At 36.9% G+C, this 110,000-nt stretch overlaps 2 protein-coding genes across 5 annotated transcripts; both read right to left on the bottom strand.

Annotated features, from left to right (window-relative positions):
• Nucleotides 1-4,189: 4,189 nt before the first annotated feature.
• Nucleotides 4,190-16,950, bottom strand: COX18 (cytochrome c oxidase assembly factor COX18). 2 transcript variants are annotated; one of them, XM_087813690.1, is made up of 6 exons: nt 16,639-16,950; nt 15,433-15,533; nt 13,039-13,202; nt 11,697-11,821; nt 7,624-7,731; nt 4,190-4,707 (listed from the first exon to the last, which is right to left on the bottom strand). In XM_087813690.1, exons 1-6 carry the CDS (start codon nt 16,948-16,950, stop codon nt 4,534-4,536), a joined length of 984 nt encoding a protein of 327 aa, XP_087669816.1. In that variant the 3' UTR covers nt 4,190-4,533. The 2 variants fall into 2 exon arrangements, with proteins under 2 accessions (XP_087669816.1, XP_016065089.2); XM_016209603.2 differs by lacking the exon at nt 16,639-16,950 and having other exon boundaries at nt 11,697-11,818; nt 15,433-15,537.
• A 7,073-nt stretch (nt 16,951-24,023) lies between these two features.
• LOC107534498 (ankyrin repeat domain-containing protein 17) lies at nt 24,024-105,822 on the bottom strand. Of its 3 annotated transcripts, none has more exons than XM_087813691.1 (32): nt 104,385-105,822; nt 101,136-101,283; nt 100,743-100,890; nt 99,369-99,602; nt 96,660-96,754; nt 94,570-94,807; nt 92,793-92,984; nt 92,324-92,433; nt 89,592-89,679; nt 88,309-88,436; nt 87,922-88,065; nt 87,420-87,522; nt 85,241-85,993; nt 80,889-81,037; nt 74,126-74,237; nt 73,848-73,993; nt 72,605-72,747; nt 71,828-72,041; nt 71,243-71,418; nt 70,068-70,230; nt 67,624-67,719; nt 66,136-66,252; nt 53,140-53,311; nt 49,467-49,917; nt 45,381-45,536; nt 43,430-43,579; nt 40,530-42,160; nt 36,536-36,733; nt 26,788-27,036; nt 26,091-26,269; nt 25,558-25,722; nt 24,024-24,628 (listed from the first exon to the last, which is right to left on the bottom strand). In XM_087813691.1, exons 1-32 carry the CDS (start codon nt 104,423-104,425, stop codon nt 24,569-24,571), a joined length of 7,149 nt encoding a protein of 2,382 aa, XP_087669817.1. In that variant the 5' UTR covers nt 104,426-105,822; the 3' UTR covers nt 24,024-24,568. The 3 variants fall into 3 exon arrangements, with proteins under 3 accessions (XP_087669817.1, XP_087669818.1, XP_087669819.1); XM_087813692.1 differs by having other exon boundaries at nt 80,889-81,034; XM_087813693.1 differs by lacking the exon at nt 85,241-85,993 and having other exon boundaries at nt 104,385-105,820.
• Between the last annotated feature and the right edge of the window lie 4,178 nt (nt 105,823-110,000).

Here is a 110,000-nt window from a genome sequence, read left to right as displayed (position 1 = left end):
CTAACTCTATCCGTAACCCTAATCCTTGGTCTAACCCTAACCCTAAGAGCCACAGTAACCGTAACCCTAATCCTTAACCCAAGTCTAACCCTAACCCTCACCCTAAACCTCACCCTAGCCCTAACCCTAAACCTAACTCTAACCCCAACCGTAACCCAGGTATATCCCTAAACCTAACCGTAAAGTTTATTCTAACCCTAGGTGTAACCTTAACCCTAACCCTAACCTTAACCCTAACCCTAACCATAAACCTAATCCTAACACTAACATTAACACTAACCCTAAAGCCAGGTCGAACCTTAAGCCTAATCCGCACCCTAACCCTAACCGAAGCCCTAACCCTAATGGTAATACTAAGCCTAAGCGTAACCGTAACCTAGGTATAACCCTAAACCTAACCCTAACACAAACCCTTACCCTAGCGCTAAACCTAATTCTAACCCTAAATCTAAAGCTAACCGTAACCGTAACCCTAACGCTAACCCTAAACCTAGTTATAACCCTCACCCTAATCCTATCCCTATACCTAACCCTAGGTCTAATCCTATCCCTAACCCTAACCCAAGGTGTAACCCTAAACATAACCCCAACCCTAACCCTAACCTTAACCCTAACCCTAACCCAAACCCTAACCCTAGGTCTAATCCTAACCCAAATACTTACCCTAATCCTAACCGTAGTCCTAATAATAACCCTAACCCTACACCTATCCCTAACTATCCCTCAGTCGAATTCTAATTCTAATCTTCACCCTAACCCCAACCCTAAATCTCGACGTAACCGTATCCCTATGCCTAACCCTAACCCTGACCCTGATCTTAGCCTTAACCCTAATTTTAGCCCTAACCCTAACCCTAGATGTAATCCTAACAGTAACCCTAACCGGAACTTTAGCCCCAATTGTAGCCCTAACTCTAATCCTAGTTGTATTCCTAACCCTGACCCTAACCTTGACGCTAACCGTATCCTTAACCCTAACTTTAGGTCTAACTCTAATCCTAACCCTAACACTAGCCCTAACCCTAACCCTAACTCTAAACGTAGCCCTACCCCTAATCCTATGTGTAAACCTAACCCTAATACTGCACAAATTCAAATATCCCAAAGCCAAATAATTATGTCATTATATATAAGAATATACATAGGATATATATGTATTTATATATGCATATACATATTAAAGAATCAGTTGTTCCAACTTTGAACTATAGCCCTACATTTCAAACAGAAAATTTTCTGTAGATCCAGATAATTTCCAGATTATATGTGTTCTGGCAGCATCAGCTCACCAAAGACAGTGTCTACAGTGATAGCCCATTGTAACTGGAATGTCACGTTTTATATTATCTTTGCATAAAGCTTCATGAATGTTTAGCTTTAATAGAGAAATCTAAATTCGTTCTTGATTCAAATGGCATGCCTCGAATTTCAAATGTTGCAGTCTATGGTGACTTCACTTGTCACCCTAGAGGGAAAAACCTAAGGGTCTTTATTCCTATTGCTTTTGGGGATTAATCTGATATTGAAGAAATTTAAAAGGTGACTTTAAAAAAAGTGATTCCTGGGATTCTCAGAGGCGGAAACTATCAAGATATATGCATGACTGAAATATGGAGAAGCTACTGAGGTTTATTTGGTACTCATTTTTCCCCAGAAACAATTTCCCCAGTGTGGTCTAGGAGGACCGGCCGAAACTCTTTTGAGATGTGCAGGTTTGGTCTTTAGCTTTCAGTCGCCTTTAAAGCTCTGAAGTGCTTCACTCCATTTGGTTTTTCCCTTCAAGGTCCTTCATGTAGTTTAGCAACCTCTCCTGGGTTATCTGCGAGGTGGCAATCAAGGATTTTCACTTTCTTCTATAAAGCCACACCTTCCCACTTACGACATTTAGCCAGGATAGGGCTGTTCTGGGGTTCTCTCACAATGGTTCCAGGGGAAACTAATTTTGGGTCACTTCAGCTAGTTATCTCCTGACAGAATTCTGAGAGCCAGCATCATAATGGTATGATATAAATTGATCCAGGAGTGAGTCTCCCTTCCTGACTCTTAGGCGGAGACACAACCATAAAACAATGAACCCTGTCCACAGACACAAATAAGGCCCACAGGGGAGGAAAAAATCCCCTTTCAGGGAAGGGGAATGTATAAATAGACTATGGCCTCCACCTGAAAAGACAAAAGGTTTTCTGAACTGGCAGGGCCCAGGACTAAGCTCTGCCAGGAGTCCCTCAGCAGCAGATAGAAGGCAGTTGTCAAGGAATCTTAACAGCATGTGTTCCCTGTGCCCACTCAGTACCCATCTTGCCTGACCCCAGGCTCTGGAAGTGCTCCAGATTGTGACAAACTGTTGGGGAGGTAAGATCAAAGGCCACAGACTTTGAATTTTCTGAAATAAAACTTATTTGCTATAAAATCTGCCTGGAGAAAGAAATGAGGGGGATATTTACCAGCCTGAAGTCAGGTACCTGACTCACCTCAGTTCATCACACACTGGTTTTCTTTATACATGAGTGTATCCCAAGATCCCAGCCACTCCCAACCCTACACAATGATACACATACCAAGGGCAACTTGTTCCAGAGCCAGCCAAAATTTTTCTCAAATTTCCTCTCCTCTTCTTGCAATAAACGAGCACACACATTTCTGTCTCCGCTCCCTTGACTGTAAATTTTGCAAATAGTTATTCGAGGCAGTTATATTCTGTAAAGTCAGCACAGAGACTGAATTAGTGAATACTGAACCGTTGCTTCTACGGATACACAGGGTGAGGTTCCTGTGAGCCTCTGGTCACATTTTTGTCAACCACTAATACAATGTATTGTTGATTCATTTACATTAAACTCACGGCCAACAGAACTCAGGACTGAATGAAGCTTATCTAATGCAGATAATTTCTCCTTAAGCTTCACAGCCTTCTTATGATTGGGAACACTAGACAGCACTTCAGCATGATACCTGCAGGCCATTTTAGAGAAATAACCAACAAAAAGCACAAAAATGAGGGGGGGGGAACCAAAGCACTAAGTAGACCCCAAAATGACACACAGTTTGAAAGCTGAGATATGCAGCTTTGTTTTACCTCCTGGGAAAATGTGCCTCAGGTGACTCAAATGTTTTGCTACTCTGTGTATGTCCAAGACTGTCATCAAAAGCAATGTACTGATTTGGGGTTTACAAATACATTTCAGTGGGTAGGCAAATTGGCAAACACAAAATCCACGAATGAGGACTGAATGTACATAAATGTCGATTCCTTTACAGGGAAGCAGGGTTGTCTCTCAATAGGGCAGTTGTAAACCAGGGCTGGGAAGTCAGAAAAAGGGAACCTAGTCTCAACTGCTACCTCTAAATTCTCAGTGAGTTGCAATAACATGGCAACCAAAATGGGTCAGACATAATAGACATCACTCAAGAAATGACTACTTGATTTCACTTTCGTTTTCATTTTATTATAAAATGTAAGATGGAATAGAGGGCATCTCAGAATCAGATTCATATTTCAACTTAGTGAAAATTTATAATTTATAATCTCCTCAAATGCCTGTGAAGTTTATTCCTAAATATCTCAACCAGAATTAATTTTATCATCTTTTTGAGTTAAATAAGCAAACAACTGGGTCCACAATTTATATTATCTGTCAATTTTTCCTATATTAAACATCTTCCATAGTTTAAACCCATTAGAGTACTTAATCCTTCCAAACAAACAAGTTTATAAAATCACCTCCCTAAAGGGCAGCCCCTTCTGGTTGTCCTCCTTTCACAGAACAAGCTTACTGCTTACGATTTTCCACTTTGGTCTCTAGTAGTGCTTAGTTCCATACCTTGTATTCCAGACTTCTTAAACGATAGGAAAAGGAATATACACACCTGTCTTCTTTCAGAGCACTGCTGAGAGGCCATACCACCTACCATATTAGGTACTTTCTTGCATGCATGGACTGCTCTGCCACCATGTATCTCAAGTCCATTTTTTTAAAAACCCCAAGTTAACTCATTGCTAATGTATGTTCCATTAGAATACGATTTCTTAACCAGGAGTTACCAGAGGCATTTCAGGGCAGTGGCCAATGAAGGCCCCCATGTTGTCAGTCTGAGGATTTTTCTAAAGAGAAAACCATAGTTTTATCAGATGCTCAAACAGGTCTATGATCAGTCACACCTCCAAAATTTTAAGAATCACCTCATTGGATTCTCGTTTTACAAAATTTTAATGTGTGGGACTGTTCAGTACAAGTTGATGTCATTCAGTATCTAATCCTGTTCTCCAAATTTCTACCACCTCTAGCAAGTTGTAATTTTATAAACAGAACCAGAAAGTTATATATTCTTACAATACAATTAAACATACAACATTTCTAACATTTAAAAGATTTTAAGTATTGTCAAATATAACTGGATTATATTTTAACCCACAGTACTTTACAGAGTTCATGATTTTAAATAAAGGCACATTAAATCATATCTGAATAAATCTCTAAGTGTATTAAGGTGGTAGTGACACTTGTAACTGTTTTAAAACTGCTGAAAAGTATGTTATTTTCTTGAAATGAGCTTGATGTAAAAGGCAGCAAAGAGGTCCTTATAAGGAGTGTCTGAATCTCCCTTGGTCAATGGTATCCGGCAAAGTTGGCGAAACCTAGGAGAACGCAGCAGCAAATTCTGTGAAAGGCCCATGAAGCTGGAGCACAGCCAGTAGAGAACAATCGACTATAAAAAAAAAAAAAGGACATGAATGGTAACACCTCTCATTCTCCAACGATACCAAGCTTCAGAGACAGGCAGGCAATACAAAAGAAAATTATAATCTCTGTAAATAGAGGTACACCAGGACTGAACAAGACCTGCAGCTGCTCAGAGAACTGAGATGGACCTAACAGGTAAGAAAGGATGAAAGGAAGACCAAAAAGCCAAAAGCAAGCAAAAAGGGAGGTATTCATGATAGAAAGTGGATGCCAGAGATTAGCTCCCAGGGGCCCAGAGCAGTCTCGCCTCCCTTCTTTGGCACTTAAAAGTTTTTTCCCCACCAAGACTCCTGACAAACTGCCCCACTGGAGGCAGGGTCCTGGAGGCACAGCCATTTATGATGGAAAACTCAGCCTCCCTAGGCCTCATTTTCCTCCATGTAGTCACCTATCTACAAACTCCTTCCAGTAACCAGCTGCTAAGGATAGTCAGGAATGTGTTATCTTTGCCTTTTTCTGTAACTTACAGTCTCAGCACTATCTTCAGTTCTTTTGTACCATCAACCAGACTGATGTCAGTGGGTCAGTGACTAAGTTCTGCAGCCTCCCAAAACAATCCCATACAAACACCTGTTCCAAACTTTTCTTTGGCAGCAGAGGTAATCAGAACCCAGAGGCATGACTATGTGGTGGTACAGTCCAGGCTCTGGAGTCTTCCTGCTTAAGTCTGAATTCCATTTCTTTGACTTCAGGTAAGTTATTTTTCCTCTGTTTCAGTTTCCTTGTTTATAAAATGGGCACAGGATTATACCTATCTCAGAAGGTTGCTGTGAAGAATCAATGAGATAACTCACATAGAGTGGAAAAGCACAGTGTGGCCCATAGTAAGCACTTGCGTTTGTTCCAAAAGCAAGTTTTTAGGAGCAGAAAGCAACTCGTCATCAAAGGCAGATTACCACTGTAGTTAAGAGCAAGAGCCAAGCTTCCTGGATGTGTGTTAAGACTCTGCCACTTAACAGATGAGTGACCTTGGATGAGTGACTTAACCTCTCTATGCTTAAGTTTCCTCATCACTAAAGTGGAGATTACAGTAGCACCTACTTCAGTGCACTGTTGGGAAAATTATATGCACTAATATATATATATGCAAACCGCTTTAAATAGTGCCTGGCACAAAGTCAGTGTTGCCTAAACATTAGCTGTCATCACCATCCGATTTATCCACTAAGCAAAAAGTACCTTGAACTCAATTACAGACTACAAGCTGTCCACTAAAAATCATTCTTCCTTAGCAATAAAGCCCTAATTTCTAGCGGAGTATGCTGCCATCTCACAAAAAAAGGATTGCTTCCCAGCCTCTTGGGCAGTCAGGTGTGGCCACACAACTAAGAGGTACGCGTGAGTGTTCGTGGGACGTCCGGGGAGCCTTCTTACAAGGGCTGCTGCACAGGAAGCTCCCTTTACGACTCCTGCAGACGACAAGCTCCAGCAGCCACCACGCCACACAGGCCTGAAGGACAGAAATTACAGACTGTGCCTGGCCGGGCGTGGCTCAGCGGTTGAGCGTCGACCTAGGGTCCAGGCAGCAGATTGTGGTTGGATTCCTGGTCAGGGCACATGCCTGGGTTGTGGGCTCCATCCCCAGTCAGGGGTGTGGAGGAGGCAGCCAGTCAATGACTCTCTCATCAAGGATGTTTCTATCTCTCTCTTCTTCTCTCTAAAATCAATAAAGATGTATTTTTTTAAAAATTTAAAAAAAAAAGAAAGAAAGAAATTATGGACAGTGGATGACAGAGCATTGAGAGAGAGGCAGGCCAGGTCGCTCATGTCTCCCAATAGCTGCCACATCAGCTCTACATTAAGCTTCCTAACTAAACTTTTGGGTACCTAACACACTTTTTTAGATATCTTGTTCACTTTGAATCCTGTCCCTCATTGAAACTTTACCGCTCTTATTTTATTTGAGCTGGGGGTTTCCTCAGTTATAACTGGTATTATTTCTCCCCTCAAATGTCATGAATCTGTATTTTTCTATTTTTACAGGGTATTTTATGACACTAGTATTATATGAAAATTACTGTAATAGGCACTTGCTGTTATTTCTTTAATTCTCACAGACATTATGATGTCTATTTAAGAAATGTGGAATAACTTACTTATTCTACACAAGATTAGTGACAATATTATGTCCAGGGGACAACTTTAAAAATACATTTTTGATGCTGAAAACATACTGTTCCAGATTCCTAAGATAAGTAAATACAAAAAACTTTTATATGTGCTGATATAACCCTAACTATCAGCAACAAATGGATTCTACTTTATGGTCTATGTGTCGGCTCTTAGCAAAGACAGAGCTATACCTGACATAACTTTTGCTCTCTTAGCACTATCCATGGGAAATAAGCAAAAGACTAAAGATATGAAATAACTGCAAACATAACCATTTCTTTTTCTATTTCTATCAAAGTCTAATTACAAATAGATGGAGACAAGTGTACCTAGCTCATAAAGAGTTGTCTAAGGTTAAACAATATCACATATGAACACATATGGACTTGGCACAAAGTTTTGAATCTTTTGTAAGTGCTAAATTCTTTGGCCCAGTCTATGTAGACAGAAAGAATTCAATATATCAACTAATCAAACAGAGCAAATACTTTGTTCACAGTAATGTGCAAGGTACTTTGCAAGATTGTAAAAAGAAAAAAGAGGTTGATTTAATAGAAGAGTTAAGACACATTCACATAAAAGATCAACCAATCCAAGAAATATTTAAGTGTCACTTGGTGATAGAGACAGTAAATTAATTTTTGTAGAAAAACTCAGAAACCATTAAGGAATTGAATAGTCAGAGAAAGCTCAGTAGAAGAGGCAGAATCCCAGTCAGACGAAGCTAAGATCAAACGAGATTTAGCACACAATGCTGGTGCTTACTCACAGAAGGTACGGTCGCAGCAATCGGAATCATCAACACTGATATTGCCCGAACAAAGTAGGTAACATACGACTGAAAACGAGACATTCCAATTTTTTGTAGAGCAAAAATCTGAAGGGGGAGAATACATACACAGACTGTGATTATTAAAATGCATATTAAAATAGACAAGCTTTAAAACACAAACTGAGCCCTGGCCAGTGTGGCTCCGGGGTTAGTGTGAGGGCCCACACACCGCACCGAAGGGTCTTACCTGGGTTGCAGGTTTGACCTCCAGCCCCACTAGAGCTGTGCAGAGGCAACCAATCAATGTGTCTCTCTCATATCCATGTTTCTCTATCTCTCTCTCCCTCTCCCATCCACTCTCTCCAAAAAAAAAAAAACAAACCACAAACTGATTTTTGACTGGCCTTCACTTACATTTTAATAAAAGCAAAAAAAAAAAATTAAAGATAAAACACTGATAAATGTATCTGGTTGATCATCTATCTTTTATAAAACTTAATAATTATGCAGAAGTCTTAAATGTAACTTTAATTAATGGCAGTAAAGAAGAGATTCAATTATATTAAACAGAATCACAGCATACTTTTTACAAGTTAATGTTTTTTAAAGATTGTAAGACAAAGTCCCTTCAAAATAGGTAGGATGGCCACGGCCAGTGTGGCTCAGTTGGCTGAGCGTCATCCTGTGCACCAAAGGGCTGCAGGTTGTTCGATTCCTGGTCAGGGCACATGGCAGAGTTGTGGGTTCGGTCCCCGGTTGGAGTGTGTGCTGGAGACAACCAATCGATGTTTCTCTCTCTCTCTCACACTCTCCCTTCTTCTCTTTCCCAAATCAATAAAAACTTGAACTTGGCAAACTCAAAGGTTTGTGATCTGGCAACATGGATTAAGGGGAATAACCAAGGTGAGGGAAGGCAGCTATAATTTATGAATTACTTATTTAAGCAGAGTATAGCCTAGTATTATAAGCACAGACTCTAGGTCCAAATTTCCTAGGTTCACATGGCAGCCTTTCATTTAGTGGTCATGAGACTTTGCACAAGTTACTTAATCTTTCTGTGCCTCACTTTTTCCACCTTAAAATGGGCATAAGAATAGTACTTACAGAGTTAGTCCAAGAATTACATGAGTTAAGTAATGTAAACTGTTAAAATAGTGACTGAAACATGGTGTATGTTAAGTAAGAATAAGCTTTTTTTATTAAACGTATACATACTGGCTTAGTAGACGGTATGAAAGACTAAAGGACTGACATGAATCCATGGTGACCCTGTGTTTATCACTCCCTTCCTTCTAACAAATATTCACAAAGTACCAACAACGTTCACAAGACTGTTAGGTGCTCCTAGGGAAATACACTTAGACCACACACTTAGACTGGAGTCTTTCCTCCAGAAACTTTCACCCGACACCTTATGGTATCATCTTCATTTTTCTTGTCTAAAAAAATAAGGGGTATTTTAGATTTCTCAGAGACCAGTGGACATGAGGTCTAAGAGAGCTCAGCTGAGATAGATCACTTCTAAGGTTTCTTCCAGTTCAAAAAGTCTATGTTCTCCTGAGTTTGAGAACAACTCTTTATGAAATTAAAGGCATGCTTCCCATAAACTGTTGAGTAAAGGAACATGGAATAATAGTAAGACATGGCTGAGAGGTCATATTTAATATGTACATGCTTTTCCAACCCATCTTATAAAGAAGTTCTGATTTTCCTAAGGTCACATAACTAAAAATGGCAGTCAGGTACTGACTCTGTTCCCTGCCTACAAATGTACATATTAAACATATATACAAATTACCAATCTATTATGGGAATAAAAACCAGACTGAATAGGCATCTTAATCACTGTCTTTACCAAAAGCGAATCACAAAATTAAATGTATTAGATACAAAATCGACACCCAGAAATCAATGGCATTCTTATCCAACAATGAACTTTCAGAGAGAGAAACTAAAAAAACAATACCATTTACCATTGCAACTAAAAAAATAAAATACCTAGGTATAAACTTAACCAAGGATGTAAAAGACCTGTACTTGGAAAACTATGGGACACTGAAAAAAGAAACAGTGGAAGATATAAACAAGTGGAAGAATATACCATGCTCATGGATTGGAAGAATTAATATCATTAAAATATCCACACTACCCAAAGCAATTTATAAATTCAATGCAATTCCTATTAAAATACCAACAACATATTTCACAGAGCTAGAACAAACATTTTGAAAATTTATATGGAACCAAAAAAGACCCCGAATAGCTGCAGCCATCTTGAGAAAAAAGAACAGAGTGGGAGGGATCATTTTACCAGATATCAAACTGTACTACAAAGCCACTGTAATCAAAACAGCCTGGTATTGGTACAACAACAGACATACAGATCAATGGAACAGAAGAGAGACCCCAGAAATAGACCCACGTCATTATGGTCAGTTAATATTTGACAAAGGAGGCAAGAGTATCCAATGGAGAAAAGACAGTCTCTTCAATAAGTGGTGCTGGGAAAATTGGGCAGCTACATGCAAAAGAATGAAACTAGATCACCAACTTTCACCTTACACAAAAATAAACTCAAAATGGATAAAAGACTTAAATGTAAGTCACGAAACCATAAAATCCTGGAAGAAAACATAGGCAGTAAAGTCCCAGACATCCCACGTAGTGGACTTTTCACTGATACATCTCCTAGGGCAAGAGAAACAAAAGAAAAAATAAACATATGGGACTACATCAAACTAAAAAGCTTCTGCACAGCAAAAGAAAACAGCCTCAAACTACAAAGGACCCCCACGGTCTGGGAAAACATATTTTCCAAGGATGTATCTGATAAGGGGCTAATTTCCAAAGTGTACAAAGAACTCATTCTACTCAGCAACCCAATTAAGAAATGGGCAAAGGACCTGAACAGACACTTCTCCAAAGAGGACATACGGATGGCCAAGAGACACATGAGAAAATGCTCAATGTCACTAATCATCAGAGAGATGCAAATTAAAACCACAAGGAGGTATCACTTCACACCTGTCAGAATGGCTCCATCAACAAGTCAACAAATGACATGTGCTGGCGAGGGTGTGGAGAAAGGGGAGCCTAGTACACTGCTGGTGGGAATGCAGACTGGGGCAACCTCTATAGAGAACAGTGTGGACGTTCCTCAAAAAATTAAAAATGGAGCTGCTTTTTGACCCACTGATCCCACTTCTAGGAATATATCCTAAGAATCCTGAAACACTAATCAGAAAGAATATATGCACCCCTATATTCATAGCAGCGCAATTTACAATAGCTAAGATCTGCAAACAGCCCAAGTGCCCATCAGTAGATGAGTGGATAAAAAAGCTGTGGGACATTTACACCATGGAATACTACGCAGCTGTAAAGAAGGACCTTGTACCACTTGGAATAGTATGGATGGGCCTGGAGAATATTATGCTAAGCAAAATAAGCCAGGCAGAGAAAGATAAACATCACATGATCTCACTTATATGTGGAATCTAAAGAACTTAATAAACTGATGAACAGAATAGATTCAATGACATGGAAGCATGGATGAGACTGAGGAATCTCAGAGGGATGGAGGAGGGCAGGTGGGTGGAGGGAGAGATTAACCGATGAATTTATATGCATATATGCGCAACCCAAGGACACGGACAGTGGTGTGGCGAGGGACTGGGGAGGGGGGTGGGACAGGGTTGAATGGGTCATGGGGGAGAAAAAGGGACATCTGTAATATTTTAAACAAAAGTAAAAAAAATAAAAATAAATAAATAAAAATTAAATGTATTAGAATCATATAATTTTAAAGCTGAAAGATTATAGTGTTCTAATTGAAGTGTTCTAATTCAGCTCTCTTATTTTAATTATGAACATTCTGTCCCCTAGACAGGGTTAAGGAACTGGCCCAAGATAGTCAGTTTGTCAATGGCAGATCTGCAACCAGAAACCAAGCTTAATTCTAGATCTGAGCTGGAATTAAGACTCAAACATATTTATATTATATGTCAGAACAGCAACAACAGAAATCCTAATAATTTAAATGGCAAACAATCTTATTTAAAACCACTGACCTCTATTATTATTAAATTGATGACACCAACGGAGACAGGCAGAATCCAAGTGGAATCTAGTGCAGTGAGGTCAGGAAACCATAGGACTCCACCAGTAGCTAACTGCTCCTGAACAGAAAAACCTGCTGAAAGTTTTATAAATAAAAGAATTTCTAGTAACAGCAGAAGGAAATATACAAGACATAAGTAGTATGATAATTCCAATAAGGTGTCCCTCACACTAAAGACTTGCATTGGTTTTATTCAGGCTATTTTCATTCCACAACACAAGTCAGTCCTACCTGGACTGAGAAAGAGGCAAGCAGCTTTCTGTAGCAAACAGACTTAGAATAAAAATATGTAGCAGTGCACTGGTCGATAGCTCAGTGGTTAGAGCATCACTTGAGTACCGAGGAGTCACGAGTTCAATTCCCAGTCAAGAGCACATACCTGGGCTGTAGGTTTGGTCCCCAACCTGGCCTGGGTCGGGGCTGGTGCAGGAGGCAACCAATTGACGGATCTTTCTCACACTGATGTTTCTCTCTCTCTCTTCCCTCCCCACCCTTCTGCTCTCTCTAAAAATCAATGGAAAGTCCTAGCCAGCTTCGCTCAGTGGTTAGAGCATTGACCTGTGGACTGAAGGGTCCTGAGTTCAATTCCAGCTAAGGGCATGTACCTCAGCTGCAGGCTTGCCCCCATCACGGTGAGTGGGGGAGGCAACCAATCAATGTGTCGCTCTCACATCAGTGTTTTTCTCTCTTTCCCTGCCAGTCTCTCTGAAAAGCAATGGAAAAAATATACTCAGGCGAGGATTAAAAAAATAAATAATAAAAAAATAAAAATCAATGGAAAAAATATGCTCAGGTGAGGACTAACAACCACAACAAAAAGTAGCAGTAATCTTTTCAGACTTAAATTTAAATAATTATGTAGCCAAAGGCTGCTTCTTTCAAGTCTATTCAGATTACTTTCTGGTTAGAAATGCCTTTAAATGAAAGAAACAAATGCTTTAGTTCCTATTGTTTCTTAATTAATGTTTACAGTTATAACTGTGAAACCTATTCTGTTCTCTTAAGTTTACAAACAAAAATAATTCTTGGCTAGGAAAACAAATTATGAAATTATAACACTAATTGTATTACGATCTCTCAGTAGTATTACCACTGTCCTTCCTAGATTTTTCTCAACACAGCTAGTCTGCTTACACTTAATATTTTAAATTCTATATTTACAACCTTTATAAAGAAGATTGGTTTAAGCATTCTAATTATGTTTAAAGTATGGGTTTTTTTTTCTTTTTCTTTAGAGTAAAAGACAATGTTAGAGAACTTATGTGGGGGAAATAGACTTCTATAATAACTACCTTCTGAATGTGTTGCTCCTGTGCTAAAATTCCGGAGAGCAACAGACATGCAGACCCACATGGGAAGCTGAATCCAGACCAGCACTGTGGCTTTGAAAGGGTGGCAGTTATCCCGAACATATAGCTCTGAAACGAGTCTCCGCATATTCTGTAGATAAGTGAGCCTATTTTGAGGGAAAAAGGGAAAAGAGAAAATGTCATTTGACTACTACTACTGCCTCATAACCATGGCACAAACATAGCCAAGTTATGGTTATTGGCTGAAGGATTTGTGTAGAATTTTTAATTGTCATAAGCTATATTAAGGGGCTGCCTAAATAAAAGGTAAATAAAGCCTTTTACTGAAAATTCTCTAGCAATGTACACAAATTACGTAACAATTCAATAAATCTAATGTGAAACTACAGGCTTTTTCCACAGTGATCTTTGGTCAATTAGGCTTTAACAAAGGAAGCTTCACTACCAACATGGTATTACTGCAATTTCTATCAGAAATACTAAAGGTAAAACGCACATTTTATTCAAATCCCTCCATTCCAGCCAAGTTCAATTACTTGGTCCCTGAATATACTTTTTGTAGCAATGTGGTTTTGTATTGTACGTGCTCTTAGCCTGTCAAAATGGTCTCCATTCTTCAATTCTCTTTCATGAAGATTTTCTTTGTTTTTCTGTTAGGCATATTAGTTATTCCTGTTCTTAAGTCCCACTTTCTTGACTACAGCCTCCTTGAAGGTCAAGTGTTGGGTCTTATTCATCTCTCAATCTCTTACAGCATGTTTTGTATAAAAGTAAGGCATTCAATAGGTTTTCTGAATTTACTCAAATTATAGTGTATTGAATTAAGAGAGTACACACCAACATTCTAGGCTCTTTATAATTTAGCCTCTGCCTACTCTTCCAACTTTATCTCCTGTTACTCCTTTATAGACACTTGTATTTTTTGGTGCCTGAATTACTTAGGTCATCCAAGAAATCAGACTTCTACATCAGCATGCCTTTGGAAATTATTATATCATCTGTGTGGACAACCCAGTATCTTGGACGTCCACCTGACAAACTCCCTTTCACCTTTCAAGACTCAATTCCAATGAAAATGCAGGAAACCTTTAGATGTATCTTCCAAAAAAGCCACCCATTTGTGTAAGGATGTGGCTGGACAATCATCCTGCCAGTGCTGCGTCAGCAGAGTGCCACTGACTTATCTAGGCTGCATTTATAACCCAGGTGAGTAGCTACAAATCTGTTCTTTTGGCCTAGAGCTATAGTTCTAAGACTTCTCTGATCAGTAAAACTTCAAAACTACAGGTCTGCCAACTTTTTCTTTATTGAGTAAAAACATGAAGCTATCACAATGGCTTTTAGATGTCAGGTCTTTTTAACACTAAATAAAGAAAAGCAATTTCATATTGAAGATAATTGGCCAATTTATACCTATATAGATAAAAATATGTGGCTAACCATATATATACATTTCTCATGTATTTCTCAAATATATATATATATTCTCATTGCTGTGAAATGGTGAACACTAGGTCACAGTACAGTAAGGGTTAGGATTTGGGAAATTAAGGAATAGCTTAGGTTGACTGAAGCAGGACAGCTTAGAAGTTCCCAGTGGATGACTGCAGCATGTTCAAGCACCCTTAGGCAAGGGTTTCCTAGGAACCCAGGCACATTACTACACAGGATAACTACACTGGATGGACAGCACCCTGGCTATCCAGTTGCTTCTATCATGACGTTCACATTTTCTGCTTCCCTATTCCTGTGGGCTATTGCCTACTGTATCTTTTCAAAAAGGTCAAATTTGCAAATAACCTGTATCATTTGTTGACTAAAATCCCAAGAGACTGGCACAGTATCTTCACCCTATTAAGCCTTCCCTGACTTTCCATAATGACCCAATTCCCTGCACAAAACCTTTTTCATAGTACTTAATTCAGTCATTATTTGATTGCAGATCTTTTCAGTAGGCTGGAGTCCCTTAAGAATAAGAAACTTGCCCCTCTTATCTTTGTTTCTCTACTTCCTCGCTTTCAGTCCAGTACATAAAACTACCATACCAGCCCTGGCAGAGTAGCTCAGTTGGTCAGAGCATCATGCCAATATGCCAACGTTGCGGGTTTGATCCCCAGTCAGGGCACATACAAGAAGCAACCAATAAATGCATAAATAAGTGGAACTTTCTCTCTCGCTTTCCCTTCCTCTCTCTCTACAATCAACAAATAAAAAATAAAAACAATAAAACTATCATGCCACATAAACTTATTAAAATATTAAAGAGTAAAAAAAACGTCTTTGCTGCTAAAGCTACAAAATACCCAAACTTATAATTATCACTTACACATTATATACATATATTTTCATGGTCTTATATGCATAGAAATAGCTCACCTGGCAACTCTTTTGGACCATCCCAACTGATTTGCACGAACTGCAACTTCTTGGTTAAGATGCTGTGCAATATTTTTTATTTCTGGTTGCAAATTTTCCACCTAGCTAAATAAAAAGTATAATTTGTTACGAGCACATAAATGATCTTTATTTATAACCACTCATAATTTTATTTTCTATTCCCTCAACTCATTTAAAAATGTGGTTTCTGCCTGGTTGGTGTGGCTCAATGGGTAAGTGTTCTTCAGTGCACACCAAAAGGTTTAATCCCTGGCCCTGGTTGGGGTGGGTCGAAGAGGCAACCAACCAATTGATGTTTCTCTGTCACATTGATGTTTCTCTCTCTCTCTGTAATTAAAAAAAAAAGTGCTTTACTGAGCATGTCAAAAAACCCTAAGTCTAAGCATAAAATGTTAATTTGCTTAAGATATCCTCAGTTACAACCAAATTCAAATTCCAGATTATACACTTATCTGTGTGATTTTGGGCAAGTTACTTAACCTCTCAGATCCTGTTCCCTCATATATAAAATGTGTATCAGTACCTACTTCACAGGGTAAATGTATGGATTAAGTGAGAATTGTACCTTCACTTTTACGTTTCATCCCTGGATTTCCCCGGGGTGAAAATAGAAGTCTATTAAGTCTTTAATATGCTCTATGACAGCAACAAAGTCCCTCAAATTTTGCATTTATACCTGCCCTGTGAAAATTCTGTAAAGTAGCACAATGCCTTAATGATGCCGATGAATCTTTCTGTTTTGTTTCCAGGTGTTTTTCCCCCAATGACCATAATCTTAAAATATGAAAGCCGTCTTTTTTGAAGTCTTACTTTTGAATAACACTTGCGATCCGAGCTCCTCGCCCGGGAGAGGGGCGGAGAGGCATTACCACCCGAACTTCCCGGGGAGCGAGCGGCCCGGCGAAGCGGGCAGGGCCGGCGTCCCGTCACCAACCGCGCGCTCGGCGGCTTCGCCGCAGCTCAGCCGGAAAACGCAGCGCCCGGAGACGGCGCGCACGCGCTGCTGCGCCCTCGAGGGCGGCGGGCGTGGGTCTCCCCGCGCTCTCCCCGCTACCGACCCACCTCGCCCGGAAAGGCGAGCTTAGGGCCCCCTGTGCTTTGAGAACAGACCCCGCGGGGGAAGGGAAGGACAGGCCCGCCCTGCGCCCGCCCGAGGCGGCCGCCGGGGAGCGGGCGCGCCCTCACCTTGGCCAGGACGTAGTGCTGGTAGGCCGCCAGCGGCAGCGTGACGGCGCCGCGCAGGGCCGCGGTGGTGAGCACGATGCTGCCCCACCAGGGCAGGCCGGCGGCGCCGTGCGCGCCCAGCAGCAGCTCCTCCGCGGCCCGCACCGGCGCCGAGCCGGCCAGGGCCTCGTACCAGCCGCCCGGGCCCGCCGCCGAGGCCGCCGCGCGCGCTGGCGGAGCGGAGCGCTCGGCCCGCAAGGCCGGCGGGGCCCTGGGCCCCAGCAGCAGCACGGGCAGCGGCCGCAGCCGCCTCCCGCCGAGCCGGGACAGCATGCGCGCGGCAGGTGCGGGCTCCGCGGGCTCCGCGGGCCCCGGGCACAGCTCCGCGGAAGCCGCCGCGCGCATGCGCCGGCGGCCCGGGGCGGAACGTGGGCGCGCGCCCGCCCGCAGCCTCTGTTGACCTTCCCAGCCAAGCCAGTGACGTTCGCGTCGCGCTGGAGATGACGCAGGAGACGGGAAGTCCCGCCTCCCCCACGCGGCACTGGGCGGCCTGCTGCGCAGCGCGCCCCTTGGCGGCGGGCGGCCGGGCCTGCTCCCGCGTGAAGTCGGCGCCCGCGCGCCTCTGCGTTCCTTTCCGCTTGCGGGGCTTGTTTCATGTGTACTACGTGAAGCTTGGGGTGGCTTCTGTTCACCGAGGAGTCCCCGCTCTGCGCGCCCTGCCTGCTCCGCTCCAGGCGGAGCGAGGCGCTGCTGCCCGAGCGGCCACGGGCTGGAGGGCCAGGCTCGGGTCGCCGGCCGGCCCTGTTTTCATCAGCATCCCTTAGGACCAGGCGCAGTTCCGTCTGGGGTGCGAACATTTGATTGGCCCGTCCGTCCCAGTTAGCATTTTCAACCCCACCTGCAAACTCAGTTTCCTTCGTTTTATCTTTCATTACTCACAGCAGAAAAACGTCCCATTTCCTGCCCCGCGGGGCATTATCGCTGACAGCACGGTGAACTCCTTCCTAGGGCCTACATGTGTCCTCGGCACCTTTCCAGTCGGAGCCGCGGCACTGTCTTCTGGCGGAAAGGACCACACGGCTGGCGCGGGCTAGGCTTGCGCGGCACTGCCGGCAACGGGACACGAGCGAGCGGAGGCCGTTCTGGGGCAGAGCCGCCGTCACGCTCTGTTGACCACGATTGTGAGAAGGGGGAGGGCACCTAATGGGACTAGGACCCTAGCTGTTTAATGATTATTCACCTTACTAACTGTAGATACCAGGTTCTCTTACAGGCCCTGGGGAATTAGAGGATGTGCCGCAAGAAGAAAAAGAACTAAAAAGAAGAGAGACACCTTTGGGCCTGGGTGGGTCCATTGCTCAGAAAAGAAATTGCAGTTTGAAAACAAACGACAGGATGTACTTTTATTTGGTTGCTGTGCCTGGATCCTGACCGCACCCCCCCCCCCCCCCCCACCTCCCATGTGTTTGCCTCAGGAATGCTGACCATTCTCAAGTCCCAGGAACTGCCGCAGCTGGGTTTTAACACCACTGAAAAATACCTCATTATCAGACTTCAAGATCCTGAAAGGAGACACAGGGACCACACATCTTCCAGCCATCTTCCCACCCCAGCCTCCCCCTTGCATGCAGCCTTTCTTATCTTTATATCGTCAGCAAACTAGTAAGGACAGAGCAGATTGTGGACAAATCCCTCTGCTCTCCCATTTTTCCAGCAGTATTGCCATAAACGCTTATGTACGATTCAACCTTGTCCCTGCTTAGTTGGCTGAAGGAGGAACAGGCAGCCCAGACCCATTCTTTCCAGTTTCATTTCCATAGAAGGGTCACCCCTAGGCCTAGAGGTCAAATTGTGTTTCATGGAATAAAATGTTGATTAAAACAAGCCTCCAGCAAATATTAGGGGAATGTCAAATTGTAGCAACTAGTACTGTTGGAGGTGAGGGGAAATGCACCAGGTGTTAGACCCCTGGAGTCAGACCCCCTGGTTCAGCAACCTCAGTAATTGAATTCTGGCTGGGAAAATTCAGAGCAAAGACTATAAAGAACATTTATATATATAAAGCCACAGAGGTGGAAGAAGTAATTCATAGAAGAAATAGGTTTAGGGAATAAATGGGCAAAGGAAGGGACCTTAAAGCTTAGAAGTGAGGAAGGTAAAGGTGAAGTGCCTGGGAGGAGGGGAAGGAGAAAGGCTGAAGTGGGAGAGCGCACTGGGTCCTAGTCCTAACGGTTTTAAGGGTGGAGGTTTTAGGGGAGGTCGCAGGGGAAGATCTCAATAGACTATTCAGCTTTCCAGGTGTGTCCTTTCAGGGTGAGGGGTCTCTACTGATTGATCCTTTGGCACTAGGGCAGTTGGTCCTGTGGTCAGCCTTAGCCATGGTGTTGCTTGTCTGATTTTGCTTCTTTTCTGGGCCTGAAGCTGAAATACAACTGAGGCCTAGATGTTCTCTCTAGGGAGGAAAGGTCAGGGGGTCCAAATCGAATGACCAGTGATAATATGCTAGGGGAGGAAAGGTCACCCTGGGATGAGGTCCCACCCTACAATTTTCCTTTGGTAGGCACCCAGGACTTTCAGCCCTGGTGACCTGTACCTGGCCCATCATCCTTGCTCTGTTCATGTCTGCCTGCCTACTACAGTACCAGATACTCTTCTCTGGATCCTATAAGTCATCTTCCTTCAAATGCAGTGGTAAATTCATACATGGTTTAAATGTGTTTAAACACATCCCAAAATGTGCTGTATATAAACTAGTAACTAAAATTCTATGACACACCAAAAAATGTTTTTGCCCATCTGACCAAAATAGGTCTAGTTTTGGTTCACTCACACCAGACAGCTATTGTGTTGGCTGCTGTCATTTTTTTTTTTTTTTTTTTGACTGAGGGAAGAGGTCAGTGCCCCTGACTAGTCAGGTATTGCATGTTTTAAAAATTCTTGTGGCACACACGTTGTAAACTGCTTTAAGTTAAAAAGAAGGAAATGGTTGCTACTGTTGATTAAAGTGGAAACATTTTTCCCCCCAGTTTTTAAAATTTTTATTCTCCTTTATTTTTTCTCATTTTATTTAAATGTATTTTTGTTGTTGTAAAAGTGGGAACATTTTAAATGGCAATAGCTTCGACAACAGATTGTGGAAGCAGCAACTTCCACTGCATTCCTCTCCTTCCAAGAAAATTATTGACATTGGGAGTTGGCCTTTACACAGTGGCACTTAAGATTAGGTACTATGACCTTTTAATATCAAGGAGAAAGGGAACTGTTTAAAAATATACTAAAACAAAAAATCTTTATGCATTCACTATTCACAAAATCTAAATGAGTTTTCAAGCTATTGCTTAGATCCCTAAGACTTCCTATTGTGGAGCTGTATCAGGGGTCAGGACTGAGACTCTACTAAGTGTAGGTCTACCTTTTCTGCTACTCATTGGGGTTACATAGTCTCATTTAAAAGGGTCCCCTTGCCTGGCCTGACGTGGCTCAGCAGTTGAGCATTGACCTAGGATCCAGGAGATCGTGGTTCAATTCCCAGTCAGGGCACATGCCCAGGTTGCAGGCTCGATCCCTAGTAGGGGGCCTGCAGGAGGCAGTGGATCAAGGATTCTCATCATTGATGTTTCTCTCTCTCCCCCTCTCCCTTCTTCTCATTCTCATCATTGATGTTTCTCTCTCTCCCCCTCTCCTTTCTTCTCTCTGAAATCAATAAATACATATTAAATAAAAATTTTTAAAAATCTCCAGCAATACAAATAAATTTAGGGGGAAAAAGTGTCCCCTTGATTTGTCTGAACATTGTGATCTAAATAAAATTTATAAATATTTCATATATGTAAACATAACATTTCTTAACTCATAATGGGGATGATCAGAACTTGGTATCTACTTCATAGAGAATGTTGGGGGGAAAATATCAACTATTAAGTCCAATACAAAAGCGTTAGCACTAATGTGCATGTACTAGTCATCCAACAGCGCGATGCCCTGTATCTTTTGAGTTGCAGAGTACAGAATAAAACGACCACACAGATATTGAGCAAGCAGACGAAAATCGTATCAACTTTAACACTCTGCAAATGAACTTGTGCAACACAGTAAAACATATTTTAATATTATTAGCCTATATTCCTGTCTTTAATATTAGTTTTGTCACACAACTAATTTTTTAAACTTTATTTAAGCTCCTTAAACACAGAGTATGTATTTAATTTTGTCTTCAGCTTCTGAAATTCTTACCCGTCACAGTGCTGAACAAAGGAATGGAGCTCAAAATCTGAATATAGGCCGTTACAAACTGTATGTGTATGTATAGTTAAATCTCATTTCCCAATATGCTTTCTGAAATGTTTGACAAAAGAAACTTTAAAAGTTATTTTCACGAGCAATTGTTAAAGTGATCTCTGGAATCAGATTTAAGGTTTTATTTTTTAAAGCCTTATTTTGCAAAACCAAAGCTACCTAATGTAGTTAGCTTATTTCTCTCATTACTGAAAAGCGTCCTCCTCTGCCATCTTCCTCATGATTGGTTCTTAAGCACTCAGCATACAAGATGGGGCTTTTACCTTTCAAAAGACAGGAGTAAGAAACCTCTTACAACCCATCTATTAGTCCTGTATTCCAACTGTCACATTGTGAAGGAATTCTTATGTCAAAGGCACAGTGGTCCATTTTTCTCTCTATTCACTTACTAATATACAAGTGATGGTATTTTTGCAATCAACCAAGGTGTGTAACATAGTAGGCTATATTAAGCACTAATGATGTTGTCATGCTGAATTCCAGTCATCTGGAATTAACAGCAGTTAATTCACAATTAACAACACTAGCACCTTGAGTGTTGTTGTTTAAGCATTTGTCAATGGGATAAATATAAGTCCCAAAGAGACTCAGGAGCATCAAGAACTTATAAAGTATAACATAAGTATATCACACATTAATATTAAAGAAAAATCTGGACAGGTTCACTTACCGCAGAAAATGGAATAATGACTCTATAGTGTAGTGACTTAAAATAGTGCATTAGTATTTCCTTTAATCACTTCAAAATAATTTTGATTTTAAAATGTTATTTTAAAAAGTTTTGGCATGCTTTACATGTTCTGTTCTGTAATGCCTGATCCATGGGAATGTTTTAGAAAAACATCAAAATGAAAATAGATTGAATAAATCTGAGGATCTGAAGAGGTTTTGTGATCTTGTGTTTCTCTGTTTAGTCTAACACTTTGTATTGTTTTAATAAATCAGGGTAGAAGATAGGGTAGAAAATTTTTGTGAAATGTGTATTTAGGTCATTTGAATCAAAAGAAAGATGGAATGATATTTTCATAAAGAACAAGATCATTTAGTAAACTATCCCCAACCCCCATTTTTTTTTCCTGAGAAGATAAATGACTAAGTCATTTTCAGTTAGTAATAAAATGATTTAACTTTGCAATAACAAGAAAAAGGGAAAATAATCTTTCAAATAAATATCAAAATCAGTTTTTGTGAATATGTTGAAATATGTTTGAAAGGCATGAAGTGGGGATTCTGTTTGAACAGGTAAACAAAATAATTTCTAAAATAAAATGGTTAGTATAAACAGATTACACAGTAACTGCGATATTAACTATTTTGGGATTTAAGGTGCAAACTAACCTAAGTGTTATTTCCAAGAATTAAGTCACTTCTTAAAAGAGAGAAAAGAAATATATTGGGTAAACTGCAATTACACATACCACATACTTTCAAAAGGTGGGAAAAAAAGACCTGTATGGTCTCAAAAGATAATGTTTTTTATTATTCAAATAAAAATGCACTGAATTACATCTGAAATATAAAAAAAATGTATTTGAAAAATGATCCTAGTACAGAGTTCTAAAAGCATACTATTGTACTTAACAAGCCCAATCTCCAAAATTTAATATGGAGCATTCCAATTTATATCCCTGTACCAGAGTTTTAAAGTTAAGAAAATATAGGGATTTTTCTCTTTTTTTTTTAAGTAAGATATCCCATTTTAAGAAACTGTTTCGTGAATCAATAAAACTCACATGTTGTAATAAATATTTGGTGGTATCTGTTATCTATCAGGATAATTTTAATTAGAAAACTCTAGTTAATACAGGAAAGGAATTAACCAATAATTATATGGTAGTGCCAAAAAGTCATATATAAAACATTTTGTTAAATAGCATTACACCCCTTTCTTAGTAAAGTGCTACAATTTTATTTCATAGCTGTGTATGTATTTGTTGGGTCTCATTTAGCTTTTCCTTTAAATTTGGTTATCAATCATAGATAGAAAAACAAATTTATCTATTTTAAGACCACCTCCCTCCTAAATTATAGAAGTATGTTTGTTTACAAACCTCAAATTATGTTTGAGAAATCTTTTTATTTTTTATTCATACCAGAGTAAAAAAAAAATCCTTTTCATTTACTTGAAGAGCCAATGAACCATTATTAATATTGTCAATGTTGGGTGATTTATCTGAATTTTAGTTAATGTTTGTTTCACCACTGTGGAATTTGTCTAATTAAAAAACCAGGTTGATACATACATTGCTTCACTTTTATGATTACTTTCTTTACATTTCAACCATACAAGTTTATTTTTCCATATGAGACAGGGTAGGACACATTCTTCTTGGATATGTTATTATTTATTGTTTCAAGTGAATGGAATAGATAAATCCCGCTGAGTAGTTTAGTGTGCCCTGTATCTTATATAAACAGGTTAAAAGAAGACTTTATTTTGTACTCTGTGTATTCACGTCTACCATGAATTGTCTTCATAACAAATGAAAATTTCTTTTATTACTTGCTCCAAGTTAGCTGTTGGTCCTTTTCACTGATAACACACAAGGATAGAGAACAAGAAGCCTTTAAAATTGGGGGAAATACTTTCCCCTACATTACTCAAATTGGAATTTTATAGTGACTCTTGATAACTAGGAGAGCCAGTGTTAAGAATCAGTATCATCCAATATAAAATAGTACACTGAATTGTTTAATAATAAACAGTATATTAAGAGCTTGTATATGCTGACTGGGAACCAGTGGAGGCTTTTAAATTCTCAGAAAGGCTAAATATTTTATGGTTAGAAGAAACCGCAGATGATGAAGGTGCTTCATGTCTCTGTAGCAGACATTACATTAAAAATGCTTACAAATTATCTCACGATCAGTAAGAGAATTCCACTGGTATTAGTGATAAAGGTGAGGAGAGAAGAGTGAAGTGTGTATTAGTTAAGTGTGACAAGGTAATAAAAAGACATAGAAAAGTAATAAATTTCTTCTACACGTGCTTTGCTGCAAACAAATTCCAAAAAGAGAGCAAGATGGGTATTTAAAAAGCCAATGTCGGGAAACATCCACTGATAATGCCCATTGTTTTACTTTATACTTAAATTACACAAGCAGAAAAGTTATGCTTATTAATAGTTTAATGTATGAAGGAAACATCCAGATTTCTGAATATGAAGGTACATATCTCACATTAATTTAAGTCTACATAAAGTAGAGCCTCTATACTGACATATTGAAATTTACTTTCTGCTTAGCCTTTTCTGTTATGTAAACAATTGTACATTTATTTGCCATTCTAAAACTTCAGGATCAAGTTTACATAATTTTGCTAAATTTCCGTGTTTGCTCAGAAGCAGTTTACAGTACTAATACCAACCAGCCAAAGAACAGCTTCAACAGAAAGTTATGTCCGAAGGGGAAGAGGGAGAGAAAAAAAGAAAAATGATAAGAAAAATGCTAACTAAGGTAAAACGGATGATGATGGGGAATGGGCAGTCACAAATGTTCACAGAAAATAGGTCAGTTAGTAAGTTCTTCTGCAAAAAGCCTACACACTTCAGTCAAGCACATCAGTAGAATGATTTGGGAGCATAAAATTTTTTTCTGGCCACTTGTGATTTCCTCTGAATGAAAAGGAATCTGCAGGCTAACAATCTGATCCTCATCAGCCAAGCTGGTTCATATGCACACTGTTCATGTGAGGTGCCCAGGGTCCAGTCCACACCTATGAATAAAAAACATGCATTTTATTAAATAAGTATTTAACATATATTTGGTTAAAATAAAACTCTAACTATGGATTAAAATAGCTAAATCTCATTTAATTTGCAACATACTTGGAAACAATCAAGACAAGCAATGATAAACCACTTTTACCGACTGGTTTCCTTGCCTCTCCTATTATCCCTCAAATAGGATCTATCATCATTTTTTAAAAACCATTATCTGAGTACATAAAGATTTATGATTCTGGCCCGGCTGGGCGTGCCTCAGCGGTTGAGTATCGACCTAGGATCCAGGCAATCGGGGTTTTATTCCTGGTCGGGGCATATGCCTGGGTTGCGGGATCGATCCCCAGTTGGGGGCATGCAAGGGGTAGCCGATTGATGACTCTCTCATCATTGATGTTTCTCTCTCTCTCCCTCTCCTTTCCTCTCTCTGAAATCAATAAAGACATATTAAAAAAAAAAAAAGATTAATGATTCTGGAAGGGAAATGAGTCAAAACTATTAAACACACCAAAAAGTGCTAAAAATATACAAACATGTCTATGAATCTGCAGTTCTAATTATACATGGTTTTGACATTTATGATTCTTTCAATAAATAACCTCTAGATGGCCCTTTTCATATAGTGAATTTTGATATATAAAATTATAACACTTTGAAAAAAAAATTATAACACTTTGCAATTTAAAATCTTTAACTTACCATCTGCTGACCAATGAAATACTTTATGCCTTTCATAATTTTAGCCCCAAACCACTATCTTTTCTACGTCCCTCTGCTGTATTCCAGCTATATTAAATTTCCCTCAATTTCCTCAGCTGCCTATATTTACCATACTCTCTCATTACCATGATTTACCTGTATCCTATTTGTCCTTAGCATCTAATAAACACTAAATAAACGTTCACTTAATGATCAGCCTTACCGTTTGAGGGCCATTATTTTCTGTGGAGCTTGAAACCATCTTTATCAGGGAGTTCCAAGAGGGGTCTGCGGCATGAGGGCCATTAAATATGGCTCCTCCAGCACCATCTGGAATAGGTGCTACTGGAGGAATCATTGCATTTCCATACACAGAAAAAGGCATACCCTTAAAACAGGAGAAAACAAATATTATGCTCATTCAAGTTACTACTTACTTTTTCCAATATAATCAATAGCTTTAAAATTAATATTCGAAACGACCTCATTTTGGAAAAGTTTAAGTTATCTATGTAATCTAAAAATTACTTTTCATTATATGATTTCTTCTAGCATTAGATTATACATACACCTACTATATCCAAAGTATTTCTCTAAACAACTGAGACAAAATTAGGATTTATATTTAAGCCAGATTTTGACCTATAAATTATAGGCCAGAGCCCCAGAGTCACTGCTTATTATCTACTTGAAAGTGAAATAAGGCTAATAAGAAAAACATTTGGAAATAATAACATTTATTTAAATCACCATTACCCCAACTTTAGGAAAGTCCATGTATCCTGCAGGAACATGCTGATGGAATGTACCAGAAGGAGTTACAATTCCTGTACTGTCTCGCTCCATTGCTTGATGCTGTGAAAATACTCCTGGATCAGACATCGGCCTATGAATCATAGGATTTCCCATTCCAGGGTTACACCAGTCTACTTTGTCTGAGGGAAAAACAAGAAGAAAAAAAATTGGTGATATTTAAAATCAGAAGACAGCAAAATAAAATATTTATATATTTCTACTATTTTCTACAGTGAATTGTGAATTCCTTCAGAATGACCTGAAGTATTTCATATATATATTTACTGCAGTATTTCTATGTTTGTAGGTAGTGACATAATAACCTTAATAAAACAACCTAAACACTTTTATGTTACAAAACAAAAGAAAAAAGCTAAGATAAGCTAAAGGCTAAAGAGTCCCAAAGGAAATATTAACGTTTTCTTAATATGCAATGAAGAAAAGAATATGCTTACATTAGACTATTTTCAAAAAGCAATGATAAATTCAATGGGAGATCATATGGGAACAATAAATGTTCTAAACTCTTAAATAAAAGTAATTAGTCGAAACAGAGATATGTTTATCCATCTTTTATGAATGACTGTAAATGTTAACTACTGCTTATTTTAGTTAAATGCATAAACTTAATTTCCTTTAACAGGACAGCATATCATACCTTGATTGCCACCAATTCCTTCAAAGGACCAGATGCCACTATGCCCTACTGATGTGGACAAATTACTCCCAATAACAGATGGAGCTGAAGTTCCAGTTTGCCTGATACGTGCAGAACGTTCAGTCCCAATGGGGACTGGAACTTTTCTGTCCAGAGAGACGATGTTGGGCTTTTCTGACCCTAAAGGAACTGATGATGGGGCAGGAGAAGGTGCACGTACTCCAGAGGATACTGACTGTGCAGGAGAATCTAGAGAAAAAAATATTTTGAAATAGTATACATGTCATCTACAGAGCATGTAATTTTGTAAAACCAAATCTTAAATTCTAAAGATACCTTAAATATGCATTCTGAGGAAAAGTAAAGTATGAAGATAATGCTTAAATAGTAAATTATGCATATGAAAATTTGGTTAAAGCCATGACTTCATAGTCATTTTTAAATCTGGCGCTGTTTTCCCATTTAGTTGATAGTTGCATGTGAAAAATGTGAATGCTGCAACTACACATGTAATAGAACCATTAAACTAAATAATATTTAAATGAACAATTCTTGACACTGAGTAAAATGTAACACCAGAGCAATGAGAAGACAATGTTTAAATTTAAAAAAACAAAACAAAACCAAACACAACAAAATGGAGGTGGGGAAAGGCACACCTATACTGGCACGTCCCTTGGTATGCTATGATGAAAAAAAAAAGAGGGATTCTAGCAAGTCTGGAAAAGTTAGCTGAAGAAAAAAATAAGTTTCTTTAAATCAGGACTTCACAGAATCTTAATATGCTTATAAAATACCAAGACACTATCCTGTATACCTGAAACTAATACAAAGTAATATTGAATATAAACTGTAATCGAAAAAAAAAAACCCCACAAGAAAAGGCTATGCCTCATTACTCAACTTTCTCTTTACTGTATTGTGTTTGTGTGTGTGTACTTATCCAAAGGGACTTAGGTAGCTAATAAATCTGCAATAATCTCCCTCTCTACAGTAAGTATGCAGGCATGAAAGTATATTTCCCGAGGTACTTTTCCATAAATTCTGAAGACAAAAAAATTCAGTATTATTATTAGCCTGAATATGTTTTGAAAGACTTTTTAAAAAATCTTTATTGTTGAAAGTATTACAAATGTCCCCTTTTCACTGCTCACTGATCTTCTCCACCTCGCATCCACTCCACCCCCACACCTTCCCCATACCACGGGTAATGCTTATAAACATGTAAGTTCTTTGATTAATCTCTCCCCACCCACTCCCCCTTCCCACCTTCCCTCTGAGATCCCTCAGTCTGTTCCATGCTTCTGTGTCTCGATCTATTTTGTTCACCAATTTATTTTGTGTGTTACATTCCACATATGAGTGAGATCATGTGGTACTTGTCTTTCTCTGACTGGCGTATTTCACTTAGCATAATATTCTCCAGTTCTCTCCATGCTGTCCCAAAGGATAAGAGATCCTTCTTTTTTACAGCTGCATAGTATTCCATGGTGTAAATATCCCACAGCTTTTTAAAAACATATATGTATCTTTATTGATTTCAGAGAGAGAAAGGGAGAGGGAGACAAAGACAGAAACATCAATGATGAGAGAGTCGTCATTGATGGGCTGCCTCCTGCACACCTCCCACTGGGGATCGAGCCCGCAACCCAGGCATGTGCCCTGACCCGGAACTGAACTGCGATCTCCTGGGTCCTAGGTCGATGCTCAACAACTGAGCCACGCTCGGCTGGGCTGTCCCACAGCTTTTTTATCCACTCATCTACTGATGGGTATTTGGGATGTTTCCAGATCTTAGCTATAGTAAACTGCACTGCTATGAACGTAGAGATGCATAAGTCCTTTCTGATTGGTGACTTGAAGTGGGATCACTGGGTCAAATGGCAGTTCAATTTTTAATTATTTTTTAATTTTGATTTTTAATATATCTTTACTGATTTCAGAGAGAGGAAAGGAGAGGGAGAGAAAGAGATAGAAACATCAAGGATGAGAGAGTGGTCATTGATTGGCTGCCTCCCACACGCCCCCCAACTGGGGACCAAGCCCGCAACTCGGGTATGTGCCCTGACCGAGAATAGAACCGCAATATCCTAGATCCTAGGTAGGTGCTCAACTGCTGAGCCATGCCATGAAGGACTCAATTTTTAATTTTTTGAGGAAACTCCACACTATTTTCCATAGTGGCTGCACCAGTCTGCATTCCCACCAGCAGTGTACTGGGTGCCCTTTTCTCACACCCTCGCCAGCACTTGTTTGTTGATGGCAGCCATTCTGACAGGCATGAGGTGACACCTCATTGTGGTTTTAATTTGCATCTCTCTGATGATTAGCGACTTTGAGCATTTTCTCATGTGTCTCTTGGCCATCTGTATGTCCTCTTTGGAGAAGTGTCTATTTAGGTCCTTTGCTCACTTTTTAAATTGGATTGTCTTCCTTTTGTTAAGTTGTATGAGTTCCTTATATATTTTGGATATTAACCCTTTATCAGATATGTCATTAGCAAATATGTTCTCCCATACAGTGGGCTTCCTTTTCGTTTTGTTGATGGTTTCTTTTGCTGTGCAGAAACTTTTTATTTTGATGTAGTCCCATTTGTTTTTCTCCTTTGTTCCTCTTGCCCTAGGAGATGTATTGGCAAACACTGCTACGAGAGATGTCTGAGATTTTGCTGCCTATGTTTTCTTCTAGGATTTTTATGGTTTCATGCCTTACATTTAAGTCTTTTATCCATTTTGAATTTACTTTTGTGTATGGTATAAGTTGGTGGTCTAGTTTCATTTTTTTTGCATGTACCTGTCCAATTTTCCCAACACCATTTATTGAAGAGACTGTCTTTACTCCATTGTATGTTCTTGCCTCCTTTGTCAAAGATCAACTGACCATAATGGCGTGGGTCAATTCCTGGGTTCTCTGTTCTGTTCCACTGATCTATATGCCCGTTGTTGTACCAATACCAGGCTTTGATTATAGTGGCTTTGTAGTATAACTTGATATCTGGTCTTGTGATTCCCTCCAACTTTGTTCTTCTTTCTCAAGATTGCTGTGGCTATTTGGGGTTTTTGGTTCCACGTAAATTTTTGAAGTGTCTGTTCTAGATCTGTGAAAGATGCTGCTGGTATTTTAATAGGGATTGCATTGAATTTATAGATTGCTTTGGGTAGTATGGACATTTTAATGATGTTAATTCTTCCAATCCATGAACACGGTATATTCTTCCACTTGTTTATATCTTCCTCTATCTCTTTTTGCAATGTCCTATAATTTTCTGAGTACAGGTCTTAAAAAGACTTCTTATATATATTTTAGAATCATATAGACTGGGAAGTACTGTGTAGGTCAAGTCCGTATTAATAGTGCTTGCAGAGGTCTATTTTCAGTTAAATTGATAGTACCATCTATCAATAAGTTGTAGTGACTATTAACTAAAAAGTGAATGTTAAAGTACTTCATAAATTATAACTTATTATACAGAATATTGTTATTATTTGGGACCCAAAAACATGAAGCATGATGGGACTATCTGTAAAAGTAAACCAAGAAAACTATTACCCTCTAATGACAAATTAAAGTATACCTCCTGTGATCATGGATCCACTAGTATTACTTGACAGCATTTACTTTTAACAAATCATTAAAAAATGTAAAAGCCACGTAAGTGTCTTTTAAATATTTGAACATTTACCTTAAAATTATACTGGGATAAGAGGGAAATCTAGGGTGATGGAGATGGCAGTAGCACAGGTTTTGATTCTTCCCAAACCCTCCCATAAAATAAAAACCACTAAGTTAGCAAGGCCAAAAAAAAAAAAAAAAAAAAAAAGGAACAAAACACCAACCACCCATGGGTAACATATAAAACAAAACAGACAACATATCCAAATGAATCCAAAGATACAAGTGAATGGGGACAAATCACCAACAGCTTTAAGACTTATGTAGTATCAGCATCTGTGGAGAAGGCAACAATACTCCAGACCTAAGAACAGGAGAATATGAGAAACACAAAGCACTCAAAGGAACTCAAAAGGAAAGCAGGGCAGGCCAGTATGAGAACAGCAGGTGAAACTGGCAGAGTTCTGCCTACGTGTGGGTGGGTGATTGCAAAAAAGCTGGTACAGCCCAGCCGGCGTGGCTGGGTGGTTGAGGGTCGATCTATGATCCAGGAGGCCACGGTTCGATTCCTGGTCAGAGCACATGCCCAACTTGGGGGCTTAATCCCCTTGTAGGGGGTGTGCAGGGGGCAGCCGATCAGTGACTCTCATCATTGACTCTTATCATTGATGTTCCTCTCTCTCTCTCCCTTCTTCTCTCTGAAGTCAATAAAAACATATTTAAATTAAAAAAAAGCTAGCACAGTATGAGTCCTCTGAACTTTCCAAAGTACCTGCTGAAGCCTCCTTCCAGTATAAAGCGTCATACTGATAAGAAACTTCTGGGAACAGATTTCAAACTGAGCAGGAAAGGAAGAGAAGCAAAGGGAACATCCCGTCAAGAGTAGGGCAGATGGGGTAGGGGTGGTGGGTAAGGACAACAAAGCCAGCAGATTTAATGAAGCATAAAGCTGTGTTTTTGCACACTTCCCTAAAAGAGGGAATTCTGGCACCTTTAAGCTAGAAAACATATCCTGATTCACATATACCTTCTCTAAGTTCAGGAAAACTCATTTCATTTAAAACTGTAAAGCACAATAGAACTGCAGTCAAATTTCATAGAAAGTTATTATATGAAATAGGTATGGATCATTAACATCTTGTAGACAATAAAAACTAAATTCAACTATAAGGAACACAAGATGGTATAAACACAAGGGATAAAGTTTTGTTTATTGTTTTTTAAACTATGTACTGAAAAGGCACAATTACATATCTGCGAAAAATCAACCTAGAACAACTAACACCAAGACACAGTCAAAAGAAGTAGGCAGGAAGGATGGTCAGAAAGAGGGATGAGTGAACCTTACCTTCCCCCAGGCCCATCCCCAGGAGCCTGCCCTAACCTCTGGGATCTAGTTTCTCTTTCCTGTATCCTTCCAAAAACAAAAGTAAAGTAAAATAAGACCAACTCTCCAACATTCTGTTTAAATGAACAGAATAACTAGGCTTGCCTGCTGACCTGCCCATTTAGACATTTGCCCTTTTCACAGATTCTGCCATTGAACTAATCATAGTTTTTATCACATGACTGTTTTCTGCTTTTTCCCTGAAGGTTTACTGGACTAACAAGTATCTGACTAAATAATGATCCATTTCAGGCTAGCCAGCAATCTATGACTGACATGTCCTGACTTGAAAATATGAGCTGAGCCAATCATACTCCTCATTCAGGAAGATGCAATTAATAAACAGAGAAAAACTGGTCAACTGAACTGAATCTTTGAGAACTATATACAGAAGCCTAGGTGTAAAGACAGTAAACAAGAGACTCACAAAAAACAGACTGAGTTCTCTAAAGAAAGAGAGGGAGAAAATAGCTATCCTAAACCCATGATGGTTCTGAAAATGTCCCTGAATCGCCTTAAAGAAAACACCATTTTCCTTGAGATTCCTTGGGTAGATCTATATTCCTTACCATGGAAAGAGCCTAATTATTGTCATTTCTTCTCTTGTCTCTCTTATAATTTCTTTGCTTAGAAAACAGCAAAAATCTAATTCAGAGCCATGTTGTTTTAAAATATGCCAGCTAATATACTGGAGAAAAAACAGGTTTTTAGAAGTTTTGTGGGGCCTTAGACAATTCTGGGATCCTTTTTCAGAAAAAGAATACAAAATTAGTACAGGATCTTGGCAGGGCCCCTTCTAATGAGGTACTCTGAAGCTTAAGCTTCACTGGCTTCACGGTAAATACACTTCAGTTTTGAAATGACAAAATGAATTCAAATTGAAAAAGGAATGTGGCTTACAAATTGAAAAAGTGCTCCTGCAGGAAAATTCCATTCTTTTCTTCATTCAGTGTTTACTAAACTACAGCAGATCATGAGATAAATGTGGTTAGTCATGACTAGCATAAAAATTTTTAAAGGTTAAAGAAAACAGAATAGAAAATACCAGTGTGCGGGAGGTGGGGGTAAATGGGAAAAAAGGAGGACATCTGTAATACTTTCAACAATAAAGATACATTTAAAAAATAAATAAAGTGAAGAAAAAAAAATACGACTGTGAAACATACATTATAAGGATAAGTATTGTGTAAATATATTATTTCAACTATACTCATATATACATGTGTACTGAATGTAAAATTAGTTTCTTCCTTTCAGAATTTTAATGTTTACTGCTTTTTGATCTGACAACAGTTTTATAAGACTGAATGTCAAAATGGCCCACTGACTACATCTGCCAAGGACTGAAACTCAAACCACCAGAGCCAGTGATCAGTAATCAATGTACGAACTGGCTGAGTGTTGGTAGGATAGATCTTAGCAGTTTGAGTGGGATAAGGTCTCAGGTGACCTCAGGTGACATCATCAATCTGTTTTTGTGGGGCCTCAAGAAATGGTTCTTTGCTTTCTTTTACTTTTTTTTTAAAGGAAGAAGGTTGTGTCCACCACATTCCCAACTTGACTTACCATGGTCCTAATAACATGTCCTACAGAGAGGGAGAAAGAGGAGTGGAATGTCTAAAGAAATGTGATAGTGTCCGTTCAAGTACAGTTAAATGTATTGTAAAAAATGAGTCATGTTTCTGCAGTTAGTTCTACAACACTATTCAGAATGGAATTTTTAAGATAAATACCTAGATAAATACTGAAAACAAAAATTTCAAAAAACTACTATAAACAAATAAAAATACAAAATTATATCCATATGAACAGACTGCCTAAAGAAGAGCAGGAGTCAGAAAAAAACAAACTAAACGGTCATTAAAAAGCAACAATATTTAGATTTATATAAGGAAAATGCAAACTAGTTAAAAGTTCATTATTACAGGAAAAAGTCTGAGGATCTTGCCTGAACCAACCATTCTAATAGTTGCTAAATGATGACTATCAATTCCTTGTACACTTATGAGTTGTTATGCTCTAAGGAACAGTGTTCTCTCCTCCTGCACTTAAAAATTTTATTTATAATCATTATGGACTCATGGATTGCTTTATCCAATGAACTGCCATTATTCATTTTGGTGGTCAAATTGTCCTAGATTTGGCCAGTGGGACCCTTCAAGCTGTCTCCTATCTCCTGACATGTCCCTAGCATTCTGAATCCTTAATTACTTTCTGATGACACTCTAAGACTTTCTGATACGATAAAGCTCCCCTTATACTTTCTATGCACTAGCTATTTCTCCAAGAAGCTCTAGCATCTTTCACTGGAAAAAAATATTTAAAAGAAAGATCTAGACACTGGATATGCTCATTGCTACTTAAGATTCACTGCTTTCAGTAGACAGAGCTAGGGGGAAAAATGGCAATTTTATGATTCAATCTAATACATATGTAATTGAAAACTCATGAGCTCACATTGATCCTCTAATTCCAATCTAATTCCATCTACTTTTCCTTGCCTTACCCCATTTCCACATTACTGTCTTCCCACAGTGAGAATCCCAGATTACATCTTCATCAGGATATTTATTCATTTTCTCAATCCTATAGTATATCTCATATAGTTTTAGAATTGCTTATCCATACTACTAAAAAAAAAAACACAAAAAACTGTCCTAAGTAAAACTTAAGATGTATCTGAAATCGATTTGCCTTTTAACTGAAGGGTCTATTACTTTCTTCTTATACTGATACATTATTTTCCTACTTCTTACATTATTTCTGGCATGGTTCTATCACAATCACTTTGAATTCTGTCTTAAACCATTTCTTTTCATTTAGAGACATCTGTGCAAGGATAATCAATATTCCTTCTTTTTGACAGTCATTATTATTTGACAAACACTAGAAAAAGTATACAGCATGTAAATTCACAACTTACTTCAATGCTTTAACTAGCAATGTACTTAAAAAAATTTTTTTAATTTATTGATTGATTTTAGAGAGAAGAAAAAAGAGGGAGAGGGGGAAGAAGGGAGGGAGAGAAACACTGATCTGTTGTTCCACTTACTTATGCATTCATTGGCTGATTCCTGTATGTTCCCTGACTGGGGACTGAATGCCCAACCTTGGAGTATCAGGACGGTGCTATAACCAACTGAGCTACCTGACCAGAGCCAGCAATGTACTTTGATATGCATCTCTTAAATATTAAAATTTTTTTTTCTTAACACATTCATCCAGTTAACCAGGCTCTATTACCTGGGTTCTAACACTAAGAAGAAATTTGCAGTTTAAAAAAATGGTTCTCACCATAGCCAGTTTGGCTTAGTGGTTAGTGTGTAGGCCCACAGACTGAAAGGAGCTGGGTTCGACTCCAATCATGGGCACCTAACTCTGGTTGCAGGCTCCATCCCTGGCCCCAGTTGGGGCACATGTGAAAGGCAACCAATCGATGTGTCTCTCTCACATCCCTCCACCCTTCACACTCTCTGAAAAGCAAAGGAAAAAAAATCCTCCAGTAAGAATTAAAAAAAAAAAGATTTGTACTAAATTTCAAGGGAAAAGTAATTTAATGTCTTTATCCTCACACACAAAATACTGAAAACCACAAACACAAAAACCCAATAACCTTACTACAGAATGCTCTTAATATGACTTGAATACCGTATTTATGACTGATCTTCCTTAGTTTAAAAATCTAACCACTGCTCCCAAAATCTGACTAGTTAAAAATACACATCTGATAATGTGAAATCATATTACATTTTTACCTATTTTAAAATCCTCACCAATGCCCAGCCGGGTGTGGCTCAGGGGTTAAGCATCAACCTAGGATCCAGGAGATAGAGGTTCAATTCCTGGTCAGGGCACACGCCTGGGTTGTGGGCTTGATCTCCAGTCGGGGGCATGCAGGAGACTCTCTCATCATTGATGTTTCTCTCTCTCTCCTCTCCTCTCTCTCCCTCACCCTCCCCGCTGAAATCAATAAAGATATAAAAAGAAAAAATTAAATTAAATCCTCACACAAGGATATGTTTACTGATTTTAGATAAAGGAAGAAAGGGAGAGAGAGACATCAACTGGTTGCACCCCATATATGCCCCGATCCAGGATCGAACCCACAACCTTTTGGTGTACGGAACGATGCTCCAACCAACTGAGCCACCTGACCAGGGCCCAATTACATTTTTATAGTATTAAAATTATGGTAAGGTTTGCCCGGCCGGTGTAGCTTAGTGGTTGAGCATCAACTTATGATCCAGGAGATCCAGGTTCAATTCCCGGTCAGGAATTGAACATGCCCGGGGTTGTGGGCTCAATCCCCAGCAGGGGGTGTGCAGGGGGCAGCCAATCAATGACTCTCATCATTGATGTGTCTATCTCTCTCTCCCTCTCCTTTTCTCTCTTAAATCAATAAAAAACATATTTTAAAAAAAATTATAAGGTTTAAAAGTTAAAAATTCTGAACCTTGAAAAACTTAAAATCATTTTGTTTTTAAGAAAACATACATGTCGCCCTAGCTGGTGTAGTTCACGGTTGAGTATTGTCCCATGCACCCGAGAGGTTGCTAGTTCGATTCATGATCAGGGCACACCTCTGGGTTATGGGCGTAATTCCCAGTAGGAGGCATGCAGTAGGTAGCAGATCGAGGTCTCTCTCTGTCTCTCCCTCTCCCTTCCTCTCTCCTTAAAATCAATTAAAAATAAAACAAGAAAATATACATGTAAACTCTTCTTATTGAAATTACAGTGTATATTACTCACCATTTGATGCTGATGAACATGGGGTCAACAAACTAAGTGGGGAAAAATGCTGTCTGTTAAAGTTAGCAGCTGTGGGTGCTCCTCCAAGGGGTGCCCCAGGTCCATACATCTGACCTCCTGAAAGGTTTGAGGCAAAGTTTCCCAAATGTGTAGAAGAAGGTGTTACAGAACCATATGGCGAGTCCATATTGACAATACCTATAGGTAAAAGATAATCATAATTTATAAGTTACCCCACCCCAGGAAAAACAATCGGGGAAAAACTTAAAATTCCAAGAGGCCCCCAATATATCCAAAAAAATTTTAGATTAAAAAAGTCCCCTTGCTTACTTCTTTGTCCACTGACTCACCATTTCCCCGTTTATTTTAAAAACCTAACTACAAAAATAATTATCAAGAAAAATAGAATTATAATATTTGAAATTTTATTAGTTATTATAAAATAAATGTAGATTTAATATCAACATTGGAATTTAAGCAAGTTTAATGGCCAAGGAATTGCATAAAATTTTTATCTTTAAAAAACTTAGGGGAAAGCCCTCGCCTGTGTGGCTCAGTGGGTGGGTGCCATCCCATCCACCAAAAGGCTGTTAGATTCCAGGTCAGGGCACATGCCAGGGTTGCAGGCTCTATCCCAGGTGGGGGGAATGCAGGAGGCAACCGAATGATGTTCTCTCAAATCAATGTTTCTCTCTCTCCCTCTCCCTTCCTCTCTAAAACTCAATGAAAAATCTTAAACCCCCCCCCCCCCCACACATACAACTTAGGGGGAAGGAGGGATGAATAGGCAAAACACAGAGGATTAAAAAATATATATATATCTATTGATTTCCGAGAGGAAGGGAGAGGGGGAGAGAGAGAGAAACATCAATGATGAGAGACTCACTGATCAGCTGCCTCCTGCATACCTGCAACTGAGGATCAAGCCTGCAACCCGGGCATGTGTCCTGACCAGGAATCAAACTGAGATCTCCTGGATCCTAGGTCGATGCTCAACTGCTGAGCCATGCCCCGCCGGGCTACAGAGGATTTTTTTTACACACTGACAATACTTTGTATGACACTATAATTATGGACCCTGATCATTATACATTTGTTCAAACCCACAGATATACATCACTAAGAGTGAACCCTAATGTAAATTAAGGACTTTAATAAGGATGTGTTAATATAGGTTCATCAATTGTAATGTTTCACTCTGGTGGAGGATGTTGATGGGAGAGGCTATGCCTTTGTGGATACAGGGGGTATATAAAAAATCTCTATACTTTTCTCTCAATTTTGCTGTGAACCTAAAGGTACAATAAAAAAAAATGAAGTCCCAAGAAGAAAACTACGGGGGGAAAAGAAAAGGCTGTAGCTGTACTGCAACAGAGAGGTCTGATGATTAGCACCTTAACTAGGTAACCATACTTTCTGTAGCCAACAGTGGGGCAATCTGTCACTGAGTGCCTCCTGAAATGTAACGCAGTGTGAGGTTAAAAACACCATCTATTTGATGTTCCTGCCAGAAATGTCTGACTTGAATGTAATAATGGACTGAAGAAACAGATGAATCTGAAATGTGGGACATTTTTTAGGACAACTGGACTCTTCACAGGATTCAACGTCAAGAAAAAAGAAAAGTAGTGAGATGTTTTATACTGGGGGAGAGTAAAGAGATTTAACAGTGAAAAGCAATGTGTGAACCTTGATTTGATTTTGATTAAAAGGAAAAAAACCCCATATATATATATAGGGATAAAGGATATATTTGGGATGAAGGTACTGTATATTTGGTGCTATTACTGAATTAACGTTAATTTTCTTGGGTGTAGTAACAGTGGAGTAGCTGTAAAGGCAGACATGCCTGTTTTGACCTGAATCTAGTGAATTCTTTTCTAATGAATGGACTCTCAAGTTAAACTTCAATACTAATTTTGACTTTCATCAATTGTACACCATCCCCTAAATCTTGCATTTCCAATGCATTAGTATATGATGATCTTTTAAAATCAAATTTTAGATTCTATTGTTTTAGTACAAGAGAAATTGTTTTTTAAAGTACACATAAATATTTCAATGAACCTCCAGGCAAGGAATTATTTACTGATGTAAATGTTCATTACATGTTATAGAAATAGGTAAAAACAACATTCAGTTCTCATTAAATTTAGAAATTTTTTGTTGCAGAATGCCTTATCTTTAATAATACAGATCAGGTTGGCAACCTTTCTGTAAAGGGCTAAATAGTAAATATTTTTAGGTTGTCATTAGAGCATGAAAGCAGCTATAACAATATTAAGTGAATGGGCATGGCTGTGTTTCAACAAAACTTTATGAACACTAAAATTAGACTTTCCCATTTTTTTACGTCACTAATATTATTCTTTTACAAAGGTAAAACAGGCAGCAGGCCATATTTGGCACATGGACCACAGTTTATCTATCGTTACCATGGATTATCTTTAACTACTTGAAATGTTCATACATAGCTCTAAAAGCAACTTGGTATTCTGGATTAAACACTGCAACAGAAAAAAAGATATCATTGGAAAAAAATGATGAAATTTGATTAAAGCATGCAGTTTAATTATCTTATACCAATATTAATTTCTTAGTTTTAATAAATGTACCATGGTTACATGGATTTTTACATTAGGGGATGCTGCGCTAATTATAGAACTCTTCTATAAATCTAAATTTACTTCAAAGTAAATAGTTAAAAAAAATAAAGCACTCACAAATATACTCTATGAATATCAGTACTAACTGAACTTTCTATGATAATGTATATGTTCAATATTTGTACAGTCTACTACGGTAGCCACTAGAGACTTGTGCTTATTAAAATATGGCCAGCTTACAGTCACTAAGGAAAACAGTATGGAGGATCCTCAAAAATCTGAAAACAGAACTACCATACAGATCCAGCAATTCCATTTCAGAGAATATATCCAACAGAAACAAACAAAAAAACTAATTCAAAAAGATATCTGCAATCCCATGTTCATAATGTCCAATTGGCAGATAAATGAATAGAGATTATAAGATATATATGAATATTATTCAGCCATAAAAGAGAAAATCCTGCCATTTTTTGCTACATGGGTGGACCTTGAGGGAATTATACTAAGTGAAATAAGTCAGGAAAAGACAAATACTGTGAATATCACTTATACGTGGAATTTAAAAATAAACAGTAGAAAAAGAGATCAATTTGGGAGGGGGGCGGATGGAGGAATGTGGTTAAAGGAACAAATTTCCAGTATAGGGTAAATAAGTACTAGACACGTCATGCACAGTTTGACTAAAATAAATCTTCAATTTAACTTTAATAGCCCATTAAACTATGCACCTGTAGCCCTAGTCAGTTTGGCTCAGTGGTTTAAAGCATCGGCCCAAGGACTGAAGGGTCTTGGATTCAATTTTGGTCAAAGGCATGTACTTCAGTTGTAGGCTACATCGCTAGCCCTGGTCAGGGCGCATATGGGAGGCAACCAATCGATGTATCTCTCTCACACTGATGTTTCCCTCGCTCACTCTCTCCCCCTTTCAGTCTCTGAAAAGCAATGGAGAAAACATCCTCTGGTGAGGATTTAAAAAAACAAAACACATTCATTCCTCTTTATTAAGAAAATAAACAAAAAAAACAAACTATGCACTTGTATACTTTTCTCATTATTTTAAAAACAATGAAATAAATTCAAAATTTAAAATTCTGTTGTTAATTATATTTTATTTGAAATAAAAGCAAATTTTTGATGGCATTATTTTATTAAATTAAAACAGAAGAGACTTTTTTACTTTGAGAGAAAAATATGCCTGATAACTTATGGGAAATTCAAAATAAAATCCACTGTACTTCAAAAAAGATTAAAATATTTGAGTTAAATAAGTACAGCAATCTCTGTCCACCTGGCCCAGTCAGAGTAAAAATATTAGAAATAGCTATGAGTTTTTACATCACTTGTATAAATGAGCAGCTGCAGAATGTCAGAAAATACAAACTTACCTGAGGGACTTGGAGCAGGTCTCTGTAATGGTGGTCTAAAACCTGGAGCTTTGGAAGTATCAGACTGATGTAAAGGATCTGAATTTGGCAAATATGAGGATTTTCCTGACAGCATAGATTCTGGTGTTGACTGAGATGAAACAACAGATCCTCCCCAGAAGGCATGAGCAGAAGTAGGGCTGTTTTCAAACAATGTGCTAAAGGGCCCAAATGGTAAGGGCGCACTGAAATTGGGAGCAATAGGCTTATTTGCTGGATGTACTGAATTTTGACAAGCACTTTGTGTACTTAAGGTCGAAGGTAGCTGAACAGAAGAGGGGACACTGTGAGGTCTTTTAATGTGATTGACACTGAGGACTGCAACAGATGAATTTTGCACTGGAGCTGGATTTTTGTGAGGGGCAGCTGTGCCATGAGAGGGTGGTCTAATAGCAGGGGTTTCCATTTTAGGAGCGGGCTGGGAACATCCCATTTGCGTCTGAGGCATAGGGTAAGTCACTGGGGCAGTAGAAGGCACTGCCACTGGAGCAGAACTTGTTGCTAAAGGAGGAACAGTCATTCTAACTTCTGGAGTAGGAACCTGAGACTGCTGAAGAGGTGGTCTTGGCTCCTGAGAAACAGATCCTGGAGGTTGCTGCTGAGTAGAATGAACTGATGAACTCCCAGAACTGCTGCTGTTTGAAGGTCTACTATTTGCTGTTTCTACTACTGGTGGACTACCTGCTTCCTGTTCAGAGGGAGATGCCCCTTTATTTGGAGATGCTGTTCCGCAATCCAAAGGGCTATTTCTTGAAACCCCTCCTGGCTGGGCTGGTGGTGATGGGGAAGATGGGGATGATACTGGGTAGTGTTCTTTGGCAGTAGGCATGGGATATGTGGCATTTGTGGGTGCAGTGCTATTGTTGCTTGCTGTGGTTGTGACTGTTGTGGTGGTGGCATTGGATGTCTTCACAACCGTGACAAAAAGCTGCCTTCTGACGGAAGGTGAACTTGGACTGCCATTTGTAGATGTACCAGGCACCGTTGAAGCTGATGAACTGGTTGTAGTTGTTGGACTTGAAGTTAAAGAACCTGCTGAATTCACCTGAGAACCACTGCTATTCTGATTGCTATGGCGAGGCACCATGTGAGGCTTAGGCGAGTTAGTAGCTCTGGCAGGGCTCAAAGGCCTGACAGGAAAAGGACCCCAAGTGGATTGAGCTGGTGGAAAAGTACCTCCAAAGTGGGTCATGGGCAACCTTGGTGGACGGATCTGCTGGAAAGTCTGAGCAGCAAGCAAAGCATGTGCAAACTGTGGAGGAGGGTATGCTAGTGGAAGAGAAACTGGAAAACCAGGCCTCACATTATTCACTGGGTTCTTAATGGTTTTGTGAGTAGATGCAGAAGAAATTGCAGGCACAGTAAGTGCTGTGGCAGTTTGAGATGTTGATGACAGAGCTACAGTCGTCATTTTAATTCCCATTAAGGAACTGTTAGCAGCAGTGGTGGTAGGTGCTGAGGACCCTATTTTGGAATTTGATGAGGAGCTTTTCAAACGATTCTTTGGAATAAGTTCATCAATTTCTTTGTCTGGATCCTTGATCAGAGCATTGATCAACTGAGTTGCTTGTCTTGTTGATTCAGTGCCACCCCTGTAAGTTGAAACAAAAATTAGGTCTATTTTTTAATATGTAAAGCCTAAATTCATTTGCATGTGTGTATGTACGTACATACAGAGGATAACCAACTCTTGAGGTATTTGCAAATAAAGCCATAAACTGTCCTTCATGCCACTGTATTTTTCAAAGGAATAATGATTTATTTTCCAGAAATTCATTTTTAGTAGTTTCCTTAGACTAAGAAATAATTTTCCTACTATACAATACATTACACTGCACTTAAAAACCACTGCACTTAAAAAAGTCTATTTAATCTATAATGTTTCTGTGACGTTAAACAGTTGATCAATGCTAAAAACAATATAAATAAACACGGAAAATAATACAACTGAGCAAGAAAATAGTATTTTATTTTAAATCCTGGTACCTAAGATGACCCCACCTGTGACATATTTATTAGTGGTTTCTCCATTAGAACAATTATTGTAATTCCTCTGGATGTCTCAAAATGAGAGGAATCCTGATAATACCAACAATGGTAATAAGGTCAAACCCTAGTATTGGATCTTCAGGAAAATATTTGATTGCAAGGAAAGCCTTATAGGAACCCTAAAGGGGAAATTACCTATAAAGGGTATCTGCTTCCCTCTGCTCTAGATAAGGCAGGATGTGACTACCCACCTATCCCAGGAGAGGGAAAAACAAGACAGGAGAGGAGGGTAAGTACAAAAATGCAGCCTCCTTCCCTTTGAGGTAAGCTATGACTATCTACTCCCCTATTACTATGAAGGGGCACCTGTTTCTCACAACCCAACTTAGAATTTCTTAGAATATCGTCTTTATTTTAAGGGTATTTGGGCATAGACATATTCAATTCAAGACAAGTATCCACTTCAAGTTTAAATCTATTACTAAGCTCATATTCTAAGGACACAATCTCAGAATAACAAAGTTCAAATACTAATTTAAAAGAAATGAAAACCAATGGCTTAAAATGTGTTAGAGACCTATTCCTTCTTAACAGTCTCAGAATAAATTTTAGGAATGTCATATAAACAGTTTATATAAGAGATAATCTAAACCTTTTGCCACACACAAAAACTATGCCTTTAAAGCCCTTTGAAATACTTCACGAGCATGTAACTCAAAAAAATAAATTGTAAAGGTAATCTTCTCAAATTCCCACTTTTAAAAAATATGCTATTAAATACAAAGTTCCATTGAAAACTCAAATGCTTGTATTTCATTAAGCTATAGTGCAATAAAACACAAAAGAAGAAAATGTAAGAGATAAAGTTTTGCCTTATAGTTATTATCCGGTCTCCTGTCTTGTCTTTCTGCTTATCAATATCTATGTGTGCACCCGTGAACTCCCGGATAGCGTTAATGTTACAGCCTCCTCTTCCAATCACTCTGGATATCACAGTTGATGGAACAGACACTTTCTTAGACCTATTTAAAAGTTGCAAACATAAATTAAGATAAATCATTAGCCTCAGTGGTTGTGATTAAAATAAGACAGTATTATTAAAATATGCTTCTGAAAATACAGAATAGATTATTGTTAAATAAGCGTTTTCTATCTATTCTCACTCTAGGTGATAAAAGGCAACTAGGAATGACAGGAAAAAGGAAGAGAGGGAGAGGAAAGGAAGGGGAGAGGAAAGGACAGTGAGAAGAGGGTAAGAAAAGAATAGAGAGAGAAAGCTTTACCATAGCTTCACATCTCATTACCAAAGATTGTTTTGCTGACTTTCAACCTTCATAAATGTCTGTAAAGTACATACTATGAACACATGCAAATAAAATAGCAAATTAGAGAGAAATGGGTTCCTGCCCACATGTATACTATGTAGACACCAAGTTAGAGAACTATAATACCAGACCATGAGGGCTTTAATAGGGTATACTAAATAAACAATGGTTGAAGCATCTAATCCAGCCCAAGGAGTCAAGAATGGTTTTCTGTGGGCACATTTGGGTGACTGATTCACATTTTGGTGATTGATTCACATTTTTCTTTTTATTCTCTAAAACTGAAAATTTATTGTTTCCCCGCATTCTTCTGGCGGCATTAAAATTATCCAGATATGGAAACTCACTAAAAGGATGTTCAGTAGTGTGAGAAAAAAAGCCCACTGGGATTTCAATAAAGCAAAATGTATCTAACACTTGCAAAATTACAATTTTAAACATTCAAACTCAGGAAAGGTAGATACAAATTTCTGACAAGTCTAAATTAAAAAATACTTCTAAAAGAAATACAGCATAACTTTCAATAAACAGAATAAGCCAATTATGCTTTAATGGACAACTACTTAGAATCATTGATTAAATATTAAATTAAAATGTTATATTTTTAAAATGTAAGGTATTATCCCTGCCCTTTTATATACATTATAGAAATTACTTGACAGTTCCTTCTTGCCTAAAGAGAATAATAATGAGTCAGTGATTATTATTTTCAAATAAGTTAGAAATGTCTTTGTATATCGCAATATGAAATTCAAGGAGAAAAATTGAATTACCTTACTTTTGTATAAAGAGTACTCTGGTATTGTGATTTCAATGACTTCAATAGTGTGTGAGAATAAGTTAGTGTGCATGCATGAGACAAAGACAGAGAGAGAGATAAAGATAAAGAAAGCACTTGTTTCAAATAATCAAAAGTTTAATTTTTTGATGGAATTTCTGGGGCATACTTTAAAATAGGTTATCAAAGATTTATAATGGGTCACATCCTTTCTGTAGCATCTTACCACCTTTTAGTTTCAGGAATATTTACTATTTGAGTCATATGAGTTAAAAAATCCCAAGCAAAATATAATAAAATACTATTTTAGTCCTAAAATCCTTCAAATAAAGGTATCCCATAATTTAAAGACCAGAATAGTTTAAAACCAATATTTACTCATTTTACAAGCATTCAGTAGACATTACATGGGCTCTGGGATTACAAATTTGAAAACACTATCACCTTAAAGAAATTAAATTAGTTCTCTAATAAGTACCAGTACCTTTAAGGATCATCGTTTTATGTAAAAAGCTCCCAATTTTAAGAATATTAATATACTTTTTTTTCATCTAAAATATGATGTAGGTTGTCTCTGTTAGCTAGATTCAGCCTTGGGCCACCAATGTGCAACCTTTGGAATACTTAGAGGAATTTAATTGTAAGGTAATAAACCACATTTCACTAGAGAATACAGCACATTAAAAAAACAGAAAAACAATCAAGTAAACAATTACTCACCTTCTTACAACTTCTTTCCATCCTTCCTCCCTCTTTTGTCCACGTTTAGGACTTGCTACTGTTAACTTCCCATTTGGAGAAGAAAGGGGCGATGGACCAGATTTTGTGCAAGTGGACAGAGAATTACTGGTCACTTCACTGACAGTCTCTGACAATCTTTAACAGAGGGAGGAAAAGTACATGAAATATGGAGCAGATGTAGAATTTTTAAGTGATAAAGGCTACCAATTACATGATTTTATTGTTTTATTTATAGATTAAATATGGTGACCAAATGAGGAACTTACTTTTCACTTTCCAATACTTAGCATAATATGAAAAGACAATATTTAAAAAGATAGTTTCTAGAGAACTATATGCAAACAATTGGACATTCTGGAAGAAATGGATAAATTCCTAGAAACATATAATAATCTTCCAAAACTGGATCAGGAGGAGTCAGAGCATCTGAATAGACAGGTTATAACTAGTGAAACTGAAGCAGTAATCAAAAAACTCCCAATAAAGTCCTGGACTAAATGGCTTCACAAGTGAATTTTACTAAACATTCAAAAAATGAACACTTTCCTCAAACTATTCCAAAAACTTCAAGAAGATGGGAGACTCCCAGGCTAATTTTACTAGGCCAGCATTATCCTAATTACAAAACCAGATAAAGACAGGACAAATAAAATTATAGGCCAATATTCTCAATGAACACAGATGCTAAAATCCTCAACAAAATATTAGCAAACTGCATCCAGCAACACATTAAAAACATCATACACCATGATCAGGTGGGATTTATTCTGGAAATGCAAGGCTGGTAAAATATCCACAAATCAGTAAACATGATACACCACATAAACGAAATAAAGTATAAAAAGTATATGATCATATCAATAAATGAAAAACAGCATTCGATAAAACCCAGCACTCCTTTATGCTAAAATCTCTCAGCAAAGTGGGACTAGAAGGACGATACCTCAAGTAATAAAGGCCACATATGACAACCGTACAGCCAACATCATATTCAATGGACCAAAACTACAAGTGTCTCCCTTAAGATCAAGAACAAGACAGGGATGTCTGCCTTCACCACTCTTATTCAACATAGTACTGGAAGTCCTAGCAATAGCAATCAGACAAGAAATAAAAGGCATCCAAATTGAAAAGGAAGTAAAACTGTCATTATTTGCAGATGACATGATATTGTGTATATAGAACCCTAACAATTCCAACAAAAAGAATACCAGAACTGATAAATTCAGTAAAGTAGCAGGATACAAAATAAATATCCAGAAATCAGCATTATTTTTATAAACCAATAATGAACTATCAGAAAGGGAAACTAAGAAAACATTCTCATTCACAATTTCTTCAAAAATAATAAAATATCTGGGGATAAATCTAACCAAGGACATAAAAGAACTGTACACAGAAAATTATAAAACAGTGAAGAAAGAAACTGAAGAAGGTACAAATAAGTGGAAGCATTTACTGTGTTTATGGATAGGATGAATCAACATAATTAAAATGTCCATACTGCCCGGTCGGGTGTGGCTCAGCGGCTGATCGTTGAACCAAGATCCAGGAGATCGTGATTCGATTCCTAGTCACCGCACATGCCTGGGTTGCGGGCTTGATCCCCAGCTGGGGGCGTGCAGGAGGCAGCCGATCAGTGACAACTCTCTCATCACTGATGTTTCAACTCTCTCTCTCCCATCCTCTCTCTGAAATTGATAAAGACATATTAAAAATAAATAATAAAATAAAAATAAGTGAAATGTCCATACTACCCAAAGCAATCTGTAGATTCAACTCAATTCTTATCAAAACACCAATGGCGTATTTCACAGAACTAGAACAAATATTCCAAAAATTTATATGGAACCACAAAAGACCCCAAACAACAACAGCAACCATAAGAAAGAAGAGCAAAGTTGGAGGAATCATGCTACCTATTATCAAACTATACTATAAGGACACAGTAATCAAAACATCATGGTACTGGCATAAAAACAGACATATATATTAATGGAACAGAATAGAGGGCCTAGAAATAAACCCACACCTTTATAGTAAATTAATATTTTGTTTTTGTTTCTTTGTTTTGTTAATATCCTCACCCAAGGATATTTTTCCATTGATTTTTAGAGAGTAAAAGGGAGGGATGGAGGGAGCAGGGAGAGAAAGCGAGAGAGAGGGATAGAGAGGGAGAAAGAGGGAGTACGATACTTGGACTGGCTGAACAACTGGGGATCGAACCTGCAACCCAGATACATGCCCTAGACTGGAAATCAAACCCATGACTCCTAGGTGCCTAGACTGATGTTGTAACCATTAAGCCACACTGGTGAGGGCTACAGTCAATTAATATTTGACAAAGAAGGCAAAAACATACAACGGGGTAAAGATAATCTATTCAATAAGTGGTACCGGAAATATTGGACAGATAAGTACAAAAAAATGAAAGTAGACCATCTTCTTACACCATACACAAAAATAAACTCAAAACGGATTAAATACTTAAATATTAGTCTCGACCCATAAAAATCCTAGAAGAAAACATAGGCAATAAAATCTGGGACATTTTTTGTAGCAGTATTTTCTTCTGATATATCTCCTAGAGTAGGGTTGGGGAACCTTTTTTCTGCTAAGGGCCACTTGGATATTTATAACATCCTTTGCGGGCCATACAAAATTATCAACTTAAAAATTAGCTATGAAAAAAGCTCCTAGATTTACTGAATTTCAAGTCCTGCCTACTTCAAGTTGCCTTGGCAGGGCCAGACCAAATGATTTCTCGGGCCCTATAAGGCCTGCAGTCTGGATGTCCCCCTCCCCCACTAGAGCAAGGAAAAACAAAAGAAAAAATTAACAAATGGGATTACATCAAATTAAAAAGTTTTTACATAACAAAGAAAACCATCAACAAAATGAAAAGACAACCCACTGAATGGGAGAACATATCTGCAGATGCATTAGATAAAAGGTTAATATCCAAAATTTATAAAGAATTTATACACCACCACCTAAAAAGCAAACAATCCAATTAAAAAATGGGTGAAAGAGAGTTTTCCAAAGAGGACATACAGAAGGCAAATAGACATACGGAAAGATGCTCAAGGTCATTAATCATCAGAGAAATGTAAATTAAAACCACAAGGAAATAATACCTCACACCTGTTAGAATGGCCATCAATAAACCAACAAACAAGTGTTGGCCAGGACGTGGAAAAAAGGGAACCCCCATGCACTGTTGGTGGAAATGCAGATTGGTGCAGCCACTGTGAAAAGCTGTATGGAGTTACTTCAAAAAATTAAAAATGGAACTGTCTTAAGACCCAGCAATTCCACTTCTGGGAATTTATACTAAGAAACCTGAAACACTTATTTGAAAGAATATATGCACCCCTATGTTCACTGCAGTGTTATTTACAACAGCCAAGATATGGAAGCAGTCCAAGTGTCAACCAGTAGATGAGTGGATAAAAAAAGCTGTGATACACAATGGAATACTACTCGGCCATAAAAAAAGGAAATCTTACCCTTTGCAACAGCATGGATGAACCTAGAGAGCATTATGCTAAGTGAAATAAGCAAGCCAGAGAAAGACAAGTAGCACATAATTTCACTCGTATGTGCAATCTAATGAACAAAATGAACTAACAAAATAAGAGAGAGACTCATATACAGCAGGCTGACAGATGTTGGTGGGTGGGGGCTGGGAGAGGGCTTGAGCAAAACCAAAACTAAATTAAAAAAGAGGAAAAACTAAAAAAAAATAAAAATAAAAAAGATGGTATCTAGAGTTAAAATTTACCAGACTTTAATCACAGTAATCCCTGAAAACCCATAATCAATACTTTTCATGGGCTAAGTTTAACCACCAAAATGAATTACACAGTAAAAATAATTTTCTCTCTTATTAATACAAAATCTAAAAAGTAGCTTTATTATTCGAATCAAATGAAATTGTGTCTTCTTTAGTAAAACAAACACAAATCCTTGTTCTGCCATTCTTTGATTACTTTACAAAAAAACTCAGCAACAAAGCATTTAATGATGCTACTAGAAATTATAAAAATAAAAATTGGAACTAACTTTATTGAAGCCTTGCCAGAAACAGATTTTCTCTCCTCCTTTGGAAATGTAACCAGAACTGATGGCTGTTTCTTGTTGGTCACAGTGGCAGTGACCACAGCAGGTGAATGATTGTCACTCTTTCGGCTGCTATTGCTGTTACTACTTTCATCACTGCAGCTGGAAATCCTCATGTTATCACTGTCCCCACTCTCGCTGGTACTGCTGCTTTTTGACTCTCCTCCGTTCACCTTCTCTGGCTGACTGTATGAGATTGGTAGTGGATCATCAAATATAATTTGAACGTTTTCTGGAGTAATTTTATTTTTCCTGTTTTTCCTCTTTGAACTGGTTGTAGTTATGGTATTATTTCTTTTACCATGGGAACCTGCCAAAGTTGTCCAGGTTGCAGATATACCTATAGTAGTAGTGGTTGTGGCACTTGGAGGCTCTGTCAAGACTTCAGGCTCATCTGTAAAAGTAGAAATAATTAATTAGCAAATTCTAAGAATTCTTAGAATATACTTAGCTTTAAGCACTTCAAGAAAAATAAAACCAGAAGTTACTTTACTACTATTAGAAATAAAGTCATCAGTCATTCCAGCATTCATCAGTAATGAGAGGGATATGACCGATCTATTCTCAGCCCCTAAGGCCAAAACAATGTATAGCAGGCAGTTCCAAGAGATTATTTTGGGAACAATCTTGTAAATATGAATATATACTATATATTACATATTTTATATAATTAAATTTTGGGGGTATAATAACATTGTGGTTATGTAAAATATGTCATTTTTCTGGGAAATACATACTCAAGTATTTAGGGGTGATTTCACATGATGTGTATATCTTACATGCAAACTGTTCAAAAAAAGAGAAGAAAGATAAAACAAATGTGCCAAAATGTTTTAAGAACCTAGGTGATATTCTCAGGTGTTCATCATATAAATCCTTAAACATTTCTTTAAGTCAAATTTTTTTCAAAGTAAAAAACCAGAGGAGGGAGAAATTTACACACACACTGCATACATATTTGGTAGTTTAGTAGCAATGGCTCTTCCTCACAATATCCTCATCTCAAATAATCTTTAATTAGAACGTCCTTAAAGGTAATTTCCTCATTTGAGAAAAATCTGAATATGGTCTGGATTATAGATGATATTAACAAATTACTGTTAATTTTTTTAGGTATTACAATTATGTAAGCAAATGTCAGATACATGTTGAAGTTTTACAGGTGCAATGTCAGAATGTCTGCAATTTACTTTCAGATGGCTTAGAAAAAAAAATCTGTATACATATTTAGAGGAAAAGAAGACGAAGTAAATGGGTAAAATGTTTTGTTTCATTTCTGTTTTTTTAATCCTCACCTGAGGATATTTTTTCCATTGTTTTTCAGAGAGTGGAAGAGAAAGAGAGATAGAAATATTGATGTGACACACACATTGTTTGGTTGCTTCCCGCACGCACCCAGACCGGGATTGGGATCCAGTCTACAACCGAGGTACATGCCCTGGCTGGAACTGAACCCTGGACCCTTCAGTCCACAGGCCATGCTCTAACCACTGAGCCAAACCGGCTAAGGCTAAACTGTTTATTTTTTAAAATCTAGGCTGCCCTAGCTGGTTTTAACCAGTGGTTAGAGTACCGGCCCATGGACTGAAGGGTCCAAGATTCTATTCCAGCCAAGGGCATGTACCTTAGCTGCAAGCTCGATCCCCGTGTGGGAGGCAACCAAACAATATGTCTCTCTCACATCGATGTTTCTCACTCTCGCTTCCACTCTCTCTGAAAAGATGTAGAAAGTAAGCAAGGGTTAGAGAACCTATTTGCAGAAATAATGGCAGAAAACTTCCCTATCCTTGTCAAGGAAAAAGTCGTACACAAGTTCAGGAGGCACAGAATCCTAAGCAAGAAGAATCCAAAGAGGCCCACTCCCAGACACATCATAATTAAAATGCCAAAAATTTAAGACAAAGAGAGAATCCTAAAGTCAGCAGGAGAAAAGTAATCTGTTACCTACAAAAGAGCTCCTATAAGGATGTCAGCTGATTCTCAACAGAAACTACAGGCCAGAAGAGATGGCATGAAGTATTCAAGGTAATAAAAAGCAAGAATCTGAAACCAAGACTACTCTATCCAGCAAGGCTATTATTCAAAATAGGTGGTGAAATAAAGAACTTCCCAGACAAAAAAAGGCTAAAGAAGTTTATCATCACCAAACCAGCAATGCAAGAAATGTTAAAGGGACTGCTGTAATAACTTGAAAAAGACAGAAAGAGAAACATAGGCATAAAGAAATAAAATGGCAATAGATAAGTACCTATCAATAATAATCTTAACTATAAATGGATAAATGCTCCAATCAAAAGACACAGGGTAGCTGAATGGATAAGAAAACATGACCCAAATATATGCTGTCTATAAGAGCCCACCTCAGAACAAAAGACACAGGCTGGAAGAAAATAAAAATAAAAAACTTCCGAAGGACTTTAAGGGAGAGATTGAGATAGTCATATTAGGGGACTTTAACACCCCACTAACTTCACTAGATAGATTTTCCAGACAAAAAACCAACAAAGAGCCCAGCCAGCGTGGCGTGGCTCAGCAGTCAAGCATCGACCTATGATTCAGGAGATGGCAGTTGATTCCCGGTCAGGGCACTTACCTGGGTTTCCGGCTTGATCCCCAGTAGGGGGTGTGCAGGAGGCAGCCGATCCATGACCCTCTTATCATTGATGTTTCTATCTCTCTCTCCCTCTCCCTTCCTCTCTCTGAAGTCAATAAAGACATATTAAAACAAAAAAATCAACAAGGAAACAGTGACTCTAAATGACATACTAGATCAGATAAATTTAATTGACACTTATAGAACATTTCACCCCAAAGCTGCAGAATATACATTCTCAAGTGCACATGGGACATTCTCAAAGATAGACCACATGCTAGGACACAAAACAAGTCTCTACAAGTTCAAGGGTGAAATCATATCAAGGATCTTCTTGGACATTTACACCATGGAATACTACGCAGCTGTAAAAAAATGAAGGATCCCTGACCCTTTGAGACAGCACGGTAGGACCTGGAGAGTATTATGCTAAGTGAAATAATCCAGTCAGAGAAAGACAAGCATCACATGATCTTACTCATATGTGGAACCTAATGAACAAAATAAACCAATGAACGAAATAGATCCAGAGACACAGAAGCATGGAACAGACTGATGAATCTCAGAGGGAAGGTGGGAGTGGGTTAGTGGGTGGGGAGAGATTAATCAAAGGACTTATATGCATACCCCATGGACACAGACAATAGTGTGAAGGGCTGGGGGTAGGAGTACAGGGGAAAGGGGATCAATGGGAGAAAAAAGGGATATTTATTATACTTTCAACAATAGAGATAAATTAAAACATTTAAAAAAAAGCAATGTAAAAAATATACTCAAGTGAGCATTAAAACATAATAATAATAAATAAAATCTAGGTAAAGTGTATTCAGGTGTTTATCATTCTTTCAATTTCTCTATAGGTCTGAAATTCCTCATAATGAAATAAAAATAGCATGTAAATACTTTAAGGGCTTAATAACTTAGAAATCTATTTTTACCTAAGTTGCTGATATTTAAAAATATAATTTTCAATAGAATGTATTATATTCATATAATACATTAGATGGTTTTTAGAGAAAATACCTTCAACTTTATGCTTTTCTTTTTCTTGAGCAGCTTGGAGTTCAAAGTTCTCTTTATTTTTGGCTTCAATTTCTTCTAGTTTTCTTCTTTGTTCTTCCTTTTTCTTTCTTCTCTTCTCCTTTCTCTTTTCTCTTTTGGCAGCCAAAGCCAGCCTCCGGCTTTCTTCTCTTAACTGTTAAAGGATTAAATAAAACAGAATGATAACACTGGAATTTACCATGGAAAAAAGTTGTCACATAATGTAATTTTATCATATGAAAACTGGGATACCATAAAATTTAAAGGCATATAGCTCAATTCATTATTTGATCAAGATCATATTCCAATCACTATAAGGAGAAAATATTTTTAAAGTATCAAGACCAAATTCATGATAAAATTCTAATTTTAAAATGGGTGAATGATAAAGAAATATGTAGCTTTATAATTACTAAAGAAATCTAAATTAAAATAACAAGGTACCATGCTTCGTTCATTAATTTGGCAAAATAAAAGAGATATTTTTGCCCTAGCCAGTTTTGCTTACCGGTTAGAGCATCGTCCCTTGAACTGACCGGTCCTAGCTTAGATTCGGACCAAGGGCACATACCTCAGTTGCAGACTCCATCCCTGGCCCAGGTCAGGGCGTGTCAGGGGGGCAACCAACTGAAGTCTTTCTCTATTTCTCCCTGCCACTCTCTCTAAGACATTGTTAACCATTGAGATGACAAGAACTGGGTTCTTGTCTCCTTGAAGGAAAGATTTAGATCAAGACATAGTGCAGATATCTAAGCTGACGTGAAATAAGGAAGGACATAAGAAGCAACAGGAGAGCCTAGGCTGGGTTGCTTTGGCTCACAGGGAAGTCAGAGAGAAGGGGGCCTTGGAGACAGGTTGGGGGTTAGCCCAGAATAGCTGTCGCTGCCAATTGCTCCCCTGGTTGCAAGTCTCCTGAGGTTCTTTGGAGTTTAGGAGGTAGGAGCCTGTGGGGGAAAGGAATGGCATGGGAGTGTTCCACAGAGGGAGAGCTCCTCGGGACTTTCCTTTTCAGGGGTTTTAAAGGCTGGGTGTTCAGGTGAGGTGTTTAGGGGAGGTCTTAGCGGAGTATCAATAGAATATTCATCAGCTCTATGCTGATGAACAAAAAATGAGATGTATTCTCTTACTTTGTTCTTGAGTGTGGTAGGCAAATGGCACTAACTGGATTTCTGTTATCTGTTTCCCTGAGTAGGGTGACTTAAGCTATTTAGTCTCTGGCTGAGGAGGAGAAATGCAAACCATTTACTCTTAAGTGTCCTAGGTTTAGGGGAGATAGGATTTACCAGTTGGCTGTAAAATGCTATTTAACTCTCTTAGTTTCCCTATTCCACTTGTCCTGGAATTTTCCTAGCTTCTTACTATCCTATAACATACTATAAAGAGAAAACATTTTTAAAGGATCAAGATTAATGAGAAAAACCTAATTTTAAAATGGGTAAATGATAAAGAAATACATAGCTTCATAATCACTAAAGAAACCTAATTAAAATAACAAAGTACCATATCTCGTTCATTAATTTGGCAAAAAAAAAGGTAACAGCATAAATTTTGGAAAATAAGTTGTTTTCTATACTGCTATGGATATAAATATTTACATTTTAGGAAAGGTAATTTGAAAGACTATGAAAATTACAAACTGCTTATCCTAAGAATTTATTTTTTATAAAATGACTATCACTAGTGAAAAAATATAGGTTCAATAATGTCTACTGAACCCTAGTTAGTTTGGCTCAATGGTTAGAGTGTCAGCCTGAAGACTGAAGGGTCCTGGGTTCAATTCCGGACAAGGGCACGTACCAATTATAGGCTCCATCCCTGGCCCTAGTAGGGGCATGTGCAGGAGGCAACCAACAGATGTGTCTCTTTCATATCGGCCCCCCCCCCCCCCCCCCCCCCCCGCCTTTTTCTCTTTCTGAAAAGCAATGGAAAAAATATCCTCAGGTGAGGATTAGAAATAATAATGTCAACTGAAAAATAAATAATGGTAGTAAAGGTAAAAAAAGGTAAATCCATCAAATGGTGGGGACAAATTAACAATACACCTTCACAGAACACCAGGCAGTCTTGAAAAGTATTCTATATACTTGGAAAAAATGCTCACAATTTACATTTGGTAGGAGAAAAAAAAAAAAAGACACACTGCAGGCCAATTCTCCCATTTATAGGGGAAGGCCACCCTTATGTGAGGCTACTTGTAGAAATACCAAAAACCAAACAAAACTAAGGATACATATCAAAGGCTTACTAGTGACTAGAGAGTGGGACTGGAGAGGGGTAGCTGAAAGATGAGGCTTTCAATTTTACTTTATGTAACTGTACATTGTTTCTATTTGTCAAAATGAAAACATATTACTTTCATAGTAAAAAATTAAGAATGTTTAAAAGTCCAATGGTATCTCTTAAGCTATTTTAACAATTAAATTTTCCTCTTTGGTTCATAAAGTAGAAAAAATCTTCCAACTCCTTTGTTTGCATTTCCCCTTACAGATATTTTCAAACTATGTACTCCCTGCCCATAACCTAGTGTTCTCTGTATTTTACATGTATTTTAAATATTTTGTGTTAAAACAATGATACTCAGTTTATGGAAAATGTCACAATATCCTGACTAATGAAACCAGAGCTCAAAGACAAGCTCATAAGCCAAATCAATTTATTTTTCATCAGAAAATATCTGACTTCATTTTTAAAGTCTTTGTTTGCTTTTGCTAGATACTCCTCCTGCCTTTTCAAATTATCCCTGCTAGGTTTTGCCCACTTTTAAAGTTTTTACACCCTGGGGCAATGCATCATACATTCTTTTGGGGGTAGAGATAAGTCTTTTATTCCTGAAAAGGAAAATAGTTAAGGAGAATCTCTAGAAAAAAAGATAATTTCTCAGGCAGACAGACTTCAGGAAAGCATTCAAATGGAAGCTGAAGTTCTAGAAACTGTCCTAGTAGCAACCCCTAGAAATTTTTGGTGCTCCTCTAGAAGTACACAAGCTCCAGTTGAAAGATGGGGAGAGGAACTTTTGGCTTTTCAGGACTAGGAAGAAAACAGTAATTATTTAGTGACTTTCACTACCTAGGTCACTGCAAGGGAGGAGGGACCATAGATGATTGGTGGCTTTAAAAGGAAGAGCACGTGTAGCTCAGCTCATCAGAAAGAGCCGTGCTGTGCTGCAGCCACCTGCCCACTCTCAGGAAAAGTGCTTTCTCTGCCTGAGCTTCAGTGAAGAGGGAGGCTGTGGTTGTCCTGTGTTGCTCTAACTTTGAAGGAATGAACGGGTAAGTGTTAGGAAGAGAGGAGTGGAAGTGGGAGTGAAGGGTGTGCCAGAAAAATATTTTCAAAGCAACTGAGGCCACTGATATAAAGCCTCTCCAATTCAGAATTGGGAATAATACATGTTTTAATCTGTATTATGTCTGTAGGAACAGAAACCTTGAGAAAAGTACAGGAAATAACTTTTGGGGGGATCAAAATAACAAGTGAAGTTCAAGACTTTTGACTTGGCCAGGATAGGAATTTTTATTTGGCTGGATTTTTCTATTTGTCAGTGGCAGGAGGAAACTGTGATTAGCATTCAAGGGAGGGGAAGAACTTTTTAAAAATGGAAAAGTTTAAATCAGAAAGCAAGCTTTCGTCTAAGCCCTTATGACCTTGATCTGGGTGGGAGTGATAGGCTAGGGTAGGTCTTACATGAGGGTGTGGCTGTCTCAGGTATGCTAATGCCTCAGGCTTTACAGAGTTCAGTGAAAGCTGGCCCTTAGGCAATAGAAAGAACCTAGATATCAAACTTTAGAGATCACCTTTAAGGGCAAGGCATTTACTCTTGTTTCTAAATTTTGAAATTCTAAGGCTATTATTTTGATAACCTCATAGATCTAACTTTGGACTCACTAAAAAATGGAGCACAAATTCAGAGGTTATAGTGAAACTTTTTTGGGGAAAGATCTGAGACTATGGCTGCAAAAGGATTTATAAGGCATGGAGCTCTCAAAACTAAGAATTAGACATGACAGATACAGATTTAAGAGGCATCATAAATCTGCAGGTGGTAGTTGAATCGAATGAATTAAATGAGATTACTAAAAGGAAAAAGTTATAACTATGCATGTGTATATTTATGTGTGTGTGTGAGGGGAAAGCAAGAGGGAATATCCAATGAGTAAATGAGACTTTAGAAAGGCCTAATTAGGCACAGGAAGGCCATGAGGAGAAAGCGGCTTCCATGGGAAGAGTTTCATGAAGGAAGGCAAATCACAGTAAGAACTGAAAAGAGGTAACAGGATTTAGCCGTAAAGGTGCCATTGGTGATCTCTGCCGTAGTTCATTAGAATAATGGAGGAGCAGTGCCTTCCCCTTCCTCTCTCTACTCCTTCCCCTTCCCTTCCAGGAGGCTTAGCATTAGCTTCCTCAATCCCAAACTCCAAGGCTCTTTCTTTGCCTTTATAACTTGTTTCCTAAGCCAACTTCTTCTAGGAATTGCTTCTTCTACCTCTTTGGTTTACCAAATGGGGGAGCAGGCAAATGATCCTAAATTGAGGATTAAAAATGTAAAATGTAGAGCTGAGACAAGCTAGTAAGCCAGGATAAGTGGGACAGGAGAAACTGAGATAGTTAAAGAGCACTTTTCAGACACGTAATAAATCCTATCTTCCCTTAAGAGTAAATGGTTTCCACTTCTCCGAAACCACAAGGTAAATAGCTTAAGTCACCCTACTCAGGGAGACAACAGAAATCCAATTAGTGCCATTTGCCAACCACACCCAAGAACAGACAAAATAAGAGAAAAAATTTCATTTTTTGTTCATCAGCATAAAGTTGATGAACATTCTAATGATCCTCCCCTAAACGCCCAGCCTTTAAATCCCCTGAAAAGGAAGGTCCCAAGGAGCTCTCCCTCCAGGAACATGCCCATTCCATTCCCTTCCCTGACAGGCTCCTACCTCTTAAACTCCAAGGGACCCCAGGAGACTTACAACCAGGAAAGCAATTGGCAGTGGGTTCATTCGGGGCAACCCTCCCTGAACCTGTCCCAAGGCCCCCTTTTCTCTGACTTCTTTTTTTGGTTTTGTTAACCCTCATCTGAGAGTATTTTTTCCATTGATTTTTTTAGAGAGTGGCAGGGAGGGAGGGAGGTGAGAGAGAGACACAAACATTGGTTGGTTGCCTCCTGCAGGCACCCCAACAGGTTGGAACCTGCAACGCCCAAATGGTGCCCTTGATCCTTCCAGTGTGCAGGGACCATGCTCTAACCACTCAGGGACACCAGCCAGAGCTTCTCTGACTTCTTATTCTTAGTGAGCCAAAAGCAGACCAGCCTAGGGTCATTTCCTCAGCCCTTCCTTGTTTCACTTCCCCTAGCTCTAATAAAAGTCATCTAAAATTCATCTGAACTCATGCTGTGAAATCTTTCCTGCAGGAAGTCAAGAACCCACACACTACCCGCTGGCCCTAGGCAGACCCTCTCAGGGCCAGGTCCCCTTTCTGGTAACGGAGTCAATAAGATTGCTGTCTTAAAATATTTAAAGAAGGAAATACTAAGTTTGAGGTAAAGTTTCATTAGGATAGTTACCTTAAGTTGTAGGCAGAGAGTAGTAGTTAATGAAATAGCAGACACTCAAGATAAAGGAGTATGGGGGAGGTGGTAATAACTGATACAAGATCCCAAAGAGGACAAATGAAAACAGTAACTAAACCATTAAGATTCAAGTACAGGAAAACAGAGTAAGAAATTCGGTCTACATCATAAATTTGTTCACAAGAAACCTGGCTGGTCTCATTTCACTTACGGGGGAACTAGGAGTATCTGGGGGAGGGCAGAGGCTTTAAAGAAGAGTCGAGTCGAGTTATAAAATAACATGTCGAGGACAAGGAAAGGGCACTGAATGACCCGACTGGTTTCTTTTAATTTAGGGTTCAGGAACAAAGTACCACTTGAGAGTTAAGAGCTTTAAATGAAAATGTAAGCATTTAGGAAGAGGTAGTCCAGACTAAAGAAATACTACCTGCACAAATGTAGATGTATGAACGTGAATGAGATACTCCAGGAGTAGAAAACCATAGTGAGTGATGAGCCTGGGAAATTAAGATAGGAGGACCTGAATGTTTGGAATGTCCCACGTAGACAATGAAGAGACAAGTTTTTGAAGAGGGAGTTAAGGCAATCCTGCCTGTGTATTAGAAAACTAAAGGAACTGTGGAAGAGTCACACTAGAAGGAAGGGTTAGACTGAAGGAAAAGGTGACAGGCAGACATTTAAAAGGGAGACTGTTAAGCAGCCTACTGCAATAGTGAGAAGGGATGACTCGAGCACAGAACAGAAACACATACAGAGGCTGCCAAGAGCTCCTGTAAAAGCAACGGTGACAGTGATACAGTTAATATACGGGGGTTACTACATGTTAGGCCCTGAGTTAAGCTAATTTAAGACACTAAGTCATTAAATGAATGTAGGGAATAGAAAGCAAAGATATGTCAGAAGCTAAAGTGGCATCAAGATTTCACTTCTGAATAATGGGTAGTGATATCAACAGAAAGGAAATCAAAGAGTGAGGAGCGGAATCAAACAAGAATTTATTGACAACTTGCTATGTACCGAGTGTGGTTCTAGCCTCTTCAGTAAACTACACAAAAACATCCCTGCCCTCAGGAAGCTGAGGAAGCTAACATTTAGTTGGGGGGTTGGGGAGGCACACGGATGATAATCATAAACACAGTACAGCTGCCCCCTAGTATTTATGGGGGATAGGTTCCAGGACCCCCTCCCATCGCAGGTAACAAAATCTGAGGATGCTTAAGTCCCTTACATAAAATGGCTTAGTATTTGCATATATCCTACGCACATGCTCCTCTATACTTTAAATCATCTCTAGGTGACTTATAATATTTAATACAATGTAAATGCTATGTAAATAGCTGTTATACTGTAATTTTAAGGAAATAATGACAAGAAAAAAAGAGCCTGTACCCGTTTAGTACAGATGCAACCACAGCAGACTTAACTACACAGTACCTGTGAGCAACAACATAACATTTCCCCCCTCCAAATTTGTTCCATACAATGACTGAATCTGCATATGCAAAACCCCAAATGTATCTAGTTTTTAAAGAGATATAAACAGGAACACTAGAGCAGGGGGAAGAGAAGTATGTATATGGAAACAGGTAAGGGGATTTGATTTTAAACAGGGTGATCAGTGTAAGCCTCATGAAAGTTAAGTTTAAGCAAACATAACATGTACGAAATATTTCAGGCAAAGAAAACAGCCAGTACCTAAGCTATATTTTCAAGTAGGTCTGCAATGCTCAAGTAGGCCAGTTAATGTAGCTCAGAACAGAAAAAGACTGTCAAGACTATTAGGGAGCTTGTTCACCTAAGGCCTGCAGGGCATTTCAAAGGCTTTATCTTTTTATTCTGAGGGTTTTGAGCAGAAGAGTGACGATGTGATTTAAATGATGTAAGGGATCACTCTAATTGCTAAACAGAGAATAAAGAGCAATAATGGATTCAGGGAGACCAGTTAAATAACTACTGAGGTCATACATGTAAAAGACGGTATTAATGACTTCAACCAGGGTGAGAAGTGATGAAAAGTGATTAAGAGTCTAGATACACTTCTAAGGCAAAGGTAACAACGTTCTCCAACACATTAGAGAACAGACAGAAATCAAGGATGACTCAGTTTTTTAGTCTGAGCAATTACAAGATAGAGTTGTGGGTTTGGGGTGAGCAAAGATCAAGAGTTCACACTGGGACACAAGTATGAGATGTCTAATTAGGTATCCAAATGGACACATTGAGTAGCAAGCTGTATATATGAGACTGGTGTTTAGGGAAGGTGGCTGGATTAATGATACAAATTTGGAATCAGCTGGTATATATTTAAAGCTAAGAGGTAGGATGAAATGGCCAGTGGATAAAGTAGATCACCTAATGAGCTAAGAGGCTCATCAACTAAGAGGGGAAACAAGGAGAAACTAGCAAAGGAGACACAGAAGTGGAGAAAAACAAGAGTGTGTAGTGTAATTATGGCTAAGTGAAGAGAGCATGTCAGGTTTATCAGGCTTAGTACAATAAGGATAGAAAAGTAATCACTGGATTTAGCTTCATGAAAGTCACTGGAGACTATAAAAGCATAGTCTGTTTTGGTGGAATTGTGGAGTGAGAACCTGGCAGGAGTACGTTCAAGAGAAAGAAAGAATTGAAGACAAGCAAAATAGACAAGAGGAGTAAAGAAATGGGGTTGTACCTAAAAATTGGGGAGAGGGGGGTTGGAAGAATCAAAGTTCTTTTCAAGATGGGAGAAATAAGTTCCTATGATGAGAATAACCCAGGACAGGGGGATAAATGATATGGAAGAAAACAGAATTGCTACAACAGTGTTTTGAGTACCAGAGACCAGATGGGATCTAGTTCACAAATGGAGGGACTGGTTACAAAAGTTTATTTAGTAACTAGTAGAAAGTCTGTGGGTACAGGGGCTGGTGGGTAGGTAGATGGGGTGGGAAAAGTCTTGGCAGTTTTCTGATGCTTCGGTTTTCTCAATGACGTAGGATACCATGCCACTAGGTGACTGAGGGTGAAGGAGAGGATGCACTTGAAGCCAGATGCTAAAGGAGAAAGTAATAAATAGTGGTATCGAAGACTGGAAGACTGGATCAAACTAGGGAAATACAGAGTGACTTCAGGGCTGCATTAAAGGATTTGCTATCACACATTTAAAGTAAAATTAGTCATCAAGGTTGAATGTTGTTTTTTCCTAAACACATTTTGTTACTAGGGTACAGATGAGAAGAGGGAGAAAGAAGAGAGCAAGGAACAATGAAGGGTGGTAGAATGTAGGATAAATGGATCCTATACTTGACTTGTAAACAGAGCATTGCCAGGACTGTTGGAGGCAGAATTCTAGAGGGAGAAAAGCTGAAAAGATAGGAAGTTTAATCAGAGAATGAAACGTATAAAACTGAAATTGTGGGATGGGAAAATTAATAGCTTCAGGTGATAGCAAAAAACTCAACTGAAAGTATCTATTAGGAATATTTTCTTTTTTTCTATTAGGAATATTTAAAAAATATACCCCTCATTTCTCCCTAAAAGGTTACGAATGTTTACAAAGAAAAAAGTAGGAAGAGAAACAATAAGCAGTAAGTGGAAGTGTAAAACAAATATCAAAAATGCAGACCAAGAATATCCACTACGAGTTCTAACAGTCAAGAACATAACCAAGTTGTTAATGTCCTAAGAGAACAGGCAGTTAACTGAAAATTCCATAGTATGACCAGAGGAACTACTCAAGAGTGGAGACTACCACACAGTAAATGCTCAGTAAATATTTGCTGAATAATGATAAGGGAATGAATCTAATAAATAGCGAGTATCCTCAGCAGCAGGTTTTACAAACCTATTAACCAAAATTTTCAAATTAGGCTGATCAAAAAAGCATTTTTATACAAGCAATAAGCTACCCATGTAGAACATCAGCTTAGACCTGAAAAGACCAATCCCAGTGATGTTTCAAAATCAGAAATGGTAGAGCCAGAAAAGTGTTATTTTCCTAGATGTAAATCATAACTAAAAAATAGTGAACCATACTCTATCAGATCCTAATCTGGTGATTCTTCAAATAGAAATATTGATATTATAGAACTTTCTCTATAATTGAGAATTCTATCTATATACCACCCCCATCAACACTGTAAAGTATCAGTGCATGTGGAAGAATCAACTTACATCTAATTAATTTATAAATAAAAATTAACACCTTTGATTTTAATATGGAAAAATGTGTAATTTGAAAGTTCCTTTTGACTTGCTTTAAATCTAAGGTTCTTGAAATCCTGATCATCAAGGTAAGAAATGTTGGCAAGAATTTGAGACATTGACACTCATGTATTGCTGATGGTACAGTAAGAAAATATTTGAAAGTATCAAATTTAAAATAAATTGGCTCAAGTGAACAAATTTTGTAAAAATAAAAGCACAAAAATATAAAAAATTATGTACAAAGATGTTTATTGTGACATTATTTGTAGTGATAAAAAACTGGAAACAAACTTACTATGGAGTGTATTTTAATAGTTACTTAAATCACTATTAATTGACAATATCCATCAGTTACTGAGGGGGGAAAAGCAAGTATTACAGTAATATGCTTGCATGACTGTTGTTTTTTTTAAGAGTTTTTTATTGAATTTTAGCGAAAGGAAGAGGGGGAGAGAGAGAAACATTGATGTGAAAGGGAACATTGATCGACTGCCTCCTGCAAGCCCCCTCACCGGGGATGGAGCCTGAAACCAGAGGATGGAGCCTGGAACCTGGGCATGTGCCCTGACCAGGAATCTGCAACCCTTGGGTGTAGGAGACAATGCCCAACCACTGAGCCACATCAGCCAGGGCTTGCATGATTATTTTTTAAAAGTGCACAACCTCCATATATGTAAAGATTTCCTTGTTCACCAAATATTTATGGAGTACCTACAACATGCCAGGAACCATTTTGTGGTGCATACGTTCTAGTGGTAGAGAGAAACAAAGTAAATAAAATACGGTATTTAGAATGTTACAAAGTAAAAATAAGGGAAGAAGAGTAGAAAGAATGTGGAAGGGAGAATAAAATAGGCATCTGCATGGGACATTCAAGGCAGAAGGTACATAGCGAGAGCAAAAAAGGATGGTTAATATGGAGGGAGCAAAGAGACTGAAAGAAAGGAATAAAAAAAAAAATAGGATAGGTGTAAGTAGTACTGTGGGTGGGTATATCATGTAGGATCTTAAAAGGCTTTATAGGTAATTACAGAGGTGAGAACTTTAGTTACCATACAAGGTTAATAACTTTAGTTAACTTATAATGATGACAGTATGTTTTTCTTTAGTTATCTTTGCATATTTCACAGTTTAAACTGAGCACATTATTGAAATAAAGAAAAACAACAATCAAGTTGATTGAAAACAGACTTTCTTAATAGATATCTCCTAAAAGCTGCTTTCTACTTTGTAATCCACATGTATGCTATACATTCTAAATGTACTTAATGTAATGAATAAACATCAAAGGTATGAGAATAGTTTTCTTAGAAATTCTAACATTTAAAAATAAGAGTAATTAAAAAACAGGATATTATAACACTTTAGGAAAAAAGAAGAGATAGGTTACCTTCAATTAAGGGAGAAGAGGGAACCAGAAAATTTATAATTAAAAGAACTGGTTCAAATCTTAGCCTAGCTTAGGCAAGTTACTTAGCTTCTCCACCTGTAATATGAGGGTAATAATATTTTTACTGAGAAGACTAAAATATGTATTCTATCATAAAACTTGACCCTATTATATTGCCTGGTATTTAGCAGGCATTAAGTAAATTATCAGATGAAACTGAATGTGAAAATAGGTCAATTAATAGTTATAGTAGTGTTTATAACAATAAGTACTTAATGTGCTTCCTTTTTTAAAAAACTTCAAAATGGCCAAAAATCTAACTTTCGTTTGATCAGAATCTAAATCAGAAAATTTTTTCAATGAAGAATATCCAATATTAAATGTTTTCCAGAAAATAACCAGATATTTTCACATATTAGAAAAAAACATTCAGAATTCATATTTTCTTTATGCAAAATGAAATAATGAAATATATAGCTTAACAAAGTCAGCAAGTATAAAAGTATAAAATGGACCTGACTCAATCCCAAAAGGTTGTAATTATCACTATATATCCTTTATAAATTTAAACAGCATATGTTAAATTTTATAGCATTTTTAACCTTTTCTATAGAAGATGAAATGTGGCAGAGCATACATTCCCATAATATTCATGGCCAACCAGTTCTCGCATGTCACTATTTCTATTACATTCCTGAGAAGAGTTACTGGTAGGAAAGGGAGTAAAGGAGGAGCTATGGGGCTGCCCGAAATACATGTTGTTTGGTGCGCTTTACTCCCCTTGGGAATAGATGGAAATGATGCTGTAGTCTGCCCGAAAGAGAAAAGTACAAGAGAATTCATCCATTTAAAAAATGTACTCCTTAAACATTCCATCAAGTGGCTGTATTTCACTAGCTGGTTATGCCTTAGTAATGCATTTGGTAGTTCTAGTAAATCTGTGGGCAACAAATTATAAGGTCTAAGATCAATGACATATAGATCTAGATGGGGATTAAGAGCTCATTAGTTGAGATAAGACTGAAGCTGAGGCCCTGCCAGGCGTGGCTCAGCAGTTGAGCATTGGCCAAGGATCCAGAGATGGCAGTTCAATTCCTGGTCAGGGCACATGCCCGGGTTGGTTGCGGGCTCGATCCCTGGTAGGGGGCGTGCAGGAGGCAGCTGATCAATGACGACTGTCTTATCACTGATGTTTCTCTCTCTCTCTCTCCCTTCCTCTCTGAAATCAATAAAGACAATATTTAAAAAAAATAAAAATACATAAAGTGTTTTTTAGAACAGTAATATATGCACTGGCCAGTTTGGCTCAGTGGTTAGAGTGTTGGCCCGCAGACTGAAGGGCCTCAGGTTTGATTCTGGTCAAGGGCACATACCTCGGTTGCAGGCTCACTCCCATCCAGGGTCAGAGGGCTTGCAGAAGGCAACCAATCTATGTGTCTCTCTCACATCAATGTTTCTCTCTGTCTCTCCCCCTTCCTTCCACTCTCTCTATAAATCAATGTAAAAAATATCCTCAGGTGAGGAGTTTAAAAAAAAAAAAAAAAAAACGACAACTGAAGCTGAGCATTAAAGGCTAGGTTATCTGACTCCCAGATCAATTGCAATTCCTATAATAAAATTTTGTTAATTTGATTACAAAAAATTCTTTTAATAATATTTAAAATACTCATAATTCTCTCGCCTATTTGAGCCAAACTTGGAGAGAAAACCATGTACATAATTTAAAGCAAAAGCAACAACAAAATGAAACAAAACAAAAACGAATAGATTACAAATTAAAGGGAATAAAGCAGGAAGAAAAAAAGTAGGTATTTTCACATGTAAAGGTTATCATTACCTTTTCCAAGTCTAACTCCTCTAATAAAATGCTGGCATTTTTGTTTGCTTCAGCAGCCTGTCTATCTTTGGCTTGTACTATTGATTCCATACAAAGATGACACTTCTTCAGCATCTCCTAAAATGAAAAATTAAGATGTTCCAGCCTCAAAAAACAATTCACGTTTAGAGAGATTCCTGACAACATGAAGATATTAATTAAGGTACTTGAACATCTAAATATAAGCTATAAAGGAAAAAAGAATGCAAATAAAAATATACAAGCAAAGAGCTTTTACTGTTCTTCAAAATAATACTCATTTGATTAGTAATGTGGAAACTAAAATTATTTACTCCTATAATTTGAATATAAGAAATCATACAGCAAATGGAAGTGTGATAATTTATGTCAGCTGGTAAGTAGGCTTAAGGAAAAGTGTCAGTAAAGAAAACGGGATTTAAAAATTTTTGAAGTACTTCAATGATAAAAACTGTTGTCAAATGTTTAAGTTTTGTTGCTACAACTTCATGTTCAAGAATCACTGATTTAAAAAATCATAGACATATGTAATCTTCCCCTCCCCTCCCCAAAACCTAGTGGTATCCAGGAATGTCAATTATCATAGAGAAATTTAGAGGCAGGCAAGACAGTGAATTACTTATGTTAAACAAAATCTATGGGGAAAATCTGCTCACTATTATGTAATAACTGCTGAGAAAATGTAATTAGGATATTTTATACTTGTTGACCTTTTTGGATTTTCAGAGCATGTCTTATAAACTCAGAATTAAAATCCCCATCAGGGGAAGATCTCAATTAAATCTCTAATAGGAAAAGAATTTATTTTACCTTCCCTACTTTTTCTGCAAAAACCCTAACCAGTTAAATACTCAGAAACCTAAGCATATATGTTCTTTTTTACAGGCAAAAGGAAAGAAACCATGATTTGTACAGTTGATCCTGGAAATATATCGAGTTTGTATGATGCTGTCTTTTAAATGCCGTCTTTTAAAGGTTAATTCTTCAGCTGACAGTTATTCCAATTTTTATATAATATCGAAGACATTAAAGTTTTCCTCCCACGATTGCAAGTACTATGTTCGTTTTTGTTTAAGTACTAAAAAAAAAAAAAATATATATATATCCACCGGCTTGCTCCTTTCAGAATATATTGTTAGCCTGGATAAACATATATAGATTATAGCACTAATGAATAATAACACACACTTTAATTGTTTAGTGTTCACATAAAAGTAGCTTAGTACTATTTAAAAAGATAAAGTAAATCTATCACAAAGAATGTTTTACTGCTTCATTAGGTTAAGTAAATAATCCTAATGAATCTATTAAATAGCATACTTCATTCCCAAATCCTAGATAAATGAAAACTGCTATATACCATACATTATTGCTCAAACTAAGACTTTTTTCTTAGTGTGGGATATATGTGTCTAAAACCAAATGAAATTCCTAGCTCACACAGTGGGATGAATTTGATCAATATATTACCTTATCAGTGATGGTTGCTATGTATCTCATGCATTCAGAATCTGATGGAAACTGATTGACTTCTTTGACTAAGTAGCGCACCACCTTCACATGACCCTAAAAAATAGATATTAATGTCATATTTAAAACACACTCTAACAGAATTCAGTAAATCTACAGTCTTAAGTAAGGCTCCTTTGGCATTCGTGCTACAAAATAAAGACTTAATTGGGTCGAGGCTTTGGTTCTAATAAGTTAAATCTACATTGTTCATTCTCATCCTAATCCTCACAAATGTACAGAGTAACCTGACTTAAGATCTAAATCACTCTGAACAAAATAAAAAACCAAACCCAAAAATCAAGGGTTGGAAGAAATGATGCTATGTCTGCAAGAGGAAAAAACGCTCATCATCCCCTCCCCAGCTAATTCAATAGAAATGAACATCCTGTTCAATTCTAAGTGTTAAAGAGTAGAAATAAGAATTTTCTTTCAGATAAAAACTGAATGCACAGCACTGTACTAGGTAGTGTGAAAAAAAGAAAATACACTTTCCTAAAGCATAAGTGGTAATTATATTATTCACTACAACAAAGCTCAGGAAGAAACACTGAAAATCTTCAAGACCAGCATTCGAAGGCTTTCCACTTTCTCCAACCTACACTACTGCTCTCTGACGCAGCACCTGCAGGTTAGCCAGTCTGGATAAACCGCTGTTACATTTAGTATACTTCCTCCATTGCACCTATTTCCTTTCATCCGCGCCTTGGAAAACTACCCTTATCTTTCAATGAACAGCTTCAGTGCCATTTGCGTCATTCTTTCATATCCTGCTGACACTTCTGCAGTAATTACACTAATTACGGACAGCTCACAGTTACCTGACTTTGTCTGTGGATCTTCCTCCCTGATTAAACCACACATTAAAATAAAAAAAGTGTAGCTGCTATACTCTGTATAGTGTAATATCCCAACCATTATAGCTGCACATGGTAGATACTAAAAAAATAAATAATGGAATGAATACAAGAGTATAAAAGATAAGCATTGTTCTTAAGTAGCTAAGTCTATCTGGAAAGATAAATTATATGCATGTTAGACATTAGAGTAGTAAAAAGATATATATTTGTCAAACTGAATGGTGAAGGTATTAACAGACTGTAGAACTTCTACAAGTTTTATGGGATTAGATAACTCAATGTGAGCTCAAATATGATAGGAAGAGGTTTTGTAGAAGAGGAGATTTAAACTATATCCAAAGAATGAGCATATTTGGAAAAATCAGGAGGGGCATGGGCATTTCTGAGATGAGAACAAAGGTGATGTGAGAGACAGGGACAAAGAACAGACCAAGCAAGAAGACTCTCCACATTCGGGACTCATAATGGCAGATGAACTCTTAGAGCACTGGAGTGTGCTGGCTTTGAGTAACAAACTTAGAGTGTACTTCAGAGTATTACATAGGCTGGGAGACAGGAAAAGGTTCTTGAGACTGATACTAACATAGTGGAGTGGTTAGAAAGATCAACTTGATAATGATATGCTAGCCTGCTTGGAGAAGAGGCAGGTAGCTAGTGAGAAAGTATAAGTTTGACTGCTGAGGAAAAAGAAATAGAGCCTAGATAGTCTAGAATACCCAGAGAAAAGGTGGTATAAAGGGCTGAAGTCAAAGAGAATAAGAACAAAAATAAAGAGATGATTTCTTGCAATTCATATAGTAAAAGTTTTCAATACAAAATAATTTGGAATCTACAAGGGATTTTACCTACATGTCTCAGAAAGACAAAATTCAAAATTATAATCCCTGAAATATCCATCTCATTTTCCCAGTAACAACTGAAAGTGCACTGAAGAGATCAACCAAATCATTAAATTACTTATACACAGCTCTACACTATGCACTATAAAAAAAGTTTCTCTTGCTTTCACAAAATTTATTTCTATTTCTGAATTAGTACACTTGATTTTCAGAAGTTTAAATATTGGCAGCTGGGCTTTCATTTAATTCCTTTTTTCTTGGTAAAGTCAATGATAAAAATAAAATCAACTTAAGTTGAATTTTTATCTGTTGTACTAATACAAGAAAACATTCATAAACAAGTAATTAGTTACTCTTAGTTGAATTTACATTTTGTGAAATATTAAGATTGTAACTGGATTCTGAAACCACTACTTAGAACAACTTTTTAGAAGTGTAGCTTTTGCCCTGGCTGGTTTGGCTTAGTGGTTGGAGCATTGGCCCACAGACCAAAGGGTCATGGTTTCAATTCCCAATCAACGGCATGTGCCTGCGCTGCAGGTTTAATCCCTGGACCAGTTTGAGCTCATGGGGGAGGCCATCAGAGCGATTATTTGCTTATCATTTTACTGCTTTCATCACAAAACGAGAATCTGTGGTGATCAGTATGCAATGCACTTCCTAGCCTAACTGAAAAACATACGCATGAATGATAAAAGACTTCTACCTTTCTAAATGCTGCCATAAGAGGAGTTATCTTGCGGTTATCTGCTGCGTCCACATCGGCACCTGCTTGCACCAATAACTGAACCACATCCAGGTGTCCACCATTTGCTGCTAGCCACAATGGAGTGTTCCCCTTCTTGTTACGTACGTCAATGTGAGCTCCCCTGAGTGAATGACAGGTATCACTGTTTAAAATGAAATGGAGTAACACAGCTAACAATAAAAATTAACTATGAACTTGTGAGAATATTCTGTAAAGATAAAATCTGTTTAATATTCAAGGACTAAAATATATTTTTCTCTCAAAATATTACTACAAAGAATTTCTAGTTGTCGAATTAAAAAAATAATGGTATAGCAATAATTGGTTTTTATTTTAAAAATAATGACTTGGTATAATAATGAGTTTCAAATCCTGAGAAAATGAGATTTTATTTAAGTACATCCTGCTACTATCACAATTAATATACTAAATAAACAATATCCTAGAGATACAAATAGTATCATATGAGGCAACTGCATCTGTTTTAGATTATTTGTATTCATGTATTTGTATTTAGCTTCAGAATAACATGCAGGTTTAGAACTCAGTGGGCATCGTAACATATGGTGAATATACAGTTGAATAGTAGTTGTTAGTAGCTACTACTACAAGATACTACTGCTTAGGACAACATGCAAAGGTCTTTAAGAAATCCAATTAAGCAGGCAAGCATTTTGGAAAACTGGCAGTCAACTTCTGACTGACAGCAGACAATATCCTGGATCTTGCCTGATAACTTGAACAATTCCTTAACTGTCATTTAAAAGCCCAAGTTACTATAAAGAACAAGAAAATCAGCAATGAAGACTGAGATTATTGCTAGACTTTTAGGACTCTGCAAAACTCAAGCTGTGTGGGACATGTGAATGTGGATGAAAACAGCTGGATGTTCAGATAGCTTATTATAGTATTTTAAAAGTGCATACACACAAGAAAGGAAGAGATATATTTCTACATTGCACTGAAATAAATCAATGTACAAAGCTCTGGATGGGTGGTAAATAACAGAGGTACGTTTAAAGGATAAAACATGTAGTTTATAGAAGTATTCATATAGTACAGTTTGCCCAGAGAAAAGAGTAATCACTAGTAACACCATGGTCACAAATGTGAAGGGTATGGTAACATCATACCTGCCAATGAGAAGCTCACAGAATTTATAATGCCCTTTATCTGCTGCTATGGTTAAAGCTGTATCTCTCGAAGAGGGCACTGGAGGGGCATTAACATCAGCACCTTTATCCAAAAGAACTCGGCCCACCTCTGCATATCCACCAGAGGCGGCTTCCATTAGTGGTGTGAGTCCAGTCTAAGTTTAGTGAAAAATAAAAAACAACACATAAGAGAAAGGAAAGAGCTAAAATGTTAAAGAACAAAAATCTGGGGGAGCAACATAATATGGTTGTTATAAAGACTCACAACTAAATTTCCACACTAAAACTGCTAGCGTCTCTGAGTTACAACGTGATGTATTACAAGAAGATAATTCTACCTAATATCAATTTGGTGGGGGAAAAAAATCTGTAAGATGCAAGCATTTGGCATATTATAATTGGCACTCAATAAAATGTTCTCTCTCTTCTCTTTCATAATGGTACATATTTTTCAGCAATATAATTACCACCTATAAAATTTATTGAAGTATTTTCAAGAGTTAGTGCTTGAATGATTCATAGAGTGACGTTACTAGAAAATATAAATCTCAAATTTTTTCTTACCTTAGCTCTGTGTTCCACATTTGCTTTTCTATCAAGCAGAAGACTAACCACTTCAGTTCTTCCTTGGAAGCAGGCTAAGGTAAGGGCAGTGTTCCGATTGGTTTCTATTTGAGCATTTATGTCAGAGCCCATGTCTAACAGGAGTTTAACTGCAGCTGTGTGCCCATTCATAGCTGCTAACATCAGAGGAGAAATGCCCAATTTGCTACCAGTTCTGGGGGTGCAAGTATGAGGAGAACAAAAGGGAAAATACACATTTTAAATGTCCCAGGAAAATTGGATGACAATATAAAATTCTACTTCAGGATATATTTAAGATTCTTTATTTTGCAGGATTATTTAAAATAATCATTTATCTCAGCCCTACTCTAATAAGTCTTTGAGATAACACCAAGACTCCAATTAGAAATATTTTACCACCCAGAACTAGAATGTTTTCTGTATCTCATTCAACGTAATGACTTGGGCTAAAAAATAATAATTAAGCTATTAAGATGGACTATCCATTTTAAAGAACATACTTGCTTAATAAAAACATAAGAAAAATGTGTTTACTTTTAGTACCATAAGAAATAGAGTAATTCATAAGTTTTTCAAGTTCTATGTCAATAATTTTAAATATGCAAATAAAATTTATCTTAAAAATCTCTAATGATTTGGATTCTAAATTTGTAATAAAAGTATTTCCTAAATATGGTATTAAAAGGATAACTGTTCTACAAATACCATTTTAACATAACACTCTTCAGGGGCTTGTAGAGAGAGGAAAAAACTTGCCTAGAATTAATTTCGGCTCCTGCATTTAGTAATATTTTGATAATGTTCACATAGCCACCAGAAGCAGCCAGGCTTAGAGGTGTGTAATCAGAAACATTCCTGTGCTCTTTATTTGCCCCTCGAGCTAACAACAGCTCCACCACCTGGGGGGAAAAAAAGGAAAAAATATGTTTTCTTATAGTGAGACAATATTCAAGGTGTATATTTTAAATTTCTTGTTGTGGGGTCTATTGTATAACAAAAGAAGGGAAAGTCCTTCTTTCATCTTTTGCACAACATCCTCAGATGACAGAAGGCTTAGAAACCAACAAAGAAACAGCTTTTCAAGTAAAATCCACTTTGGAATCTGTTGAAATGGCAGTATGTTCATGAGAGATCTGGCTCTCATGTGTTGTCATACAATGCTATTATGGAAATAGTATTTCTGTGTTATTCCACTACATAGTGGTAAAATAGAATACAGTTTTTTCATTTAAACATGTAAATGTCTTTAAAATATTTTTAAAAAACTTACAATAAAGCTAACACTTTTTCCCCAACATTTTACTATGAAAAATTTTAAACATACAGAAAAGTTAAAAAAAAAAAAAAAATATATATATATATATATATACTCACCACCTAGAATCTATAATTAATATTCTACTATACTTACTTTTCTACATTTCTTCATCATTTTTTGATGCATTTCATCTCAAAGTAAATTGCAGACACCTGCAATTTTCCTTAAATACTTCAGCATATGTATCAATAACTAGACTATTATTTGTTTTGTTTTTTTAGGTGAAATTTTAGGTAAATTTTCATAAACATAATGTAATTTGAACTCGTTACTTACTCATGCCCCTTCCTACTCAACCCCACCCACAATTAGTTTCATCTATCTTAGATCTTCATATACATGAAATCACTGTGTTTCAGAGTCATTTGTGTGTGGAACAGCCAGATGAAGAGTTTGGAAAAGGTATTCTCAAGCTAACAATCAAAAGAAAAGGATATATTTCACATAGGGAACAGGTGACTGGCAAATAGAGACTCAAATACCTGAAGATATAAGACAGTATAAGCCTCTTTCTAATAGTTCAAGAATGGAGTTAGGAAGAGTGGGGCAACTTAGGGAAGGCATACTTTAGGCTTGTGATAAATCTAAATGTCAACTGATTGTTACCATAAAATCATGTAAGTTAAGGCATACATTTGCTAAATAGATGGAGGGAAAAAAATACACTGAAGAAAATGTTACCTCCTGTCTTCCCCCAGAACATGCCAAAGATAGTGGTGTGTCCTTAGTTCTTTCTGACTGGGCTTCAATGTCTGCACCATTGTCCAGCAATATTTCCACAACACCAACATGACCAGCTGTAGCAGCCAAGATGAGCGGAGTAAAACCTGGAGAATAATAATGATCTCACTACATGCTAAGCAAAGGAATAATACTATTTTCCATCAAAATAGGGCTAGAAGTAGTATTTCTTCAAGGAACACAAATAATCCAGAAAAGTTAACAAATGGAGGCCATACCTTTCTTGTCTCGGTGCTCAATACTAGCTCCTCTCTCTAGCAATGTTTGTACCAGTTCCTCATGACCACCAGCACAGGCAAGTGTTAGCGCTGTATCATGATTACTTTCAGTCTGTTAAAAAAATATATAATATGATTAGCTCATTATGTAATTAAAAATGTTAACATCAATTCCATAATAGGTACATGTACCGAATACATGCAAATAGATATGTACCACTCTACTGTAGCAAACAATTGGATAATAAGTTGTTTATCCATTAGGGATTAACCTGTGATTTTTTTAAAGGGTACAAATAATATTTGAAATCTATTGGCAATTCTTGAAGCAAACATGAAGTATGATTTTCAACCATACGCTGTTTTCAACTACATGATTAAAAGAAATGCTGTGGACTCCCTTCCAGCCATCAATGACAGTTACATGACAGTGATCCCTGAGGATAAAAATGATTTACTCAACCTACTGCCTAGAGAGTTTCTAGGCTGCCGTGAAGAAAGAGGGTACCGAACAGAGCCCAGCAGTCTCCCTGAGTTGAGAAGGCAGAGTTTATAGAGGGGTTCAGGTGGCTAAAATTCATGGGGCAGAGTACTGGAGAGGAAAGTGCTACAGAGAGCAAGTACTCCAGAGGGTTCTACAGAGGGTTCCCATGGAGTCTTCAACTGAGTTTTGATAAGCACATGCATGAGGGCAAGAAAGAGCACCAGAAGGGATCAGGCTGAACAATACCCACAGCTTACACAGGGCCAGGAATAGTTTGGTTCCCACCAGCCAGGGTAGAAAGACTTCAAAACACAAAGGATGTTAAGTAAAATCCTCAGTGGTGAGACCATATTAGCTGTTCTGGACCCAGTTTAAAAAGCTGAAAAATCAAAGCCTTGAACTGAAAAAATCGTTTCCACATAACTGCATTCAAGAACAAAACCCCAAATTCTTAAAGGAACAGAAAAACATATACATAATATACAGAGTATTTGGAAAGAAAGACTATAATAACTGAGACTCGACACTGTTTTATACACAATTTATTTCTGAGTTCTGTTAGTGACAGTAACCAATAATGGATTCACCAGTCACCATACTCTACCATAGTTTGATTGCTTATTTAGGGAACTATCAAAGTCCTCATACTTTTAGTACTCTAAACTTGTGTGATACAAAAAAGGTAACTACTGGCAACATGTGTAGTGTGACTGAGGAACTAAATTTTAAATATAAATTTTAAAACTGATACTTTACTTGCTTATTGGAAAGCTTATTTATTTATTTTTTCCATTGCTTTTCAGAGACAGTGGAAGGGAGGGAGAGAGGGAGAGAGAGAAACATCAATGTGAGAGAGAGAGACATCGATTGGTTGCCTCCCACACGAGCCCCAACTAGGGCCGAGGATTGAGCCTGCAACCGAGGTACATGCCATTGACCAAAATCAAACCCGAGACCCTTCAGTCTGAGGGCCAACGCTCTAACCACTGATCCAAACCGGCTAGGGCTGGAAAGCTTTTTAGTATGCCTAGAGCAATGTGAGTATATGAATCTACTTTTTCAATTTAATAAAAATCTACTTAATCAAACCTAAGCGCAAATCAAGTATTTCCAATGAAGTCCAAGTTGAGATATTTTCTAAACAGGGTGGTAAAACATCCTGATTTGCTCAGGACTGAGTTATTTGAACACTTTAAGCTGTAAGTGTAACGTACACACCAAACTTTTAAGACTTTAGTATGAAATAAAAAAGTAAAATAACTCAGCAATTTTTTTGCATTGATTACATATTTAAACAATATTATGGATATATTGAGTTAAGCAAAATACATTCTTAAAATTCATTCCACCTACTTCCTTTTCAAAATGTGGCTACCAGAAAAATTTAAATTACACGTGTCTTACATTATTTTCCTATTGCATAGTGCTGTTCTAAGCCATCTTACCTTATTTTTACAAATGCACCTCTAGTACAGTACCTAATACCAATCTTTCTTATGTTAATATTAGTTAATGTGTCTGTCACACTCAGAGGACTATAAATTCCTGGAAGGTAATAAACATGTCTTATTGATGTTTGTACTTTCCATCTATAACTGATGCTTTGTTAAAAAATAAACCAAACTCCATTACAAAAAAAAATGAACAAGAGACAAAACGCAAAATTAATAAAGATTCAAGAAATAAGAAAAGCCTACTAGTCAGTGATGAAGAGGGAGACCGCAAAGCTGCTCTGCAGAAGAGGCTGGCAGAGAGCAGAGCTACTGACTGCAGAGATCAGGGATGGCCACAAGGGAGAGATGCACCAACTACAACAATGGAGAAGGACATGAATACTTAAATGAGTGACAGCTCTGATTGTGTTAGTATTTGATCTTCATTTCAGGTTTATAAGGAAGAAATTATTATGTCTGATTTCAAAGAAAAGGAGACAAAGGCTCAGAGAAGCAACCTTCCAATGGTCACACAAAATTCTGCTTTTCCATTACATCACAGAGTAGCCCTAAGGCACAGCTAAGGTCAATGTAACATTAAGCCTACCTGTCTTATGTGCTCTCTCAGTTAGTGTATAGACAAATAATAGGAGTCAACTTTATGAAGTTTATGAGGTTTCTAAAAATCTTCTCGGGGTTAAAGAGTAACAGAAAAGTAATGCCAATCTTTAGAGAATAAAGAGAGAATATTTGAAAAAGACAAGAACGAAAAATTTCAGTGGATTAGTGAAATATTGTTTTTTAAAATCACATTATAAAACATTTCAACTGACATTAAGCACCTTTTATATCAAAGTACTTTGCTAAGTATTCTAGGGTTGACCCTGCTCACTAGGAACTTACCGATTACTGTACAGGGCAAACATAGGCTCAAACTATGAGAGAAATATAAACAAATGTATTATGAGAATTGAAGAAACAGTATATTTAAAACTGAGAAGGAAAGGGTGGTCAAATTCCTCGGGGAACTTAAGAGTGGGTAACTTCATTGTATTTCTGCATTAAGGAGAAATAGCAACTAACATTTTATGGCAATCCTTTAAAGATAAGAAAGAATTTTTTTTTTTTAGAATAGTTTAGAGAGGGGAAGGGGGAGAGAGAGAACGAGAGAGAGAGAAACACTGATGTGAGAGCGCAACATCCATAAGCTGCCTCCTGCATGCCTACTACCAGGAGTGAGTTTGCAACCCCAGCATGTGCCCTTGACCAGGAATCGAACAACCTCCTGGTGAATGGGAGGATGCCAACCAACTGAGCCAGCCAGGACAAGAATGAAAGAATTTTGAAATGAGGTTTTCACCCTCCCCACCCCAAATAGAGACCTACCCCATTCCAGAAAGATAAAGATTAGAACTATGCTGTCAAAAGTTATAGTAAAACCACCCAAAATAGAGACCTAACCCATCCCAGAATGATCAAGATTAGAGCTACGCTGTCAAGTTATAGTAAAACAGTCCCAAATAATTCCTTCAAACTATCGTTTATTAATGTATCCTAAAATAAATTTTAATTAATATGGTATTAATCTTAAGTTTTGAAAGTATTCAGGCCTGATTCAATAAAACCATTACATGAGAGGTGAAAAGCGTGTGGTAAACACTTCACACCGAAGGTGATTTCTAGTTATATAACCTAAGATTTGAGGAACCTTACAAAGAATGTAAACTCTTATCTAAAGCATTCTTCAGTGTCCAGAAATGAAACATGATTCCTGCTAATTCTTGTTAAAAATATTAGTTCTTGAGAATCATAATCAATTAAAGGAGTTTAGGGTGTGACCATTTTAAGAATCATTAGCATTTTAAAAAGGAGACTTATACTGAGGATTGAAAAAATTAACATTGCTTTTGTTCTTCCATAAATTAAGATTTGATGTAAATATGCGGTATGGCCAAGGGAACATCTAAAAAGATGCAAAGATGAAGGAAACATGATCTTTTGCCACCTAGGTGGTGGACTCATTTTCTATAATCTAATTTACCAGGTAAATGTACTTTGAAAATAATTCAAATTCAGTGTTTGCACCTAAAATAAAAATTGAAAAAACAGGTAGCAAAGACAGTAGTTAAAAGCATAGACTCTAGAGCTTGAGTGCTGGGGTTGTTTGAAATCTGGCTCTACCGTAAATTAGCTGTTGGGCAAGGTAGTTAATATCTTCTAAGTCTCACTTTTCTCACATGTAAAATATGAATAATAACAGTATCTACTTTATGGGATTGTTATAAAGATTAGATTAAAAATTATAAAGTGTTTAAAATGCACATGTCAGGGCTTATTAAATAAAGGATCCAATTATTATATTAAAGAATGTTTAATCTTTCAAAACAGGAAATAAGTCGGTATTGTTTTTATCATAACACTTGTCTATTATGGCACAGTACCTTCACACATAAGTCAAAATATCCAGTAAGTAAAATCTCGAGGAATTTTTATTTTAGGATTTAGAAAAAATTTCAGACAAATTGAGTACAAAAGAATATTTTTATCACAAGTACCTGCTTGATATCATAAAAACTAGTAAATTAAACACAAAAGTAACATTAAAAATTAAAGAAAAAACGGTGAACAATTATTTTTGAATATTTATTTTGTGTTATGTTTTCCAAAAAAGAAACTTTCTAATGTCTAAGTAAGCAATTATGGTATGTTCCATGAAAAGTAGTGTTAACTCATGTTACGCTAACCCAAAGGAAAAACCTCCATGTAGAGACGTAAAGAAGGACCAGATTTTTAAGGAACCATAGTCAAATCTTTTTACATAAGCATGTCTACTATTTAAAATGTAAGTAACTTTTTTAAATTAAAAAAGCCATTTTAAAAGTATTTTTGTGTAACTTCTCAGAGATTAATTTATAATACAGTGGTGATTGGTTGAGTGGTATAGTCAGGTAAAATTTCACTAACACTACAATAATTTCAGATTCAATAAAATGATCATCCATGGAGGAACTTTTGTTGTGGCTGTTTTACTGAAAAGCATTTTTAAAAAGAAATCCTTTTACATTTTAGTTAAGTTTTTACTTTTGATTATATATTAATTCTTGATCCCACAAAAACTAGAAAATATACTTCTGGTTAAAAACAGCCTCAAGAGCAAAAAAGATTGAAGGAAAATAATACAAATTCAATATCAAGTTCCATCCAATTCTATAACGCTATCAATATTAAAAGTAAGTCATCATAGTTATCAAGTAAATGCCTCATATTTTTATATTTACTTAATTAAAAAAAAAAAAAAAAAAAAAGCAAGCAAGAATGTATTGACCGCAGCAAAAATATACTTAGGGCAGTGAAACAAGGAAGGGCATAGAAGCAGCAACAGGACAGCCTAGGCTGGGCTGCTTTGGCTCACTGGAAAGTCAGAGAGAGGGAAGGGGGCCTTGGAGACAGGTTCAGGGGGTTAGCCCTGGAAAAGAGCTGCCACTGACCATTGCTCCCCTGGTTCCAAGTCTCATGGGGTCCCTTAGAGGTTAGGGGATTGTACCTCTGGGTGAAGGAGAGGGGGGAGGAAATGGAAGGGGTGTGTTCCCTGGAGGGAGAGCTCTAGTGCCTCATATTTTTAAAGAAGTCTGTACAGTGTTTTTTAAGAGGTTGACTTTGAAGTCAAACCGACCTAAGTTTGAACCCCAGCCCCACCACTTTTTAGCTAAGTAAAGTGATTATAAGCAAAATGGATAATCTCTTAGTTGAGGTTTCTTCACCAGAGCAATGGGTATTTAAGAGTAGCTACCTCATATATGTGGTCTGAAGATTAGGTAACTCCTTAAAAACAGTCCCTGACAATTTAAAGTGTTAATAAATTTTAAAAAATTAGAACATATAAAATAAACAATATTTGGGAAGCAAGGAAGAACAGAAATGAAATTCCTTTTTCACAGTATTACCAAGAAACATTTTAATGACAGGCTATTATTTTAAATAGGTTAAGAAGAGTACATGTTCTTAATGGTCCAATAACACACACTCTTCCTGAAATTCAAGTTTATAAAGAAGTGATCATTTAAGGTTTTATAATGCACAACCCCCCCACACACACTGTCAAAATACAAAATTAAATACACTATAAATTTCTCAGTCCTAAAGAAGGCCATATATCCTTACCTTGTCCAACTGTCTTCTAAGCCAGGTCTTGGCATTTCATTAGGAAAAACACAATCTATCCTCTCCTCTCTAATCTCACTTTGCCCTGAGATTTCATAGTAAACTATCTTTTTTAAGAACTGGGTTTTTCGTTACTTTTTTTACTTAACAGTGTTTAACAGACAAACACACAGACTCACTACATGTCAGTCAGCAAGATCACAATTTTCAAAGATGACATAAATGCTATTGAGTATATATGACATATAAATGAAACAGTCTTTTTTTTAAACTATTTTTTATTTCTCCCCCAACACCATTTATCCTCTCAGTATCCTCCTCCACTTCTGCCCACCCCCCTCTGTACCCACCATCATCACACTCAATCTTTTCTTTAAATCCATTAGGAATTTTAAAGCATATCTTTTAAGAGTGGAAGAAAATACACGCAAATCTTAAATAAGTTATTTTTTCTATATCCTCTTCTAAACTACATTAAAAAAAAAAGATTATTTGATGACCTTAGAAATTAGACCATCACACAATTATTAGCAATAATTAATATTTGGTATTTTATTTTTTTAAATGTAGATTCTAATATATTTTTAATTGTGGCTCAAGCCTCTGCCCAGAGACAAAGCAGTCTAGGATGATTTAAATCCATGACTGTTTTGATGGTGATGTAATTCTACCATCTGAAGCTTACCTGTGCATCAATATCAATGGCAGGGTAGATAGGAAGCATGCCTGAAGGAGAGACGATGGGACTTGGAGTTGGAGTCTGAGGTTGGGAAATGGAAGCAGCGATACTGTGGGTAGGAGTGTTTGACATTGCAGATGCTCTTCCACTGACTGCTGTTGGACAAAATAACTGCACTTAATAAGGATAAAACATTGTTAGGTAACAGTAAGAAATAATTATTAGGAAATATTTAAAAACTTCTTAAATTACAAAACGTCTACAGGTAGACTGCCATAGCACTAGTAATTCATCCTGGTTATTTCTGACTTTGGACAACAGTACAAAATTATAATGTATACTGAGAGTAACCCATTTTCTAATTAACAATTCATCTGAAAAACAAATTCCCCTCTTATGGTACATAATCATAAAACCTTAATTCAAAATAACCCTGAAAACAAAAATATTTTTACGAATTGAAATTAAATATAAAGGCAAATGAGTAAGTTGTCCACTCTATCTTCTTAATCAGAAAAGGAATAAAAGGTAAAACAGTCATGTTCAGGAGGAGAAAAATATGATCTTTACCTGCCAATTCCACACCTTATATTCTAATAACTAATATTACTGTTGGGGAGAACCTTGCTATCCAATCATTGAAAAATATCTCTCACTATTTAACTGCAGACAGGGGGATAATTATATTCTGAATTACAGTCCTCAGTATGACAGCACAGTCAAATATAAAAATTTGATCCTCACGAAGAACTACAGTTTCTTATATGCAGAAGCATTCTGAGGAGGGTAAAATGTCCACCAGTCAATCCAGCAATCACACTGATACATGAGGACAAAGTTAAAAGACTAGGGAAGAAGTAAATATATGCACACAAACATCCTTCAAATACAGATTATGGTTAGTTCTTCTAAGTATAATTTTACCATGATATTTTCACCAAAATATGCAAATTGAGAAGGAGCTAATTTAATTAGGTCAGTACTCGATGTGGGAGAACTCCAAAGGTGATGGCAGTTGAGGGTTCTTTATTCCTGCATCGACTCACTTCTGGAGTCTATGTGAACACCAATCCTTTTTTCCCCTATTAAAAATGCTATAGCACTAAAGTCTGGGCATTAATCTTTGAATGGTCAATAGCAGTGTAGATGTATGTTACCAACGTAGTTATCAACTACATCAGACAAAAAACAACCATGATTCACAACTGGATCTGAAACCAGGCAAAAGTGGTTATAATCCTGCCAAGAACAAAACTAAATTTGATCTTATTATAACAATTATATAAACATGATTGTCAACTGAGAAATCTATTTTACATAAAATCCTTAGTTCAGGCACAAACATACACTATACATTATAGCAACACATATTCTATGATTACACATTTTTTTTAAGTCCACTTAAAAGCCAAAGGAAAAACAAAGAAGGGAACAAAACAAAACAAAACAAATCAAAACACAAAACACTGTTTGAAGCCTTATGGAATCAGATCAATAGAAACGGGCTTATTATACTAGTATATCTAATTGATCATCTAATGACCTTTATTTTTACTCCATACTGATAGGTTGTATGTTACTTTAAAAAAACTCATAATTTAAATGTACATATTCTCTCTATGTATTGCAAAAATGCAAAATTTATGACTTTTAATATAGATGCCAGAGTCTGCTTTAATTGGACTGACTTTCCCAAATGAAAATGCTAAATACAAAAATGAGCTTAAACAAAATGACCACCAATCTGTCCAAAGAACTGATTTTTATTTCACGACACTAAAGAAAAAAATTTAAGCTTTACTGTTAAATGACTAAAATACAATTTACATTTCAACTGGAATAAGTTCTTTTAAAGAACATAATAAAATTAGCTTTCTTATTTTTGGTGAAATTAGTTATTCTTATCACTTCATCTAAAAGGAAACAGGAAAAATCAATTCCCTCATTTCCTTTCCTTTCCTTATTTAATGGATGCCTGTCACTCATCCATTCTCTATAGTTAAAAGTAATAATTATAAATATGTAGGTATGTGAAGAAACTGGTACAGGTCTTTACATGTGGGACTTCATTTGGGTTAGATTTTGAGAGGGAGAACCAGATGCTCAGAAAAGTTTTAATATCAGGTAAGAAAAGAGGCTGGAACCTGATGAGAGTACGGCAAAGGCAAGGTACTAAGACGGGTTAAACAGAGAACTGGTTTTGTTTTGGGAAGTGCATAGAACAGGGAATACAGATTTTGGCCAGCCAAGTCCTAGAGAAAATGATACTGAACCTTGTAAGAGCAGTCTAATGAGTGGGAAATAAGAGAAAAAACAGTGTTTTATGCTGAAGGAGGGAAGGACTACTGAGTCTAATGAGGTTGTAAAATATTAAGAAACCCAAAGAAACAAACTGGTCATTAGTCAACTCAAAGAACAAGTATTACCACAGAACTTTAAAGAAAGGTTGCAGAAGTCAGTGCATGAGTATATATGCATGTGCACAGGGATAGGTTTCATGTAGGTAGCTGGATTTTTAAAATCCTGTTCTTCCTTCTGGCCATCTTTCCTATCCCTATGTTAATGAACATTAAATAAAGAGGTAAAGTATTTTCAAAATATGACAAATATTTGTCATATATCCTGAAAAGTTATGTGTTCTAAAAAAATTTTTTTATATTAAAACACCTGGAATACATGGCAGAATTTACTGGTTTTGCTTGGTAAATGAATCAACAGAAAAACAAACCTCTGATAATTCTGATTAGCACAAACACTGTACAACTAACTGACAAATCACTGTTGATAACTATGCCCAAGAACATCAGGTAAATTCTGATAGCATATCAAAAAAATATTAAATATTCATTAGCATGGAATGTCCATTCTTCATTTAATTGGATAACACTTTATACATATGTTGGTAGATCAAATGACATAATAGAACACCATTATGATCTAGATTAATGGTCATTACCAAATTTGGAATTTTGGGCTACTGTGCTCCAATTTTCATAAGATATCTAATTCTTTTAAATTGCATTCCCAATTATTACAACCAGCTAATGGTGATTAGTAGTAATTTTCAAATCTATAGAAAAATTTTATGCTTATCAATGAGAATCTTTATAGTTCTTATTAATAATTAACAGCATCCCCCCCAAGGTAGTTATTGTTCCCTGTAAGATTAGCAGAGACTTTCATTCCATGTATAACTATTAAGGTGAATTAAAAGAGGACTGGGAAACTTTAGAGCAATTTGTAAGTATAGAAAATCTGTCTCATTAGCTGGTTTCGTAGTTTCTGAATGTTAGCTAAATATGTCAACACTATACAATTTAGTTTATTCTTTTAAAAGGTGAACATTAAATTACATAAAATCTCATAATATGTAATGTTACTGAAGATAATTTCAAAATTAGAAAAATTCAATTGTCTTTTAAAGTACAGATCAAAGAGTGAAAAGGGGGGAGAAAACTAACTCTTTGTTTTTTTCCCTTTCTTTCTTCAAATTTTCTTTTTCATTAGCTTTTTTTAATGAAGAAAATGATCCTTTTCAGTATAGCATTCTCATTGCTTATAATACTGTAAAATGTCACTGCACTACTACTTTGTTACAGAATTTATGGAAAAATAAGTACCAAGAAGTAAAACCATTAAAATCACCTTCTAAATATTTCTTCTTACCAATGAAACTAGTTATAATGAAATAAAACTTCTCTGACTACACATTTAAAAAGATACTTATGATACTGTGAGGGGACCATACCTTCCCATAATACAATTAGAAAGAGACTACACATTAACATTCACAGGGGATAAAATCACTGACATACAGTATAAGCAAAGCCTATTTGGTTTGGTACTTTATTATTGTTGTAAAGGTGTTTAAAAATTTTTTTAAAAATATCCATCAGGTTTGAAGTCTGATCCATTAGGATATAAAGTATTTCTGTTTACAAATAAGCTTCCTGATGTCCTACTAAGTTTTGCACTTCAACTTCTACCAATTTCCCATTTATTGGTGTGAATACAGAAGCAAAAAAGACAAAATTCAATCTTAGTATCCTGAACTTAAAGGGAAAAACAAAAGCCAAAACCAAAAATCAAACATTAACCCCACTACTGAAAAACCTAGATTCCCAGCCTACTTAGCTAAGCCAGAAAGTTTCAGTCACTTGTTTTGAACGAGCTAATCTTTAATTTGACCTGAATCCATCTGAGAACTTCTGAGATTGAACTAATATTTCTAAAGATATACATGGGTCAAGAGTCCAAAAATAGTTCTCAAGTTGGGCAATGGCAAAAAATTGTGGCACACTATTACTAGCCTTAAGCAAATCATATTTTGATACCTGCTCATAACAATATAAACCCACCTGCCATGATGTCATCCAGCGTGTCATTGAGGGTCTGAGCAGGGCTGGCTACCATTAACCCTTGTTGTGTTTCTGTCAGAATTCCTTGCCCCAGCCCTGCCAACTGTGCTTGGCCCAGTACTGGCTGTCCAACTATCACTCCTTGCAGTTCTGTAAGATTTGCGATGGACCCTGGAGGCAAGGGACCTGCCGCCAGAGGCAAAGCTTGAGGCATGGCCAGAGGCTGGATTGGTGCAAAACCCATCTGAGCAGCAGTCTGCTGGGGTTCATCTTTAAGCAAAACAGGATCCACCTGCTGTAATCGTGCATAGTCTCCTTCAGAAAGCTGTTCTCCAACCCCATGAGGAGTTAGTAGTCCCAGATGTTGGCAAGATTGTTGCTGCTGCTGCTGCAGTTGAATTCTTTGAGCTTTAACCTCTAGATACTGCTTTTTTAGCTGCTGTTGAGTTTTCAGTTGTAACTCTCGTTCTACTTTCTGTAGTTCCTCCAAAATCTTTTGTTTCTTCTGAATTTGTTCCTCCCTTGTTTTGTTCAGCTCCTCGATCTTCTCCTTAGTAAGTTGATCAGCATGAGCCAGTTCCAAGGACTGCAGCTGTGCATTCTTTTCTATGGCTTCTTTTATCCTCTGTTCCAGTTCTGTTAACTTTCCCTGAGCCTCTTCTACAATGCTCTCTGGAGACTGATTGGTGATGTAACCCTGTACATCCTGGCTGTTTGCTGGCAAATGGCTGCTGGACTTTTGTTTAGAAGCAGCTGTGTGAAAAAGAAACCCCCTCAGAAGTGCACATGAATGGCATCCTCATTACAGAGTTACTGTTGGGAGGTTTAGTGCCAACAGTTATGCACCAAGTTATCATAGGAATAGAAGATGAAAATGCACTATTAAGGAGTTAAAGCAAATTCACCTTCTTTATCATAAACATAAAATGTATGTATTTTATGTGCATAGAGTCATCTTTGGGAAACTAATTTCAGAATTTTAAAAATATCACATGGCTAAAATTAGACAATAGAGGAATGCAGGTTTGTGATATCTAAGAGGTGCAATTAAAGTAAAATCTAAGGCTATGTGTAATCTGGTCTTGATGTAAAAATTTATCAAAAGAATAAAAAAGTGCTAAACTATTAAGATGTAGGGAAAACTTAGACCTCTAAGTCAAGGTTTTTCCACATTTAATAGTCTGCCTTTTAAACACACACACACACAAAGAGTACCCAAACCACTGAGAAGTGCCAAGAAATTAAAATCCATCTAAAATATGTCTTTGTTGGGGCCTACCATCTTCAAGACTGATAAAGGCAAGATATAAATTCACATATTCACACAGCTACCTGGCCAGCAGAGAACTGGGATTCAGTTTCCCTGGAAGAAAAGATGTTGGACTACACCATCCACTGTATCTTCCGATAGCCAGGTGAAAAAACAGGTCTGGCTACAGGTACAGCAATCAGTTGTTTGCTATACCAACTGAAAAAGGTGCCAACGCTCTGGAGTGGTAGTAGTGATTGGAAAGAACTGGTGAAAATACTTAATATTCTTGTTGGTAAAATAATATAGGTAGCCAAAAACCAAAAAAATTAAAACCACACTGGTTCTTCAGGTAAAAGTTTCAAAAAGAAAAACTGATTAAAACTGGTAGCTGTAATGTTTTGGGACATAACGTATGAACATGCATGGTGTAACATCCACAAGTCAAATATGGACCTCCAGAATTCTAGAGAAACAAGCATATCTGAAATAACTTTGAATTAGTGGTTAAGATATCCCAGATATAAAATATATATTACACGTTACTATAAAATAAATTTTAATCTAATTTGTAAATTTTATGTTTCATATCACTACAGAAATTTAATTTACAAAAAAATATTATCCAACTATACCCAGACTAACATTTTAACATGAATAGAAATGACCAGTTAGAGGAAATCATGGATAATCAGAATTGCATCAAAGATGAACATCTGAATTTTTCTTGCTAATACTTCTAATTCTAGCACAAATGAGTGCTATTAACTATTTTCTCTCTCAATAACATGTTTTTTTCATTGGTAAAAATTTTTTTAACTATGCCAATAAAATTTAATTTTTGTGGAAAAATTTGAAATGGCTAGGTTTTTGTAATATCATTTTTACCTGGACAGCATGTTAGAAACAGTCCTTAGAAGTATAACTAACCTTTATTCCTGATGGGAAGTGTAGTAGCAACATTGGCAGGTGGCTTATCAGGCTCCTGAGGTGGGACAACCATGGGCAGTGCTTGAACTGGTACACGAGGAGCCTAAGATGAAGGAAAGAAATTGTATTTCTGCTTCTCTTATATAATCCATTACACTACATAATATGCTTTAAATGAACAATAAGTTACAAAGACTCAATATTTTTAATATGGCATTACCTTCAGATAGTAACATATTTACTTAAAATATGCTAGTACCCAATTATTTCCCATGATATTTTTTTATGAACTTTGAATTCAAATGGTTATTCTGGGCACATGAGAGCAAATTCCTATCAATCTAGAATCTGAATATTATACCAGATATTCAGTAACCACGTCAAGTACATCTACAAAGAAAACTACTTATTACAACAAAAAATAATCTATTATAAACTGAAACACTGAGCAAAAGGCGAATAAAGAAGATATAATATAAAATGCTTTCAGTTTCAATCTTACCCTATTTAAATCGTGGGATGGGGGAGTTAACTGAGTGACATCTGGTGGAGGGGCTGAAAGCAAGTTATTAGGATAGTCCAAAAGATAGCAAACAACACTTGTATGGCCACCTTTTGCTGCTTCTATCAACATAGTCGAGCCATCCTAGAAGAGTGGATATGGAAGAGAAAAACACATTTTTAACAATTTAATTTACAGAACCACTTAAGGAAGATAAAGCCGACAGGCCCAGACATATTAAAATCATAGGTTTAGTAAAGAGCACCTACCTCTAATAAAAGAGAAAATGTACACAGTTAGAATGCCATTATAAATGGAACTTTTAGATATTTTCTAGTATTCAAGAATAAGGAATTCACAGTGCTACCCGAAACATGAGTTACATACTTTTAAACGATGAGTAGGATCTGCCCCATGAGCCAAAAGTAGTTCCACTACGGCCAGATGACCCCCTGCACAAGCCAGGGATAATACAGTATGGTCATTATTAGCTGTAGTTCTATTCACATTCGCTCCTGAAACAGACAAGGCACAGAAAATCACATTACTAGAGTGTAATTTCTTAAATTATGGTAAATTTCAAAATCATAAAGTAGAGAGAACAGTATAACAAAGCCCCACATAGCCATTACCCAGCTTCAATGATTATAAACAAGCAGCCAATCCCATTTCACATATACCCACATAAATTCACTTCTGCCATTCTGAATTATTCTAAAACAAATCCCAAACATGATATAGTTTCATCTATAAATACTTCAGTATGTGACAGTAAAAGGTTATAAAAGAACATACCATTAACATAATCACTGTTTTAACAAAGTACTTTATGAAATTTTATTTACATTTTAAGTTATTCAAGTAGAAAAGTGGACTAAAAACCAAGGAATATAAACCACACTGCCCTCCAAGGGCTAAATATGTAGCAAACGAACATGGAATAGAAAGTAATAGTATCATCTTTTTTAATGGGAATATCTGAGAATGAAAACAGGTATTCATCTCAGATTTGGAGCACTGTGCTAAGCAATGTGGAAAATGAAAATAAAATAGCAGGAAGAAACTGAAATCAGATCCATTAAAATTAACTAAAGAACAGACGGTATGGTGTGTATGTAAATAATTCCATTCTTGAAAATACTACGGTATAAACAAACATCACAAGTGTTCAAATAATTTAATTGTAAGATATTTCTGATTTATTGTCTTTATGTATAAACAATTACAAACTGTACATTTCTTGAGTATTTTTGGTAAGAAGGAAAAGGCATAAATTGCCTTTTAAATTATATTTGTCTTTCTATATAGAGTCTTTCTCTTTATCCAAGTTAATCAGTGGCATAAACATAAAAATCCAGGTTTCAAGATCTATTATTATGTGAACAGAACAAACTTTAAGTTATCTAAACCTTCAAAGTTTTATATAGAGTTTTTCTTTATAAAAGTGTTTCTTGACAAAGGTGGTACTCAGTATGACAATTCTTCATAGTTTGGAACTATTCTATGTATTGCAGGATGTTTATCAAATACCCACTCACAAAATCTCAGCACTCAATACCGAACAAATGTCCTTTATCCCTCAATCTTTAAATACCTGAGTGCTGGGGATAGACACATTTGAATAAAAAACAAAACAAAACAAAAAACCCAACTATTTTAAACAAACCTACCTTTACTAATTAAGAACTGAACAGTACAAACATGACCAGCTCTTGCAGCTTTCATTAAAGGAGTTCTTCCACCTTCAGATTCATGCTCCTGTTTAAAAAACACAGACTTAATTGATATTTAATTGCTAGTGAACAATTATTCTTTCTGGTGAAAATCAAAAGGAAAACAATTGGACTAATTTCTGAATCTAAATGTATTAAACATCACTTTGAAGGAAATTAAGGAATACATCTTTCAATTTAAGAAATCTAAATTCAGAAACATGAACTATGGAAATAATTTAAGAACTGAAGATATATTCAAGTGATTGTGATGCCCTCATTTAAATCCATCTGGGTAATTTTTCCTTCTCTTTCAGGATTGTGAAACCTGAACAGTGAATGGCACCCTAACATAGCCCTCTGGAAATGATCAACATTATTAGCAATAATCTCATCTACTCCAACTGACTTTTGTTTCGTAAGTTTGTATACTATCTGTATGAATTTCTGTAAGCCCATCTCTCTCTCTATGACCTCCCATTATCTATATTTTACCTTATGTAAAAACAAAAAGGCTAGTGATAACAGAACTCTAAAGCCATTGATTACAAGATAGTACTAGAGATTTCTAATCTCAAAAGGATGGAGAATCTACTGCATTCTTGTGATTGCTGGGTAACTGAGAACACTACTGAAAAAGCTTTCAGATCTTAGAATATACAGGTTTGAGAAAAAATACCTTTTACAAAGTATTGTATGTATGTATTTTTAACACTCACAATTGATGAACACTTTTGATTTTTCACTTACGCCATATATTAGGTGATTCGAAATACCAATTAACGAACCAATATTACACTGAGGCATGTTTCATAGCCACTGATGTAAACACTGAAAATATAGTTCTTAAACTGAGGAAGCTCAAATTCTAATAAGAAAATAACACACACACAACTAATTAGAATATAATGTGTTGTAACTGTTTCAAGTGTTGTACCAACACATGCAGAGCTGAAAGAGATCACAGTAATAGTCTAAAACAACCCTATCCTTTCATAAATGAGGAAAGAGAAGTTAAATCAAGTTTACAAAACCAATTTATAGAGGAGCCTGTTTCTGTCTATTTGTGAATTTCTGTCACAAACTATGAACTTTAGGAAAACTCACTTATTTGTTAATCTCAGTCCCAAGAACATGAGTGCTTATATTTTAACTAAAATTAAAACCATCCTGTCACGTCTCACTCCTTCCCTCTCACAGGCTAAACTGGAAGACTAGTTATTTTCCTCACGCACATCTGCTTCATGCTTCCCTATTCCTCAAGCTATACCCATCCTATACTACTTCCAATTAGAGTTTCTTTTTCACAGCATTGCCATATCTACCTTTCTAAATTTTACCCAGCCCAAAATATAATCTCAGATGACATCTTTACCTCTTCTGACTTTGTTTATTCTGTAATATCCTATGATCCTCTTTATAGTCTTCCTTATAATGACCTTAGTATTTCATCCTTCTTACTAAATTAAAAGTTATTTAAGTGAATACCCTAAGAATCCAGAAACACTAATCAGAAAGAATATATGCACCCCTATGTTCACAGCAGCGCAGTTTACAATAGCTAAGATCTGGAAACAGCCCAAGTGCCCATCAGTAGATGAGTGGATAAAAAAGCTGTGGGACATTCACACCATGGAATACTACGCAGCTGTAAAGAAGAGGGATCTTGTACCCTCTGGGACAGTATGGATGGATCTGGAGAGCATTATGCTAAGTGAAATAAGCCAGGGAAAGACAAATATCACATGATCTCATTTATCTGTGGAATCTAAAGAACATAACAAACTGATGAACAGAATAGATTCAGTGACATAGAAGCATGGATCAGACGGACAAATCTCAGAGGGAAGGCGGGGAGAGATTAACCAAAGAATTTATATGCATATATGCATAACCCATGGACACAGATAGTAGTGTGAAGGCCGGGGGAAGGAGGATGCATAAGATAGAAGGGGTCAAGGGGGAAAAAAGGGGACATCTGTAATACTTTCAACAATAAAAACTTTTTTTTTAAAGTTATTTAAGGGAAAATATTATTTATTAAATACTCACCTTTTAAATTTCTTTTATTTAATAGTGCTTTGAACAGTGTAAGAACAATTTGTTTCCTAAGTTCAGTGAAATACCTCTAAGCCATATTTGCTTTGATATACCAAATCAGAAAAGCTTCTAAAACTAGCTAAGTGTCTGAGGGAAAATAATTTTGTATTAACATATCTAACAAAAAGTCTCTCCCCCCTTTTTTCTGTGGGGAACGAGGAGTAGTACATTCAATAGTCCTGCTAACAAGGAAAATACTAAGGGATACAAAACAGTGTAGAAAAGAAAAATGTGACTAAATGAGATAATAACGGTAAAAAGGCTAACATAAAATTAGAAATGAAGAAATATCTTTCGTCTATATTTACCATAGTTTTAAATTAATTTATTGTATTAGTTTTATTGACTTTTTAAAATATATCTTTATTGATTTCAGAGAAAGGAAAGGAGAGGGAGAGAGAGAGATAGAAACATCAATGATAAGAGAGTAATTGATCGGCTGCCTAGCTCCGCAACCCGGGCATGTGCCCTGACCGGGAATCGAACACTGATTGCCTGGATCCTAGGTCGAAGCTCAATCACTGAGCCACGCCCAGCCAAGCTATTGGATTAGTTTTAAATATTTGGATTTCAAAAGTGACATAGCTTACCAGATCTGCTCCTGCCTGAAGTAATACATCTGCTACATCAGTATGACCATTTTCACAGGCATATGTTAGTGCTGTATCCCCTGTTGCTGTTGTTGCATGCACATTAGCTCCTGTAACAGTATTAAACAATACACAGACTTGATAAAACAGTCGTAAGACAGAAATGATGGACACAGAAATTTTTTCCAGATAAGCCATATCTCCTCAAATTAGACAAAATATCCTTATCCATTTCTAGAAATAGAGAATATTGTCAGCATCTTTAAAAGCAAAAAAAGAAGGAAAAAAGAAATAGATCACTGCTTGAAATTTAAGCTGCAAATACCTCAAACAGCAATAAGGTTAGAATACGCACAAATCTTATCACATCACCTTTTCACATTCAGTATGACATAACATCAGAAAAATTATTTGCATTACATTTTTACTTAAATAATGTAAAAAAACTCCCAAATACAAAAATGCCTACCTGCTGCTAATAAGTATTTAACTAACTCCAAATGACCCTCTTGAGCAGCTTCCATTAAAGGCGTAGAACACCCAAGTTCTATATCAGCTCCTGCCTTAATCAGAAAGTCTGCCACTTCCAGAAAGCCTCCACAGCAAGCCAGAGTCAAGGCAGTTTCTTGAGTTTCTTCTGTCTGTGCATTGATATTTGCTCCTAAATTAATTAATTAAAGAAAGTCATTAACTTATTCCAGAGATAAGCAAAACATGATTATTTCCTAATGTACTATACTTCAAAAATGAACATTTACATTATTTTACTAAATAATAAAGTGCTTCTCTCCTACTCTGAGCAGTTAAAAATAAACTCAAAACCATATCTACTAGTCCATATTTGATGTACATAGCTAAAGCACTAAGATTTATTCAGCCGGAAGGTACAAATCAGGTGATAAAAGAGCTTAGAAAAATAAACTACATTCCCTCCTTATATGATTCAAAAATAATGTGATAAAGAATGATGATGGTAACAATAGCTAATGTTTAATATGCTAGTACTATTTCCCAGGCAATACTGAAAGCATTCTACATATTAGTAGCTCCATTTTACACCTAAGAAAATTGAGATTAATTAACTTGCCCAAGGTCACAACATTATCATCATCACTATTACCACCATTACCATAGCTAACACTTAACAGGTACTGTACGATAAACAGTATTCTAAAACCATATATACACACATACGTGTGTGTATGTATATATATTCTCACAAAAACCCTAAAGATGACAAAATTAAGGCACAGAAGGTTAGAAACTTGCCTTAAGCTAACAAAACTGATAAGCAGTGGAGTTGTGATTCAAACCTAAGAAGTCTGCTCAAACTGTGCTTTTAAAATTCTAGTCAATATTACCTCTCAATAAAAAGGTTTTAATAAAATGTGCCATTCAATTTGTCCAAACAAAAACTTTATTATTAAAACGGATATAAAAATTAAACTACAAATAGGGATAGAGATGGGAGAGTACTTCTAAACTTAAGGTATCTTAATACAGTAAAGTAACTCTTTCATTTTTCCCAAAAGAGAAGTCCATGTGTACTGGGCTCTTTGACAGCTTCTTATATGTGCATTCTTGCATTCTCATTAAGTTAATCCTTATGGCAGTATTTCTCATACTATGTTTCATGAAACAGTAGATATATGAAATAATAATAGGTTTCCTACCCCAAGAGAAATTCTCTTATAATAGCTTGAGAAGTTTTGAATCTCACATATGCTCCTACATAACCTACAACCTTACCCCACCTCCAATTTTGTGTTGTTTATTACTTTTTTAAATCCTCACCTGAGGATAAGTTTTTATTGATTTAAGAGAGAAAGGAAGGGAGGAGAAAGACAGAAACATCCATGTGAGAGAGAAACACTGATTGGCTACCTCCTGGATAGGGATCGAACCTGAAACCAGGGTATGTGCCCTGACCAGGAATTAACCCAAGACCTTCTGGTGTAGAGGTCGACGCTCGAACAGTCATACCAACCAGGGCCAGTTCTCTCTGTTTTTAAATATGCAGCACATGATGGCTCTGAAAGCTCTGTATCAAAGGAGTCTATTTGATTTTGTTTAGCACGGTATGGAAGCCATTTTCAAAGCAAATATTTTATCATTAGTTTTTGTGACAACTCTCATTATGAATCTATTAGAAAGATGAAATACTGAATTTAATTTTATAAAATGATCACCTTACATTTTACACATTAATGCTTTAGTCAGTTTAGGGTCTTGATTGGAATGGTTACCTTGGCCCAGAAGTAACGCCACCATTTCTTCATGTCCTTCACGTGCTGCTTCCATCAAAGGTGTATAACCTTCATCATTGACCTCTTCCAGGCTAGCTCCTCTTTCAATAAGTAAGGCCGCGAGTTCCACGTGCCCACCACATGCAGCCAAAGTCAATGGTGACTCAAATGAATCAGCAGGCATGTTCACTTGGGCACCACTGTCAAGAAGTAACCTAGCCACTTCGACATGGCCATCCTAATTACAATGCAATTACAAAATTAAATTAGCACCATTAAAAAAATCTTCAAAAATACAAAGATTTCTCAACTATCCAAATGAAGTTCATTGACCTCCCATTCAAATACTAATAAATCTACACTTAATAGTTGAGTAAGCAAGTATTAAGACCTATCTATATTTCTTCAGTACAGAGTAGAAAATAGAGACTGAGGATATAAAACATGGAGAAAAATGATGCCTTCAATCAAAAAGTTTATTAACCACCACGGGAAAAAAACACTAAGTACATGAAACGAGACTACTATAAGATAACACCAACAATGCATGGTATAAACTTAAACGCTAAAAGGATAAAAGTGAGAAAGCGTTAGATTTTTTATAGAAACCTTAAGAATAAGCAAACTTTTGATTAGGTAGAAAAAAGAAATATGCAATACTATTATGACTAGGAGAATTGTGCATGTGTTAGGGGAAGGGGAACACAATATGCACATGGTACTTTTTTGTTCAACATTCAAATGCCAAGGAAAATTGAAAGAAGTTCTCTCTTACTATCATCTGTTCCTTTCACCACAGCTTTCCTACCTATTAGCAACTCCAAGGCTCCTTTTTCCTTTTTTTCCCCTTTGATATACTTTTACCTTCTATATATTACCTCACAAGCATTTCATCTTCCTTTTAATATGTCACGCTCATTTTTGCCTCTAGGTTTATATGATACCACTTTAATATCTTATTACTAAGGTTACTCTGGTGTTCCTCCATCTCAGTATTTTCTCCCTCCATAGTCAAGTCCTACACTGCCTGGCCCCTACTATTATCTTTTCCCTACTTATAACACTTGCAGTGCATACTGGTTAGATTTATAGAACATTCCATTATAATTTCTTAATCTACCTATGGGTTGATTTTCTAGTGGGGATGGCAGACGTTTTAAGTTCCTTATAATGAAGATATCATTGATGTATTTTTACACACATCTCATTCAATCCTCACAACAAACCCAGAGAAGGATATTATTCCTCATCTTAAAAGATGAACTCAAAACCTCTGGAGAAAACCTATGTTTACTTAAAAGAATAATTTACTAAAGCAAACACTGGCATGGCAATAAAAACAAAAACAAAGATAACTCAAGTCTTAAGTGGCTACCTAGTATTTTTTAAATTAGTAATTAAAAATTAACATCCTTCTAATAATCATTCTCTGAAGGGAAGTTGAGACCAGAAACTTCAAATTCATTTGAGGCTTTTATCTATCTTTGGCATGTTTTTCTCATGAATCTACCTATAATGTTACTCTGATCCATTTTTGTGCCACAAATCACAGACAGATACAGAAGTTTAAGAGTACTATTATTACCCACCTCCACATACAAACTCTAAAACAGTGTTCTTACAAAAGGAACTCAGGGCTCAGAAAAACCATGACAGAGACGGAATTATGTAACACAAATAATAGTCTAATTTCAAATTTTTCATAAATAAAATTATTGGTTTGATAAGCATGTTATGTTTAGTAATATGTGCATACTCTGGGAATTATAGTCTCCTTTTTAATACCCTTGGATCAATCTTTTTAAAAGTCACTTTTTGCACCAACTACATAAAACCAGTATAGTGATGTGAGATTAAGAAAATGAACATAATGCTGTCAAGCTTCAGAAAGCAACTTCTAATAGAAGTCAATGTTGTATAACTGGCTCTGAAAACTATTAATAATTCAAGATAGCTGAGGTTCTGCTCCATAATAAGTCTACAATAAACAGAATTTTTGAGCCAAAGAAAAAGACACTCAATGCACACTATATAAAATATATATTTTTATATGTAATAGAAATATATTTCATGTATTTCACCAATCTTACCATGCAAGCCTCCATTAGAGCAGTGTGCATTTCATCTGTTTTATGCTCTTGATCTGCCCCTGCTTCCAAAAGAAATCGCACCATCTCTAGGTGTCCTAAACCAAAAGCGCATTAATATTACTTAAAAAACTCATTCTAAAAAAAGTAAGACAAATTATAATATTTTAACAAGTTTTATTTAAATTATAGCAATACATTTTTAAGTATAATACAAAAGTCAGCTACAAGCTACCCTCAACTGCTGAATACAATTTATACATAATCTCTGTTGTTCTACTCTTTACCCTATTGCTCTACCATTGTTGCTACTAGAATCCTTGCTATGGGTGATCAAAGATACCACTAAAATCCAACACCCAGAATATGTAAGTTGAGAACTGTATATATAAAAATATACACTTAGTTAATACACCACTTAGTTAATATTTATTCATGTATTTAGATATAAGCATACCTATGCATATACATATACCCACACACGTACACATATTTATGCCGTCTCAAATAAACCATATGCTTCAGTTCAGATAAAAATACTTTATGAGTAGTCATAAAGATAAATTTTAGAAAGGACTTCAGATATAATAAAGAGAAAAATTAATAATTTCCCCCCAAAATTATTGGAATGAGCTGCAATTTTCAATCAATTGGGACTAGAGAGCAGTGGATGGTAGAATCACAGATAAAGTCAAAACAAAAATAACTTTGGTAAGTGCAGCATCTGCCATATCTTGTTTTTGCTACCTTTTTTCTGTCATTTTCCCCTCCCAAAGATCCACATCAATGTTCAGCCTCAGCCTGAGTTCCATCCCTTCCCCATCTCCTCTTTGTCAATCTATGGCCTAGAAACAGAGGAAAGGGAGCAGGTCCTCGGATCCACAGAAGCACTAGAGATGCTCTCCAATAGCTCAGTTCTATTTCCAGCTTCTAATTAAAGCCTGCAAGCCCCAACTTCAGATGCCCCTTTTGGAAAACAGGGTGGGGCTACAAGCAAAGGAGAGAGGAAAGAGGAGCTTTATATAGCCCATCTCAACGCTCTTCTGGCTGGCTGGGACTCAGTAGTAAAACACAGCCAGGTTCAAGAAGTATTTGTGAAAAGGGCAGAAAGCTACCCAACCAGTCTGCTTAATTCTACCCCCAGAAGACTGGCCTCTGCCTCATTATCCAACAGAACAGGGGAACTAATGGAACTCAGCTGTGCTTCCTAATCACCCTGTATCTGAAGATCTGTTAACACCAGATAATCAAAAACACTTCAGATAGACCATATTTTCACATTTAAATTTTAGTCACTTATGTATATATGGATATTTTATCCATATCTTTAAGAAAATTATTATGAAATAACTCACACAACCTTGGGCACTCTAAAATAGAATGAAACAACACCAGGGCCAGGACTAGGGTGAGGCAACAAAGTCCTGGGTACAAAATTTGAGGTGTTCACTTGCAACCTTGCATAAGCGAAGAATTAGCCACTGAGAGTGTCTCCTTAAATTTTATACTTGCCCTGCAAGAGCTTTTTCTTGATGTTTCGATGTCAAGAATTCATCACTTATTTTATGACACAAACATGGCACAGCTGCAGATGATATGAAACACTGAACTGAATGGCTATGTAGACATAAAATTGAATGAAATTTGCTTTTTTTAAAAGCTCCTCAGTTTATAGCCATTTACCTGTCATATAGGTGAAGTTTAAAAAATATCAGCCTCTGTGGCTTTTTACAATGTAGAATCTAGAGTATCTGCTAGCTGAAGACCAAAGCATCTTTTCAGACAATTGTCTTGCCTTCCCAAAAAAGAGTACTTTTCTGTTTTATCAGTATTTTCAGGTTGATTTACATTACTCAAAAATATTATGTACCCCCTGCCCAGCTGGGTGTGGCTCAATACCCAGTCAATCACCATTGGATACCAGATACCAGGTCAGGGCACATGCCCAGGTTGCGGCTGGAACCCCAGGTGGGGGCGTGCAGGAGGCAGCTGATCAATGACAACTCTCTCATCATTGATATTTCAACTCTCTCCCTCTCCCTTCCTTTCTCTGAATCAATAAAGTTATATATTTTTTAAAAAGCAGCAGTAGCCTGATGCTAGCTTGTCAGCTACCTGCTTCCTTCTGTTAAAAAAAAGAAAAAAAATTATGTAGCCCCTTTGTACAGCTATATATGGGCAGACATTCTCAATTTTAACCAGCTCTTATTTCGAACTTTACTAAATGTGCTGGTAATACTCTAACATTGTTCTTTTGAATTCAAACTCCCTCCATACCACTTTTCATTTTTCTTCTCACATTTTCTTTTTCTTCAATTTTTATCTTTTCTTCTTAGTATCATAAGTAATACGTTATGCACCTTCTTGTTAGATCATTCTGGCTACTTTTATTGTGTTTTCTTTTAAACTTACAGGCTGAGTACTTCTATATTCAGCAGGATTCTTTTTTTTCAACCAGAGGAACTATTCTAAGGTACAACACCATTTAAAAATGTACATTAAAGTTAAAATAACTTTCTGATAAAGTAACTGGATCAATAGTCATTTTTCACTGACAATATTTATAATACTGAGTTTACATTTTAAAAGTTTACATATTTGACTCTTACTTCAAAAGTTAAATACATACTATATACTATTACTTTTTAATTAAAAAACAAACTGTCATTTCATGTTTAAAACTTTGTTTTAAAAAAATATTTTATACTGTACCTTTATAACAAGCTAATGTAAGGGCACTCTCTTTAAATTCATTGGAATGCGTATTAATGCCAGCCCCATTTTCTAGCAGCAATCTGGCTACTTCCACATGTCCAGCACTTCCAGCTTCCATAAGAGGAGTATGGCCATTTTCATTATGGTCCTCAATACTAGCACCGGATTCCAAAAGCACCTTTACAACATCTACATAGCCTCCAGCACAAGCATATGTAAGTGCTGTATTGCCTATTTTAGCAAAGAAAAACAAAAACCCCGTTAACATAAATTACCAAAATAAAACAGAATCTAATTTAGCATAAAAAAGAAACTGAAATGGGAGACTATAACCTTAATAAATTTATATAAAATACTTACATATAATTCCATTCCTCACTGCATTTTACCTTACCTACTCCCTGCTCTTCCCATTTAAAATCAGTCAAACACATGTAGAAAATCAGATACACTCACCACAACTGTAGAGTTATGAAAGAACTGAGCAATTCTGAAACCAACTTTTCAGATGAGAAACAGGTTATATTCATTCTAACTTTAATCAGAGAAATGTTTCACAAGCTTCTTTTTTAGGATTGTAATTATTCATCCTATAGATACATCTCATACCATTTCTTTTAATCATATATATTTGTTTTCTCTACAATTTCAAGTATCAGTTAACTGATCAAAGTTAAAGTAATTTCAAAAATATTCCTTCATCCATGTTATGGGGGGGAAAAACTTCAACTTTCTGGGTAAAATAAGGATTTCTAAAACCCCCTCAAACTAGAATCTGTTGACCTTAAAAATTACTTAAAATAGTAAACAGTTTTGAAAATCTTGCATGAAAAAAATGCACAAAATATATTTTCATATGATTTTAGAGCTGTTATACAATCTATATATGCCCAAATTTTAAAGGAAAAAAAATTTAGACTAAAATTGTGTCCCTTGTGGGACACAATGTTTTCATATCCTCTTTTTTCCTATAGGCCACAATTTAGTAAGAAAAGGCAATGAAAAGACCTGCCTTTTATTCCACATCCTTGTTCTCTGTATCTTCTCTTCCCTTCTCCCCCAGAAATAGGAAACCTGGGTTTGCAAGCCAGAGTTCACCCTTTCCATTTCTAAGAGAGTAGTCCTTGTAACTGGGCCAATGTTTAACCTTAAAGAACCTTAAAAGGCCACTTAATTGCCCTCATACACAAAACAGAAGACATTTCATTCAAAATATATTCTATGTACTTTACACCTAATGCACAGACTTATGCAAACATGCAGCATTTATAAGAGAACTGCAAAAGCATCACTAACGATCACTCTCATGTGAAATAATTACCACCAAAGGGTATTACTATTTAACAAAACTAAAAAGGAAATACGCATAACCTGTTGAAGACTGTGCATTGACATCGGCTTTATGAGCTAGCAGCAACTTCACAATTTTGACATGTCCTCCATTAGCAGCAGCCATTAAAGGCGTAATGTCACCTTTGATTCCCCTATCTTCCACATTTGCATGCATTGCCAACAAAACCTTATGAAAAAAAAAGTTTAAAAAATATTAGAAAATAATAATTTCATTTAAAAAATTTGAACATATGTTACACCTACGTAGTCATACTATAAATAGTAGAAGAGCCAATGAACACAAAATATGGCTAACAAAACTATAGGTTAAAACGAGCCTAAGGTCGCCTTTATTTTTTCCTTACTAAACAAGCTAAATTAAAAACAAAACAAAATTTAAAAACTCATGAGCTTTATTTTGATAATACAAACCTGTGCAAGCTCATAGTATCCAGCAGAACAAGCTAAACAAAGGAGGCTTTCCCCTTCCTCAGTATGTTCATTTACACTTCGCCCTTCAATGAGTAACTTTCGCACAGCATTTACATCTCCTTCTGAACAGGCTTCTGCCAGACTGCGGCTATTAGGGGAAGAATATTGCAATGTCAGGACATGATATTATAAAACACCGCACAGCCTAAGTACTGAACAGAAGTGCTAAGCAAGAATTATTGTTCCAATAAGATCCATAGCAAAAAAACTGAAAATGATTCAGCTCATTGATTTTTTAAAAATCTACATATAAAAGTCGCTGAATTAAAATATTTAACTTTACAAAATGTTTTTCGTTATGCAATTTTCGAAACCAAAATTTTAAAACATAAAACTTTACAGAATATCACATGAATAAAATACAAGTCACAATGACACTTCATTCTGTTCGGTCACTGGACGTTTTTTCTTTTAACCCTCATCCAAGGACATGCTTAGAGATACTGATGCAGGAGAGAAAGAGTGAAGCAATGCCTTCCGTGTGCCCCCACCGGTGATCGACCCACAACCCAGGGTATGTGCCCTAATCTCCTTCAAGTTCTTTTCAGTGAGGAAGCCAGAGAAATCTTGTTTAAAGAAAAGTAGATCACGTCCAGCCGGCGTGGCTTGGCGGCTGAGCATCGACCTATGAACAGAAGATCAGTTGGATTCCCGGTCAGGGCACATGCCGGGCTGTGGGCTTGATCCCCAGTAGGGGGCAAGGGCAGCCAATCAATGACTCATCACTGATGTCTCTCTCTCTCTCTCTCTCCCCCTCTCTCCCTCTCCCTCCCTCCCTCTCTCTCCCCCCCCTTCCTCTCCTGAAAAAATAACACATTTTTTTAAAAAAATAGATAAAAGTAGATCATGTTACTCTTCTGCTCAGAATCTTCCAATAGCCTCTAATCTCACTCACAATAAAGGCCAAAATCCATAGAAGATCTGTCCAGTGGTAGCATCCCACACTCTTCCATTTTACCTCTCTGGTTTCATCACCTACTATTCCCACTCTTGCTCTTTCCACTTTGGCCACATTGACTTCCCTGCTTTTTATCAAAAGTGCTAATTAAGCTCCAATGCCAAAATAAATGCATCTGCTGTCCTTATCAAGACAGCGCCTCTCTCAGACACAGCTCATTCCCTTACCTATTTCAGATCTTTGCTAAAAAGCCACCTTTTAAGTGAGGATTTCCCTGACTACCCTATTTAAAATGCAACATGACCTCCGAACCCAAACACTGCTCTAGCACTTCCTCATAACTCTTACCATTATGTGCCATACTACATATTTTACCTACATGTTAATTGTATTGTCTCCTTACCAAAGTCAGGCACAAACAGCAGTTAGTAAGCTTGTCTCTTTCTTTTCATTTTATAGGATATTGACTGTTCCTAGACTGTCAGTGTTCTCTATAATTTTTAAACAAGTTTAGTACAAATCCTTCCCACAAGACATTTCCTGTATTAAGAACATACCCTAACTTATCTCTTTTTCAAGTGGTCTCTCATTCTCTCTCTCCCCCTTAGGCACACACTGCCCTCTACCTTCCTACTGAGACTTTCATTCAATTTTCGCTAGCTTTAAACAGCCTTATAAGAATTACTGTAGCAACAGTTGAACTTATGAACTCATAAGCAAAGGGTACACTAAATCTGGCACATGATACTGCACTTAACTAACGTAAAGTTTGGAACATAGCACTCACTATTTGGAACATATTTCTCAAGCCTTGCTGAATAAATATGACCGTCACAAACATGTTCTACTGCTTTGCTACTAATTTCAAGTATTTTCAATGCCAAAGAATCTATTATTTTTTTCTATTCTATTTCCAGTTTCAATTAACACTCTTCAAGGTGTCTTTAATTTTCTCTCTTGCCAGTCTCGATAGGCACCACATTAAAAAATACTTGTAGGTCAATAATATAGTAGGCCAGAAAAACTGAATAGTTAACTAAGGAAAAGAATCTGAGGGTACCTAAAGAAGACTCAATATATGAGAAGACTGGTAAAATAAATTAATAAGAACACAAACATCTACACAGATAAAAACAATGCAGAGCCAAGAAACAGCAAATTCATACTCTTGTTAATACTATATAACCTCTCTTTCATGTTTTTGAAAGTAGCTGCCTAAAAACATTATGTAAAAGCCAATTCTTACATCCTATTTTTAATTCTCCAAACCCGTATGTAAAAGAATATTCCCATTTTCTCAACTGTTTAAAGGCAACTGCTAAAATAAAATAGCTTTATTATCCTCACTTGAGGATATTTTTTCTACTGCTTTTCAGAAAGAGAGGAAGGGGAAGAGAGAGAGAAACACTGATGTGAGAGAGACACATTGGTTGCCTCTTGTACCCGGCTTCGGTTGGGTCGGGGATCAATCTTGCAACTGGAGGCATCTGCCCTTGACTAGAATCAAACCCGAGACTCTTCAGTCCAAGGCCAACACACTAACCACTGACCAAAACTAGCTAGGGCAAAAATAGTTTCTTTCTAAAGAAAAAAGAAGCTTCTGAGGAGAAAAGTAACATGCATTAATCATTTCCCCCCCAGCCATTTCTTTGGGGTTTACATCCATTTTTAACTATACTATATACATAATTATTTTCATATATGAGATAGTGTGATTTTTATTGCACATCATCATCAGAAAAACTTAAAAAGCTGAGCCCTTATTATACTATATAAAAGAAATTGTAGCACATACAAAAATAAATGTATGTTACAATGTGCTTGGGAACTAGAGCTGTGACATTTTGTGTACATTCATAAAACAAACAAATAAAAACCTTGCCCTTTAAAACAGTCAGAACTATGTACATGAACTGGAAATAGTGTGACTAATTAAAAAGCCTTTACTTCTTTGTCACCAGAGCAGTAAAAGAAAACAAAACCTAAATCAGCAAAATGTCTTTTATAACATTATCAGCTAAGAAGTCAGCTTTGCCGACAGGCAGACACTTGTGTCCCAGCTCTGCCACTTGTCACCTATTCAAACTTGATTAAGTTCTTGAGTTCTCTTAAGCTTTTCATGAATAAAATGAGTATAAAAACAATATCCATGTCTATGGCTTTTTGTGAATATAAACAAGATAACATATGCAAAGTGGCTGGTATAGTTCCAAGCACAAAATAAATGTTAGCTATTTTATCATTTTTAAGAAAATGTTTTTTATATTGATCACAATGAAAATGTAACTTACTTGTCCGACTGCCCTGCATTTGCTGTGCTTTCTGCTCTCATACGGGTAAGTGCAGCAGCAGCTTCATCCAACGCACAACTAACAGATGATGTCAACCTCCGAAGCACTTCAGGATCTGCAAAGGCTTTACCATCAGCCGTAGATAATTTGCCTATTCCTATAGTATTTTCACACCAAAATGAATGCACACAAAAGGAGAAATAAAGCAAAATTCAAGTTATTTAACTCTATATATGTTATCAAATAATCTGCAAATGGTACATTATAAATATATATTGTCTGCCCTGAATTTTTTTGGAAATCACTCTTTTCCAATTCTCTGATAATCTTATTCCTTCCAAGTGATCTTTAACTGCTTGACCCTGTGATACTCTGGTGCCAGAAATGGGTCTTTGGTTACTGGGACAATTAGGAATCCTCACTCAGACTTTTGTTATAGGTCTGAAAAGAGAGCCTATGTTTAAAGGTTGCTGAATTGCTAAGATGTCAGTCTTGAGCTATTTGGTCACTTTTATACCACAAATGAAAAAGACTACTCCCAAAATAAGTCAACAAAGAGGAGAAAAGAACAGCGAAATAAGAAAGGAGACAGAGTTCTGAGCAAGTTATATTTTTTATTATTATTATTTTTAATCCTCACCCGAGGATAATTTTTCCATTGCTTTTTCAGAAAGAGTGGGGGGCGGGGATTAAGCCTACAACCGAGGTACATGCCCTTGGCCAAAATCGAACCTGGGACCCTTCAGTCCCCAAGCCGACACTCTAACCACTGAGCCAAACTGGCTAGAGCTGAGCAACTTATTTTTGATTGACACCAGCAATGCCACAATCCAGCACCATCCCTATACTTTTGGTAAATGCCCACTTTCATTTAAGAATGTTTAGTTGGGATACTATCACTTGTGACCACAAACGGCCTAATAAAACAGTATAGGCTATATAAAAGATAACCTATATTTGAATAACTATTTCAAATTATGACTGCAACTTATACTCAAAATCCTATCTAAATGTACCATATTTTAAAAATTCAGAACAACAACAAAAAATTTCAAAAGCAGAAATGGTTAGTAACCATCTGCATGAAACATAACTTGTTCTCCTCCAGATATTATAAAGAAAGCTTATTTCTAACCTTTATTATTCTAACTCAGTAGTGCTTAATCCAGGTTGTTCATCAGGGAGTGGAGCTTTACAAAAATATACATGTTGAGCTCTCCAATATCTAAAGATGTAATTCAATTAGAAGGAAGTGGGGCCTAGGCATCTACATATTTTAAAAGCTCTAAGAAAATTCTGATACAAAGCCAGGATTAAGAACCTTTAATCTAAGTTGAAGACAAACATCTGATGTTCTGATGGATATTATAGAATCCCCCACCACTCAACATGTGATCCATGGATTAGAAGCATTGCAAACGATAAATGCACTTTTGGTCTAATCAGACTGATATGTACTGTATAATATGTGTTGCCAATAGTAAAAGACAACTGTAGACTAACTCTACTCTAGTAGTATTTTTCAAAAGGATATCAATCCTAAGGTACTACTGAGACCAAAGTCACACATGCATTTTCATAGGAGAGAATTAGCTCCAATTTTTTTTTTAGCCAACTCGGATTAGCTATTTTCTCAATGTTAGCAACAGAACTAGGCAAGGGGATATATCTGAATCGGTAGAAAGTAATTACTGATTTAAAAAAACCAAAAAAACCCCCGAAAATAATCTACATTAAATTTTCATGAGCTCTTTTTTTCATAATGAAGATAATTATTTTAGTAAGAGAACTAAGAAATACATGGTAACCTCTCAAATGAATAAACAGTGATTGAAATTTAATTTACTCTACCTACTCTATATTATGGTAATCTTTTTTTAACTAGTCTTATACAGTTATCAGATATCAGTAAATATAAAAAATAAATAAAACATACATGACCAGATTATTCTTTTCAAAATTTTAACATTTAATCAACTGAACAGAACCATATAACTTCAGAAAGAAGCTACATTAAAAGATGACCTAGATTTCTGATTTTAAGGTAATTTTAAGGTAATTATTTTTCCTCTTATAACTTACTCAAAGGAGAACTAAATCCAACAGAAACTCCATCTTTGATAACCATAAAAGATATTTGTAAATATAACGTAATATTTATGAAGATGAAGTAAATAAAAGGTGATAACTGCTTCTCAGAACAAAAGAAATGGAAACATAGATATCAAAGAGAAATAAGGTGGTCATCCAAAAAGGACTCAGGAATCAGGTACCAGATACATGGGTGAGGCTTGAGTTGGCAAAAAGAGAGACTGACTGAACACCTGTGAGGAGTCAGGCACTTAAGTCTCCACGCATACCCAAACAGCATAGTCAGGTGATTATTCTCTAAAAACAAAACCAAACCAGAAAGGCCTTGGACTAGGAGATGCCAGATATAGAGGAAGAGGAGATGAGCTACTAAACTAAAAATAAGGCACTTAAGTAAACATGCATGATAAACAGTGAGATTCAGTCCCCTTCCCACTTTTAGCTCGCTAAATGCTGGCAGCCAGGTTTATAATTCGCTAGACAAAAATTGGCAGATGTGTCTCAAAAATTTGAATAGCCACAGAGAAAAGGCTTAAAGATATTGACATTTGGGGGTTCCATGGAAGGGTCTCTGTCTAATCGCTGCATACTAAGAATTCTAAAATGTTCCTAAGATTGCCCAGCTCCAGTATACATATAATCTTTGGGACTATGAATTTGATAGATTTTATTCCCATGATTAGGTTATGTTATATGGCACAGAAGACCTGAAGATAGGGTGGTTAACTGGGTGGGCCTGACCTCATCACATGACCCATAAAGAGACTTCTTTGGCTGACTGGAGAAAAGGAAGCCAGAGATGCAAAGCCCGAGAAGAAGTCAAAGATAGAGGGCACCATGGCTCAAAAATGTGGACAACCTCAAGTAAGTGAGAGTAGCTCCAGCTAACAGTCCATGAGGAAATTGGAGCCTGAGTTCTACAACTCCAAGGAACTAAATTCTGCTATCAACAACAATAAACTTGGAAGCAGACTTTCTCCTACAGCCTACAGATGAGGACTCAACTCAGGTGACACCTTGATTTCAGTCCATGAGACCCCAAGCAAGAGAACCTAGCCGCACTGTGTGCCCTGATGTCTTATCTACAGAAACTAAAAGATAGGTAAATGGGTGTTGTGTCACATTGCTATCTTTATTGTAAACTATTATGCTGCAATGGGAAATTAGTTATATATATAATATATATGATATATAATATATAATAAACACTATATAGTAAAACCCACCAGTTGACAACACATGAATGTAAATCTTTGAATTTATCTTCTAAGGGCATTGTTGCTGACTACAAACAAAACCCAGGGTTCACCAGGCATTTGAAATCTTGAATGAGAAAGACAGCCAAAAATATTCAAAATATGATTAAAATCTTAGAATGCCAAAAAACTATAACACTTTGGAGAAGAGGAAAGAAAAGCTGAAGAGATAGAAGAGTATCCCAAATACGTGTGGTGTCAAACTTCTGAACTGCAACACCAAAAATCAGGAAACAATGAAGCAGAACTTCAAAGGAAAAGTGATTTTTAAACTAGCATTTTATACCTACTCCAAGAATCAAGTATGAGGATAGTATAAAAGGCATTTTCAGACAAAGTCTCAAAAACTTTTCTCAAGCATCTTTTCTCAAGATGCCTAAACTGTAATCAATCTCAACATCATTAAAAAAGAAACAACCAGAGTACCTATGTGATATATAAGAAACTATAAACACCAGGAATGACTATTCTTGCCAAAAACAAAATGAACTGAAATCTGGTTAATTATCTGGATCTGAATTCTGATTCAAGAACTGACAACACACAGAAATACAACTGGAAAAATCCACAGTCAGACAAATGACTCATTTCTTTAAAAATAAGTAGGTAAAAAGCCCTCACTTGTGTGGCTCAGTAATTAGAGCATTGGCCCAAGAACAGAAGAGTTGCAGGGTCAGTTCCTGGTCAAGGGCACTTAAGCGGGTATCAGGTTCAATTCATCGCCCTAGTCAGGGAGTGTGTGGGAGGCAACCAATCAATGTGTCTCTCTCACAGCAATGTTTGTCTGCCCCCCCCTTCCTCAGACACTTCCACTCTCTAAAAATCAATGGAAAAAATATCCTCCAGTGAGGACTAACAAAACAAAACAAAACAAAACACACAAAAAAAAGAGGGGAAAGGAACTGTTTTGACTAAGACACTTAAAAAAAATCATGAACATTAAAAATAATATATGGAGGAGAATTAAAGATGGCGGCGGACTGAGTGGAAGTTACATTGACAGTCTCCCGGGGCCAAGCTGAACTCACAACTAAAATACAGAAAAACCATCCTGAATAATCAACTAAAACTGAAGACGAGCTGGATAGCTACTCATAACCAAGGAGGAAAAGTGGAGACCACATAGAGACTGGTAGGCAGTACAGAGGCATGAGAGGGCTGGCTGGGCTCCCATAGGCAGCAGCTGAAGGCCCGGAGGGAGATCTCAGCTGTGGGGGTTCCCACTGAGGACTCCGGGGCCTAAACCCCAGGCTGGGCTTGCCAGCCAAGAGTACTAGAACTGAGAAAGGTGCCCACATAACATCTGGCTGTAAAAGCAGGAGGGTTTCTATCAGCCGGGGAAAGACAGTTGGAAATGGAGGCACCCTCTTCAAGAGCCAATGCACAAAGTTTCCTGTGCAGCCACTCATTTTGGGCTCCAGCAGAGGGAGGGCAGAGTGGACTAGAGCTGTGTGAGGAGAATCTAGGGTTGTAGGCTCTGGAGACAGAGCTCAGAGGGCAGCCCTCTGGATTCCTGTTCCCCATCATTCCCCCATACTGCAGAGGACATCTTTCACATGCAAACATTTACCTTCCAAGCAGCTTTTGCTTGTGGGGGAAGCAATTGCCTCAACCTGCTGGAAAACCTCTCCCTTTAGCCCATGGAGTGCCTACAGCCTGAGGCTCATTAAGAGAATCAGATTAATCAGCCTGCAGGCAGAGGCAGACCTCAGAGAGCTTTGAGTGCCTGATCTGCTTTCTAGACCTGGGCCTTGGAAAAGCAGACTTTGGTGTGCATTTTGGTCCTGTCCAAACACACCGAGCCCCAACAGAGGGGACTTCAACTCGTGGGTTTGTGGTAGCTCCAAACGGTACTCAATGTCAGTCACAAACAGCATCTAACACTGGTCTACACCAGAGACCTTCCAAAAAGATTGAGAGTCCTAGCAGGCCTACCTAATACATAGAAACAAACCCAAATAGGCAGCTAAAATTGGGAGGCAAAAAAACAAGCCCCAAATGAAAGAACAAGAGAAGTCTCTAGAAAAAGAGCCAAATGAAACAGAGATAAGCAATCTGTCAGATATATGGCTTAGAATACTGATTGTAAGGATGCTCAACAGCATGAAAAAAAAAAGATATGGAAACTATGAAGAAAATTAAGAATGACGTAGCAGAAATAAAGGGTACACTAGAAGGAATAAACAGCGGATGAGAGGAAGCTGAGGATCGGATCAGTGAATTAGAAGACAGGGTAGGAAAAAATCACTTAATCAGAAAGCCAAAAAGA

Source organism: Miniopterus natalensis (assembly GCF_054644295.1).
Source record: "Miniopterus natalensis isolate mMinNat1 chromosome 1 unlocalized genomic scaffold, mMinNat1.hap1 SUPER_1_unloc_1, whole genome shotgun sequence".
NCBI classification, from domain to species: Eukaryota; Metazoa; Chordata; class Mammalia; order Chiroptera; family Miniopteridae; genus Miniopterus; species Miniopterus natalensis.
The sequence above is the reverse complement of the archived record's forward strand: the minus strand, read 5'-3'. Positions and strand labels throughout refer to the sequence as shown.

What these genes read in the sequence shown, in the direction of transcription:
- COX18 (XM_087813690.1), bottom strand. Translation starts at nt 16,950, where the DNA reads ATGCTGTCCCGGCTCGGCGGGAGGCGGCTGCGGCCGCTGCCCGTGCTG. An exon ending in TGGTCCAAAAGAGTTGCCAG is followed by an intron (nt 13,203 to 15,432) that starts GTGAGCTATTTC and finishes CCCTCAAAATAG; the next exon opens with GCTCACTTATCTACAGAATA. An exon ending in AGGAGCAACACATTCAGAAG is followed by an intron (nt 11,822 to 13,038) that starts GTAGTTATTATA and finishes TAAAACTTTCAG; the next exon opens with CAGGTTTTTCTGTTCAGGAG.
- LOC107534498 (XM_087813691.1), bottom strand. Translation starts at nt 104,425, where the DNA reads ATGAGAGCAGAAAGCACAGCAAATGCAGGGCAGTCGGACAA. An exon ending in GGAGCCGAAATTAATTCTAG is followed by an intron (nt 72,042 to 72,604) that starts GCAAGTTTTTTC and finishes TTGCACCCCCAG; the next exon opens with AACTGGTAGCAAATTGGGCA. An exon ending in ACCTGCTCCAAGTCCCTCAG is followed by an intron (nt 36,734 to 40,529) that starts GTAAGTTTGTAT and finishes TTTTACCTATAG; the next exon opens with GTATTGTCAATATGGACTCG.